This window comes from Lithobates pipiens, unplaced genomic scaffold (genome assembly GCF_037356315.1).
Source record: "Lithobates pipiens isolate NorthernLeopardFrog02 unplaced genomic scaffold, aLitPip1_a1.2 Scaffold_30, whole genome shotgun sequence".
In the NCBI taxonomy this organism is placed as follows: Eukaryota; Metazoa; Chordata; class Amphibia; order Anura; family Ranidae; genus Lithobates; species Lithobates pipiens.
Window position 1 is genome coordinate 39453621 of NW_027507791.1, and position 144179 is coordinate 39597799.

The 144179-nt window shown below is 43.5% G+C and overlaps 3 protein-coding genes across 5 annotated transcripts; all 3 read right to left on the minus strand.

Moving 5' to 3' along the window:
- Positions 1–7662: 7662 nt before the first annotated feature.
- On the minus strand, positions 7663–14923 carry LOC143942664 (Fc receptor-like B). Its single transcript, XM_077464044.1, has 4 exons — positions 13695–14923; positions 13342–13611; positions 9317–9598; positions 7663–8168 (listed from the first exon to the last, which is right to left on the minus strand). Exons 1-4 carry the CDS (start codon positions 14053–14055, stop codon positions 8077–8079), a joined length of 1005 nt encoding a protein of 334 aa, XP_077320170.1. The 5' UTR covers positions 14056–14923; the 3' UTR covers positions 7663–8076.
- A 5366-nt stretch (positions 14924–20289) lies between these two features.
- Positions 20290–66469, minus strand: LOC143942662 (high affinity immunoglobulin gamma Fc receptor I-like). 2 transcript variants are annotated; one of them, XM_077464040.1, is made up of 10 exons: positions 66381–66469; positions 65077–65097; positions 53936–54199; positions 53583–53852; positions 41245–41526; positions 40818–41099; positions 40394–40675; positions 39966–40247; positions 22634–22915; positions 20290–20919 (listed from the first exon to the last, which is right to left on the minus strand). In XM_077464040.1, exons 1-10 carry the CDS (start codon positions 66409–66411, stop codon positions 20828–20830), a joined length of 2088 nt encoding a protein of 695 aa, XP_077320166.1. In that variant the 5' UTR covers positions 66412–66469; the 3' UTR covers positions 20290–20827. The 2 variants fall into 2 exon arrangements, with proteins under 2 accessions (XP_077320166.1, XP_077320167.1); XM_077464041.1 differs by lacking the exons at positions 20290–20919; positions 22634–22915 and adding an exon at positions 36168–37560.
- Positions 66470–75155: 8686 nt separating this feature from the next.
- LOC143942663 (Fc receptor-like B) lies at positions 75156–116182 on the minus strand. Of its 2 annotated transcripts, XM_077464043.1 has the most exons (9): positions 115913–116182; positions 113822–113842; positions 109528–109794; positions 109175–109444; positions 105500–105781; positions 102927–103070; positions 101307–101375; positions 98653–98669; positions 75156–76970 (listed from the first exon to the last, which is right to left on the minus strand). In XM_077464043.1, exons 1-9 carry the CDS (start codon positions 115941–115943, stop codon positions 76923–76925), a joined length of 1149 nt encoding a protein of 382 aa, XP_077320169.1. In that variant the 5' UTR covers positions 115944–116182; the 3' UTR covers positions 75156–76922. The 2 variants fall into 2 exon arrangements, with proteins under 2 accessions (XP_077320169.1, XP_077320168.1); XM_077464042.1 differs by lacking the exons at positions 113822–113842; positions 115913–116182 and having other exon boundaries at positions 109528–110051.
- Positions 116183–144179: the final 27997 nt, after the last annotated feature.

Here is a 144179-nt window from a genome sequence, read left to right on the forward strand (position 1 = left end):
AGATGGACATGGTAGCCGGGACCTTGAAGTTATGACTGCCTCACTAAGAAGCAGAAGTTATGAACGTCTTCTCACTTCCTGAGTTTTATTTATAGACGTTTCACCAGAATTTAAAACCGATGTTGTGAGATTGTAGAAAGAGGAATAATCTGTGATTGCCAATCAGATCAGTGTAGCCAGTTCTGATAAAAGTGCCTTGTCGTGTATGAAAGCCTCAACAAAGTTCAAATGGCATTTTAGGGTGGACACCTTTGGCCTTTTAACTTGGGTTGCTTGCTAGTCTAGCTGGAATACACAATATTGAGGAAACTTGCGTAGAGTACAGTTTTCTTTTCCAATATTTTATTGAGAAATTGAAGAATACACAACATAAAGAGCAGAACATTTTGCATTGGTTACAAAGATATATAATGGCGGACTATACATCAGTTTAACAACGTGGATAAAATAATGTAGAGAATTCCAGGTTGCATCTGAAGACCAGGTAGGTATAATGCGTTTCTATAACAAATAATCCTAAAAGGAAGCTGGGTAGAATCAAACATAAGGTCCCGAAAGAGGGAAGAGCATTTAGCCAGCATCATCAGGGTAATATCTATCATGGGGACATCTGGTAACAATCTTGTTCCGCATGTCTAGATTTACAGTCATAAGAGAAGAAAAAGAAGGAAAGGTAGTTGGAAAGGAGAGTTAGGGACATGTAAGGGGGGGAGGGGATACAAGAGAGAGAAGCGGGGCAGGGGGAGGGAGGGGTGGTCGGAGAGCCCAGACGGGCCCAAGGCGGCATCCTCTATACTCAGACAGTGTCTGGGGTGGGCTAAGGTTCTAGGATGTGTGGGTCAAAATTACATGGTAAAAAGTACTCTATCCGGGGATGCCATACCTTACTATGTTGGGGTATTTTGTCAAGAATTACTGCCTCTATCCTGCTATGAATCATAGCCTGTGTGACTTTGTTTTTCACTTCAATAACATTCAAAGATGGGGTCCTCCAGGCTTCCACGATAGTTTGCTTGGCTGCCGTAGTTATTTGTAGAAAAAGACGAATTTGGGCTCTAGTGAGTTCGTGGGGTAACAGGTTCAGTATAGCCATTGCTGGGTCAGGTTCTATAGGGCTTTGCATCCACAAGGAGAGCATTTGAAACATTGTCGCCATGGTCCTTGCAACCCCTAAAACAGTTTGGTGGGTAACTGGGTACAAATTTGGCGATCCTGGAAGGAACCAGCGCATTAGGACCTTATAATTGGCTTCAGAGGCAACAAGCGTAGAGTCCAGTTTTAGCCGTCAGTGATACATGCAAGAGTCATCACTCCAACTATCCACTGCTGCAAATCCAAGTGAGTACCAGTATAAGGTGCCCCCCCTTTCCTCCTGAAGGTAACACTGACAGAAAACTTACTCCACATACTGGGAAATAAATCACAACATTGACTCCTCCCATTTCTGACCGCTCCATCTGAGGGTTCAGTGAGACAAAGGAAGCTTTAAAGCAGGCTCCAGAGGGCTCCAACACAGAAACCTTGCCACTAATTGAGGTGTATGAAGCACTAAGCTACACCTCACTGCCAAAACCTCCATCACCAGCCACGGTCACCGCTTCCTCTGCCAGTTGGTTGCTTTTCCTTCTTGTTACATTCTTTTTACACCATTAAAATTATTTTACCATTCACTCTTTTACTTTTTAACCCAGAGGAATAACCACGGTTCTAACCCACTGTTTACCTGTTCTCTTGGATACACCTTGAATACCCATTAATGTCCTTCTCCCCACCTCAAGTAAATGACACCAGGCAATTTCTTCTTTGAACAAGAACTCAGTTTACCGGATCAATTTGCAGAATACAGTTGATGTAGCACATTATTACATAGAATTCCTTTGCATAAAAGGTTATACTTGTACTCAGAGTCACTCTGTGGATGATGAGGAAAGGAACAAAGAGCAACAAGGAAACAAAGACCTGAAGTGTGCCAAAGGTCACGTGGTCAGTATGCCTAAAGGGGGCATACCCAAGTATGAAATGTAAAGAAAGAAATTAAAAGAAAAAAGGGAATGGGTGGGTGGGACACGAGATCCGACGTCCAACGAGGAGGAGGTGGAGGAGGGCAGGCTTTATGCAGCCTGACTCCTCCTACAAATACAGGCTTACCCTGCGGTGAGCCTTACACTTGTACTCAGAGTCACTCTGTGGATGATGAGGAAAGGAACAAAGAGCAACAAGGAAACAAAGACCTGAAGTGTGCCAAAGGTCACGTGGTCAGTATGCCTAAAGGGGCCAAAAAATAACACAGTAGGAAGAAAGCTCAACAACCAGATGACCCAGTGAATAACGTCTAACCTGGAGTGGTGGCAAATGAGTTATGCCTTTGCCGCAGAGAAGGAAACGCTAAGAAAGGCAGTAGCCCCTCCCCTGGCTTCAGGAATCACAAGGCCAGCTATAGCACCCCCTTGAGCCCAACCCAGCGACCAACACAAGATAAACCTGAGAGTACGTGAACGTCATAAAATGAAACCCACCATGGAAAACCAGCTAAGCACAGCAGGGAGTCCCCACCACTGGAGACCCGGATGGCTTCAAACGGAAAAGCCGAAAATAAAACAACCTGATAGATCATTCAACATGAAATGCTGGGACTTAACTGGATACGCCCAGAAAGTGCTGAAGGCTGATACGAGCTGGAGGAGCCAAAAAAGGAAACTAAAACAAAACAGAAAAGCAAAGGGAATTGGATGTTTCACCATCAGGACTGGAAACCTAACCTGGAAACATGCCAAGCAGTGTCATGGGCTTTCCTGGAATTTAAAACAAAACCCAATGATCGAGGCTGCAGTGCCAACCAAATGGAAAACCAATCTACCACAACTGGAACTGACAAGAAAGTGCGTCACTGGAAACCTGCTTCTGAGACCCGAGCCTACAGATACTAGCCCGGGCCCCGTGATCCACGAAAGCCCCTGAGCCAGTAGAAAACCGTGGATCAGTGAAAAACTGACTAACCAAACTTCCATACCCCAGGACAACTTCTGGCCGGAGACGCAGCTAGGAAATTAAAGTAAATAGTGAGGAATGGCACCCAACTGATCAGGAACACAACTGGCGAGAGAATCGTGATCAAACAAAAACACCTGCGACAAAAACGAAACCTGCGATAAGGAAACGTGACTGAACGAAAACATGAGAAGCGTGAACCGATCACCGTGAGCGGCTTTAAGAACCGCGGCTGCTAGAAAACACGACCTGCCTAGGAAATGCAGGCTTCACAAATTGATGAAAAACATAAAAGAAAACCCTGGGGGGTACACAAGAGAAAAGAAAAGCCTAAGACACAAAACGTGCTGCATATCGGAATAAGTAAGAACACGAGAAAAGGCAAGAAAACACGAGAAACAAAAGAAACATGGGAAACGCGAGAAACGCGAGAAAATGCATGAGACACGTAAATAGCATCAGACACGTACAATACATCCGACACTAACAAGCATGAGGAACATAAAAAAGCCTGAGAATCATGAAACTACACAAGGGTAATGACATGAAAGGCATGAGACATGAAACGTGCGGCACATGGGAAATACGGAAGGAAACACCGGACAACACGTAAGGAAACATGTGAATACGTCAAAACCATGGAAAAACGTCAGAAAATGCTAGAAAAACATGGGGAAACGTCAGAAACAAGGGAAACGCAAGAAGTTGCATCACGTAAATAACAGCCATGAACAATGCATCCGATACGTGAATTGCATGAGAAACGTAAAAAACCCTGATAACCATAAATTTATGAGAACCATAAAAGCGCAAGAACTGTAAGTCGTTTAAAAACCGTCAACTGCCAGCAAAAACACACGAGAACGCAATTGTATGAGAAACTGTAAAATTACATGGAAAACCATCAAATGTATGAGAAACACCAACTTCATATGTAAATCACATGAGAGACCTAAATCACATGAAAAACAAAATTGCGTAAGAACCGTAACTTCAAGAAACACCAACTGCATGGAAACCGTGAATTGCATAAACTGAATTGCATGAGAAAACGGCAATTGCATGTAAAACGAGTGAGAACCGTGCGTGAAAACAAAGCATAAGCACGTCAAATCGAATGAGAACATAATCGCATGAGAACGTAAAACGAAACGAGAACATAAAATGCATGAGAACGTAAACTAAACGAGAACATGAGTGTATGAGAATGTTAAAATGAAACAAGAACATGGGTGCATGAGAACGTAAAACGAAACGAGGACATGAGTGCATGAGAACGTAAAAACGAAACGAGGACATGAGTGCATGAGAACGTAAAAACGAAACGAGGACATGAGTGCATGAGAACGTAAAATGAAACGAGGACATAACTGCATGAGAACGTAAAAACGAAACGAGGACATAACTGCATGAGAACGCAAAACATGAAATGCCAAAAAGCATGAAACGCAAAACGCATAACGCTGGAAAGCAATAGAGAAAACCTGGAAAGCAATAGAGAAAACCTGGAAAGCAATAGAGAAAACCTGGAAAGTGAGAGAAAACCTGGAAAGTGAGAGAAAACCTGGAAAGTGAGAGAAAACCTGGAAAGTGAGAGAAAACCATAAAAAGCATGAGAAACCGTAGTTGCATGAACCGTCAACTGTACCACGGGAATACGTCAGAACCACGGGAAACGTCAGAAAATGCTATAAAAACATGGGGAAACGTCAGAAACACAGGAAACGCAAGAAGTTGCGTGAGACACGTAAACAACATCTAATACGTAAATAGCCTGAGAATTTTAACATGCCTGAGAACCATAAATGCGTAAGAACTGTACGTCGTTAAAAAAAACCGCCAACTGCCTGCGAACGCACGAGAAACGCAAATGCATGAGAAACCGAAAATTGCATGAGAAACAACAACTTCATAAGAAAAGTAAATCACATGAGAGACCCCAAAACGCATGAAAAACAAAATTGCGTAAGAACAGTAAGCAACGTGCTTGAAACCAACAAGCATGAGAACGTCAACTCGAATGAGAACGGAAAACGAAACGAGAACATAACTATATGAGAAAGTAAATGAACGAGAACATAACTGCATGAAAACGTAATTGAAACAAAACGCAAATGCAAGAAACGCAAATGCAAGAAACGCAAATGCAAGAAACGCAAATGCAAGAAACGCAAATGCCTGAAGATGCAACTGCCTGAGAAACGCAACTGCAAGAAGATGCAACTGCCTGAGCAACGCAACCGCTTGAGAAACGCAACTGCTTGAGAAACGCAACTGCTTGAGAAACGCAACTGCTTGAGAAACGCAACTGCAAGAAGATGCAGCTGCATGAAAACGCAACTGCAAGAAGATGCAAATGCATGACAAACGCAACTGCAAGAAAATGCCAATGCATGAAAACGCAAATGCTTTAAGAACGTGACCGCTAAGAGAACGTGAATGGCCTGAAACCGGAACGCATGGGACCGAAACGCATGGGAAAACCATAAAATGCACCAGAACGTAAAACTGTATGGGAAAACCGTGAATAACACGAGAACGTGGAGCTCAGGCGGGGGCAGGCCACGTGGAGCTCAGGCGGGGGCAGGCCACGTGGAGCTCAGGCGGGGGCAGGCCACGTGGAGCTCAGGCGGGGGCAGGCCACGTGGAGCTCAGGCGGGGGCAGGCCACGTGGAGCTCAGGCGGGGGCAGGCCACGTGGAGCTCAGGCGGGGGCAGGCCACGCCACGTGGAGCTCAGGCGGGGGCAGGCCACGCCACGTGGAGCTCAGGCGGGGGCAGGCCACGCCACGTGGAGCTCAGGCGGGGGCAGGCCACGCCACGTGGAGCTCAGGCGGGGGCTGGGCACGCCACGTGGAGCTCAGGCGGGGGTTGGGCACGCCACGTGGAGCTCAGGCGGGGGTTGGGCACGCCACGTGGAGCTCAGGCGGGGGTTGGGCACGCCACGTGGAGCTCAGGCGGGGGTTGGGCACGCCACGTGGAGCTCAGGCGGGGGTTGGGCACGCCACGTGGAGCTCAGGCGGGGGTTGGGCACGCCACGTGGAGCTCAGGCGGGGGTTGGGCACGCCAAGTGAAGCTCAGGCGGGGGTTGGGCACGCCACGTGGAGCTCAGGCGGGGGTTGGGCACGCCACGTGGAGCTCAGGCGGGGGTTGGGCACGCCACGTGGAGCTCAGGCGGGGCGGCGAGGTAGAACCCTAGTCAGGTTCTTTTTTTTTTTTTTTTTTCATCCGACATGACAAAATGTGGGGAATGTCAAGGGGCATGAATACTCTTCCAGGCACTGTAAAGCTTCCAGCGTGCGATTCTTTCCCAACGCTTTTATTTCCCTCTCACGTGGCGCTGGATCATTTTAGTTAAGTAGGAGATCCATCTTTAAAGTGCATGCATATGCTCTTCTTCCTCTATCCCGCCGAACACACTCACTGCCACCGCCCCCGCGGGCAAAGTGTGTGCAAATACACACCGTCTCCCTGCACTAGAGTGGACAAGAAGATGCGAGGGGAGAGGGGGAGCCGGTGGCCAGCCGAAACCCCTCCCTCTCTCCCGGCGGAACCCCAGGAGAACCCAGGACAGAGGAGCTGACGGCAGCAAACCCCCCCCCTTCTCCCGGCGGGAGAAGCGGGCGGGCGGCCCCTACGTGGAGTCAGGACAGGGAAGTTGATGGTTGCCGAATCCCCCCCTCCCAGCGGAAAAAACGGGCGGACGGCGTGTCCCCCTCGTGGAGCTCCCCCCAGTACAAGGAACTGAATGCACCCGCTGGCGGCTCCATCATGGAGCTGGATGAGCATACAGACGCCCCCCACAGCTGGATCAGCCCCGGGAGAGGCGGCCTATCACTTCCCCCTCCCCCCAGGAGAAACGGCGGTAGCACCATGTATGTGAGGGGGGGGGGGGGGAGGGGGAGCCGGCGCGGCCGAAAACCTCCCCCTCCCCCCACCAGGAGATCCCTGGAGATATACATTTAAAAAAAAAAAAGAGTCAGCCATGTAGAAAATGAAGTAGTCCGCCATTCAAAATACCATGGACATAACCCTTAGTATTGAGGTATATCATTCTTAACAGATTGCTATCACACCGTGAGGTCTGCTATGAGCGCACATCAGGCTCTTCCCTCCACCACGTGGGGGAACACGCCGGAAAAACCTCCCGCCCCCCTCCCCTACGGCAAAGGCAGCCAGAGAAGGAGGCGGGCGGGAGAAGGGCTCCCTCGTGGAGACAAGAGCCGCCCCCCCCCCCCCCAGCAGCACCGCACGGGGGAAGCCTGTGGCAGGCACCCCCCCCCCCCTCAGTCAGTGATAGCGGGAGAAGTAGGCGGGCGACAAGCCCCCCAGTGGACAAGCGCTACGACAGAAGCACACGGGGGAAGCCTGAGACCGAAACCTCCGGAGAAGGAGGCGGGCGGGAGAAAGCCTCCCCCGTGCAGACAGCCGCTGGGGGGGGGGGCGCGCTTCACCCCCCCCCCCCCAGATGCCCGCAAACGGAGCCGGCGGGGCCCAAAGCACCCCCATCCACGAGCGCAAAAAATCCTCCTCCGACCCGCCGGAAGTGACGTCAGGCACACGAGATCCGACGTCCAACGAGGAGGAGGTGGAGGAGGGCAGGCTTTATGCAGCCTGACTCCTCCTACAAATACAGGCTTACCCTGCGGTGAGCCTTACACTTATACTTACAACTGATTATACATTTAATTTAGCTGTACTTTGACCTGGCTGTGCTGTTTCCTTAGTGGTGCTGCCCCTACCCTAAAGTTAGGAAAGTCCTCATACATGTGGTTGCCCATAAGCTGTCCCCAAAGGGTGAATGGACACACAGAGCTTTGACACAGATTGGGTGCCCCCATAGCAAGCTGCTTTCTGTGGGGGCACTTGACAGGAGGGAAGGGCCTGGAGCGTCGGTGAGGGACCCAAGAAGAGGAGGATCTGGGCTGCTCAGTGAAAAACTACTGTACAGAGCAGGTAAGTATAACATGTTTGTTATTTTTAAAGAAAAAAAACAAGACTTTAGTATCACTTTAAATTCAACCAAGACATTTTCCATGTTCCCTTAGATGTTTAAGTGAGGTCCTCAGATTCACAGTTCTTCTTCTTATCTACCACTTGTTGTGGAAGTAGATGAAACATACGGTAGCAGACAATACAAAGCCAGAGATCCCCAGCCGTATTATGTTCTGCATCTTGTAATCTGAGGAGAGAACCAGTGATGGAAGTTATATGATTTTTTAGAACATATTGTGTGATTTTGAACTAATAAAAATTCTGAGCCTATATGAAGGATCTGGATCAGCTTCCTTCTCATTGGACAGAAGCAATTATGTTGTTTTATGTTACAATAGTCCTCCTGTATGAGGAGAGGGGGACATAGAAAGTAAAGTAACAAAAAATAACTGGGGGGCAGAAGTAGAACGAGGCTAATGCCGCGTACACACGATCAGACTGCCGGACTTTCCGAACGAGCGGACTTGTCCAGCCACTTTACAGGCATACTATAGACACCCCCCAGGCAAGATTTTTAAAGGAATATTTCATTTTTATTGTTTCACTTTAAGCATTATTAAAATCACTGCTCCCAAAAAAACTGACGTTTCTAAAACTATTTTTTGCAGTGATAAATGTCCCCTGGGGCAGGACCCCGGTCCCCAAACACTTTTTTATGACAATAACTTGCATATAAGCCTTTCAAATGAGCACTTTTGATTTTTCATGTTCGTGTCCCATAGACTTTAATGGTGTTCATCTGTTCGTCCAAATTTTTTGCCTGTTCGCATGTTCTGTTGCGAACAGAATCCGGGGGTGTTCGGCTCATCCCTACTCACCATCAATGGTCATGGCTTTGGAATGAGATGTTCAACAAACCCAAAAATTACTTTTACTTAGCATTAATTTTCCCCAAGTCCAGTGGCGTGGTCTATGTCTGTGTGTGCAGAATAGAAAATGTTTGCAGACACCTTGTAATATATTGTACATATGATAGATCCAAAGGGATTTTTTACCTTAACAAAGTTGAAGTTTATTGCTTTAAAAGTAAAAGTTTTGGATTTCTAAATGGTAACTAAGCTTGGTTTGATCTTGGCTTGATTTCCTCTACTATAGGTTGTGAGTACAGGTCAACCAAATGACACCAAGACACCACATGGTTCAACACACATCTTATTCAGATGAAAAACATAAGGTGCGTGTATGAATGTTGATGACACATTTAATCCACCCTTAGACTCCAGAAGGCAGTGCACCTAATCTTGTGACACCACACATTGAATCCTGGGAAAGCTGGAAGTGTTTTCTGCCAATGTTTGAAGGTCTCATTGACTTGATTTACTTTTACACCCTTACCATGTATCTGGATATAGAGCCCATCACTCATCTTCCTCACAGTGTCAGACGCCGTCCTCACTTCACAGGTATAATTCCCAGAATCCTCCGGCTGAGATGACGGCACTCTGTATGTATCAGATACATCGTATCCCCGCACAGTCCGTCCATCTCTGTAGAAGGCAAAGTGCAGCTCTGTGCCGCCTCTGAGTGGATCCAGTCTGGTGTCACATCTCACCGTCATCTCATCTCCTTCTATTACCCTGGACGGGGGCACTTTTATTTCTGGAGGAGAGAAGAGCTCTGGAAGAGGAAATTGTTAGAAATAGAAATTAATGGGAAGACAATTATTCTCTAAATGTTGACAAATCACACAATGCTTTGCAGTGAACACAAAATAATTTCCATCCGTGTTTGGCTAAGCCAGGGGGTCAGCATGGAGGGCCGCATTAACCTGCTAGTAAATGAAGATAACATTACACAGCCACCTACATCTCTGTACACCTTTACATTACACAGCCCCCACACCTCTGAACCCCTTTTCATTACACAGCCCCCACACCTCTGAACCCCTTTTCATTACACAGCCCCGTACCTCTGAACCCCTTTACATTACACAGCCCCCACACCTCTGAACCCCTTTACATTACACAGCCCTGTACCTCTGGACCCCTTTATATTACACAGCCTCGCACCTCTGGGCCCCTTTACATTACACAGCCCCACACCTCTGGACCCCTTTACATTACACAGCCCCTGCACCTCTGGACCCCTTTATATAACACAGCCCCACACCTCTGGACCCCTTTACATTACACAGCCCCTGCACCTCTGGACCCCTTTATATAACACAGCACCAATACCTCTGGACCCCTTTATATTACACAGCCCCTGCACCTCTGGACGCCTTTACATTACACAGCCCCCGTACCTCTGGACCCCTTTATATAACACAGCGCCAATACCTTTGGACCCCTTTACATTACACAGCCCCTACACTTCTGGACGCCTTTACATTACACAGCCCCCGTACCTCTGGACGCCTTTATATTACACAGCCCACCTGCATATTACACAGCCCCCGCACATCAAAAGTGATCACACATTTTATTTTGAAAAAAAATAAATGTTTTGATCACTTTTATTGCTGTCAGAAGGAATGTAAACATCCCTTGTGACTATAAGATGGGGGTCTATAAGTTTTGAATGCTGCAATTTTTTTTTAATTTGGCACCTTTAAGTCTTCTGTAAACCGGAAGTGATGTCATGACATAGCTTCCGGGTTACTAGAACCGAGACCCGGTTGACGCTGATCTCAGCTTCATTCGGGTCTACGGCCAGTCGGCGGATGTGCCAGCTGAATGCTCTGGCCTCCCAGTAGAACGGGAGAGCCTGGGCGTACCGTGGAAGGCGGTGGGAGGGGGGATGTCCCCTCACGCTGTTTGGGATAACAGATGAGTGGCTTCTTAGCCGCATCGGTTACTATCCCAAGAAAGCTGACCGTCAGCTCTAAAGAAACGGTACTGGGGTGATCCGTGCAGCTGCCGGCATCACCCGGTACAACCCCTTCAAGCCCAGGAAGCATATTTGCATATGGTCAGCGCAAAGGGGTTAAAATGCGCATGGGCCATGTGCACGTGAATTCACCACGTGCACTGACAGGTCGGACATTTAGCAGCGGCGGGCCATAGGTTGCCGACCCCTGGGCTATTGTATCCACTACAGCAATACATGGAAATAGAGAACCCGGTAAGGTCAGTTGTTCTACCTGTATATTTAGATTGTGAGTGGTCAACCAAGACACTGGAGGAAACCAACACAATCATACAGACTTCAAATGGGCAATGTCCTGGGAGGTAACTAGGCTCAGAACCCCGGTGCTACAAGGGGAGGCTGGTAATAAGTCTACTTGATTGCATTACGGCTTATCAGTCTACTATCAACGGAACCAGTCAGTCACTCCTCATATTATTTCTCAGTTATATTTCCTGTATCTTGGCTTTAAACACCCAACATTGTTTAACACTTTCACTACCGGATTTAACCTGTTACTGAGTACGCAGCTTCTTCATCTTTTAATCCTTGCCTATGCTCCACTTCATGACCAGGCCATTTTTTGCGATTCGGCATTGCGGCGCTTTAACTGACAATTGCGCAGTCGTGCGACGTTGCACCCAAACAAAATTGACGTCATTTTTTTCCCCACAAATAGAGCTTCATTTTGGTGGTATTTGATCCCCTCTGCGGTTTTTATTTTTTTGCTACAAACAAAAAAAAAACAACAATTAAAAAAAAAATATATATTATTTTTACTTTTTGCTAATAAACATTCTTCATCAGTTTAGGGCAATGTGTATTCTGCTACATATTTTTGGTAAAAAAAAATCCCAATAAGTGTATATTGATTGGTTTGCACAAAAGTTATTGTCTACAAACTATGGGATAGATTTAGAGACTTTTTATTTTTTTTATATTTTTACTATTAATGGGGAGCGTTCAGCGATATTTAGCGGGACTGCAACATTGCGAAGGAGAAATCTGACACTAATGCCGCGTACACACGTAGCCAACTATCCGGCGGACTTAGTCTGCCGGACTTCCCGAACGGGCTACTTGCCCACACACGGCACTTCTTCAGCGAACTAATATGGCGTACTAAGTCTGCCGGACTATCCGCCGTACCTTTGAAATGAACAGACTCGCCCACACACGCGGAGGAAAGTCCGCTCATTTTGAGCGCGTCTCCAGGTAGCCGGGGCTAGCGAAGGAGGCGTCGCTGGCCTCGTTACCTGGTATGGACTTAACGGGGAACCCCAACGCCGAAAAAATCGGTGTGGGGGTCCCCCCAGGTCCACATCAGACCCTTGTCCGAGCACGCTACCCGGCCGGCCAGGAAAGGGGGGTACGAGTGAGCGCCCCCCCTCCTGAGCCGTACCAGGCCGCGTGCCCTCAACATGGGGGGGTGCCTTGGGGAGGGGGGGCGTGCGGCCCCCCCATCCCAAAGCACCTTGTCCCCATGTTGATGAGGACAAGGGCCTCTTCTCGACAACCTTGGCCGACTTTTTCGGCATTGGGGTTCCCCTTTAAGTCCATACCAGGTGACGGGGCCAGCGACGCCTCCTTCGCTGGCCCTGGCTACCTGGAGACGCGCTCAAAATGAGCGGACTTTTCTCCGGGCGGGAAAAGTCTGTTCATTTCAAAAGTACAGCGGACTGGCCGGATTGTCCGCCGAAATGCGAGTCCGACGGAAAGATTGGAGTGCAAAACTTCTTTCTAAGTCCGCCGTACTTTTGGGTAAAAAAAGTTCGCCGGAGGCTACACACGGGGGGATTGTCCGGCAGACTTGAAGACCAGAAGATCAGCGAAGCAGGAGCCAGCTACAGTGACAATTGTAATCTGCAATGTCAGGATAAGAATTTTACCAAACAAATTAATGGGGATTTTTTTTTTTTTGCTCAATATGCTAAGCTAAAATAACACCAAGGGTTTGATTTTACTTTAAGAAGGAAACTTTCAATGTTTGTAATGTTAGTACAGCTGTACCCATACTTATCTGATCCTCCCATCCGGGAATTGGAGGAGTCCCCAGCCTCGCTGCTGGAGGTGGTTCTGGTTCTGGGACAGGTTTGTCTCTATGGGAGGCTGTACAGGTCTATTCTGCCCCTGGAACTAGAACCACATCCAATATTCACACAATGGCCGCCTCCAGAGCTGAATGGAAGTCTTGGCACACAAATACATCACAAGCCACTGTATTATGACAGGTTCCTCTAGGAAGTTTTTAAAATCCATATGATTTGTTTTTAAGTTGTGATTCCAAATAATCATGTCTTCCATGCTGAGCCACTTTTTGCTGTGTTTGCATCCACCTCGGAGATGCTTTTTTGATGGGGGGGGGGGGGGGCAGCTAGGGAAAAAATGGGCTTTAAATGGTTTATAAAAGATAGGAAATCACACTGTTTGCAACAAAGTCAACTCTAAAGAGCAATTTCTCTGGATCAACCAATATTTCTAAGGATACAGTTTTAATTAGGATTTTAGTTTACCTTTCACAGAGATAAAGGATTCATCTGGGAGCTCCACCACATTTGTAATATCATTGTGGTGTATTTGTTTAGTACATTTGTACCGTCCAGACTGACTCCTTGTTATATTAGGAATATGGAATGTGGAGTGGGATTCTGATGATTTTATCTCCTGATTATCCTTGTAGAATTTTGTGTTTATTGCATCATATAATCTACAATGATGACATCTCAGAGTCAGGGGGTCTCCTTCATAGATGACAGATGGAGGTCTCTGCAGGATGACGTGATCTGAAATGTAATAAAATGATACTTTAGGTTGTTCTATTCACACCCAACAATCTGTAATGATGGAGATGAGATGGACGACTCACTAAGTGTAACATTTAGGAAGACGGGATCACTGATATCACCACCGATGGTCTGGCACTGGTAATCTCCTCTGCCCTCCTCTACTGAAGATCCAATGATATGAAGTCTCTGGTGATCTCCAGGTATTGGTCTCTTATCTTTGTACCAGTGATAGGTCCGGGGCTCCTCTGGTGCAGTAGACGGCACACCACATGTTAGAGTCACATTGTCATGGTATAATATATTCCTCCAGTTGGGTGTGAAGGTCACCACAGGTTTGATGGCGCCTCCTATAGGAGAAAAGAGATCACACAGAACACATAGAGAGCACAGTGTGCAGCAAAACACAGAGAGGTGAACACATCTTGTATGAGAAAAATACATTCTCTATAGAAATGGGAATGTTTGTAGTCCTGGGCACAGAGATTTCCCAACATGTTGGTGAATCTGTGTTTGCAAAAATGAAAACAACTTCCCTTACACAGCACATGTCTTCTGGTTACTGCATAAGATGTTCTGATCAGACCAATTACCTGAAGCAATAAAACTCCATTAAAAGGATTTCAGGATATTTTGCATCCATTGTGGAAGGATTAGACCTTCCATCAAGGTTTTATAACTATCTGTGACCCCCACTGGGGTGATTCACCCTCTTTGTCCAGGTGACCAATGTCATCATTCTAGTCTATTTGTTTCTATTATATTCTCGTCTTTTCTGTTCTTTTATTTTCTATTCTATTTTGTTCTGTTTTACGCTATTATATTATATTCTTTTATTGTATGTTATATTCTTTTCTAGTCTATAATTTTTTTTCTATTCCTTTATCTTCTATTTTATTTTGTTCTCTTTGGAAATTGGAATACTTTTCGAATTTGAATTTGAAAACTATTCGAATTCGAAAACTTTTTGAATTTGAAATCTATTCAAAAACGATTCGAAAAAGATTCGAAGTTGAATTTTGTCCGAATTTATTTTTTTTTTTTCGTTATTTCCGATTTATTTAACCACTTCAAGAAGAAGAAGAACGGAAGGCGGCGGCGACAGCGGCGACAGAAGACGGGGCCACCGCCTGTAAAAGAGCTATAAGAAGGCGCGGTGGCCCGGCAGAAGAACCGAAGAGGGGGACAAGACCCCCGAAGTCGGGAGAAGAGGCCAGCGGTGGGGAGGAAGAAAGCCGGACTCCTCCGCTAGCAAAAGAGCTACAAGAAGATTTTCTGAGGAGTCCGGCGAGAAGACCCCCGAAGACGGAAGACCCCCGGAGCTGTGCAATAAAATATTTTAACCCTGTGTTGTGTTTTTTTTGTACTTTTTTTCACAGGTGAATGGGTAGGGGTACATTGTACCCCATACTCATTCACATAGGGTGGGGGGCCGGTATCCGGGGGCCCCCTTATTAAAGGGGGCTCCCGGATTCCGATAAGCCCCCCGCCCGCAGACCCCGACAACCAACGGCCAGGGTTGTCGGGAAGAGGCCCTTGTCCTCATCAACATGGGGACAAGGTGCTTTGGGGTGGGGGGGCCGCGCGGCCCCCCCTTCCCCAAGGCACCCCCCATGTTGAGGGCACGTGGCCTGGTACAGCTCAGGAGGGGGGGCGCTCGCTCGCCCCCCTTTCCTGGCCGGCCGGGTAGCGTGCTCGGACAAGGGTCTGTTGTGGACTTGGGGGGGACCCCCACGCCGATTTTTTTTGGTGTTGGGGTTCCCCTTTAAGTCCATACCAGGCGGCGGGGCCCACGACGTCTCCGTCGCGGGCCCCACCTACCTGGATACCCGCTCGAAATGAGCAGACTTTTCTCCGGGCGGGAAAAGTCCGCTCATTTCGAAAGTACAGCGGACTGGCACACACACGGGCGGACTGTCCGCTCAAACCAAGTTTGGACGGACAATCTTACGGAAATTCCGAAAGACTTAGTCCGCCAGACTGTCCGCTGAAAAAGTCCGCTGAAGCCCACACACGAGCGGATTGTCCGCTGAAATGTGTTTCGGCGGACTAAGTTGGGCAGACAGTCCGCCCGTGTGTACGCGGCCGTAGGCTTCTAAACATTAGAGCTAAAGCCCTCAGGTATGGACCTTGACATTGACTAGTGGCAGCACCATTTACTGACAGCATCAATAAGTCCAAATACAAAGACACAATCCACAGTAAAATGTCCTTACAAATGTGTAAACATTTCATCAGTTTTGAACTTTGGAAATTTCAGATGAACTTAAGTTTGATCCAAATTCAAATCGAAGCTCTATGGCCTTTCCCCACAAGCATTTCTGTGATACATTCAAATGAATATTTAATCTCAATTATGTGCAAAATGTAGCTAACCCTCATAATAGTAACCCACACTGTTTTTGTATAGACCTTTACAGCTGCATTAAAGCAAAGCTATTAGCAAAATGATAATTAATGACCCAAACTCCTTTCTCAGAAAACTTTAAGATCACATTTTTTTTACATTCTTATTGTATTTATGGCATATTATCCAGTATCAGGTCTGTACTCACCAGATTTCCACACGTTTAAAGCTGAAAAGCCAGAATGCACTTGTTAGAAACTATCATGTACAGTACATGTCATTAAAACATATCTATTTTCTTTATAAGAGGGATGTTTTTAGGATCCCAATTTTCTCGGGTCACAAGAAGATTGGACCTGTGACTCACTTAATGTAGGTAAAAGCAGACATGGAAAAGGGAAACCTATGGCTTCAGGAGACTGAATTGAACAATCAGACCTAACGTTGACACTCTCCCATTGTGTAAACATCAACTGTCCTTATAGTAATCACAAAATCCCCCTTACACAATAATTATACATGTTAATTTGCCCATCATTCTTCCGTGCATCCACCATAGCCCTTTACCAAGCTTCTTCTATTAGGCTTCATGAAACCTCCAGCCAAACCACCACCACCTTTATGAAGCTTTTTTCAATCAGTAGCAAGACCTTTCCCCATCCTCCTTATGCAGTTCCAGTCATCAGACTCTACTATGTACATTAGCCATAAGCCTCTGAAATATGCATCCACCAGAAGCCCCCTTTACTCAAATACCTCATGTAGTGACTCCCAAATTCCCCATGAGCTGTGTGCTGTTAGTCGAAGGGTGGAATTACAATTCTGGGATATACTGCGAAAGAGGATATAACGTGAAACAATATCTTAATGATGTGAACCAAGGGGCGCTGAGCAGTAGACCCAGGACACATACCCCGGTACCCAACCCTACATTGCCCCAAACTTTAACCACATTTTTCTTCCTAGATATGACATTCAGCTGCCTTCATCATTGACTTTGGCAATTCAAATTAAACTCTTCTGAAAATCACAAATGTTGTTCTGACTCATCTAGGTAAATAGGAACCTTCCGACCTGAGTGACAAGACCACAAGACAGCGTATAATCAATACTCATAACACAGCACTAGTCAGATGCTCCTCTCTGGGAAGTGTGATCCACCAGCAATGAGCAATGTTAAACAATTGAGATATAACATACTTTTTATGGAGCAAGACAGTTTGTACTTAGCATCCTCAGTGGATATGATAGAAGAAAAGAAAGAAGAAGAAGAAGGCGAAGGAAAAGGAGATGGAGAAAAAAAGAATAATAATAATAATAAGAAGAGGGGTCATCAATCATACTTTGTCCACAACAGATGTAAATAGAAGGAGTGTGTTTTACATAGAGCCTCCAACAGGTTGATAGTAATGAGTTGTTTTATGTGTTTCACACAATTTCAAAGGAAAGACACTCAATCGATATGAAGATATTATTAAGTATAAAAATGTTTCTACTTACACAGAAATACGATGGTGAGGAAGATGGACATGGTAGCCGGGACCTTGAAGTTATGACTGCCTCACTAAGAAGCAGAAGTTATGAACGTCTTCTCACTTCCTGAGTTTTATTTATAGACGTTTCACCAGAATTTAAAACCGATGTTGTGAGATTGTAGAAAGAGGAATAATGTGTGATTGCCAATCATATCTCAGATCAGTGTAGCCAGTTCTGATAAAAGTGCCTTGTCGTGTATAAAAGCCTCAACAAAGTTCAAATGACATTTTAGGGTGGACACTGTTGGCCTTTTAACTTGGGTTGCTTGCTAGTCTAGCTGGGATACACAATATTGAGGAAACTTGCGTAGAGTACAGTTTTCTTTTCAAATATTTTATTGAGAGATTGAAGAATGCAAAACATAAAGAGCAGAACATTTTGCATTGGTTACAAAGATATATAACGGCGGACTATACATCAGTTTAACCGGTTCCCGACCAGCACACGCCGATGTACGTCGGCAGAATGGCACGGGCAGGCATATTGGCGTACAGGTACGTCCAATCTTCAATGCTGTCCTGCCATCGCGAGCGTGCCTCTGGTCTGGACCCCCGTGAGTCCGATCGCGGGTCCCGCAGTCTCGATCGCTGCGGGCATACCCGCGATCGTCTCACGGGACGACTGAATGGAGAAATGCCGTTGTAAACAGCATTTCTCCATTCTGCCTAGCAACTAGTGACACTGATCTCTGCTCCATGTGATTGACTAAATGAAAGCCCAACCCCCCACAGTTAGTAACACACCCCTAGGAACACTTAACCCCTACACTGCCACCCACTGGTTAACCCCTTCACTGCCAGTGTCATTTAGACAGGAATCACTGCATTTGTATAGCATTGATTGCTGTATAAATGACAATGGTCCCAAAAATGTGTCAAAAATGTCTGATGGGTCCCCCACAATGTCGCAGTCACAATAAAAATCGCTGATCGCCATCATTACTAGTAAAAAAAAATAATAAAAAATTATTAATAAAAATGCCATAAAACTATCCCTATTTTGTAAATGCTATAACTTTTGCGCAAACCAATCAATAATCGCTTATTGCAATTTTTTTTTACCAAAAATATGTAGAAGAATACGTATCGGCCTAAAGTGAGGAAAAAAAATGTTTTTTTATATATTTTTGGGGGATATTTATTATAACAAAAAGTAAAAAATAATGCATTTTTTTCAAAATTGATGCTCTATTTTTGTTTATAGCGCAAAAAATAAAACCCGCAGGGGTGATCAAATACCACCAAACGAAAGCTCTATTTGTGGGAAAAAAAGGACGTCAATTTTGTTTGGGAGCCACGTTGCACGACCACGCAATTGTCAGTTAAAGCGACGCAGTGCCGAATCGCAAAAAGTGGTCTTGTCTTTGGCCAGCAAAATGGTCCGGTCTGTAAGTGGTTAACAACGTGGATAAAATAATGTAGAGAATTTCAGGTTGGATCTGAAGACCAGGTAGGTATAATGCGTATCTATTTCAAATAATCCAAAAAGGAAGCTGGGTAGGATCAAACATAAGGTCCCGAAAGAGGGAAGAGCATTTAGCCAGCATCATCAGGGTAATATCTATCATGGGGACATCTGGTAACGATCTTGTTCCGCATATCTAGATTTACAGTCATAAGAGAAGAAAAAGAAGGAAAGGTAGTTGGAGAGGAGAGTTAGGGACATGTGGGGGGGGGGGGGGGATACAAGAGAGACAAGTGGGGCAGGGGGAGGGAGGGGTGGTCGGAGACGGCATCCTCTATACTCAGACAGTGTCTGGGGTGGGCTAAGGTTCTAGGATGTGTGCGTCAAAATTACATGGTAAAAAGTACTCTATCCAGGGTTGCCATACCTTACTATGTTGGGGTATTTTGTCAAGAATTACTGCCTCTATCCTGCTATGAATCATAGCCTTTGTGACTCTGTTTTTCACTTCAATAACATTCAAAGATGGGGTCCTTCCGGCTTTCGCAATAGTTTGCTTGGCTGCCATAGTTATTTATAGAAAAATATGAATTTGGGCTCTAGTGAGTTTGTGGGGTAACAGGTTCAGTATAGCCATTGCTGGGTCGGGTTCTATGGGGCTTTGCATCCACAAGGATAGCATTTGAAATATTGTCGCCCAGAAGCACTTCACCACCGGGCACGTCCACCATATATGGACATGATTGCCACGGTCCTTGCAACCCCTAAAACAGTTTGGTGGGTAACTGGGTACAAATTTGGCGATCCTAGAAGGAACCAAGTACCAGCGCATTATAATTAGCTTCAGAGGCAACAAGCGTAGAGTCCAGTTTTATCCGTCAGTGATACATGCAAGAGTCATCACTCCAACTATCCACTGCTGCAAATCCAATTGAGTACCAGTATAAGGTACCCCCCACCTCCCCTCGTGAAGGTAACACTGACAGAAAACTTACTCCACATACTGGGAAATAAATCACAACATTGACTCCTCCCATGTCTGATCGCTCCATCTGAGGTTTCAGTGAGACAAAGTAAGCTTTAAAGCAGGCTCCAGAGGGCTCCAACATAGAAACCTTGCCATTAATTGAGGTGTACAAAGCACTAAGCTACACCTCACTGCCAAAACCTCCATCACCAGCCACCGTCACCGCTTCCTCTGCCAGTTGGCTGCTTTTCCTTCTTGTCACATTCTTCTTACATCATTAATATTATTTTACCATTCACTCTTTTACTTTTTAACCCAGAGGAATAACCATGTTTCAAATTCACTGTTTACCTGTTCTCTTGGATACACCTTGACTACACATTTATGCCCTTCTCCCCACCTCAAGTAAATGACACGAGGCAACTTCTTCTTTGAACGAGAACTCAGTTTACTGGACCAATTTGCAGAATACAGTTGATGTAGCACATTATTACATAGAATTCCTTTACATAAAAGGTTATACTTATACTTACAACTGATTATACATTTAATTTGGCTGTACTTTGACCTGGCTGTGCTGTGCTGTTTCCTTAGTGGTGCTGCCCCTACCCTAAAGTTAGGAAAGTCCTCATACATGTGGTTGCCCATAAGCTGTCCCCAAAGGGTGAATGGACACACAGAGCTGTGACTCAGATTGGGTGCCCCCATAGCAAGCTGCTTTCTGCGGGGGCACTTGACAGGAGGGAAGGGCCTGGAGCATTGGTGAGAGACCCAAGAAGAGGAGGATCTGGGCTGCTCTGTGAAAAACGACTGCACAGAGCAGGTAAGTATAACATGTTTGTTATTTTTAAAGAAAAAAAAAACAAGACTTTAGTATCACTTTAAATTCAACCAAGACATTTTCCATGTTCACTTAGATGTTTCATTGAGGTCCTCAGATTCACAGAAGTTCTTCTTCTTCTCTACCACTTGTTGTGGAAGTAGATGAAACATACGGCAGCAGACAATACAAAGCCAGAGATCCCCAGCCGTATTATGTTCTGCATCTTGTAATCTGAGGAGAGAACCAGTGATGGAAATTATATGATTTTTTAGAACATATTGTATGATTTCGAACTAATAAAAACTCTGAGCCTATATGAAGGATCTGGATCAGCTTCCTTCTCATTGGACAGAAGCAATGATGTTGTTTTATGTTACAATAGTCCTCCTGTATGAGGAGAGGTGACATAGAAAGTAACAAAAAATAACTGGAGGGCAGAAGTAGAACGAGGCTAATGCCGCGTACACAGGATCAGAATGCCAGACTTTCAAACGAGCGGACTTGTCCACACACGCCCACACATGACCAGACTTTTCCGTCAGACTTCCGTCAGACTTTTGGCAGAGGTCTGCCGGACTTTTGAAATGAATGGACTTGCCCACACACGGAGAAAAGTCTGTTCATTTTGAACATGACTCCAGGTAGACGGGACTAGCGAAGGAAGGGAATGTTGCCGACTCCATCGACGAAATTGACACATTTGCTAGTCCCGTCGCCTGGTTTGGATTTAAAAGGGAACCCCATACGCCGAAAAAAACAGCATGGGGGTCGTTTGGGGTGCAGTTTTTCTTATTATGGGATGGATCACGTGATCTCAGTAGAAAGTTTCTATTTCTTACTTTTACTTAGCATTAATTTTCCCCATGTCCAGTGGTGTGGTCTATGTCTGTGTGTGCAGAATAGAAAATGTTTGCAGACACCCTGTAATATATTGTACATATCATAGATCCAAAGGGATTTTTTACCTTAACAAAGTTGAAGTTTATTGCTTTAAAAGTAAAAGTTATGGATTTCGAAATGGTAGCTAAGCTTGGTTTGATCTTGTCTGCTCTCAGCACAGCCAACAAACACAATACTTTTCCGATTTGGATGTTGTACATTTCACTCTGGAAACAGCACAAAGCTAGATAGACTTCAATGGACTGTAGTCAGGGTCAGCCGGAGCATACAGTATGATCACATAAAGGTATTTTATGCTTTCAAGTGTTTTATGTGGTTTTAACTATGTAGAATATTCCCTCTGCTGTTTGCCTCATCTTGTAATGATGGGCTCACATGTTGTAACTGTAATTTGTAGTGTTGATCAATCCCCTTATCTCCATGTATTCATTCACCTAGCTCGTCCTTATCCAGTAAAGAGGCAACTTTTTGTGTCAGGTCACACAGCCTCCAATCCAGACCTCACCATTTCCTCTGTGTTGTATCACAAATGTGAGAGTTATTATGTGATGAAAGACTGCATGGTGATCTCCCTGTTCATTTCTCTGTTTGTGTCTGTGCCAGATCTAATTACTGTGTGACCTCCACCTTCAGAGCACTAGTTTGAGGGACCCAGGGATTGTGAGACATGTCGTTTCTTCACAGGAAGTGTCAGTTCTCAGACTACAGACAGAGGTCATGCTTTAACCTGTGCAATGCTATGCCTCATGTTTGAACACAAACAAAAACTTCTGACATTAGAATGTGAAGATTTCCTCTACTATAAGCTGTGTGTACAGGTCAACCAAATGACACCAAGACACCACATGGTTCAACGCACATCTTATTCAGATGAAAAACATAAGGTGCGAGTATGAATGTTGATGACACATTTAATCCACCCTTAGACTCCAGAAGGCAGTGCACCTAATCTTGTGACACCACACATTGAAGCCTGGGAAAGCTGGAAGTGTTTTCTGCCAATGTTTGAAGGTCTCATTGACTTGATTTACTTTTAGACCCTTACCATGTATCTGGATATAGAGCCCATCACTCATCTTCCTCACAGTATCGGACGCCGTCCTCACTTCACAGGTATAATTCCCAGAATCCTCCAGCTGAGATGACGGCACTCTGTATGTATCAGATACATTGTATCCCCGCACAGTCCGTCCATCTCTGCAGAAGGCAAAGTGCAGCTCTGTGCCGCCTCTGAGCGGATCCAGTCTGGTGTCACATCTCACCGTCATCTCATCTCCTTCTATTACCCTGGACGGGGTCACTTTTATTTCTGGAGGAGAGAAGAGCTCTGCAAGAGGAAATTGTTAGAAATAGAAATGAATGGGAAGACATTTATTCTCTAAATGTTGACAAATCACACAGTGCTTTGCAGCAGAATAATTTCCATCCATGTTTGGCTGAGCCAGGGGTCAGCATGGAGGGCCACGTTCACCTGCTAGTAAATGAAGATAACATTACACAGCCCCCACACCTCTGAAGCCCTTTTCATTACACAGCCCCGTACCTCTGAACCCCTTTACATTACACAGCCCCCACACCTCTGAACCCCTTTACATTACATAGCTTTGCACCTCTGGACCCCTTTATATTACACAGCCCTGTACCTCTGGACCCCTTTATATTACACAGCCCCACACCTCTGGACCCCTTTATATAACACAGCGCCAGTACCTCTGGACCCGTTTATATTACACAGCCCCACACCTCTGGACCCCTTTACATTACACTGCCCCTGCACCTCTGGACGCCTTTACATTACACAGCCCCCATACCTCTGGATGCCTTTATATTACACAGCCCCCACACATCAAAAGTGATCACACATTTTATTTTGAAAAAAAAATGTTTTGATCACTTTTATTGCTGTCAGAAGGAATGTAAACATCCCTTGTGACTATAAGATGGGGGTCTATAAGTTTTGAATGCTGCAATTTTTTTTAATTTGGCGCCTTTAAGTCTTCTGTAAACCGGAAGTGATGTCATGACATAGCTTCCGGGTTACTAGAACCGAGACCCGGTTGAAGCTGATCTCAGCTTCTTTCGGGTCTACAGCCAGTCGGCGGATGTGCCAACTGGATGCTCTGGCCTCCCGGTGGAACGGGGGAGCCTGGGTGTACCGCGGATGGTGGTGGGAGGGGGGGATGTCCCCTCACGCTGTTTGGGATAACAGCTGAGTGGCTTCTTAGCCGCATCGGTTATTATCCCAAGAAAGCCGACCGTCAACTCTAAAAAAAATGGTACTGGGGTGATACGTGGAGCTTCAGCCATCCCCCCGATACAACCCCTTCAAGCCCAGGAAGCATATTTGCATATGGTCAGCGCAAAGTGGTTAAAATGTGCGTGGGCCATGTGTACATGAATTCACCACGTGTACTGACAGGCCGGACATTTAGCAGCGGCGGACCATAGGTTGCCGACCCCTGGGCTATTGTATCCACTACAGCAATACACGGAAATAGAGAACCCGGTAAGGTCAGTTTTGACACAAGTCATTTATTCTACCTGTATATTTAGATTGTGAGTGGTCAACCAAGACACTGGAGGAAACCAACACAAACATACAGACTTCAAATGGGCAATGTCCTGGGAGGTAACTAGGCTCAGAACCCCGGTGCTACAAGGGGAGGCTGGTAATAAGTCTACTTGATTGCATTAGGGCTTATCAGTCTACTATCAACGGAACCAGTCAGTAACTTCTCATATTATTTCTCAGTTATATTTCCCGCTTCTTGGCTGTAAAGTGATATTACGCCCTACATTGTTTAGCACTTTCATTACCGGATTTAGCTCTTACTGAGTACGCAGCTTCTTCATCTTTTAATCCTTGCCTATGCTCCACTTAATGACCAGGCCATTTTTTGCGATACGGCACTGCGTCACTTTCACTGACAATTGTGCGGTCGCGCAACCCTGCACCCAAACAGAATTTTACGTAATTTATTTTTCCCCACAAATAGAGCTTTCTTTTGGTGGTATTTGATCCCCTCTGCGGTTTTTATTTTTTCGCTATAAACAAAAAAAGACCAACAATTAAAAGAAAATAAAAAATATATTTTTACTTTTTGCTAATAAACATTCTTCATCAGTTTAGGGCAATGTGTATTCTGCTACATATTTTTGGTAAAAAAAAAATCCCAATAAGTGTATATTAATTGGTTTTGCGCAAATTTATTGTCTACAAACTATGGGATAGATTTAGAGACTTTTTATTTATTTATTTTTTTATTCTTTATTTATCAGAAAATTTTTTATCAGAAAAATTTTTTTTCCTTCCAACAGAGTGTATTTAAAACAAGTTCCAACAAGAAGCAAAAAGAAGAAAAAAAACCTTATTTCACATGTATGCTTTCAATCCTTAATTTCTTAGTGGTTTAAACCTACACCATCATAGTATTGAATACCCCTCTGCTATCCCCCTCCCCCCCCCCCCTGCCCACCCCCCCCTTTCCTTGCAGGATTACTGGTGGGTTTCCTATTTGTAACCGTTGTTTCAGGCCGGGTATTGTTTTCTTCTGAAGTTTATTGTGTAATTTCCTCCACATATCTCCAGGACAATTTAAATTCTTCCCACAATGCCCATTTATCTGAGCCTCCCTCTTCTACTATTAGGTCAACATCCCCTTCGTTATGATTTTCTATTTTTTGTATTTCATTTATACGGAAAATCCAATCCGATATTTTAGGGCTCTCATTTTCTCTCCATTTTTTTGGGATTAAGTTTTTGGCGGTGTCTAGCAGAATGGGAATTAACGAGGTTTTATATTGCTTTATGGGTTCGTCTGTCCCATGAAATAGGACCGTCCACAGATCTTCTCTTATTTCCTTTTTAGTTACAACTTTAATTATCTCTAAGATTTTTCTCCAAAATATTTTAATAATGGGGCAGTCCCACCAAATGTGGGCCATAGTCCCAGTTTTTTTACACCCGCGCCAGCAATCCGAAGATTGCTCTACTACATATTTGGCCATTTTATCGGGTGTCGCGTACCACCTTGCAAGGCACTTGTAGTTCGTTTCTATCAGTTTATTATCTACTACCCCCGAGTGAATTAATTTAAAAATCTTATTACGGGTTTGTGTGCTACATTGTGACCCCAACTCTGTTTCCCACTTTTGGATGTATGGCGGGTCCTCCAGCTCGTCACCCTCTGAGAGAATCTTATATAAATGAGTTATGGTTTTTTTTGATTTTTCTCTCAGGCATAGCCGCTCCAGAGGTCTCAGTTCCTCTTCACTACGAATTGGCTGAGGTAAGTTTGAAATAAAGTGGCTTAGCTGGAGGAACCGCCATACATCAATCTTCATAAGATCTGTGTCCGCACATAGTGTTTGAAATGAAGCAATTTTACCATTAACTAGTATATCTTTTAATTGTGCGGTGTCTTTCCTTACCCAATTGCCCCCCACCTCCTGTTTACCCGGTGTGAAATAATCATTTTCTTTAAGAAAAATCAGGGGTGAATTGTATCCCCAATTATTTTGTGAATGTGTATTCGATCCCAAATCTTTAAAGCTAAACGTGTTATCTCGTGTGCGTGTGGTCCAATGGACCTAAACTGTGGAGGATTCCATATCGTGCGTCCTAAAAGTGCTTGACTCATTGTGTTCTCTACACTCACCCATCTCTTTTCATTTGCCTCTTTCGCCCATTCAACTACTCGAGACAGAACCACTGCATTGTAGTATCTTTTTAGATCCGGGACAGCCAATCCCCCTTGTCTTTTCCCCCTGCTTAAAAGAAAAGAGTCTTTTTATTTTTAATATTTTTACTTTTAATGGGGGCGTTCAGAGATATTTAGCGGGACTGCAACATTGCGACAGAGAAATCCGACACTAAGTGACACTTTTTGGGGACCATTGACACCAATACAGTGATTAATGCTAACACAAATCTACTGTCACTGTATAAATGACACTGGCAGGGAAGGGGTTAACATCAGGGACGATCTGTGTTCCCTGGGTGTGTTTTCTTACTGTGTGGGGGATGGGTGCAATCGAGAAAGTGAGACATCTGTGTTCCTGATTAGCTGTAATCATAGATCTCTCTCTGCCTGTCTGACAGAATGACGATCTGCCTTGTTTACACAGGCAGACCATCTTTCTGTCTCTCCAGCAAGCGGCCCCAGAGCCGCGCACGAGAATGGCGTACAGGTACGTGATTTTGAGCTTGAGGGCCTCCCTGCCGTATTAAATGTACGTGGGGCGGTCCTTAACCACTTCTGGGCCAGGCGGTGGTTCCGTTGTCCTGACCGGACGTCATATGAGCGTGGCGATCGGTGGTGCGGCGTGTCAGTCTGACGCGCCACAATACCGATCTCAGTAAAGAGCCTCTGATGGAGGCTCTTTACCATGTGATCAGTCGTGTCCAATCACATCTGATCACAGTGTAAACAGGAAAAGCTGTGTATCGGCTTTTCCTCACTCGCACAGACAGATGTGAGTAGAGGAGAGCCAATCGGCTGCTCTCCTGACAGCCCCCCGTGCGGATGCCCACACTGGACAACCAGGGATGCCCACAATGGATGGCCCCCTGGACCACCAGGGATGACAGTTAATACCCAGACAGATACCAATCAGTGCCCATCAGCAAAGCCTGCCAGTGCCATCAGTGATGCCTATCAGTGTCCATCAGTGCCACCCAACAGTGCCCATCAGTGCCACCTATCAGTGCCCATTAGTGCCGCCTATCAGTGCCACCCATAAGTGCCCATCAGTGTAGCCTTTCAGTGCCCATCAGTGTCACCTATCAGTGCCACCTATGAGTGCCCATCAGTGCTGCCTCTCAATGCCCATCAGTGCTGCATATCAGTGCCCATCAGGGCCACCTAATTGGTGCCACCTCATCAGTGCCCATCAGTGAAGGAGAAAGAAATACCTATTTACTAAATTTTATAACAGAAAAAGTGAATTTTTTTTTTCCAAAATTTCTGTCTTCTTTTATTTGTTTAGCAAAAAAAAAAACCCCAAAGGTGATGTAATACCATTAAGAGAAATCTCTGTTTGGGGGAACAAAATGATAAAAATTAAGTTTGGGTACAGTGTAGCATGACGGCACAATTCTCATTTAAAAAGTGAGAGTGCTGAAAATTGGCCTGAACAGGAAGGGGGGGAACTGTCCGGTATTGAAGTGGTTAAGGGTGATTCCTTTCTCTTGCAGCATTCTTTGGAGCCACCCCTACCTCCCTACACTGTGCGCATCAATAGAAAGACACAACTTCATAGCCTAGGATGGCAAGGCACTTTCCTCCCTCATCCTACTCCTCCCTCTCCCCCCACCTTATTTCTCTCTCTTCCACCTTCTCCAAGCAAACAGACTGCCTAGAAAATGTGCTGTCCACTGTTAGTTCTTTCCTGTGAAGACCAGAAGATCAGTGAAGCCGGAGCCAGCTACATTGACAATTGTAATCTGCAATGTCAGGATAAGAATTTTACCAAATTAATGGGGATTTTTTTTTTTTTGCTCAATATGCTAAGGTGAAATAACACTAAGGATTTGATTTTACTTTAAGAAGGAAACTTTCAATATTTGTAATGTTAGTACAGCTGTGCCCGTACTTATCTGATCCTCCCATCCGGGAATTGGAGAAGTCCTCAGCCTCACTGCTGGAGGTGGTTCTGGTTCCGGGACATTTGTGTCTCTATGGGAGGCTGTACAGGTCTACTCTGTCCTGGAACTAGAACCACACCCAACATTCACACAATGGCCTCCTCCAGAGCTGAATGGAAGTCTTGGCACACATATACATCACAAGCCACTGTATTATGACAGGTTCCTCTAGGAAGTTTTTAAAACCCATATGATTTTTTTTATGTTGTGAGCCCAAATAATCATCTTCCATGATGAGTCACTTTTTGCTGTGTTTGAATCCACCTCGGAGATGGTTTTTTTTTTGATGGGGGGGGGGGGGGGGTGCAGCTAGGAGAAAGAATGGGCTTTAAATGGTTTATGAAAGTTAGGAAAGCACACTTTTTGCAACAAAGTCAACTCTAAAGAGCAATTTCTCTGGATCAACCAATATTTCTAAGGATACAGTTTTAATTAGGATTTTAGTTTACCTTTCACAGAGATAAAGGATTCATCTGAGAGCTCCATCACATTTGTAATATCATAGCGGTGTAATTGTTTAGTACATTTGTACCGTCCAGACTGACTCCTCGTTATATTAGGAATATGGAATGTGGAGTCAGATTCTGATGGTTTTATCTCCTGATCATCCTTGTAGAATTTTGTGTTTATTGCAATAAAACCTCTTATATGATGACATCTCAGAGTCAGGGGGTCTCCTTCATAGATGGCAGATGGAGGTCTCTGCAGGAGGACATAATCTGAAATGTAATAAAATGATACTTTAGGTTGTTCTATAAACATCCAACAATCTGTAATGATGGAGATGAGATGGACGACTCACTTTGTGTAACATTTAGGAAGACGGGATCACTGATATCACCACCGATGGTCTGGCACTGGTAATCTCCTCTGTCCTTCACTACTGAAGATCTAATGATATGAAGGTTCTGTTGATCTCCTTCTATCTTTGTCTGGTTTCTGTACCAGTGATAGGTCCGGGGCTCCTCTGGTACAGTAGACGGCACATCACATGTTAGAGTCACATTGTCATAGTATAATATATTCCCCCAGTTGGGTGTGAAGGTCACCACAGGTTTGATGGCCCCTCCTATAGAAGAAAAGAGATCACACAGAACACATAGAGAGCACAGTGTGCAGCAAAACACAGAGAGGTGAATGAAAAATACATTCTCTATAGAAATGGGAATGTTTGTAGTCCTGGGCACTGAAATTTCCCAATATGTTGGTGGATCTGTGTTTGCAAAAATTAAAACTACTTCCCTTACACAACACATGTCTTCTGGTTACTGCATAAGATGTTCTGATCAGTCCAATTACCTGAAGCAATCAAACTCCATTAAAAGTATTTCAGGATTTTTTTGCATCCATTGTGGAAGGATTAGACCTTCCGTCAAGGTTTTATAACTATCTGTGATCCCCACTGGGGTGATTCCCTCTCTTTGTCCAGGCGACAAATGTCACCATTCTATTCTATTTGTTTCTATTATATTCTCGTCTTTTCTGTTCTTTTATTTTCTATTCTATTTTGTTCTGTTTTATTATATTATATTCTTTTATTGTAAGTTATATTTTTTTCTAGTCTATTATTTTTTTTTTCTAATCTATTCCTTTATATTTTATTTTATTTTTTTCCCTCTGGAAAATGGAATACTTTTCGAATTTGAATTTGAAAACTATTCGAATTCGAAAACTTTTTGAATTCGAAAACTTTTTGAATTCGAAATCTATTAGAATTTGAAAACTATTCAAAAACGATTTGAAAAAGATTTGAATTTGAATTTTGTCCGAATTTTTTTTTTTTTCGTTATTTCCGATTCATTTAACCATTTAACCAATTACCAATACCAACACTTGAATATCAACACTTATACACCTTCCTACCCAGGCCAATTTTCAGGGCAGTCGCAAATTTAATGACAATTGCGCGGTCGTGCTACGATGTACCCAAACCAATTTTTTATCATTTTGTTCCCACAAATAGAGCTTTCTTTTGGTGGTGTTTGATCAACTCTGCGATTTTTATTTTTTGCGCAACAAAAAAACCCCAAAATTTAGAAAAAAAAAAGGTTTTATTTGTGCCTGTTAAATTTTTTTTGTAAATAAATACGTTTTCTTGTTCAATGATGGGCACTGATATAGCTGCACTGATGGGCACTGATAAGGGGGCACTGATGGGTGCCAAAGAGGTGGCACTGAGGGGCACTGATGATGGGCACTGATAGGTGGCACTGGTATGCGGCACTGATGGGCACTCATAGGTGGCACTGATGGGCACTTATGGGTGGCACTGATGGGTATTTATGGGTGGCACTGATAGGTGGCATGGATGGGCACTGATAGGTGGGCATTGATGGTCATGGATGGGCACTGATAGGTGGCACTTATGGACACTGATGGGTGGCACTGATGACACTGATGGGTGGCATTGCTGAGCATCACTGATTTTTACTGTGCTATAGAGGTGCCAGCCAGTGCCTATTTGTGGGAACTGATTGGCATATGTTGGACATTCATTTTCACATGTGGATGGCCATGGGGGATGTACCTGGCCATCCACATGTTAGGTGCTTCCCTGGTGGTCCTGGTGGCTTCCCCAGTGGTCCAGTGTGGGCATCCGAGGGGGCGCTGCGCTGATAAACAATCATCACAGACCCCCCGGTCAGGAGAGCCGCCGATCGTCTCTCCTCTATTCGCGTCTGTCAGATGCGAGTGAATAAAATCCTCTTCCTGTTTGCATCGTGATCAGCTGTGATACGACACTGCTGATCACGTGGTAAAGAGCCTCAGAGGGACAAAAAAGAATTGATGCTAATATGGGGAAAATGGGGTAAGACATCACAATAGAAAGTCCATAGATATAAACTAAGGTCCACATGAAGAGAAGCTCACTGTTGTGGCAGCTCAGTCTGGGAGTAAGAAGCCGCTCTGTGAGGGCACAAGGAGGAAGAGACAAATGCCAACTAATTGTAGCAATAAAGTTCCTTTAATAAAGGTAAAAAAATATCACTCACAGAGTAAAATCTCAGCTCTGTATAAAAGGGTCCTTGCCATCACTAAACCCAGTCTCGGGCCTGAAGAAGGAGCTCCACAAACGCGTCGCCACGTCTTTGCATCACGTCCGGTTGTGACGTCACATCTGCCAGGCTCTTTGTTCCATGCATCCAGGAGGCCTTGAGAGCCTCCGATGGTTCTTACAGCTTGGATCACAGCCCTCGAACCCCAGATGGATGTAGCCCGGGTTTAGTGACGGCAAGGACCTTTTTATACAACGCTACATGCTTGAGGTTTTACGCTTTTTGTGAGTGATATTCTTTTGCCTTTATTAAAGTAACTTTATTGCTACACTTAGTTGCCACAAACCACAAGTAGGCTTCTAAATATTAGAGCTAAAGCCCTCAGGTATGGAGCTTGACATTGACTAGTGGCAGCACCGTTTTTTGGCAGCATCAACAAGTCCAAATACAAAGACACAATCCACAGTAAAATGTCCTTACCAATATGTAAACATTTCATCAATTTTGAGCTTTGGAAATTTCAGATGAACTTAAGTTTGATCCGAATTCAAATCGAAGCACTATGGCTTTTACCCACAAGCATTTCTGTGATCCATTCAAATAAATATTTAATCTCAATTATGTGCAAAATGTAGCTAACCCTCATAATAGTAACCCACACTGTTTTTTTATAGACCTTTACAGCTGCATTAAAGCAAAGCTATTGACAAAATGATAATCAATGACCCAAACTCCTTTCTCAGAAAACTTTAAGATCACATTTTTTTTACATTCTTATTGTATTTATGGCATATTATCCAGTATCAGGTCTGTACTCACCAGATTTCCCCACGATTAAAGCTGAAAAGCCAGAATGCACTTGTTAGAAACTATCATGTACAGTACATGTCATTAAAACATATCTATTTTCTTTATAAGAGGGATGTTTTTAGGATCCCAATTTTCTCGGGTCACAAGAAGATTGGACCTGTGACTCTCACTTAATGTAGGTAAAAGCAGACATGGAAAAAGGAAACCTATGGCTTCAGGAGACTGAATTGAACAATCAGACCTAACGTTGACACTCTCCCATTGTGTAAACATCAACTGTCCTTATAGTAATCACAAAATCCCCCTTACACAATAATTATACATGTTAATTTGCCCATCATTCTTCCATGCATCCACCATAGCCCTTTACCAAGCTTCTTCTATTAGGCTTCATGAAACCTCCAGCCAAACCACCACCACCTTTATGAAGCTTTTTTCAATAGACCTTTCCCCATCCTCCTTATGCAGTTCCAGTCATCAGACTCTACTATGTACATTAGCCATAAGCCTCTAAAATATGCATCCACCAGAACCCCCCTTTACTCAAATACCTCATGTAGCGACTCCCAAATTCCCCATGAGCTGTGTGCTGTTAGTCGAAGGGTGGAATTACAATTCTGGGATATACTGTGAAAGAGGATATAACTTAAAACAATATCTTCATGATGTGAGCCAAGGGGCGCTGAGCAGTAGACCCAGGACACATACCCCGGTACCCAACCCTACATTACCCCAAACTTTAACCACATTTTTCTTCCTAGATATGACATTCAGCTGCCTTCATCATTGACTTTGGCAATTCAAATTAAACTCTTCTGAAAATCACAAATGTTGTTCTGACTTATCTAGGTAAATAGGAACCTTCCGGCCTGAGTGACAAGACCACAAGACAGCGTATAATCAATACTCATAACACAGCACTAGTCAGATGCTCCTCTCTGGGAAGTGTGATCCACCAGAAATGAGCAATGTTAAACAATTGAGATATAACATAGATTTTATGGAGCAAGACAGTTGGTACTTAGCATCCTCAGTGGATATGATAGAAGAAAAGAGAGAAGAAGAAGAAGGCGAAGGAAAAGGAGAAGGAGAAAAAAAGAATAATAATAATAATAATAAGAAGAGGGGTCATCAATCATTCTGTCGACATCAGATGTAAATAGAACGAGTGTGTTTTACATAGAGCTTCCAACAGGTTGTTTTATGCATTTCACACAATTTCAAAGGAAAGACACTCAATCGATATGAAGCTAATATTAAGTATAAACATGTTTCTACTTACACAGAAATACGATGGTGAGGAAGATGGACATGGTAGCCGGGACCTTGAAGTTATGACTGCCTCACTAAGAAGCAGAAGTTATGAACATCTGTTGCCTTCCTGAGTTTTATTTATAGACGTTTCACCAGAATTTAAAATCGATGTTGTGAGATTGTAGAAAGAGGAATAATGTGTGATTGCCAATCATATCTCAGATCAGTGTAGCCAGTTCTGATAAAAGTGCCTTGTCGTGTATAAAAGCCTCAACAAAGTTCAAATGACATTTTAGGGTGGACACTGTTGGCCTTTTAACTTGGGTTGCTTGCTAGTCTAGCTGGGATACACAATAATGAGGAAACTTGTGTAGAGTACAGTTTTCTTTTCAAATATTTTATTGAGAAATTGAAGAATGCACAACATAAAGAGCAGAACATTTTGCATTGGTTACAAAGATATATAACGGCGGACTATACATCAGTTTAACCGGTTCCCGACCAGCACACCCCGATGTACGTCGGCAGAATGGCACGGGCAGGCATATTGGCGTACAGGTACGTCCAATCTTCAATGCTGCCCTGCCATCGCGAGCGTGCCTCTGGTCTGGACCCCCGTGAGTCTGGTCGCGGGTCCCGCAGACTTGATCGCTTCGGGCATACCTGCGATCGTCTCACGGGACGGCTGAATGGAGAAATGCTGTTGTAAACAGCATTTCTCCATTCTGCCTAGCAACTAGTGACGCTGATCTCTGCTCCATGTGATTGGAGCAGAGATCAGTGTTCACTAAATGAAAGCCCAACCCCCCACAGTTAGTAACACACCCTTAGGAACACTTAACCCCTACACTGCCACCCACTGGTTAACCCCTTCACTGCCAGTGTCATTTACACAGGAATCACTGCATTTGTATAGCATTGATTGCTGTATAAATGACAATGGTCCCAAAAATGTGTCAAAAATGTCTGATGTGTCCGCCATAATGCGCAGTCACAATAAAAATCGCTGATCGCCGCCATTACTAGTAAAAAAATAATAATAAAAAATTATTAATAAAAATGCCATAAAACGATCCCTATTTTGTAAATGCTATAACTTTTGCGCAAACCAATCAATAATCGCTTATTGCAATTTTTTTTACCAAAAATATGTAGAAGAATACATATCAGCCTAAACTGAGGGAAAAAAAAGTTTTTTTATATATTTTGGGGGATATTTATTATAACAAAAAGTAAAAAATAATGCATTTTTTTCAAAATTGTCGCTCTATTTTTGTTTATAGCGCAAAAAATAAAACCCGCAGGGGTGATCAAATACCACCAAACGAAAGCTCTATTTGTGGGAAAAAAAGGACGTCAATTTTGTTTGGGAGCCACGTCGCACGACCACGCAATTGTCAGTTAAAGCGACGCAGTGCCGAATCGCAAAAAGTGGTCTTGTCTTTGGCCAGCAAAATGGTCCGGTCTGTAAGTGGTTAACAACGTGCATAAAATAATGTAGAGAATTTCAGGTTGGATCTGAAGACCAGGTAGGTATAATGCGTATCTATTACAAATAATCCAAAAAGGAAGCTGGGTAGGATCAAACATAAGGTCCCGAAAGAGGGAAGAGCATTTAGCCAGCATCATCAGGGTAATATCTATCATGGGGACGTCTGGTAACTATCTTGTTCCGCATATCTAGATTTACAGTCATAAGAGAAGAAAAAGAAGGAAAGGTAGTTGGAGAGGAGAGTTAGGGACATGTGGGGGGGGGGGGATACAAGAGAGACAAGTGGGGCAGGGGGAGGGAGGGGTGGTCGGAGACGGCATCCTCTATACTCAGACAGTGTCTGGGGTGGGCAAAGGTTCTAGGATGTGTGCGTCAAAATTACATGGTAAAAAGTACTCTATCCAGGGTTGCCATACCTTACTATGTTGGGGTATTTTGTCAAGAATTACTGCCTCTATCCTGCTATGAATCATAGCCTTTGTGACTCTGTTTTTCACTTCAATAACATTCAAAGATGGGGTCCTTCCGGCTTTCGCAATAGTTTGCTTGGCTGCCATAGTTATTTATAGAAAAATATGAATTTGGGCTCTAGTGAGTTCGTGGGGTAACAGGTTCAGTATAGCCATTGCTGGGTCGGGTTCTATGGGGCTTTGCATCCACAAGGATAGCATTTGAAATATTGTCGCCCAGAAGCACTTCACCACCGGGCACGTCCACCATATATGGACATGATTGCCACGGTCCTTGCAACCCCTAAAACAGTTTGGTGGGTAACTGGGTACAAATTTGGCGATCCTGGAAGGAACCAAGTACCAGCGCATTATAATTAGCTTCAGAGGCAACAAGCGTAGAGTCCAGTTTTATCCGTCAGTGATACATGCAAGAGTCATCGCTCCAACTATCCACTGCTGCAAATCCAATTGAGTACCAGTATAAGGTGCCCCCCCCCCCTCCCTCGTGAAGGTAACACTGACAGAAAACTTACTCCACATACTGGAAAATAAATCACAACATTGACTCCTCCCATGTCTGACCGCTTCATCTGAGGTTTCAGTGAGACAAAGGAAGCTTTAAAGCAGGCTCCAGAGGGCTCCAACATAGAAACCTTGAAACTAATTGAGGTGTATGGAGCACTAAGCTACACCTCACTGCCAAATCCTCCATCACCAGCCACCGTCACCACTTCCTCTGCCAGTTGGCTGCTTTTACTTCTTGTTACATTCTTCTTACACCATTAATATTATTTTACCATTCACTCTTTTACTTTTTAACCCAGAGGAATAACCACGGTTCTAACTCACTGTTTACCTGTTCTTTTGGATACACCTTGACTACACATTTATGCCCTTCTCCCCACCTCAAGTAAATGACACCAGGCAACTTCTTCTTTGAACAAGAACTCCGTTTACTGGATCAATTTGCAGAATACAGTTGATGTAGCACATTATTACATAGAATCCCTTTACATAAAAGGTTATACTTATACTTACAAATGATTATAGATTTAAAGCGGGAGTCCGCCGGGACTCCACTTTTTTTTTTTTTTTTAAAGCCAGCAGCTACAAATACTGCAGCTGCTGACTTTTAAAATAGTGACACTTACCTGTCCAGCGCGCCCGCGATGTCGGCACCCGAAGCCGATCTCTAGATCGTCTATCGGGTGCTGCCGCCACCATCTTGGGTATGGGAATCAGGAAATGGAGCCTTTCGGCTTCATTTCCCGGTTCCCTACTGCGCATGCGCGAGTCGCGCTGCGCAATAAGGACGGTCCCCGCTGCCTCTGGGATCTGTGTGTTTCCCAGCAGGCAGCGGGGCACTTGCGGAAAGGGACGGGCACTTGCGGAAAGGGGTGTAATCTACGCCCCTTTCCGCAGAGAGCTATCCCGGAAGTGGGTGCAGATACCTGTACTGTACAGGTATCTGCACCCCCCTCCCCCCTGAAAGGTGCCAATTGTGGCGCCGGAGGGGGGGAGGGTTCCGATGAGCGGAAGGTCCACTTTAGGGTGGACCTCCGCTTTAATTTGGTCCATACGTTGGCCTGGCTGTGCTGCAGGGTTGCCAACCTCCCGCAGCATTTTTTACTGACAAAATATGGAACATTTACTGGCCGAGCATTTTTTTACTGGCAACATGAGAAATTACAGAACTCCTATTGAAAACGAACACAGTGAATATTTAAACAGTATAAACATGATATGGAAACACTGACTACACCTATAACAAAGTAATTTGCTTGATTTACACTTAAAAAGTCAACACAGCTTGAAATTATCAGCCCCTGATATTTACTGGCAGTTGTAAAAAAAAAATCACAGATTTTTACAAACTGTCAGTAAATTTACTAGTGGTTGGCACCCCTGCTGTGCTGTTTCCTTAGTGGTGCTGCCCCTACACTAAAGTTAGGAAAGTCCTCATACATGTGGTTGCCCATAAGCTGTCCCCAAAGGGTGAATGGACACACAGAGCTGTGGCTCAGATTGGGTGCCCCCATAGCAAGCTGCTTTCTGCGGGGGCACTCGACAGGAGGGAAGGGCCAGGAGCAGGTAAGTATAACATGTTTGTTATTTTTAAAGAAAAAAAAAACAAGACTTTAGTATCACTTTAAATTCAACCAAGACATTTTCCACGTTCACTTAGATGTTTCATTGAGGTCCTCAGATTCACAGAAGTTCTTCTTCTTCTCTGCCACTTGTTGTGGAAGTAGATGAAACATACGGCAGCAGACAATACAAAGCCAGAGATCACCAGCCGTATTATGTTCTGCATCTTGTAATCTGAGGAGAGAACCAGTGATGGAAGTCATATGATTTTTTAGAACATATTGTGTGATTTTGAACTAATAAAAATTCTGAGCCTATATGAAGGATCTGCATCAGCTTCCTTCTCATTGGACATAAGCAATTATGTTGTTTTATGTTACAATAGTCCTCCTGTATGAGGAGAGGGGACATAGAAAGTAACAAAAAATAACTGGGGGGCAGAAGTAGAATGAGGCTAATGCCGCGTACACAGGATCAGACTGCCGGACTTTCCGAACGAGCGGACTTGTCCACCCACGCCCACAAATGACCGGACTTTTGAAATGAAGAGACTGAACTTGACTCCAGGTAGACAGGACTAGCAAAGGAAGTGAACGCCTCCGTCTCCATCGGCGAGATTGACACCTCACTAGCCCCGTCGCCTGGTATGTATTTAAAGGGGAACCCCATACGCCAAAAAAAACAGCGTGGGGGTCCCCTGGTAGGGATTTTGGGGGGACACCCACGCAATTTTTTTTTACATTTTTGATTCAGGGTTCTCCTTAGTATTCATACCAGACCCAAAGGACCTGGTAATGGACTGGGGGGGGGGGACCAATGCCATTTTTTTCAATGAGTTTTATGTATATTGCCGAGACCTGACAATTAATTAGAGCCACAATTTAAATTACTTTTTTTCCTTTAGAAATGTCATTTTGCTGTGGTAATGTTCTAAACGCGGGAAAAATAAGCCACTTTACAGGCATAATATAGACACCCCCCAGGCAAGATTTTAAAGGAATATTTTATTTTTATTGTTTCACTTTAAGCATTATTAAAATCACTGCTCCCAAAAAAACTGACGTTTCTAAAACTATTTTTTGCAGTGATAAATGTCCCCTGGGGCAGGACTCGGGTCCCCAAACACTTTTTTATGACAATAACTTGCATATAAGCCTTTCAAATGAACACTTTTGATTTTTCATTTTCGTGTCCCATAGAGTTTAACGGTGTTCATCTGTTCGTCCAAATTTTTTGCCTGTTCGCATGTTCTGGTGTGAACTGAACCCGGGGGGTGTTCGGCTCATCCCTACTCACCATCAATGGTCATGGCTTTGGAAGGAGATGTCCAACAAACCCATAGAGCTGTGATGGCTCATTGCTCACAAACTTTTGGCCATAAATATTTAGAGGTGCTTTTTTGGAATATGGTGTTTTTCATAATGGGCAAAAATAGGCATTTACCCAATGCCCCCACATTGAGAAGGATGTTTGGGGTGCAGTTTTTCTTATTATGGGATGGATCACGTGATCTCAGTAGAAAGTTTCTATTTCTTACATTTACTTAGCATTAATTTTCCCAGAGTCCAGTGGCGTGGTCTATGTCTGTGTGTGCAGAATAGAAAATGTTTGCAGCCACCTTGTAATATATTGTACATATCATAGATCCAAAGGGATTTTTTACCTTAACAAAGTTGAAGTTTATTACTTTAAAAGTAAAAGTTATGGATTTCTAAATGGTAGCTAAGCTTGGTTTGATCTTGGCTGCTCTCAGCACAGCCAACAAACACAATACTTTTCCGATTTGGATGTTGTACATTTCACTCTGGAAACAGCACAAAGACTTCAATGGACTGTAGTCAGGTTTAGCCAGAGCACACAGTATGATCACATAAAGGTATTTTATGCCTTCAAGTGTTTTATGTGCTTTTAACTATGTAGAATATTCCCTTTGCTGTGTGTTTGCCTTGTCTTGTAATGATGGGCTCACATGTTGTAACTGTAATTTGTAGTGCCGATCAATCCTCTAATGTCCATGTATTCATTTACCTAGCTTGTCCTTATCCAGTAAAGAGGCAACTTCTTGTGTCAGGTCACACAGCCTCCAATACAGGCCTCACCATTTCCTCTGTGTTGTATCACAAATGTGGGAGTGATAATGTGATGAAAGACTGCATGGTGATCTCCCTGTTCATTTCTCTGTTTGTGTCTGTGTCAGATCTAATTATTATGTGACCTCCACCTGCAGAGCACTAGTCTGAGGGACCCAGGGATTGTGAGACATGTCGTTTCTTCACAGGAAGTGTCAGTTCTCAGACTACAGAAAGAGGTCATGCTTTAACCTGTGCAAGGCTATGCCTCATGTTTGAACACAAACAAAAACTTCTGACACCAAAATGTGAAGATTTCCTCTACTATAGGCTGTGTGTACAGGTCAACCAAATGACACCAAGACACCACATGGTTAAACGCACATCTTATTCAGATGAAAAGCATAAGGTGTGGGTATGAATGTTGATGACACATTTAATCCACCCTTAGACTCCAGAAGACAGTGCATCTAATCTTGTGACACCACACATTGAATCCTGGGAAAGCTGGAAGTGTTTTCTGCCAATGTTTGAAGGTCTCATTGACTTGATTTACTTTTACAACCTTACCATGTATCTGTATATAGAGCTCATCACTCATCTTCCTCACAGAGTCAGACCTCATCCTCACTTCACAGGTATAATTCCCAGAATCCTCTGGCTGAGATGACGGCACTCTGTATGTATCAGATACATCGTATCCCCGCACAGTCCGTCCATCTCTGTAGAAGGCAAAGTGCAGCACTGTGCCGCCTCTGAGTGGATCCAGTCTGGTGTCACATCTCACCGTCATCTCACCTCCTTTTATTACCCTGGACGGGGTCACTTTTATTTCTGGAGGAGAGAAGAGCTCTGGCAAAAGAAAAGGATGACAATGATTGGCCAGTATGAGTCCTATTCCCTCATCACACGACTGTCAGGGAATAAAGAAATTAAAAGTGTATGTAAAGATAATGTATGATTGGATCAAAGCCATTCTTTTAGGTTTACATCCTCACCATATATCTGTATATAGAGCCCATCACTTCTCTTCCTCACAGTGTCAGACCTCGTCCTCACTTCACAGGTATAATTCCCAGAATTCTCCAGCTGAGATGACGGCACTCTGTATGTATCAGATACATCGTATCCCCGCACAGTCCGTCCATCTCTGTAGAAGGCAAAGTGCAGCTCTGTGCCGCCTCTGAGCGGATCCAGTCTGGTGTCACATCTCACCGTCATCTCATCTCTTTCTATTACCCTGGACGGGGTCACTTTTATTTTCAGAGGAGAGAAGAGCTCTGGCAAAACAAATGGATGACAATTACTGGTCAATATTCCTTCAACGTATGAATATCAGGGAATAAAGAAATGTTAAGTGAATATAAATATAATGTACAGTATAACTGGCCGGTAGGTATTCACTTAGGTTTATACGCTCACCATATATCTGTATATAGATCCCATCACTCATCTTCCTCACAGTGTCAGACGTCATCCTCACTGCACAGGTATATTTCCCAGAATCCTCCAGCTGAGATGACGGCACTCTGTATGTATCAGATACATCGTATCCCCGCACAGTCCGTCCATCTCTGTAGAAGGCAAAGTGCAGCTCTGTGCCGCCTCTGAGCGGATCCCGTCTGGTGTCACATCTCACCATCATCTCACCTCCTTCTATTACCCTGGATGGGGGCACTTTTATTTGCGGAGATGAGAAGAGCTCTGGAAGAGGAAAGGATGACAATGATTGGTCAGTATAAGTTCTATACCCTCAACATGTGACTGTCAGGGAATAAAGAAATTAAAAGTGTATATAAGGATAATGTATGATTGGATCAAAGCCATTCTTTTAGGGTTACATCCTCACCATATATCTGTATATAGAGCCCATCACTTCTCTTCCTCACAGTGTCAGACCTCGTCCTCACTTCACAGGTATATTTCCCAGAATCCTCCAGCTGAGATGACGGCACTCTGTATGTATCAGATACATCGTATCCCCGCACAGTCCATCCATCTTTGTAGAAGGCAAAGTGCAACTTTGTGCCGCCTCTGAGCGGATCCAGTCTGGTGTCACATCTCACTGTCATCTCATCTCCTTCTATTACCCTGGATGGGGGCACTTTTATTTCCGGAGGAGAGAAGAGCTCTGGAAGAGGAAATTGTTAGAAATAGAAATGAATGGGGAAACAATTATTCTCTAAATGTTGACAAATCACACAATGCTTTGCAGTGGACACAGAATAATTTCCATCCGTGTTTGGCTAAGCCAGGGTTCAGCATGGAGGGCCGCGTTCACCTGCTAGTAAATGAAGATAACATTACACAGCCCCCACAGCTCTGGACGACTTTTCATTACACAGCTCCCACAGCTCTAGTCCCCTTTTCATTACACATCCTCCTGTACCTCTGGACCCCATTAAATTACACAGCCCCGCACTTCTGGACTGCTTTACATTACACAGCCCCACACCTCTGGACCCCCTTTACTTTACACAGCCCCTGTACCTCTGGACGCCTTTACATTACACAGCCCCTGTACCTCTGGATCGCTTTACATTACACAAATAAAATAAAGAGTCATGCGCAAATCGTGCCACTTTAAAAATACACAAATATATATAAATGTAAAAAAATGTGAAACAGTCAATATATACAGTGGTGTGAAAAAGTGTTTGCCCCCTTCCTCATTTCCTGTTCCTTTGCATGTTTGTCACACTTAAAGTGGAAGTAAACCCACTTTTTTAACTTTTACCTACAGGAAAGCCTATAATAAGGCTTACCTGTAGGTAAAAAAAATATCTCCTAAACCTGTACGGTTTAGGAGATATTCCCCTCGGTATGCGCCGCTGACTGCAGCGGCGCATGCGCACAAGGGGGTTCTCTCCGCGAAAATCCGGCAGCGCTCGTCCGGCCGGATTTGAATCTCCCGCGCGCATGCGCGGGAGTGACGATATCGCGGCTCCGGCCACTCACAGCGCCGGAGCCGCGATACCCGGAAGAGACGCCGAGGGAGCATGTCGGCTTCCTCGGCGTGGATCGGGCGAGATGTCGGGGCCTCGTTCTAAGGTAAGTATTTCATAATGAGCTAGTATGCGGTGCATACTAGCTCATTATGCCTTTTGCTTTGCAGGTTTTAAAAAAAAAAAAAAAAATGCGGGTTTACTACCGCTTTAAGTGTTTCGGAACATCAAACCAATTTAAACAACAGTCAAGGACAACACAAGTAAACACAAAATGCAATTTGTAAATAAGGGTGTTTATTATTAAAGGTAAAAAAAAAGCCAAACCATCATGGCCCTGTGTGAAAAAGTGATTGCCCCCCTTGTTAAAACATACTATAACTGTGGTTGTCCACACCTGAGTTCAATTTCTCTAGCCACACCCAGGCCTGATTATTGCCACACCTGTTCACAATCAAGGCATCACTTAAATAGGAGCTGCTTGACACAGTAAGGTCCACCAGAAGATCCTTAAAAGCTACACATCATGCCGAGACCCAAAGAAATTCAGGAACAATTGAGAAAGAAAGTAATTGAGATCTATCAGTCTGGAAAGGGTTATAAAGCCATTTCCAAAGCTTTGGGAATCCAGCGAACCACAGTGAGAGCCATTATCCACAAATGGCGAAGACATGGAACAGTGGTGAACCTTCCCAGGAGTGGCCGGCCGCCCAAAATTACCCCAAGAGCGCAGCGACGACTCATCCAAGAGGTCACAAAAGACCCCACAACAACGTCCAAGGAACTGCAGGCCTCACTTGCCTCAGTTAAGGTCAGCGTTCATGCCTCCACCATCAGGAAAAGACTGGGCAAAAATGGCCTGCATGGCAGAGTTCCAAGGAGAAAACTACTGCTGAGCAAAAAGAACATCAAAGCTCGTCTCAATTTCTCCACAACACATCTTGATGATCCCCAAGACTTTTGGGACAACATTCTGTGGACCGATGAGACAAAAGTGGAACTCTTTGGAAGGTGTGTGTCCAAGTATATCTGGCGTAGAAGGAACACTGCATTTCATAAAAAGAACATTATACCAACAGTAAAATATGGTGGTGGTAGAGTGATGGTCTGGGGCTGTTTTGCTGCTTCAGGACCTGGAAGACTTGCCGTGATAAAAGGAACTATGAATTCTGCTGTCTACCAAGAGATCCTGAAGGAGAATGTCCGACCATCTGTTCGTGTACTCAAGCTGAAACGAACTTGGGTTCTGCAGCAGGACAATGATCCTAAACACACCAGCAAATCCACCACCGAATGGCTGAAGAAAAACAAAATGAAGACTTTGGAGTGGCCTAGCCAAAGTCCTGACCTGAATCCTATTGAGATGTTGTGGTATGACCTTAAAAAGGCCGTTCATGCTCGAAAACCCTCTAATGTAACTGAATTAGGACAATTCTGCAAAGATGAGTGGGCCAAAATTCCTCCAGGACGCTGTAAAAGCCTCATTGCACGTTATCGCAAATGCTTGGTTGCAGTTGTTGCTGCTAAGGGTGGCCCAACCATTTATTAGGTTTAGGGGGCAATCACTTTTTCACACAGGGCCATGATGGTTTGGATTTTTTTTCACCTTTAATAATAAACACCTTCATTTACAAATTGCATTTTGTGTTTACTTGTGTTGTCCTTGACTATTGTTTAAATTGGTTTGATGTTCCGAAACACTTAAGTGTGACAAACATGCAAAGGAACAGGAAATGAGGAAGGGGGCAAACACTTTTTCACACCACTGTAAATAGGAATAAAAAATATATAAATCCCAAAAATCACACACCAATGAGTGGGATAAAATGTGAAAAGAAAAAAAGAAGAAAGGACGAGACCAGATGTTCCAAAGTTCACAAATCCAGGCTCTCAGAACTCTCACCTTAGGATGAAATGTATAAGCAAATCAAAATATAGCCCCAGAAACTTCTCCTTTGCTTCTCTGTATAAGGCCACTAAGGAATTGCAGGTAAAGAATGTAATAAACACTTCCGCCACTAGAGGGCCAATCCCAGCTCCTAAGTATTGCACTGCAGATACAAGCTTCTATTCCGTAGTGTATTGCTCGAAAAAAACACAAAGGAGAGGGGGAAGGGGAGAGAGAGAGGGGACTCCAATCATGTAGTAGTTCAAAATAAGCAGATAAATTTATTAAAAAATAGCCAAGACTCTCACATTTCAAACATTAAAAAATACAGAGAGAGGAAGATGGTGATCTGGCGTCTTCCGCCAGTCTTACGCTACGTCCGGTTTGTCCTACGGCCACTCCCTACGCGTTACGTCATACCACGTGACTTCTTCATGGGGATGATGATAGGCCGTTCGAAATATCCATATATATCGAAAAAACCGGAACCGGAAGTGTCCGATCGGCCATTTTGAAAGAGGTAAGCAGGATATAAACATGTATAGACCGGATATAGTAACTCGGCCATCTTGCTCCTCATAAATGGTAAAGCGGAAGTGTACATCGCCGCCATCTTATAGACCGGAAATAATCCCTCGGCCATCTTGCTCCTCATATATGATACAGCGGAAATACACATTCCCACCATCTTGAAAACAGACAATGGACCCGAACGGAAAAAAATGCTAATACTATGTAAACAGCCCATAAAGATAGAGTACTAAATGGAAAAGAAGCTAAATATATCTAGCATATTTTCCATATAATAAAATAGACAAAATATATAATAAAAAACGCCAGTTTGGAATAATGGAGAAATATTTATAAATGACATAATAGACAATACAAGTAAAATGGAGATATGCCTGGAAACTAAAAATTGTAGCATATCGACCAATATGCCTAATCTATATAATAAAAACTGGCGACAATATCCGCCCCACAAAATGCTAGAAAAATTTACTAAAATATATATAAAAAATAATATGACAGATGAAATAAGAAAAAATGGAATATAAAATAATCGATAAAAATGGACCATTAAAATAATCATCCTCAAAGTGGGTAAATAAGATGACATACCGGAAATAGAGCAGGACTTTACATCAAAATATGTCCTATCACAATATTTCCCACAAAGGGATAAAATATTAAGGCATATTAAACAACATAACCCATAATATAAATTATTTAATATTAAAAATTACTTAAAAAACAATTAAGATCAAAATCGACATTTAGACCATCAGGATAAAAAGATCTCATAGTAAAAATCCATCTAGATTCCTTCTGACTAATACTTCTAATTTTATGGCTACCCCTCCATGAGGGGTTGAATCTTTCGAAACCCCAAAATTCTAGATGGGAGGGGTCCCTATTGTGCACTTGGTCAAAATGCCTAGAGACACTATGTTGTGGAAAGCCCTTTAAAATGTTCTGTATATGCTCTTTAAGTCTGACTTTGAGCGCTCTTTTAGTTCTTCCAATATATTGTAACTTGCAACTGCATTGTAAACAATATACCACACCTTCCATATGGCATCCTATAAAATCTCGTATCACGTGTGTTTCTCCAGTGATGGTACTAGTAAAATCAGTTCTTTTATTCTGAAATTTTTTGGCGTGTTGACATGTAAAGCAATTTTTACAAGGATAAAAACCTTTTCCCGTAAAAAAGGTAAAATCTCTTTTGGGAGGTGGTTCAACCACAGATTTGGCAATGATATCTCTCAACGTGGGAGCCCTTTTATGCCAATAGCTATATTTCCATCAATAGCTGCCATTTTAAGCCATGGTTATTTAACATACCCAAAGGACAACTGGTTCGAATTAGAAGAAATTGTAGTAAAATTGAGGATTATTTGAAACAGGCGGATCTAATTGCTACTAGATTTAAGGAAAAGGGGTATGATGACTCCTTTTTAAAAAAAGAAATTGAACACGTTAAATGTATGGATAGGTTTAAGATGCTTGAAAATAACAACAAAGATAGAAATACATTTAATTATGAAGTTCCTTCCATTATACTGGACTATAATGTACAACATAAAGAGATCTCCAGGTTGCTGAGTCGACACTGGCATATTCTCAAAAAAGACAAGGATTTGGGCAAAATGTTGCCGGAAAAACCGAATGTTATTTATAAAAGGGCTCCCACGTTGAGAGATATCATTGCCAAATCTGTGGTTGAACCACCTCCCAAAAGAGATTTTACCTTTTTTACGGGAAAAGGTTTTTATCCTTGTAAAAATTGCTTTACATTTCGACACGCCAAAAAATTTCAGAATAAAAGAACTGATTTTACTAGTACCATCACTGGAGAAACACACGTGATACGAGATTTTATAGGATGCCATATGGAAGGTGTGGTATATTGTTTACAATGCAGTTGCAAGTTACAATATATTGGAAGAACTAAAAGAGCGCTCAAAGTCAGACTTAAAGAGCATATACAGAACATTTTAAAGGGCTTTCCACAACATAGTGTTTCTAGGCATTTTGACCAAGTGCACAATAGGGACCCCTCCCATCTAGAATTTTGGGGTATCGAAAGATTCAACCCCTCATGGAGGAGTAGTCATAAAATTAGAAGTATTAGTCAGAAGGAATCTAGATGGATTTTTACTATGAGATCTTTTTATTCTGATGGTCTAAATGACGATTTTGATCTTAATTGTTTTTTAAGTAATTTTTTATATTAATTAATTTATATTATGGGTTATGTTGTTTAATATGCCTTAATATTTTATCCCTTTGTGGGAAATATTGTGATAGGACATATTTTGATGTAAAGTCCTGCTCTATTTCCGGTATGTCATCTTATTTACCCACTTTGAGGATGATTATTTTAATGGTCCATTTTTATCGATTATTTTATATTCCATTTTTTCTTATTTCATCTGTCATATTATTTTTTATATATATTTTAGTAAATTTTTCTAGCATTTTGTGGGGCGGATATTGTCGCCAGTTTTTATTATATAGATTAGGCATATTGGTCGATATGCTACAATTTTTAGTTTCCAGGCATATCTCCATTATACTTGTATTGTCTATTATGTCATTTATAAATATTCCTCTATTATTCCAAACTGGCGTTTTTTATTATATATTTTGTCTATTTTATTATATGGAAATAATGCTAGATATATTTAGCTTCTTTTCCATTTAGTACTCTATCTTTATGCGCTGTTTACATAGTATTAGCATTTTTTTCCGTTCGAGTCCATTGTCTGTTTTCAAGATGGTGGGAATGTGTATTTCCGCTGTATCATATATGAGGAGCAAGATGGCCGAGGGATTATTTCCGGTCTATAAGATGGCGGCGATGTACACTTCCGCTTTACCATTTATGAGGAGCAAGATGGCCGAGTTACTATATCCGGTCTATACATGTTTATATCCTGCTTACCTCTTCCAAAATGGCCGATCGGACACTTCCGGTTCCGGTTTTTTCGATATATATGGATATTTCGAACGGCCTATCATCATCCCCATGAAGAAGTCACGTGGTATGACGTAACGCGTAGGGAGTGGCCGTAGGACAAACCGGAAGTAGCGTAAGACTGGCGGAAGATGCCAGATCACCATCTTCCTCTCTCTGTATTTTTTAATGTTTGAAATGTGAGAGTCTTGGCTATTTTTTAATAAATTTATCTGCTTATTTTGAACTACTACACGATTGGAGTTCCCTCTCTCTCTCCCCTTCCCCCTCTCCTTTGTGTTTTTTTTCGAGCCATACACTACGGAATAGAAGCTTGTATCTGCAGTGCAATACTTAGGAGCTGGGATTGGCCCTCTAGTGGCGGAAGTGTTTATTACATTCTTTACCTGCAATTCCTTAGTGGCCTTATAGAGAGAAGCAAAGGAGAAGTTTCTGGGGCTATATTTTGATTTGCTTATACATTTCATCCTAAGGTGAGAGTTCTGAGAGCCTGGATTTGTGAACTTTGGAACATCTGGTCTCGTCCTTTTTTCTTTTTTTCTTTTCACATTTTATCCCACTCATTGGTGTGTGATTTTTGGGATTTATATATTTTTTTATTCCTATTTATATATTGACTGTTTCACATTTTTTTACATTTATATATATTTGTGTATTTTTTAAGTGGCACGATTTGCGCAGGACTCTTTATTTTATTTATTCCATGTGATAGTTTGTGTTCACTATCTTGTCCCGCTGCATTTTTTTGCATTACTAAGTAGCACTTGCACTTTTGTATCACTTTATTGTTTATTTTATATTTTAATTTTTGGTATATTTTCCATTTTTGGCTATACACGTATTTAGATATACTTTCACTTTTAGCACTTAGTGGCGCGAGGGCCCATTTTTTATATTTTACATTACACAGCCCCTGTACCTCAGGACCCTTTTACATTACACAGTCCCACCCCTCTGGACCCCTTTACAGTACACATAGAAAAAACATAAAAGAACAATCTCATTAATCAAATTATTAAGCAATTAAAATTGGTTTAAATGAATAAATCTCTGTAAAAAATCCCCATAAGATTATTGTCTAGCCATAAATTTTCTGATATTAAAAAAATTAAAAAAAATACGGATCCCGCGCATGCTCAGAAATGCGGTGTGTTCCCCTGCATCTGTGACATTACACGCTGTCTCCGTGAGCCGCTCTGCAATCTGTCAGCTGCGAGACATAGCCGGGTTCCCCCCCAGCATCTCGCGATCAACACTAGGGGCTCTGGTTGCTTTACTGGACACGCAGATGACATGCTGAGGACCACAGTTTTTTACCTTGCTTACGCCCAGCTTTCTGTCTGTCAGATGTAAGTGACAGATATTTGTAACATTATGAATTGAAGCTCGTTTTACTAAGTGCCGCTTTTCTACTTGTTTTTTCCCTTTACATTACACAGCCCCCGTACCTCTGGATCCCTTTACATTACACAGCCCCAGTACCTCTGGATCCCTTTACATTACACAGCCCCGCACCTCTAGACCCCTTTACATTACACAGCCCCTGTGCCTCTGGATCATATTACATTACACAGCCCCTGTACCTCTGGACCCCTTTACATTACACAGGCCCTGTACCTCTGGATCATTTTATATTACACAGCCGCTGTACCTCTGGACCCCTTTACATGACACAGCCCCAGTACCTCTGGACCTCTTTACATTACACGGCCCCGCACCTCTGGACCCCTTTACATTACACAGCCCCTGCACTTCTGGACGCCTTTACATTACACAGCCCCCGTACCTCTGGATCCCTTTACATTACACAGCCCCTGTACCTCTGGATCATTTTACATTACACAGCCGCTGTACCTCAGGACCCCTTTACATTACACAGCCCGCACCTCTGGACCCCTTTACATTACACAGCACCGCACCTCTGGACCCCTTTACATTACACAGCCCCTGCACTTCTGGATGCCTTTACATTACACAGCCCCTGTACCTCTGGACCCCTTTACATTACACAGCCCCTGTATCTCTGGACCCCTTTACATTACACAGCCCCTGCACTTCTGGACGCCTTTACATTACACAGCCCCCGTACCTCTGGACGCCTTTACATTACACAGCCCCCACACCTCTGGACACCTTTATATTACACAGCCCACCTGCATATTAAACAGCCCCCGACACGTCAATAGTGATCGCACATTTTATTTTGAAAAAAAAATGTTTTGATCACTTTTATTGCTGTCAGAAGGAATGTAAACATCCCTTTTCACATTATTAGGTAGTGACAGGTACTCTTTATGAAGGGATATGGGGTCTATAAGACTCCAAATTCCTCCTTTGTATATAATAGTATTCAAAAAGTTTGGGAGTTTTGAATGCTGTAATTTTTTATTTTTTATTTGGCGCCTTAAAGTCTTCTGTAAACCGGAAGTGATGTCATGTCCGGGTTACTAGATTCGAGACCCGGTTGAAGCTGATCTCAGCATTATTTGGGTCTACGGGTCTCTGATGGAGGCTCTTTACCATGTGATCAGCCGTGTCCAATCACATTTGATCACAGTGTAAACAGGAAAAGCTGTATATCGGCTTTTCCTCACTCGCGCAGACAGACGTGAGTAGAGGAGAGCCAATCAGCTGCTCTCCTGACAGCCCCCCGCACGGATGCCCACACTGGACAACCAGGGATGCCCACAATGGATGGCCACCCTGGACCACCAGGGATGACAGTTAATACCCAGACAGATACCAATCAGTGCCCATCAGCAATGGCTGCCAGTGCCATCAGTGATGCCTATCAGTGTCCATCAGTGCCACCCAACAGTGCCCATCAGTGCCACCTATCAGTGCTGATCAGTGCCGCCTATCAGTGCCACCCATAAGTGCCCATCAGTGCAGCCTTTCAGTGCACATCAGTGCTGCATATCAGTGCCCATCAGGGCCACCTAATTGGTGCCACCTCATCAGTGCCCATCCATGCCGCCTTATCAATGCCCTTCAGTGAAGGGGAAAAAAATCCGTATTTACTAAATTTTATAACAGAAACAAAGAATTTTTTTCCCAACATTTTCAGTCTTTTTTTTATTTGTTTAGCAAAAAAAAAAAAAACCCAAAGGTGATCAAATACCACTAAGAGAAATCTCTGTTTGGGGGAACAAAATGATAACAATGTAGTTTTGGTACAGTGTAGCATGACCGCGCAATTGTCATTTAAAAAGTGAGAGTGCTGAAAGCTGAAAATTGGCCTGGGCAGGAAGGGGGGGGAGGGGGGACTGCCGGGTATTGAAGTGATTAAGGGTGATTCCTTTCTCTTGCAGCATTCTTTGGAGCCACCCTTGCATTCAGGGACTAGAGTTGTGTCTCCCTACACTGTGCGCATCAATAGAAAGACACAGCTTCATAGGCTAGGATGGCAAGGCACTTTCCTCCCTTATCCTACCCCCCCCCATCCTATTTCTCTCTCCTCCACCTTCTCCAAGCAAGCAGACTGCCTAGAAAATGTGCTGTCCACTGTTAGTTCTTTCCTGTGAAGACCAGAAGATCAGGGAAGCCGGAGCCAGCTACATTGACAATTGTAATCTGCAATGTCAGGATAAGAATTTTACCAGATTAATGGGGATTTTTTATTTATTTTTTGCTCAATATGCTAAGGTAAAATAACACTAAGGGTTTGATTTTACTTTAAGAAGGAAACTTTCAATATGTGTAATGTTAGTACAGCTGTACCCGTACTTATCTGATCCTCCCATCCGGTTATGGAGGAGTCCCCAGCCTGCTGGAGGTGGTTCTGGTTCCGGGACAGGTGTGTCTCTATGGGAGGCTGTACAGGTCTATTCTGCCCCTGGAACTAGAACCACACCCAACATTCACACAATGACCGCCTCCAGAGCTGAATGGAAGTCTTGGCACACAAATACATCACAAGCCACTGTATTATGACAGGTTCCTCTAGGAAGTTTTTAACCCTTTCATGACTAAGCCTATTTTTGACATTTGGTGTTTATAAGTTAAAATCCATTTTTTTTGGCTAGAAAACCCCCAAACATTATATATATATATATATATATATATATATATATATATATATATATTTTTTTTTTTTAGCAGAGACTCTAGAGAATAAAACAGCGATTGTTGCAATATTTTATGTCACATGTTATTTGCGCAGCGGTGTTTTAAATGCAACTTTTTGGGAAAAGGGACATTTTCACGAATTAAAAAAAAAAAAAAAAAACAGCCAATTAGCCAATTGTTTTGCATCATGTGAAAGATAATGTTACGCTGAGTAAATAGATACCAAACATGTCACACTTTATAATTGCACGCACTCGTGGAATGACGACAAACTACGGTACCTAAAAATCTCAATAGGAGACGCTTTAATTTTTTTTCGGTTACCAGGTTAGAGTTACAGAGGAGGTCTAGTGCTAGAATTATTGCTTTCACTCTGACGATCGCGGCGATACCTCACATGTTTTAAAACAAGATACAGGTGTGATGCGCTAATTTGAAACCATGATTATAAAACAATAGTGAAAGATTAAACTGAACCTTCAAAGTAGGTAAAAAATTAATAAGGTGCAAATGTACAATAAGAAAAAATATTCAAACAATCTTTTTTTAAAAATGCAGACGTGCATTGATACATCTAAAAGTGATCCAGTGCATAATATATAAGAATAGCTCAAAAGTGACTAGGTGCATATACTGCAAACACAGGAATGCATATGTTATGCTGCAAACACCAAAATGCATGAACAAGGGTATAATGTGCAAGTGATTGATTAAGTGACAAAATATATGTAACAAAAAGTGGCAAACAATGATATAAAACAGAGCCAAATCTAGGTGATTGCAGTGAAGCACATTAAAGTGACCCGTGCATGATCAGATGCGATTTCCTTATGCATTTTCTTTGCTGTGCGAGCTTGCGGCGACGTGGGTGGGGGGGGGGGCACTTTAAAAAAAAATAATTCTTTATTTATTTTAAAATGAATAAATTGTTTTTTTTTTTAAATCTTTTGATCTTTTGATCACTTTTATTGCTGTCACAAGGAATGTAAATATCTCTTGTGACAGTAATAGGTGGTGACAGGTACTCTTTATGGAGGGATCGGGGGGTCTAAAAGACCCCCCATCCCTCCTTTACACTTCAAAGTATTCAGATCGCCATTTTCTGCGATTCTGAATAGTGTATATATTTTTAAATCCGGCGCCATTGGCAGCCGAGTAAACGGGAAGTGACGTCATGATGTCGCTTCTGTGTTTACTATTAGGAGACTGCAATGAAGCTGCTTACAGCTTCATTCCAGTCCCTCACTAGACGCCGGAGGAATTGGATGTTTGATCGGGGCTCCTGAATGAACGGGAGCCCCGGTAAGAGCAGCGGGAGGCGGCGGGAGGGGGGGGGATGTCCCCTCCGGCTCCTCCAGCATAGCAGCCGAATGGCTTTTAGCCGCATCGGTTTTTATGGCTGGAAAGCCAATTGAAAAACGGTACCGGGATGATGCCTGCAGGCATCATCCCGGTATACCCCCCGGAAGCCGAGTATGCACATCTGCGTACGCTTGGCGGGAAGGGGCTAAAATCCAAATGATTTTTTTTTTATTTGTGAGCCCAAATAATCATGTCTTCCATGCTGAGCCACTTTTTGCTGTGTTTGAATCCACTTCGGAGATGTTTTTTTGATGGGGGGGGGGGGGGGGGGTGCAGCTAGGGAGCTAGGGAAAAAATGGGATTTAAATGGTTTATAAAAGTTAGGAAAGTACACTTTTTGCAACAAAGTCAACTCTAAAGAGCAATTTTGTGGGAGTTCATCTTTCTCTGGATCAACCAATATTTCTAAGGATACAGTTCTAATTAGGATTTTAGTTTACCTTTCACAGAGATAAAGGATTCATCTGAGAGCTCTTGTACATTTGGAGTATAACAAGGTTGTATTTGTTTAGTACATTTGTACCGTCCAGACTGACTCCTCGTTATATTAGGAATATGGAATGTGGAGTCGGATCCTGATGGTTTTATCTCCTGATCATCCTTGTAGAATTTTGGGTTTATTGCTTTACAAAATCTATGATGATGACATCTCAGAGTCAGGGGGTCTCCTTCATAGATGAGAGATGGAAGTCTCTGCAGGAGAACATAACCTAAAATGTAATAAAATGATACTTTAGGTTGTTCTATTCACACCAAACAATCTGAAATGATGGAGATGAGATGGACGACTCACGTTCGGTAACATTTAGGAAGACGGGATCACTGATATCACCACCGATGGTCTGGCACTGGTAATCTCCACTGTCCCGTCCTAAGGATTCGATGATATGAAGTGTCTGTTGATCTCCAGGTATTGGTCTCTTATCTTTGTACCAGTGATAGGTCCGGGGCTCCTCTGGTGCAGTAGACGGCACATCACATGTTAGAGTCACATCGTCAAGATATAATATATTCCCCCAGTTGGGTGTGAAGGTCACCACAGGTTTGATGGCCCCTCCTATAGAAGAAAAGAGATCACACAGAACACATAGAGAGCACAGTGTGCAGCAAAACACAGAGAGGTGAACACATCTTGTATGAGAAAAATACATTTCTCTATAGAAATGGGAATGTTTGTAGTCCTGGGCACAGAGATTGTCCAACATGTTGGTGGATCTGTGTTTACAAAAGTGAAAACAACTCCCCTAAGGCCGCGTACACACGGGCGGACTGTTCGCTCAACTTTGTCCGCTGAACAGTGTTTCAGCGGACAGTCCGCTCGTGTGTGGGGCTTCAGCGGACAGTTTCAGCGGACAGTTTGACGAACAAAGTTTTTCGGAAATTCCAAAAAACTGTCCACTGAAACTTGGTTTGAGCGGACAGTCCGCCCGTGTGTAGGCCACTTTCGAAATGAGCAAACTGTTCCCGCTCGGAGGAAAGTCTGCTCATTTCGAGCGCGTCTCCAGGTAGGCGGGGCCCGCGAAGGAGACGTCGCGGGCCCCGCCGCCTGGTATGGACTTAAAGGGGAACCCCAACGCCGAAAAAAATCGGCGTGGGGGTCCCCCCAAAGTCCACAACAGACCCTTGTCCGAGCACGCTACCCGGCCGGCCAGGAAAGGGGGGCGAGCGAGCGCCCCCCCTCCTGAGCCGTACCAGGCCGCGTGCCCTCAACATGGGGGCCCCCCCACCCCAAAGCACCTTGTCCCCATGTTGATGAGGACATGGGCCTCTTCCCGACAACCCTGGCCGTTGGTTGTCGGGGTCTGCGGGCGGGGGGCTTATCGGAATCCGGGAGCCCCCTTTAATAAGGGGGCCCCCTTTAATAAGGGGACCCCCGGATACCGGCCCCCCACCCTATGTGAATGAGTATGGGGTACAATGTACCCCTACCCATTCACCTGTAAAATAAAAGTACCCAAAAAAAAACACAACACACGAGATAAAATATTTTATTGCACAGCTCCGGGGGTCTTCCGTCTTCGGGGGTCTTCTCGCCGGACTCCTCCGCTATCTTCTTGTAGCTCTTTTGCTAGCGGAGGAGTCCGGCTTTCTTCCTCCCCGCCGCCGGCCTCTTCTCCCGACTTCGGGGGTCTTGTCCCCCTCTTCGGTTCTTCTGCCGGGCCACCGCGCCTTCTTATAGCTCTTTTGCAGGCGGTGGCCCGGTCTTCTGTCGCCGCCGCCTTCCGTTCTTCTTCTTGTTCTTCTTCTTCTTCTTCTTCTCCAGGAGATGTTGACACGTCGCTCTCTCCGGCCGGAATGCCAGAGCCGCGCTGTGCGGCCACTTATATAGTGACAATGGGGCGGTGTCACATGGTATATGTCACATGGGTTGGTCACATGGTGACCCCGCCCCCTTACGATGTCATAGTCCCCATGTGACATCAACCCATGTGACCAACCCATGTGACATATACCATGTGACACCGCCCCATTGTCACTATATAAGTGACCGCGCAGCGCGGCTCTGGCATTCCGGCCGGAGAGAGCGACGTGTCAACATCTCCTAGAGAAGAAGAAGAAGAACAAGAAGAAGAACGGAAGGTGGCGACAGCGGCGACAGAAGACCGGGCCACCGCCTGTAAAAGAGCTATAAGAAGGCGCGGTGGCCCGGCAGAAGAACCGAAGAGGGGGACAAGACCCCCGAAGTCGGGAGAAGAGGCCGGCGGCGGGGAGGAAGAAAGCCGGACTCCTCCGCTAGCAAAAGAGCTACAAGAAGATAGCGGAGGAGTCCGGCGAGAAGACCCCCGAAGACGGAAGACCCCCGGAGCTGTGCAATAAAATATTTTATCTCGTGTGTTGTGTTTTTTTTTTGGGTACTTTTATTTTACAGGTGAATGGGTAGGGGTACATTGTACCCCATACTCATTCACATAGGGTGGGGGGCCGGTATCCGGGGGCCCCCTTATTAAAGGGGGCTCCCGGATTCCGATAAGCCCCCCGCCCGCAGACCCCGACAACCAACGGCCAGGGTTGTCGGGAAGAGGCCCTTGTCCTCATCAACATGGGGACAAGGTGCTTTGGGGTGGGGGGGCCGCGCGCCCCCCCCCTTCCCCAAGGCACCCCCCATGTTGAGGGCACGCGGCCTGGTACGGCTCGGGAGGGGGGGCGCGCTCGCTCGCCCCCCTTTCCTGGCCGGCCAGGTAGCGTGCTCGGACAAGGGTCTGTTGTGGACTTTGGGGGGGACCCCCACGCCGATTTTTTTCGGCGTTGGGGTTCCCCTTTAAGTACATTCCAGGCGGCGGAGCCCGCGACGTCTCCGTCGCGGGCCCCGCCTACCTGCACACGCGCTCGAAATGAGCGGACTGTTGCCTCGTGTATGGGCGAGTCCGTTCATTTCAAAAGTTGCGCGGACTTAGTACGACGAACAAAGTTTGCCGTATTTGTCCGCTCAAAAAGTGCCGTGTGTGGGCGTGTTCGTTCATTCAAAAGTTTGAGCGGACTGTTTGATGAACTTAGTTTCGGCAGACAGTCCCCGCGTGTGTACGCGGCCTTACACAGCACATGTCTTCTGGTTCCTGCATAAGATGTTCTGATCAGTCCAATTGCCTGAAGCAATCAAACTCCATTAAAAGGATTTCAGGATTTTTTTTGTATCCATTGTGGAAGGATTAGATCTTACGTCAAGGTTTTATAACTATCTGTGACCCCCCACTGGGGTGATTCACCCTCTTTGTCTAGGCGACCAATGTCACCGTTCTATTCTATTTGTTTCTATTATATTCTCGTCTTTTCTGTTCTTTTATTTTCTATTCTATTTTGTTCTGTTTTACACTATTATATTATATTCTTTTATTTTATGTTATATTCTTTTCTAGTCCATTTTTTTTTCTATTCTATTCCTTTATCTTCTATTTTATTTTGTTCTCTTTGGAAATTGGAATACGTTTTTGAATTTGAATTTGAAAACTATTTGAATTCGAAAACTTTCTGAATTCAAAATCTATTACAATTTGAAAACCATTCAAAAATATAGACAAGTTCAACGATACCTGGCAACCTTGGATCATTTTCAGGTATTCTTCGACATTTGATTCAGTCTCTGATACAGACCTAAAGAAGGACCAAACAAGGGTACCCAACCTATTACTGGCTCTCTTCCTCTCCCCTGACCCCCCCCCCCCCCACCTTTTCTTTTTTTCTCTCTTTCTCAATGTGTCATCCATTAAAAGGTGACACTCTATCTCTCTATCTTTTACCTTTATTACTGGTTCTATAGGGCTACTTAGGCTCACTTAAAGCATTTATAGATGATATTCTAGATATATGATTGATCACTAGTAGTTATATCGGGAAACATCCCATAAAGGTGAAAAATCCACCATTGAAACCTTCGTAGTACAAATTGTTCTGTTTTATGCTAATGATAAATATATTCTGTAAGGTTTATACAAATGCTTTACTGATTGTATCCATGCTTAATTTTGAAATAAACTTTTAAATGATAAAAAAAAGAAAACCATTCAAAAATTATTCGAATTAGAATTTCGTCTGAATTTTTTTTTCGTTATTTCTGATTCATTTAACCACTTCAGTACCAACACTTGAATATCAACACTTATACACCTTCCTACCCAGGCCAATTTTCAGGGCTGTCGCAAATTGAATGACAATTGTGCGATCGTGCTACGATGCACCCAAACACATTTTTTATCATTTTGTTCCCACAAATAGAGCTTTTTTTGGTGGTATTTGATCACCTCTGCAATTTTTATTTTTTGCGCAAACAAATAAAAAAAAAGACAATTTAAAGAAAATTTAACAAAAAAAATAGTTTTTCTTTGTTTCTGTTAATTTTTTTTGTAAATAAGTACGTTTTCTTCTTCAATGATGGACACTGATATGGCTGCATTGATGGGCACTGATAAGGCGGCACTGATGGGCACCAATGATGTGTCACTGAGGGCCACTGATGATGGGCACTGATAGGCGTCACTGATGGGTACTGATAGGTGGCACTGGTATGCAGCACTGATGGGCACTCATAGGTGGCACTGATGGGCACTTATGGGTGGGCACTGATGGTCATGTATGGGCACTGATGGGTGGCACTGATGACACTGATGGGTGGCATTGCTGGGCATCACTGATTTTTATTGTGCTATAGAGGTGCCAGTCAGTGCCTATTTGTGGGAACTGATTGGCATATGCTGGGCATTTATTTTCACATGTGGATGGCCATGGGGGATGTACCTGGCCATCCACATGTTAGGTGCTTCCCTGGTGGTCCTGACGGCTTCCCCAGTGGTCCAGTGTGGGCATCCGAGGGGGGGGGGGGGGCTGCGCTGATAAATAATCAGTACAGACCCCCCCTGCCAATCGGCTCTCCTCTACTCGTACCTGTCAGATGCGAGTGATTAAAATCCTCTTCCTGTTTACATTGTGATCAGTTGTGATACGACACAGCTGATCATGTGGTAAAGAGCCTCCAACGGAGGTTCTTTACTGAGATCGGTGTAGCGATCACACCGCACCACCGTTCGCCATGATGCGCCCGGCCATGAACTTGACCACCGCCCGGCCATCATTCTGCTATAGGCCGGGCGGGAAGTGGTTAAATTTAGTACTATTGTAATTTGGAAATTTGGATACATCCACATTTCCTGAAAAACTAAAATTCATACTCAGATGTATTAATTGTCAGAAAAAGGCCTATTTGTCTCTTGTCTTTGACTGAATTGAATGCCAAAAGACCTAAATTCAGAGACACAAGCCACAAGAAGGCAAAAACAAAAAAGAATTGGTGCTAATATGGGGAAAATGGGGTAAGAGTTCACAATAGAAAGTCCATAGATATAAACTAAGGTCCACATGAAGAGAAGCTCACTGTTGTGGCAGCTCAGTCTGGGAGTAAGAAGCCGCTCTGTGAGGGCACAAGGAGGAAGAGACAAATGCCAACTAATGCCAATAAAGTTCCTTAACCACTTCCCGACCGCCGCACGACGATGTACGTCGACAGAATGGCACGGGCAGGCATATTGGCGTACATGTACGTCCCTGCCTTCCCGCGGGTCGGGGGCCCGATCGGGCCCCCGCCCGGTGCCCGCGGTGGTCGGTATTCGTTCGGGAGCGATCCCGGACGAGGGGACGGCCATTCATTCATGGCCACCCCCTCGCGATCGCTCCCGACGAATGAAAATGCTCCGTGACATCACTTCCTCTCCTGTAATGTAAACACAGGAGAGGAAGTGATGTAATCTCTCCTCCGTGTCGGTATTTTTCGTTCCGACACCGAGGAGAGAGGATCGGTGAGTTGCACCAACACGACACTACACAGTAGAACATGCCAGGCACACTCACACCCCCCCGATCACCCCCCCAATTACCCCTGCCCCCCAGTCACAGTGACACCAATGTCATTTTTTTTTTTTTTTTTGCATTGGTGTCATTTGTGACTGTAATAACTGTTAGGGCAGTTAGGGTTAGCCCCCTTTAGTTCTAATGTACCCCCCTAAACCCCCCAATAAAGGTTTAACCCCGTGATCACCCCCCGTCGCCAGTGTCACTAAGGCTGGGTTCACATTGCAGCGGTTTATGAGAGCGAATGTGATTCGCACCGCACTGCAGTGCAAATCACATCCGATCTCTGTGTGATTCGAGTTCAGCCATTCACCGCACCCGCCACACCCGCCGCACCCGCCGCAAATTCGCACGGGACCCTTTTTTTGGTCCGCAGCATAATCGGATCGCATGGGTGTTCACACCATGCGATCCGAGTTTGCAGATCGCACTGCGATATGCGAACTGATCTGGGGGTGTCATTAACATTTCACTGACACTCCCAGCAGTTCGCATAGGGCAGTGTGAACTGCCGCCGGGAGGCATGCGATGCGGGAACCCGCCACGGATTCGTGGCGTTCCCGCATCGCTCCAGTGTGAACCCAGCCTAATAAGCGATCGCTGTATTAGTGTCACAGGTGACGCTAGTTAGGCAGGTAGGTATTTAGGTTCGCCGCAGCTTTTTATAGCGCCAGGGACCCCCATATACTACCGCATAAAGCCCCCTGATTGCCCCCTAGTTAACCCTTTCACCAGTGATCACCATATAACTGTTACAGGTGACGCTGGTTGGTTAGTTATTTTTTTATAGTTTCAGGGCACCCGCCATTTATTACCTAATAAAGGTTTAACCCCCTGATCACCCAGCGGGTGTCATTTGTGACTGTAATAACTGTTAGGGCAGTTAGGGTTAGCCCCCTTTAGTTCTAAGGTACCCCCCTAACCCCCCAATAAAGGTTTAACCCCGTGATCACCCCCCGTCGCCAGTGTCACTAAGGCTGGGTTCACATTGCAGCGGTTTATGAGAACGGATGTGATTCGCACCGCACTGCAGTGCAAATCACATCCGATCTCTGTGCGATTCGAGTTCAGCCATACAGATAGTATGGCTGAATTCGTGTCGCACCCGCCGCACCCGCCGCACCCGCCGCACCCGCCGCAAACTCGCACGGGACCCTTTTTTTGGTCCGCAGCAGAATCGGATCGCATGGGTGTTCACACCATGCGATCTGAGTTTGCAGATCGCACTGCGATATGCGAACTGATCTGGGGTGTCATTAACATTTCACTGACCCTCCCAGCAGTTCGCATAGGGCAGTGTGAACTGCCGCCGGGAGGCATGCGATGCGGGAACCCGCCGCGGATTCGTGGCGTTCCCACATCGCTCCAGTGTGAACCCAGCCTAATAAGCGATCATTTTTCTGATCGCTGTATTAGTGTCACAGGTGACGCTAGTTAGGCAGGTAGGTATTTAGGTTCGCTGCAGCTTTTTATAGCGCCAGGGACCCCCATATACTACCGCATAAAGCCCCCTGATTGCCCCCTAGTTAACCCTTTCACCAGTGATCACCATATAACTGTTACAGGTGACGCTGGTTGGTTAGTTATTTTTTTATAGTTTCAGGGCACCCGCCATTTATTACCTAGTCTCACTAGTGTACCCCTAAATTTAGGGGTGTCTACTTTCCAAAATGGGGTCATTTGGGGGGGTTTGTGCCATCTTGGCATTTTATGGCCTTCAAAACTGTAACGCCCTTAGAAAGCCTGAAGGCGGTGCTTGGTTTTCGGGGCCCCGTACGCGGCTAGGCTCCCAAAAAGTCCCACATATGTGGTATCCCCGTACTCAGGAGAAGCAGCAGAATTTATTTTGGGGTGTCATTTCACATATGACCATGGCATGCGTGAGCAATATATCTTTTAGTGACAACTTTGTGAAAAAAAAATAAAAAAAAAAAGTTTGTAATTTTCCCGCAACTTGTGGCAAAATATAAAATATTCCATGGACTCAACATGCCTCTCAGCACATAGCTTGGGGTGTCTAATTTCTAAAATGGGGTCATTTGTGGGGGTTTTGTGCCATCTTGGCATTTTATGGCCTTCAAAACTGTAATAGGTAGTGAGGAGTGAAGTCAAATATTTACGCCCTTAGAAAACCTGAAGGCGGTTCTTGGTTTTCGGGGGCCCCGTACGCGGCTAGGCTCCCAAAAAATCCCACACATGTGGTATCCCCGTACTCAGGAGAAGCAGCAGAATTTATTTTGGGGTGTCATTTCACATATGCCCATAGCATGTGTGAGCAATATATCATTTAGTGACAACTTTGTGAAAAAAAAATAAAAAAAAATTAAAGTTTGTAATTTTTCCGCAACTTGTGGCAAAATATAAAATATTCCATGGACTCAACATGCCTCTCAGCAAATAGCTTGGGGTGTCTACTTTCTAAAATGGGGTCATTTGTGGGGGGTTTGTGCCATCTTGGCATTTTATGGCCTTCAAAACTGTAATAGGTAGTGAGAAGTGAAATCAAAAATTTACGCCCTTAGAAAGCCTGAAGGCGGTGCTTGGTTTTCGGGGCCCCGTACGCGGCTAGGCTCCCAAAAAGTCCCACATATGTGGTATCCCCGTACTCAGGAGAAGCAGCAGAATTTATTTTGGGGTGTCATTTCACATATGCCCATGGCATGCGTGAGCAATATATCATTTAGTGACAACTTTGTGTAAAAAAAATAAAAATAAAATGTTGTCATTATTCAATCGCTTGAGGCAAAAAAATAAAATATTCAATGGGCTCAACATGCCACTTATCAATTTCCTTAGGGGGTCTACTTTCCAAAATGGGGTCATTTGGGGGGGTTTTGTACTGCCCTGCCATTTTAGTACCTCAAGAAATGAGATAGGCAGTCGTTAACTAAAAGCTGCGTAAATTCCAGAAAACGTACCTTAGTTTGTAGATGTGACAACTTTTGCGCAAACCAATAAATATACAATTATTGACTTTTTTTTTACCAAAGACATGTGGCTGAATACATTTTGGCCTAAATGTATGACTAAAATTGAGTTTATTGGATTTTTCTAATAACAAAAATTAGAAAATATCATTTTTTTTCAAAATTTGCGGTCTTTTTACGTTTATATCGCAAAAAATAAAAATCGCAGAGGCAATCAAATACCATCAAAAGAAAGCTCTATTTGTGGGAAGAAAAGGACGCAAATTTTGTTTGGGTACAACATTGCATGACCGCGCAATTACCAGTTAAAGCAGCGCAGTGCCAAATTGTAAAAAGACCTCTGGTCATTTACCAGCAAAATGGTCCGGTCTGAAAGTGGTTAAATAAAGGTAAAAAAATATCACTCACAGAGTCAAATCTCAGCTCTGTATAAAAGGGTCCTTGCCATCACTAAACCCAGTCTCGGCCTGAAGAAGGAGCTCCGCAAACGCGTTGCCACGTCTTTGCATCACAACCAGTTGTGACGCAACATCTGCCAGGCTCTTTGTTCCATGCATACAGGAGGCCTTGAGAGCCTCCAAGGCTTCTAACAGCTTGGACCGCAGCCCTCGAACCCCAGAAGGATGTAGCCCGGGTTTAGTGACGGCAAGGACCTTTTTATACAACGCTACATGCTTGAGGATTTACTCTTTTTGTGAGCGATATTCTTTTGCCTTTATTAAAGTAACTTTATTGCTACACTTAGTTGCCGCAAAGTAGGCTTCTAAACATTTGGGCTAAAGCCCTCAGGTATGGAGCTTGACATTGACTAGTGGCAGCACCGTTTACTGACAGCATCAACAAGTCCAAATACAAAGACACAATCCACAGTAAAATGTCCTTACAAATGTGTAAACATTTCATCAGTTTTGAACTTTGGACATTTCAGATGAACTTAATTTTTATCCGAATTCAAATCTAAGCTCTATGGCCTTTCCCCACAAGTATTTCTGTGATACATTCAAATAAATATTTAAACTCAATTATGTTAAAAAATTTAGCTAACCCGCACAATAGTAACCCACACTGTTTTTGTATAGATCAACCTTTCTCAACCTTTTCAACAGAGAGGAACCCTTGAAATAGTTCTCCGGTCTCGGGTAACCCCTGCTAAAAATGAGAAATCTCATTCTCATGATACATTAGTGTGATGGTGAGTGGGAAGAATGGTCCTTACACTTGTGGTCATTGGGAAGAATTACCTCCTTACAGATAGCTAGATAGATCAATGGTGTCGGTGGGAACTTATCTGAGAGGCAGAAATTGGCCAATGCTGAAGGAACCCCAAGCAACCTCTGGAGGAACCCTGGTTGAGAATCACTGGTATAGACCTTTAGAACTGCATTAAAGCAAAGAAAACACACGATCTGTCTCCTCTCGGCTCCAGAGTGATGCCGTGTGGGCACGCACCCTTGACCGCCGGGAAGCCGAGGACCTCATATGCCAGCCGTTCGGGATGGCAGAGCCACTTTGCAGCCCTCATATTACAATACACGGGATGGGAAGTGGTTAAACCTGAAGATTAAAAATGGATGTGTTCCACAATTTTTGTCATACCACATTTCTGTGGTGTTTTGGATTTTTTCCCCGTGATCAAGTTTTTCACATATTGTGTATGGACTTGTTTGGATCTGTTTTTCTTTATCTGTTTTGTCCATCAGATATCACATGCTATATGGACTCACTTTTTTGTTCTTTTTGTCAATCAGGATTCAATTGTTTATTATTGCATTTTGTCACTAATGTTTTTTAACTACTTCCCACCCGGCCAATGTATATATACGGCCGGGTGGGAGCTCTCTACTTCTGAGTGGACGTTCTTGAACGTCCTTCAGAAGTAGAGGGGAAAACTTTGAAGAACATGAGGAGCACTACATGAACAAGCAAGGGAGGCCCGGCTTACATGTTTTTCACATGAATTGTGCTTTATCAAAGACCACTGGTGAAGAATCTGGGCAAAATTCCAGCGACTCCTACGGGAGTAAGCGCTGCATGTCATATATTGCAGCTTAACAATTTAGTGGCTACATTTGTTTTCTTTTTAGGCTTTATTCCCTCTTTTCTCTCCTGGTTATCCGGTCAGTAACATGCCTCCTGAATTAGAGCGCCCCCCCACTCTGGATGAAGGAGAGCACAGAGGGCAGATTTGGACAACAGCCTTGTCAGTCTGGGGGGGGGGGGGGGTTAGAAGTACTAGAAGATTTATATACAGTAAAACAGATTGGAGCCAAACTCCACCAGTTAATACTTTATATTCAGTTACAGCAAACATATTTTTCTTTCTGGGATAAAGGTTTTACATAAACAAATAAAAGCTGATCATTGTAAGGACTCCTGTCTGTGTTATATGGTCTGTCTCATCCTTGTAACTTCAAGAGAGCTTTTCTGTTGAAAAACAACTGACCTTACTGACCGGATTACCAGATGAAAATAGATTAAAAATCCTAAACTAATACAACCATTGTATGTAATTAGCAAGCTGCAATATAATAAATGTTTGCTTTGGGGTTTAAATACTGGTTTATTGCAAAGTTATTAACAAGATTATAATCAATGATCCAAACCTGTTCACTATTTCTCATTAGTATTATTGTATTTATGACACATTATCCAGTATCAGGTTTGTACTCACCAGATCTTCCCACGTTCAAAGCTGAAAAGCCAAAATGCACTTCTTAGAAAATATTTTGTACAGTACATGTCATTAAAACATATCTAATGCATTTCAATCATTTATCTTTCTTTCATTTTCAGTTAGAAATTATAAAAAAAAATTATAACAAAGATGTTTGGATCCCAATTTCCTCAGGTCACCAGAAGAAGATCAGAACTTCCACTCTCTCTTAGATGACAAGCTATGGTTTGAAGAGGTTGTGTTAAGCAACCAGACATTTGTGTTGCCATTCCACCATTGGGTAGGCATCAGCTGCCCTTTTATTCACCCCATAAGCCCCCTTACAAAGTGGACATGTTTATTTACCCATCAGAACATTCTATGAATCCATCATAACCCCCCTTACCAAGACACTTCTATTGTACCTTACGTAGCCACCAGCCAACCCACCACCTCTTTATGAAGCTTATTTCAACCAGCACCTTTCTCTTCACTCTTATGCAGTTCCAGTGACATAACTACTAGAACCGAACTATGAAACCTCCAGATCCCCCCTTACTAACCAAGCAACCAGTCCGCCCAACCCTTTATAAGCTGTAAAAGTTCAGGAGTGGAGTTACTGGGATTCTGAGATGTACTGTGGATGTGAATATAACTTAAAACAATATTTCAATGACATGAGGTAAGGAGCACTCAGCAGTAGACCGAGGAGACATACCCCGGTATCATGCCCTAGCATTGCCCCCACCTTACTACAGTTTTCTCCTTAGAGCTGACAGTCATCTTATGTCTTCATTTACTTTGGCAATTAAAACAAAGCTCTTCTGAAAATCACATTTGTGGGTCTGACTTTTCTAGATAAATGGGAAACATGCAGCCTGTATGACAACAAGACCACAAACACAGCTTACAAGAAATACTTATAAAGTAGCATGAGTCACAAATATGCTCTGCCCAGATGCCAAGAGCTCATTTTTACAATATGCAATCCACCATCACTGAGAGTGGATTATACTAAACAATTGTAACATATTGTATTTCTCGTGGAACAAAATAAATCATACATTCCCCTTTAGATGGTGAACACAAAGTAAGAAGAAGAAGAAGAAGAAGAAAAAGAAGAAGAAGAAGTGTCGTCATACTTTGTCCACAACAGATGCAACTATAATGCTTGTGTTTAAAGGAAAATCCTCCAACAGGCTCATAGTAAGGAGTTTTTTTTTTGTGTTTCACACAATCTCAAAGAAAAGACACTCAGCTCAGAATATAATAATAAAATACTCAGAATGAAAAAAAAAAACAAAAAAGATCTTCCTACTTACAAAGGAGCACGATGGCGAGAAAGACAGACATTGTAGACGGGACCTTGAAGTTGTGACTGTCCTTCTGAGAAGCAGAAGTTTTGTCCGTCTTCGCACTTCCTGAACTTTATGTAAAGACATTTCACAAGAGCTAAAACCAATGTCGTAAGAAGGTAGAAAGAGGAATAATCTGTTGTGGCCAATCAGATCTCAGGTCTGCCTCATCTGATATGAGACATGCTAGACAAAACTCATATTACATTTGGACACTGCTGACCTTTTACACAGGTTTGCTGGTCTAGTTAGTTCATATGATAGTAAAGACCTTGTTTGGAGTCCATTGTTGTCACTTTGGCAAGGTTTGGCTTCCATTGCTATCTTACTGAATAGTACACTCGGGTGACACCATACAAACAATCCTTTTTGCAGATGAATTGTAAACACAGGCTGGAGCCTACAGGCAATACTTTGGGGCAGATGTACAGATAAAAATAGAAACAGGTGATCTTTTTGGTTGGGTGTACCAATATGAATTGTAAACTTGGTTACAACCTACAGGAAATCCTATGATGTAGATGTACCAATAGAAATTGTAAACTCAAGTTACAACCTACAGGCAATACTTTGGGTAAGACATACTGGTAGGAATAGAAATGAGAGCACCCTTTTGGGGGAAATATGCTGATAAGACTAGTAAAGACTCTATAGTATTCCTCTTTTGGCTGCTATATATACTGGGCCAGCATAGACAGTAACTGTTGCTACCAGAAGATAGAGGGCTATGATGTGCAATGAGGGAGGGGGCTGTGCTAAGGAATCAACACTAATGGAGTAGTTAATTTTTTTACCAAATTCAAAGGCACATTGAAAGTGAATAATACATAGGGCGCATGCCCCTATCGCGGGAGATGGCTGCCTGAACTCCACGCTCCACGCCACCGGGCGCTAAAGATCCAGCTCACAGAGCACAGACTCCACTCAGACATGACTCCAGCCCCTATGATCTAGGAGCTCCAGCCCCTATGATCCCGCATACTGCCAGGCACCTGGGGGTATGTACAAGGGACACAAAAATAAACAAAAAGTAAAGATACAGCCAAAAGCCTCCCTCACTGTGGGGAAAGGCAAGATGGAGCCTGAGCCTCCTGAGCTTGATGATATCACGAGGCTCTCGACGGCTGGTCCAGCTTCCCCAATGGATAGCCTGCTGCTGCAGTTCCCCACTGATCTTGTAAGTCCAGCTTATACTGACTCAATGACACTGCTCTCAAAATTCCGCTCTATAGTGCGGGGTGAAAGATCCACGGCCTCCAGCAAGCTCTCTTCTAATCTCATGCAAGGTCTTAAAGAGATAGACCACCGCACAAACCAGAGCAGCAGATGAACTTAACCACTACTGTGCTAGAGGGACATGAAGATGAAGTGGATAGGCTGAATGCTGAACTTACAGTCAATGGCAGCCATAAGGAAAAGCGTTATTCGAGCCAGTCTTTATTTCAGATTTATTTTTGCCATAAGATGATTTTTTTAAATAAAAAAACAATTAAAATTCTCCTTTGCATAGATGGTAGAATGGTGAACTTGAAGGCTTACATGATAAGCTTGAGGATGCTGAAAATAGGGCCCGCAGGCACAATCTCCGAATACACGGGGTCCCAGAGGTTATAACAGACCTGCAAGGTCCCGCCACAGCCTTTTTCCATTAACTAGCATCTGAGCTGCCACTAGAGCGTCTGGAATTCGATTGGATTCACAGAACCCTTGCTCCTAAACCTACGGATGGCCCTCCCAGGGATGTTATTATAAAATGACACTTTACCGCACTAAAGAGAGGCTTCTGCAAGCGGCAGGAGAATGCCCTGATCTTTCCTTCCAGAACTATTCTCTCCAGTTGTTCACAGATCTTTCTCCAGTCACGATCGCAAAGCGACGGAACCTGAAACCATATCTACAGATCCTACAGAAGGTGTTCAGAGTATGGTCAAGACAAGCCAGGTCAGTAAAGCAGGAGCCAATGGAGTAGACAGAAGCGGGGGTCAGGGGACAAGCCAAGGCAGGTGAAGGTGTTCAGAGAATGGTCAAGACAAGCCAGGTCTGGAGCCAATCAGTAAAGCAGGAGCCAATGGAGCAGACAGAAGCAAGGGTCAGGGGACAAGCCAAGGTTGATGTAGGTGTTCAGAGAATGGTCAAGACATGCCGGGGCAGCCAAGGTAGGTGAAGGTGTTCAGAGAATGGTCAAGACAAGCCAGGTCTGGAGCCGATCAGTAAAGCAGGAGCCAATGGAGCAGACAGAAGCAAGGGTCGGGGACAAGCCAAGGTTGATGTAGGTGTTCAGAGAATGGTCAAGACAAGCTGGGGCAGAAACCCGAAACAGGATATAGATTTACAGGGTCAAAGGTTACACAGACAAAGCAGCACTGATGCTGAGCACTGGCTGAGTTTAAATAGCCTGTTTGTCACCAGCATCTGTCACAGAAGCATGCAAGTACCAGCGTGTAGGAAAATGTGCAAGGGCACGTGTGTGCATATGCATTAGCCAGTAGAAAATTCCTTTGAGCACGAGAGGGAACATGTATTAGCCTGTGCACAAAAGTCCATCCAGAGAAGTTATCTCCTTTATTTGTAAGCCTTTCCTTACACATAATTTATTAAAAAGAAAAATGCTGTACGTACTGTGAGGGGGTTAGCTCGGTAGCGGGTGTGTGTGACCCCCTGGATGGGTTCACAACACAAAGTCAGGCACAGCAGACAGCGGTGTAGGTGCAAAAAACAAAAGATCCGGTTTATTTAGGCTACATGCAGTGATACATATAACAGCCAAACAAAATAAAACAAGAAAATAAATCCTGGTCAGCTTGACCTCTAACTACACACGTAGACTCCCTGTCTAATAACTGGGTGCAGCCTTGTGCTGCCCCAGTCCCTGTCTCTATTGTAGGGGTTTGCCACACAGGCGTTAACTCACCGCACAGAACAGATCTCAGACTCCCCAGTCTATACACACAAAACTGGTTCCAGGATGGAGCATCTCCCTATGCATGCTGTTTTTTTTTTGTAGAGGCCTTAATGAGCCCACTTACTACAGCTGGGCTCATTAACTCTTCCCCTCTAATTGTAAAAGTCTGCATAAAGCCTGAATCTAGGACACACATATTTACCATCCTGGATACAACCAGGTGACTTTACCTGCGTGCTGCCACATACCCCCCCCTCTTGTTTCAACCTTGGGGTTGTAACACCAGCAGTCAGACATGCATGTATCCGAGACAAAGCATCCACATTCCCCATTTTAACACCAGGGCAATGCTTAACTGTAAAGTTAAATTCCTGTAGGGCCAGGAACCACCTATTTACCCTCCTATTGGTCTCCTTGTTCTGAGCCATCCACTTTAAAGGAGCGTGATCAGTCACCAGGTCAAAGTGCCTACCTAGCAGATAGTACCGAAGGGAATCTAGAGCCCACTTCACTGCTAAACATTCCTTCTCAATCGTGGAGTAATTTACCTCATGGGACTTTAACTTCCTGCTGAGGTAAATGACTGGGTGCTCTTCCCCGTTCCAGACCTGGGATAACACTGCTCCTAACCCAACGTCTGATGCATCAGTTTGTACAACAAAGTCCTTAGAGAAGTCTGGTGAGTACAACACTGGCTGGCTACATAAGGCTGTTTTTAAGGACTGAAATGCTTCCTCAGCCTCTGGGGACCATTTAACCATAACCAACTCTTTCCCTTTTGTCAGGTTGGTGAGGGGCACAGCCTGAGAAGCAAAATGGGGAATGAATCGTCGATAATAGCCAGCGATTCCCAGAAAGGCTCGTACCTGTTTCTTGCTGTTGGGACGTGGCCAACTCTGTATGGCCTCGACTTTATTGACTTGGGGTTTTATCACCCCCCTCCCAATAGTGTACCCAAGATATTTGGCCTCCTCCTGTCCAATGGTACACTTCTTTGGATTGGCCGTAAACCCAGCTTCCCGGATAGAGTCTAGGACTGCTTGTACTTTTGGCAAATGTGAGACCCAGTCTGTGCTATGGATAATCACATCATCCAGGTAAGCTGCAGCATATTTCTGATGGGGCCTCAGAATCTTATCCATTTTCCGCTGGAATGTTGCCGGTGCATTCTGTAACCCAAACGGCATTCTCTTATATTGGAATGCCCCATCTGGGGTTACAAACGCAGTTTTCTCCTTGGCCGACTCGGCCAGGGGAATTTGCCAATACCCTTTGGTGAGATCAAGAGTTGTCATATATCGGGCTGTTCCCAGCCGGTCAATCAACTCATCTATACGTGGCATGGGGTAGGTGTCAAATTTTGTAACTTTATTTAATTGTCTAAAATCGTTACAAAACCGCCAGCTCCCATCAGGTTTGGGCACTAGTACAATAGGACTGGACCAGTCACTCTGGGACTCCTCTATCACACCCAATTCCAGCATCCTTTGAACCTCCCCACGTATTGCCTCCCGTCGGGCCTCTGGTATTCTATAAGGTTTTAGTTTTACCCTTTCTTCTGGCGGGGTGATAATGTCATGCTCTACGCCAGATGTTTGTCCCGGAAGCTCAGAGAAAATCTCTTTGTTACGAAGTACAAACTCTTTAACCTCCTGTTGTTGGGGTTTCGATAAGGTGTCTGCTATTCCAACCTCAGGAACTAAGCAATCAGGCTGTGCTTGTGACAAAGTCTCTGCGACTAGGGATTCCCTATCCCTCCAGGCTTTCAGCAGATTGACGTGATAGATCTGCTCCGGCTTTCGCCTTCCTGGCTGTCTAACCCTGTAGTTCACCTCACTAATTTTTTCAATTACTTCATATGGACCTTGCCATTTGGCCAGAAATTTGCTTTCAACCGTAGGGACTAGCACCAAGACCCTATCCCCCGGGGAAAAAGTATGGGTCTTGGCCCCACGGTTGTACACTCTCTGCTGTGCTAACTGCGCTTGGGTTAAATGTTCCTTTACGATTGGCATTACCTGTGCAATTCTATCTTGCATCAGGGTGACGTGCTTAATCACACTCCTGTGAGGAGACCTCTCATTTTCCCAAGTTTCCTTGGCGATATCCAGCAGCCCTCTTGGGTGTCTCCCATAGAGCAACTCGAAGGGTGAGAAACCCGTAGAGGATTGGGGTACCTCCCTAATGGCAAACATCAGATAGGGTATTAGACAATCCCAATTCTTTCCATCTCTATCCACCACCTTCTTTAACATTTGTTTTAGGGTTTTGTTGAATCTTTCAACCAACCCATCTGTTTGGGGGTGATACACAGATGTACGCAATTGCTTCACTTTGTACAACTTGCATAATTCTTTCATAACCCGGGACATAAAGGGTGTACCTTGGTCCATAAGCAGTTCCTTACAAATACCCACGCGGCTAAAAACAAGAGATAGCTCTTTGGCTATGGTTTTGGCTGAGGTATTTCGGAGAGGAATTGCTTCCGGATAACGGGTGGCATAGTCCAATATAACCAAAATGTACTGATGCCCCCTAGCAGACTTCATTATCGGACCTACCAAATCCATTGCGATCCTCTCAAAGGGGACCTCAATGATAGGAAGAGGTACCAGTGGGTTACGGAAATGTGGCATAGGTGCCGACTTCTGACACACAGGGCAGGAGGAACAATACTTTTAAATTTCCTTCATGACCCCAGGCCAATAGAATCTCTGCAATACCCTCTCTCTGGTTTTCTCTGTCCCCAGATGACCTCCCAGAATGTGTCCATGAGCCAATTCTAACACCAACTTCCTGTAAGGTTTGGGCACTACAAGTTGCTCAATGGTTTCTTCTGCCCTTTGAGCCACTCGATATAGCAGGTCCCTTTCCATAGTGAAGTAAGGATAAGGGCAAGTCTTATCTGGGTTCACTAACTCGCCATCTACTTTCACCACATTTTCCCGTGCCTTTATTAGGGTGGGGTCTTTTAACTGTTCTGTGGCAAAATTTTCCCAGTGAACCTCAAGATCCGAAAACTCCACAGACGGCATGTTTTCATCTGAGGATGTTGGCTCCTCCCCAGTTTCTCGAGTTTCCCCCGCCAATACCGACAAGGGAAATTCAGGAGAGTCCTCAGCACTCCCAGAGGAATTCTGGTCATCTTCCTGGTTTATAGGGGCACCAATGGGGGCCTCAGGACAATCCCAGAGTTCCCAGAATTTTGGAAAATCCCTTCCCACAATAGCATCATGTGGTAACTGAGACACTAACCCCACCTGACGAGAGAGGTTACCTTTGGGGGTCTCAAAAAACACTGAAGTTACAGGATACTCTCGGGTGTCCCCATGCACACAAATAACAGCCACCCTGTTCTTCCCAGAGACCTCTGTAGTAACTAATTCAGCTTTTATCAATGTTACCAGGCTACCTGAATCTAGCAACACATCAACATGTCTACCATTAATACACATTTTACATAAATGTTTCTCAGGTCCCCGAATGGCAGTGCATGCAACTGTCGCAAACAACGATTGACGTCTCTCCCTTATAAAGTCACATTGCATAGGCTCATCCACAACTGGGCAATTGGCTGCAATATGTCCCTCTTGCCGGCAGCGGTAGCAAATAATTTTTTTCCCTGCCTCTTGCAGCATGGGCTTCCCGGGCTGCTCCCGCCAGACCTTAGGTAGAACTCCCACCCTCTCACTCTCTCCACCCTCACCCCTTGGAGTCATCTTACCCGCCACTGGGGATGATCTGGTCTTAGGGGGGAAAGTCCGTGAGTCCCTGGAAGAGGTGGTCAAGTTCTCTGTAGCCAAGTACCTCTCAACCAGATCCACAAGTTTATTTGCATTTTCTGGGTCTCCATGGCTTACCCATTTTTGGATGGCAGTAGGAAGAGCTCTCAGGAAACGATCCATAACAACACGTTCCACAATGTTTGGTGCGGTCAAAGTCTCTGGCTGCAGCCACTTCCTGCTCAGGTGAATGAGGTCATACATTTGAGACCTGGGGGGTTTTCCAACCTGAAAAATCCAGTTATGCACACGCTGAGCCCGGACTGCCAGGGTGACACCCAGCCGTGCCAATATTTCTGCTTTTAGCACCACATAGTCTTTTGCTTGGTCAGGCTCTAGGTCATAATAAGCTTTCTGCGATTCCCCAGTTAACAGAGGGGCCACCAGTCCAGCCCATTGCTCCTTAGGCCACTTTTCCCTTTCAGCAGTCCTTTCAAATGTGGTCAAAAACACCTCCGGATCATCCTCTCCAGTCATTTTTGTCAGTAAACGGCTCACACCAAAGGATGCGGTATTATTGTAACCACTTGCTTCATTGGTCTGCGGACGTTGCTGTATTAATGTCTCTATTTTCTGTTGAAAATTCTGCTCTTGCTTCTGCAACAGGTCTATGAAGCGGGCTTCAGATCGCTGCTGGGCTTGTTGCTGAGCTTCCAAACTCTGCTGCAAAGTTGCATTTGTCTGCTGCTGATTTGCATTTGCCTGCTGCTGGGCTTCCAAACTCTGCTGCAAAGTTGCATTTGTCTGCTGCTGATTTGCATTTGCCTGCTGCTGGGCTTGTTGTTGAGCTGCAAGGCTCTTTTGTAAACCTGCATTTATTTGCTGCTGGTTTGCATTTGCTAGAGCCAGCTGTCTCAGTATCTCCTCCATGCTGGCCTTAACAAAAAAAAAAAAAAACTGCCAAAATTCTCCACCAACTGTGAGGGGGTTAGCTCGGTAGCGGGTGTGTGTGACCCCCTGGATGGGTTCACAACACAAAGTCAGGCACAGCAGACAGCGGTGTAGGTGCAAAAAACAAAAGATCCGGTTTATTTAGGCTACATGCAGTGATACATATAACAGCCAAACAAAATAAAACAAGAAAATAAATCCTGGTCAGCTTGACCTCTAACTACACACGTAGACTCCCTGTCTAATAACTGGGTGCAGCCTTGTGCTGCCCCAGTCCCTGTCTCTATTGTAAGGGTTTGCCACACAGGCGTTAACTCACCGCACAGAACAGATCTCAGACTCCCCAGTCTATACACACAAAACTGGTTCCAGGATGGAGCATCTCCCTATGCATGCTGGGTTTTTTTTGTAGAGGCCTTAATGAGCCCACTTACTACAGCTGGGCTCATTAACTCTTCCCCTCTAATTGTAAAAGTCTGCATAAAGCCTGAATCTAGGACACACATATTTACCATCCTGGATACAACCAGGTGACTTTACCTGCGTGCTGCCACAGTACACATTTAAAATACTTGATTTGTCTGTGCTTTAGCCGCAATTTTTTGAGTTTGTGAAAGGGTCTGATTAGCCTTACATGTTTCATTGGACAATGTGTTTGAGTGTAATGTGAAATTCAGTAGACTGGCTCTGGGAGGAAGTCATTCCCACCACCTTTTCTATTAACTGCATTGTACTCATCTGTACAACAAAGGTGAACTTCAGGCAAACAATTGAATACACAGATGATATACATACTGTATATGAGAGCTGTTTTTCCTTCCAAAGGATTTGTATTTCTCTCCATTCAGTATTGTGGCTTGTCATGTTTTGTGTATGATTTCATTGATTTTATTGGTTTCATAGGTTAAATTTGGCTAAGATGTCTGGCTAAGATTATTATTGTGTTATAGCCGAGAGTTCCTTTTAATCTTTTACATGAACCAGTAAGTTTTTTCAGATCCTCAAAGTTTCATGGAGGTCATCAATTTCTTAGAGGTTCTTCCTGTGTTTGTGTTTTTTGCTTAAAAAGAAACCACTTCCCAGTAGTAGTCTATCATATGACATCCTGGACTTTAATTGTAGATATCTGAATGACCCCCCCCCCCCCCCCCCCACTGCCTTCCAGTGCTTCTACCTGCTCGCCTGTGCAATCGGCGAACCAGAAAATGAATCGGTTGTCCCCGGAAGTTGTGCATAGAGATTTCCGGTGACCAGATGGTCCCCAGTCATCTCTATAACCCTCAAAGCCCCGCGTGCGTCCTTATGACACCATGTCTGGGCCAGCAGAAGTAAACAAGGCTGGGGACGCAGCTGGAAAGGCAGAGGCAGCTTTTTTTATCTTGGTATTTCCAACCTGAAGGAGAGATGTGGGGTCTTATAGAACCCACATCTCTCCATAAAGAGATATGACGAGCATATCCATAGAACACTGAGGACTATATCATTTCCAAATAGATATATTCATGTGATTATTTATAATGAATCTGTGAAAATGTGAAAAAAAAAGCCAATAAGCAAATGCATTTCAGGGATCAGAGTACTTCCCTTTTAACCACTTTGCGCCAGGTGGACGTCCAGGGACGGCCTCGACTTTCGGTGGTTATGTTTGAATGATGCCTGAGGCCACAGACATCATTCAGATATGGGCATTTTCAATTCCCGGTAGCTGCTATAACCCTGGTATCCTCTTCTTCAGCGGGTGGTCCTCTTTCAGATAAAAGTGGTCTCTGCAGTGGATTCACTGCAAGATCACTTTTATTAGTGCAAGGAGAGGGGCCCCCCTCCCGCCACGCTCAGGTGGTCCCCGCCACTTACCTGAGCCACCTGGTAGTGGCGGAGACAATCGGGTCCTTTCCCCTGCTTGGCTGGCAGCCGAGTGAGGGGAAGATGACCCCCCACTCGGCTCCATAAGATTGACTGGCGGAAGCAACGTCGAAAACATCACTTCCGCCCAATGCACTTAAAGGAGAGTTTTTAATTAAATTTTTTGTTGCATTTTTGTGTAAATATGAGATGTGAGGTCTTTTTGACCCCCCAGATCTCATATTTAAGAGGTCCTGTTAGGCTTCTTTTCTATTACAAGGGATGTTTACAGTGTCAAAAATTTTTTAAATAATTGACCCCATATCTCATATTTAAGAGGTCCTGTTATGCTTTTTTTTCTATTGCAATGGATGTTTACGGTGTCAAAAAAATTAAAATAATAAAAATAAAAATTTAAAGCACCCCATCCCAACGAGCTCACACGCAGAAGCGAACACATACGTGAGTAGCGCCCGCATGTGAAAATTATGTTCAAACCATACATGTGAGGTATCGCCACGCTCGTTAGAGCAGGAGATATAATTCTAGCCCCAGACCTCCTCTGTAACTCAAAACTGGTAACCTAAATGAATTTTTAAACGTCGCCTATGGAGATTTGTAAGGGTAAAAGTATGTCTCCATTCCACAAACGGGCAAAATTTTGAAGCATGACATGTCGGGTATCAATTTACTCGGCGTAACATTATCTTTCACAATATGAAAAAAATAATTGGGCTAACTTTACTGTTGTCTTATTTTTTAATTCAAATATTCTTTTTTTTGACAAAAAGACTGCGCAAAAACGGTGTGACAAAAAGTATTGCAACGACCGCCATTTTATTCTCTAGGATGTTAGAAAAAAGTATGCATAATTTTTGGGGGTTCTAAGTAGTTTCGATGATTTTAACTAAAAAATAGGCCCAGTCCTTAAAGAGTGGTAATATAGTTAGCTGACACAGTCATAGTTTTAGCGATATTATTTCTTCTTTTTGATCATTGTTGGTCTTCAGAAAGTGCCGACTGGAATCACCAATATCATCCATGGAAATATGTAGAGTTTGGTATCATCCATTCCGGGTCCGGTATCCTTTCTTAGATATTCGTATTATTCACAGTAGCGTATGTAACAGTTGGATCCTCCTGGAAATAATTACAACAGATAATATAACGGGATTCGTGTTATCATGCTATCATGTATTTATGTATATATATATATATATATAGAATGTAAGCTCTATGAGCAGGGCCCTCCTGTACCTTTTGTATTGTACTGTAATTGTGTTGTCTCCCCTATACTTTGTAAAGCGCTGCATAAACTGTTGGCGCTATATAAATCAATAATAATAATAATATATATATATATATATATATATATATATATATATATATATATATATATAGCTACAATCTTTATTAAAGGCTCAACAGGGTCCACAGAAGAGAACTGGAAAGCTAATAAAATTGTTTGAGATTTAAGTTAAATTCAATGGAAATTACAAGGACAACATATACAATAATCCTAACGGAGAAAAATAAAGAATTGTGAGGTACCAGTATGTAACAAATCTTTATAAAATAAAATACTTTTATTTGTAACATAAAAAATGGGAAATGGGGGGGTAATTATCCCACGGCAGCAATAATATACAGCCACAGTTATATAAATTTTAAAAACAAGATGACTTCCCTGGTGCACACTGATTTGGTGCCTTTGTTGACATTTGTTGACATCTTTATAGATGCAATCGGGAGTGTTAAATATGGCCATTTCAGCCGGAGTTCCCCCCAAAAGTGGAACATTATTATTATACACGATTTATATAGCGCCAACAGTTTACGCAGTGCTTTACAATGTATAGGGGGGGACAACACAATTACAGTACAATACAAAAGGTACATAGAGCTTACATTCTAAAGGGAGGGGTTGGTGGTACAAAAGGTAATAGCCGCAGAGAATGATTTGATGGGGGCGGCTCGGGGACAGTTGTTAGATGGGTGTGGGATAGGCTTCCCTGAATAAATGAGTTTACAGGGAACTCCTAAAGGAGGACAGGGTAGGGGGTGATCGGACAGACTGGGGGAGAGAGTTCCAGAGGATGGGAGAGGCTCTGGAGAAGTCTTGAAGGCGAGCATGGGAGGGGGTAACAAGGGAGCTAGAGAGCAGGAGGTCCTGGGAGGAGCGGAGGGGACGATTTGGACGATATGTGCAGATGAGTAGGGATGAGCCGAACACCCCCTGGTTCAGTTCGCACCAGAACTTTCGAACGGACCCCAAATTCGAACGAACTTTAGAACCCCATTGAAGTCTATGGGACTCGAACGTTCGAAATTAAATGTGCTAATTTTAACGGCTAATATGCAAGTCCTAAAAAGGAAAAGGGTTTGGGGACCCGGCTCCTGCCCCAGGGGACATGGATCAATGCCTAAAATGTTTTTAAAAATGGCCGTTTTGGCGGGAGCACTGATTTTAATGACGATTAAAGTGAAAAAAAAGTGAAATATTCCTTTAAATATGGTGCCTGGGGATGTCTGTAGTATACCTGTGAAGTGCCACGTGTTTCCCGTGTTTAGAACAGTCCCTGCACAAAATGACATTAAACGGAAATAACACAATTTAAAACTGCTTGCGGTTTTAATGTTATATCTGGTTCCTGCAATATGGTTGAAAATCATTGAGAAAAATGGCATGGGTAGCCCTCCCTGCCCATTACCAGCCTATTTGGGTCTTGTACGGGTATTAAGGGGAACCCCGTACCCATATTAAAAAAAGAAATGCGTGTGGCCCCCAGGCCCTATATACTCAGAACAGCAGTATACAGGTGGTGCAAACAAGACAGGGACTGTGTAGGTTTGTTGTGTTAAGTTGAATCTGTTTGTAATTTTCAACTGGTACATTTTTAAAGTGTAGCTCCAGTCAAAAAAACTATTTTTAAGCTTTTTGGAAAACATGGGGAAGGGTTATCACCCCTGTATAATTTGTTTTGTCGTCCATCTTTTTTCATCTCACTTTCTGTTGTCTCCTTCCGTTTGCAAGTAGGAGATGTTTGTAAGTTGGATGTTTGAAAGTAGGGGCCTGCCCTATATGCTCTGCAGAAATGGCGGAACAAGGTGTTGGTTTTGCCACAACATTGTAAGCCCTCAAAGTGACTCTTGGTGGGCACTGGAGCGCCCTGCTGTGAATGATTATATCAAGAATTGTAATTACATGCCATTGTTGAACAGTGGTAGAAAAATTGACCTTTGGTGGTTGTGGTTCTGGTGCCACAACACTATAAGTCCTCACCGTTACTCTGGGTGGGCACAGGAAGGGGCCCTCCTGTGAAATATTATATCAAGAATTGTAATTACATGTCCCTGTTAAACAGGGGCAGAAAAATGTGGCCTTAGGCACTGCTGCTGGTGCCATCACACTGCAACCTCTCCCATATACTCTAGTTTTATTGCAGGAATTAGCCCTGCTGCAAAGCATTGCATCAAAAATTGTAAATAAACGCCCCTGTTAAACAGGGGCAGAAAAATTGGGCCTTAGGCACTGGTGCTGGTGCCACCACACTGCAACCTCTCCCATATACTCTAGTTTTATTGCAGGAATTAGCCCTGCTGCAAAGCATTGCATCAAAAATTGTACTTAAACGCCCCTGTTAAACAGGGGCAGAAAAATTGGGCCTTAGGCACTGGTGCTGGTGCCACCACACTGCAACCTCTCCCATATACTCTTGTTTGATTGCAGGAATTAGCCCTGCTGCAAAGCATTGCATCAAAAATTGTACTTAAACGCCCCTGTTAAACAGGGGCAGAAAAATTGGGCTGATGGCATCACCCAGAACCAGAAATGTTCTTCCAACATATCAGCGGAGGAGGAAGAGGATAGACAATCAACATAACAGGACAGTCACTCAGCATCAGCATAGGCAGTCTTGAAGGGATGTGATATTTCAAAAAAAAATATTCTGTTACATCAGCTTCAGGTGCTTGGTAGCTGTGGGTGATCCAAGACTGATTCATCTTGATGAAGGTCAGACGATCAACTGAGTCGGTGGACAGGCGCACCCTGTGATCGGTAACAAAGCCACCAGCAGCACTGAAGGTGCGTTCCGAAAGAACGCTGGATGCAGGACAGGCCAGTAGCTCAATTGCATACTGTGCAAGCTCTGGCCAGTGATCCATCCTCAAGACCCAGTAAGCCAGAGGATTTTCGGTAGGAAAGGTGTCCACGTCTGACCTTGCCCCTAGGTATTCCTGCACCATGTAAATCAGACGCTGGCGATGGGTGCTGGAACCGATCATACCTTGGGGCTGCGGACTAAAAAATTGTCTGAAAGCATCAGTCAAACGGCCACCTTCTCCACCGCTCCTTCTCACCGATGCCTCAGCAACACGTTGTCCAGGACCAGGAGTTTGTAACCTCCTAGTCTCTGGGAACGCGTTGCACAGACCTTTCTGCAAGGCCTCCCGGAGATGTCTCATCCTCTGCTCCCTCTGCGATGGCAAGATAAGGTCGGCAATCTTACCCTTGTACCGTGGATCAAGGAGAGTGGCCAGCCAGTAATGGTCCCTCTCTTTGATCCGAAGAATACGAGGATCCTTCCGCAGGCTTTGCAGGATCAGGGAGGCCATGCAGCGTAGGTTAGCTGAGGCATTCGGTCCGGAGTCCTCTGGGTCACTAAGAACCACATGATCCGCAGATACCTCCTCCCAGCCATGTACAAGTCCACGTGTTTGTTGGGACTGTAAATCATCCCTACAAGACTGCTGCTGCTGCTGATGCTGAGTGCCAGCCTCCACCTCCATGCTGACACAATCATCCTCCTCCTCCTCTTCCTCCTCCTCATCCTCTTCCTGTGTGATGGGTGGCACAGCAGGAACACTGTCTGGATAAAGGGGGCCTTGAGAGGCAAGGAAGTCCTCCTCTTCCTGCCTCTGTTCTGCCTCAAGTGCCCTGTCCATTATTCCACGCAGCGTATGCTCCAAGAGGTGGACAAGAGGTACAGTGTCACTGATGCATGCACTGTCACTGCTCACCATCCTTGTGGCCTCCTCAAACGGTGACAAGACAGTGCATGCATCCCTGATCATGCCCCACTGGCGTGTTGAGAAAAAACCGAGCTCCCCTGACCCTGTCCTGGTGCCGTAGTCGCACAGGTCCTCATTGATGGCCCTCTGCTGCGTGTGCAGCCGCTGCAGAATGGCCAACGTTGAGTTCCATCTGGTGGGCATGTCACATATAAGGCGGTTCTTGGGCAGGTTCAACTCCTTTTGGAGCTCAGCCAGCCGAGCACAGGCATTAAATGATCGGCAGAAATGCACACAGACTTTCCTGGCCTGCTTCAGGACATCCTGTAAGCAGGGGTACCTGCCCAAGAACCGCTGCACCACCAGGTTAAGGATGTGAGCTGCACAGGGCACATGGGTCAATTGTCCCTGTCGGAGGGCGGAGAGGAGGTTGGTGCCATTGTCACAAACCACCATTCCTGGCTTAAGCTGGCGTGGCGTCAACCACCTCTCGGCCTGCCCCTGCAGAGCTGACAAAACATCCGCCCCAGTGTGGCTCCTGTCCCCCAAACAAACCAGCGCAAGCACGGCATGCCATCGTTTTGCCTGCGTACTTGCGTAGCCCCTGGAACGCCTACGAAGCACCGCTGGTTCTGAAGACAGAGCACTGGAAGAGGCCATGGAGGAAGAAGAAGAGGAGGGGGTGGAGGAGAGAGGTGTGTCACAACCAATAGTAGCATTTTGGAGGCGTGGTGGCGGAACAACCTCCAACACTACTGCACCTTGTCCTGCATCCTTCCCAGCTGCCAGAAGAGTGACCCAATGGGCCGTGAAAGACAGGTAACGTCCCTGTCCATGCTTGCTGGACCATGAGTCAGCAGTAATATGCACCTTACCGCTGACCGCCCTGTCCAGCGAGGCAAGGACATTGCCTTCCACATGCCGGTAGAGAGCCAGAATCACCTTCCGTGAGAAAAAGTGGCGTTTGGGGACCTGCCACTGAGGAACCGCACATTGTACAAACTCACGGAAGGGGGCCGAGTCTACCAACTGAAAAGGCAGCAGTTGAAGTGCTAGCAATTTAGCCAAACTAGCATTCAACTGCTGGGCATGTGGATGGCTGGGAGTGAACTTCTTTCGCCGGTCCAGCAGCGGGGGCAGGGACATTTGCCTGCTATAATCGGACGTGGGTGTACCGCTAGCAGAGTTCCCGGAAGCACTTGGATGTGACACACCTAATTCTACACCTTCATTCCTCTCAGAGCAGGTTTCAGAGAGGACTGAAGGTCTATTGGGGTTGGAGATCCCAGCTGATGAGGAGCAAGGAGAGGTCCGCTTTGTTCTTTGGTGTGGGTCTTTGAGGTACGCTTCCCAACGAGCTGCATGGCAGGTCAACATATGTCTGGTCAAGCATGTGGTGCCCAAGCGGCTGATGTTTTGGCCACGCGAGATACGCTTGAGACATATGTTGCAAATAGCAGCGGTGCGATCTGATGCACTCGTCTCAAAAAAGGCCCACACCAAAGAACTTTTAGAATAACGCGCAGAGGCAGCGCCCTGCACAGGCGGAGCTCTGCAGTGTGATTCAGTCGGTGTGCTGCCCCTAAGCTGGCCCCCGGAAGGCATCCTGCCTCGTTGGACATGTGCCTCCTCCTCCTCCTCCTCTCTCCTTCCAGGCACCCACGTGGAGCCAGTGCCCTCATCATCCCCTCCCTCTTCATCGCTGTAGCAAACCTGGCAGTATGCTGCAGCTTGTGGAACATGACTGCCAGATTGCTGTCCTTCTTGAGCATCCCCTCTCTCTGCGCTCACGCTACTGCCTTCCTCTAGCTGAGTGTCATCATCAGAGCCCACAAAACACTGGGCATCCTCCTGGAGCATGTACCCAACACTGTGCTCAAAGAGTTCAGGAGACTCCTCAGGAGGACGTGGTGGGTCTAGGGAAGGAGTCACTGATGATGACATTGAGAGGAGGGAAGACGATGCGTTGGCAGCTGCTTTGCTAGTACCCTGAGACTGGGTGAGAGAGGATGAGGAGGATGAAGAGGGCTTGGTCATCCACTCTACCAAGTCGTTGGCATGTTGCGGCTCAACATGTCCAGCTGCCGAAAATAAGGACAAGCGTGTCCTATGGCCACGTGCTGATGACAATGCACCGCGTCCACGACCAGCACTGTTGTCTCTAGACACAGAGCCTGCTTGCCCTCTTTTATCGGCTCGCGCCTGTCTGCCTCTCCTTACTGGCCTTCCAGACATGGTAATGGCCTGAAGGGAGTTGGGTAAAAAAGCAGTTGGGTAGTGTATATTGTGCTAGAGGCACACAACACCCACTAACTCCTGCAGATGCCTTTATTATAGAACACCAGAGATAAAGGGTTATATACAGATGTATACTGTGCTGTGCTGGAGGCACACACAACTTCCAATAACTCCTGCAGATGGCAAGTGGTCTCAAATAGAGAAGAGCTATGTAGGTGGATATAGCGGTATGTACTGGGTACAGAGCACGCAGACAGCACGCACTAGCTCCTAACACTACTGACTGCAAGCTCTATTATAAAAGATAGATCACTAGCTATATAGGTGAGGTGAATATAGCGGTCAGGGCACGCAGACAACAACCACTACACAATAGCAAGATCGAAAATCGCCCGAAAACGATCGGTGTGTACTGTGTTGAAGGTACACAGAACACCCAGTGCTTCAGACGCCAACACACTACACAAGGCCGCCGCGCTGGCGGCCTTATATAGTGTGGGGCATGCACTACACAGCCTGAGCTGTGGCCAATCATGGCTCTCCTCGCTGTTGGCTCTGCGATTGGCCAAGCATGCGGGGTCACAGTGCATGCTTGGCCAATCATGAGCCAGCAATGCACTGCGCCATCGCAGTGCATTGTGGGCCATGAGCGCCACACGAATTTGACGCGAATGGACCAAAATGTTTGGACTTCGCCGAACGGACGAACAGCCGATGTTCGAGTCGAACGTATGTTCGACTCGAACACGAAGCTCATCCCTACAGATAAGGTTGGTGATGTAGATGCGGGGCGATGTTTGGGTGGCTTTGTATGTTACGGTTAGCATATGGTTATATATAGCATATGGTTAGGAACTTACACTCATTTGTCTCCCCCTGCCTCCGGTACCATATTTGCCACCCTTCAGGGGGGATGGGTGGAGCTGTCTTAACTTCTAGGGGCCACGGCCCTTGACATCACGGCTCGGCTCCCTCCTTCTGCTTCTCCTGCTGCCGGGCCAGTAGGAGAGAGCACATGTGCAGTAGGGTTTCTGGCCTGAAGCTGTAAGGTTACACTGCCGGGTTCCCTTACCCGAAATGGCGGCAGCAGCACCTGACAGCTGATGGAAACATCAGCCGCGGTGCAGACATCGCTGGATTCCACAGAATACATTAAGATAAAAAAAGCCTTCTGCCTTTAAAACCACTTTCAGTGTGAAGTGAGCTAAAATAATGTTATGATGGCTTCAAGCACCCAATCATAAAAATAAAATCAACATTATGGGGTGTGGCTTGGCGCTGTTCCGAGATGGCCGCTTGAATCCAGAGCTCCCGTCCAAGAGACCCTGCTACAAACAACCAGGCAAGTGTGCGGTGGTTATTCTTACTCATTTGGAGCCCCTCTCTACTGCGACATGTCAGCGGCGAGATCCCGGTCGCCACCGGAGCCCGACGCTCCCCCCGCCAGACAAATCCCTGAGATATTCCGGGCCCGGCCTACTGGTGGTACCCGAGCCGCGGCCTCGAGTAGGCCGCGATCCCACAGCAGAAGCCCGATCTGTGCTAGGCCCGAACCGGACGCCAGAGATCAGCCACCGATCAGCCTAGAGGATCTGCGCAATGTCGCAGCAGACATTAAACACACCCTTTCTGCTGCCATATCAGATCTCCGGACTGATATCCAATCTATGACGCTGCGAGTAGAGGATATTGAAGTGACACAGGCCCGCCATGATTCCTCCCTCTGCCAATTACAACAGCTCACTGAGTCTCATGCCATCCACCTCAGGGATGTTAACAGGCATATGGAGGACCTTGACAACCGGGGGAGACGTCGAAACCTAAGAGTGCGAGGTATTCCTGAATCCCTAGACCCTAGTCTTCTAACCCAGAGGGTGGTTAATATATTTAATGACCTACTCGAAAGACCCCCGGACAATCCAATTGTATTTGAGCGTATTCACAGGGCTCTACGCCCCAGGGGCCACGACACTGACCCCCCGAGAGATGTGGTCTGTTGCCTGACAGACTTTCCCTTGAAAGAAGAAATTCTTCGCAAGGCCAGAGATAGGAACCAAATCATGCACAGAGGAGTGAATATTAAAATATTCCAGGACCTGTCTAACATCACACTCCAACGTAGAAGGGAACTCCGACCGCTACTGGAAATTTTGAGGAACAGGGCCATCCCTTATCACTGGAAGTATCCCTTTTGCCTTTCTGTCTCCCATCAAGGTCACACAGAAAATTTGAGAGTTCCGGAAGATCTCGACCATTTCTGTACTGCACTGGACTTGCCCCACGTGGACCTGCCAGACTGGTACAGTGACTTCAGATTTCCTACACTTCACAGGGCGACTTCAATGGAGGGTGTAGATGAAGCAGGCAACTACGCCCTTGGCAGACGCCGCAGACCCATGCACCAACCTCCTCTCCACCGCCCTCCACAGAGGAACGCCACTCCGCCGAGAAATGGCAGTCCCACGGCATCACCTGCTCATCGCAGGCCCCGCCATAACTAAGGTACATTTCTTTAGTTCTGGCACCTGTTGTTACGAATGTTGGCCGTCATTTTGCGACCATTTTGCTGAAACAGAACTTGCCCCTTCCTGGAGACAACGGTACTTGCCGATTTTACCCGCCTAGCACGAACACCAGCCGGTGCCGCTTATCTACCGTGCAGTTCCCTTGATACTCTCCATTGCTGCCCTTGTTTACGCTCTGGGAAGATCACCATACCCATTCCCTCCCTGCGAAAGTTTCTCTCCTCACAGACTAGGAAAGACTAATTATACGTACCTTACGAACCCAATATTACTGATTCAAGACTTTTTACCTCATGGCTCTTCACATGTGCCCTTATCTGGAACTTCCTACAATGTCCCGTATAACCGAGGTGTACTCCAGACCGCCTTGGACGTTGGTCCTCCCCCCCTTGCTATTTCACCCTTTGCATTCCTGGTGTGGCTCTCATAGCACATCCCGATGTACCTCTGACATTCCGTACTTGACCCAGGTTGCAGCCTTCTCGTCCAGCTCCCCCCCTCCCTCGCCCTTCTCCCCTCCACCTCCTCCCCCTCCTCTCCCTCTCCCTCCCTTGGTTACCTCTCTGGTTTATCTTTTTATTTCTATGCATATAGTCTCTGCAGCTCGTTCATGACCTGATTCCTGCCGCATTATTGTCTACTAAGGAGTCGGGAGTGTGGTGTCGGGTAAGAACAGCCTTTAGCCCCACGGGCATTTGCACCTATTTGATTACTACTTGTTCCGCACCTGGTACCCAGCGTTACACATTGAGGTATAAGACGCATGTCTCTCACTTCACGCAATAGATGAAAAGCACTAGTGCCACTCCCAAATATTGTGAACAGGGACAGTCGATATACATAGTACTGAGGGGAGGGGGGTGGAGGAGGAACACACTTCCATATCCTCATCCTCATATCATTCATGAGGGGGAGCCCTGGCGGGGGGGAGGTGACTGAAGACGGGTCACACCTTCTCATCTGGGGGAAAAATTCCCTTACGGCAGCAACGCCGTGGCATTGACTAGATAAACTAACTCCCCTAACGTCTCGAATAGGGACAGCTCCCATAAGTAGGACCCTTCATCCAAACTGCACCTGCTGCTTAGTTATTATTCGATTGGCTACCCCGTTACTCCCGGCTCCGATTGTTGCAAGTACCTACTGATGTTATTGTATGATTTTATTATGTCTCCCAGATATGGCATTTACTGTTATTTACTGTTATCTCTTGTGCTTATTCTCATCTCTGTTTCACATGTTAAAGCATTCTGTTGTGCCATCTTGTATTTCTGCTTTAAGTTATTTTTTGTTTAACGGTTTAAGATTAAGATTGCTTTTTGCCTTTATACTACGATCCGAAGCATTCCCTCCACGTACCCTGCCCTGTTTTGCTGTCCCTGACCTTCTCGACATGTACCAGGCCCATGCCTATACCTGACTCCACATGCATTGTCCACATGTTTATCCTCCTGACATATCCAGCCCTCCTCTCTCTCTAGCCAGACCTGGGGACCTAGACATCCCCGAGACACCCTACCCGGACTACTTCCACCTTCTCGCCTATAGGTCATGACTGCTACCCTTTTCGTAACCCTCCCTAGACCTACAACATATCCGACTACGAACCCCCTAAGCCACCATCATTCACCCGGAATGTGCCCTGTGCCATTCTGACTAGGAACTCGACATTTTCACCTTAACCCCCGGATTCTAGGACTACATCAATGATCACCGACCCGTAACACTCCCTATCAAGATCTCCATTATGATATCTTTAAGCTACTACTGTTGGCTCCCCCTAGAACCCATGCCATGTACCACCCTAACTTGCCTCCACTCACACATTACGGTCTCGCAGTGACGGGACCCCTCTACACCTCGTGTAACCCCGTCCGCCACCCCCAAACAACAGACGCTGGTAGTCAGTGTTGACCCAACCGGTGCCCTTTTCGGTACTCTGAGGGTTGACTGGTTCAACCCAACCACCGGTCTCATTTCCTATCCCCTCTACCTAACTCTCCACGTACCTGATCCTCTCTTCCGTATAACAACCTCTAGCCTCCTCTCTTCCCCCCCTCTTCTCTTTCCTCTTTCTTTTTCTCTTGCTGCTCTTCCCCCTTCCTAAGGCCTCCTCCTCTCAAGCATTGTACACAACTTCTGCCTCCGACCTCCGACGAAATGTCCCCTTCTTCGCAACGAATAGCAAACTTGTCCTTGAAGCTTGTCTCCCTAAACGCAAAGGGATTAAACACCCCGGAGAAACGCCATCAGACACGATTGATGATGCAGAAATTGAAAGCAGATGTTGTCTTCCTGCAGGAGACCCATTTTTGCTCTAAATCTACCCCCAAATTGTCCAATCACACCTTCCCAGTGGAATTTCACGCAACATGTCCCGATTCTAAAAGCAAAGGAGTCTCCATACTTCTCTCCAAACACTTTGACTTCCAGACTCTGGACACTCTAGCAGATGCGAATGGCAGATTCTTATTTCTCAAGGGTACATTTAAAAAGAGGAAGATTACGCTAGCAAACATATACAGCCCTAACACTTCCCAAGTTACCTTCTTCCGAAACATATTGCATCAACTTAGCTCTTTCTCTGAAGGGATGCTGATTCTTGGTGGCGACTTTAACACCCCCTTAGATCCCCTACTGGACACTTCCTCCGGGACCTCCAGCTTACCGTTTCGTGCACTCAAACAGATCAGGAAAAGCCTTTATCAACTATTATTACTTGACACGTGGCGAACGCTTCACCCTAGAGATAAAGATTTCACCTTCTACTCTGCCCCTCACAACAGGTACTCACGGATCGACTACCTTATGGTCTCCCAGCAGGACTTACACCATTTAACCAAAGCCTCTATAGAACCCATGACGATCTCTGACCATCACCCTATCACGGCTCTATTTACTTTTCCTGAACGGCTTGAACGAACCTCTATATGGAGATTAGATGCGAATATCCTAACAGACGAACTTAGAGTTAAGGAAATCAGGGACTGCCTATCCCACTATTTCTTAGACAATGACACTCCAGACATTTCCCCACTCACGCAATGGGAGGCACATAAATGCGTGGTTAGAGGCAAATTTATCTCCCTTGCTTCTGCCCGCAAGAAGGAAAGAGCTGCCACATTGACAACCCTATTTGCGAAACTCAGATCCCTTGAAACCAAACACAAGAGAACCCTAGCAGAAGACGCCCATTCTGAGCTAATAGATACCCGCACCCAGATCCAAGACATATTAGGCTACCAGACGAGGAAATCCTTTGCCCTCTCACAGAATTTTTTTTACGAACATGGTAACAAATCAGGCCGCTTATTGGCGCGCATGCTTAGATCAAAAAAGGCCAAACAGACGATACACCATATCCACTCCCCTACCGGCTCCACCCTTGAAACGAACGCAGAAATAGCACGGGAATTCGAACGCTACTATACCTCCCTGTATAACCTTAACTCCGACTGCCCACGCCCTCCAGACCCCCAAAAGCGTCTACACGACTTTCATACGTATCTTTCTAGACTTCCTCTTCGAAAAGTTCCCTCTGACGCCCTCCAGTCGTTGGAAACACCAATCTCGGCGGCAGAATGGCTACAAGCAGTCAAACAAACAAAACCAGGCAAGAGCCCTGGACCCGACGGACTGACTTCAGCTTATTACAAATTATTTGCCGAGACACTCCAGTCCCCCTTTCTTAAGGCCTTCAATTCTGTCCCAACGTCCAAATCCCTCCCCCGAGGAATTTTAGAAGCCCATATCACCGTTATACCCAAGCCCGATAAGGACCCAACAACCACAAGCAGTTACAGACCAATTTCCCTACTCAATGTAGACGTCAAACTTTTTGCTAAAATATTAGCCAACAGGCTCCTACCATTCATTCCAACCCTCATCTCCCCAGACCAGGTAGGTTTCGTTCCCGGGCGTGAAGCCAGGGACAACACCCTGAAATCCATCAATATTCACCACATGATAACACAAACTGAACAGCAGGCCTTCTTCTTGTCTCTTGATGCGGAGAAGGCGTTTGACAGAGTGGCATGGGATTACATGGAAGCAGTGCTTCATAATCTGGGCCTTGGACCTCACATGATGTCCATGATCATGTCTTTATACTCTACCCCTTCTGCAAGGGTTCGGGTCAATGGTACTCTGTCAGACGCCTTCCCCATCGGAAACGGAACAAGGCAAGGTTGTCCCCTCTCCCCGATTCTGTTCATTCTAACTCTAGAACCCCTCCTCCAGACCCTTTCACTAAACGATGATATTAAGGGCATCCTCACCCCACTTAAAGAGTATAAATATGCGGCTTTCGCAGACGACATATTGATGTTCCTCATGAACCCTATTACTACGCTCCCAATTGTTCTATCAGAGTTCAAAAAATTTCAAGCCATTTCTAACCTTAAAATCAATTTTTCCAAGTCTTACGCCCTGAACATCTCCCTACCTGAGGAGACCCAAGCGCAATGTGAAGCGAACTTCCCCTTCTGCTGGAAGAGCGACTCCATTACCTACCTGGGCACACAAATTTCTAGAAAGTTAACTGACCTATATGCTAAAAACCATCTCCCCATCCTCCAAAACCTTACGGATGATCTTAAAAGTTGGAACAAACAATCTCTCTCTTGGTTCGGCAGAATCGCGGTCCTCAAGATGAATGTCCTGCCTCGCTTACTATATATTCTCCAACCGGTCCCTATACAAGTTCCCCAAACGTTCTTTAAAACGTACAACTCCATATGTTCGAAGTTCTTGTGGGGAGGCCGAGCACCTAGAATTTCCCTCCGGACCCTATCACGCCCTAAACTCCTTGGGGGCCTGGGCTTCCCAAACATACTTAACTATTATAGAGCAGTCCATTTAACTAGAATAGTTGACTGGAATGTTCGCGACCCTTACAAAGAATGGGTCTCCCTAGAGGCCTCCTTCTCCTCTCGCCCGCTCGCTTCCTTGCCTTGGATGAAACCGTCTCATGTACCCATCACAGCCACCCTCCATCCCCTCATACGCCCGACACTGAAATGCTTCCAACACATCTGTACCCACACGAAAATCTCGTCAATCCCGGGACCCCTTACCCCGATTAAATGTAACCCAGACTTTCCGCCTGGCATATCCCCAGATTTCTTGACAGACAACTGGCCAAGAGACACGTTGAACGCTTGCCACTTTTTCGAGAAAGGGTCACTCATCCCAGCCTCGACCATCGCTAATAATGTGCATAGACCACCCATCCCTCCTTGGACCTACCTATTGATCGCTCATTACCTACGATCACTAGACACAAACTCGCAATGCTCTAGGACACTTACCCCGTTCGAAATCCTGTGCACCCAATCCACCCCCCAAAGGCATCTCATAGCGTTCACCCATAACTTGCTTTTTGATGGGGAGCGTCCCGGCTCCACCATTGCATGTAAACGATGGGAGGAAGACCTTGCCTTACCGCTAAGTGATGAACAATGGGATGCCATCTTTCAAACCATTCATAAGGGATCACTGAATGTCAGCACACAAGAAAACGGCTATAAAATACAATCCCGTTGGTACCGTACACCCTCTCTACTACACAAATTTGCCCCCAATGCCACTGACACCTGCTGTAGGTGCAACCAAGACAGGGGTACACCACTTCACATTTGGTGGTCATGCCCCTCGCTACATAATTTCTGGAGAGAAGTATGCAGTCTCGTCTCCCAAATTACCACTTATAACATTGACCCAACCCCAGCCCAATGCCTCCTCCACCTCTCGCCCCTACCGAGACGAACTTACCATGGCTCTCTAGCTATGCACATGCTCAACGCAGCTAAACAGTGCATACCTATTCATTGGGGCACTTCCGAAATTCCCTCCATGAAAGAGTGGTTCTCCAGAATCAACAAAATAGCTGAAATGGAAGAACTGATTCATATATCCAGAGACACCCCTTCCAAATTTAGCACAAAATGGGCCTGTTGGAAACACTTCTAGACCACTGCCGATTACTTGGATGTGTGATGAAGGGGACATTTTGCATTTTGCACTTTGCATTTTGCACTTTGCATCGCAGATTTTCTACTTAGATTTCCTTACCCTGGTACCTACTAACCTTAGAGATCGCCAAGCTACAAAGGCAAACAAGAAGTTGATCTACATATCATTCTATATGCTTCGGGGGGCCTTGGGGAGGGGGACTCCAGACAGCTCCAATCTACCCTCTACCTTTGCTCCCCCCGTCTGCCTCTAATCCCTATTGCCCTCCTTCTCCTCCCCTCTCCTTTCTACCCCTTTCTCTCTCTTCTCTTCTACATCCACCCCCCTCTGCCCCCCCCTCCCCTGTAATATTCCTCATCCCAGACATTTCGATCTAGGCACACACACCTACCACTATATTTCACGGACACGAACCCCCAACACTCTACCACTGCAGACCCTACCCAAGCCGCTTTATCAGGAAACTGCACGATGCGACCTAAGAAATTCGTTACCTGACTTGTCCTATCAGCTACCCCTAGACTCTTTTGGAATGGATCCACCCCCTCACTCCTTGGACCCAGACTGTATCCCCCAGATGGATTCCCTTACCTGATTAAGGCAGCTATCTTCCTAGCTTCAAGTTGCGGACAATTCCAAACCCCTCTTATGCCCCTCTTAATGCCTACTCCCCCCCCCCCTCAATTAGGGTCTCTCTACCTACATAGCCTTATCAAACTCATTGCATGTTTTATTTGATGTGTTATCTGTACGTTTGTTGGCATCTTAACCCTCCAATTGTTGGGGATCCCTTTGTACGTTTATGCATCTATACTTTTGTGCCTACTATTTCTCTTCAATAAAATTGTCTTTAAAAAAAAAAAAAAAAAATCAACATTATTTTAAAATCATCTACATACTTGTATATTTGCACCAAATAAACAGAAAAGTCAGTGCTACTACTCATACACCACATAGATAGCAGAGCTCCCAGGTGCTCAATCCACAGTCGCTGGCAGAGTAGAATAATGTGGAAAACAAAATCAGCAGTCCCATTGTTGCTCTTAAAATGTCTTTATTGAATAGCCACAGTGAGCAAACGCAGCTTAAGTCAGTTGACGCGTTTCAGCCTACAAGGCCTTAGTCATAACCTGTCATATGACTAAGGTCTTGTAGGCTGAAACGTGTCAACTGACCTAATGTGCATTTGTTCACTGTGGCTATTTAATAAAATGAAGACATTTTAAGAGCAACAACCGGAGTGCAGATCATTTTTTCCACATATTTGCAATGAAACCACTCTCAGTTTATACTACACATCGGAAAATCAGTTTTATCATTTAATTGTTTTAGGTATTAAAAATAACTCAGCTATCAGTTAGTACAGGTTTCCATTGTTTTATATATATATTGTGGCAGCATGCAGGTTAAGTCACCTGGTTGTATCCAGGATGGGAAATATGTGTGCCCTAGATTCAGGCTTTATGCAGACTTTTACAATTAGAGGGGAAGAGTTTATGAGCCCAGCTGAAGTAAGTGGGCTCATTAAGACCTCTACAAAAAACCCCAGCATGCTTAGGGAGATGCTCCATCCTGGAACCAGTTTTGTGTGTATAGACTGGGGAGTGTGACACTTGTTCTGTGCGGTGAGTTAACGCCTGTGTGGCAAAAGTCTACAACAGAGACAGGGACTGGTGCAGCACAAGGCTGCACTCAGTTGTTAGATAGGGAATTATAAGTGTGTAATTAGAGGTCAAGCTGACCAGGATTTATTTTCATGTTTTATTTTTGTTTGGCTGTTATATGTTTCACTGCATGGAGCATAAATAAACCGCATCTTTTGTTTTTTTTTGCACCTACAACGCTGTCTGCTGTGCCTGATTTTATGTTGTGAACCCATCCAGGGGGTCACACACACCCGCTGCCGAGCTAACCCCTCACAGTTGGTGGAGAATTTTGGCAGTTTTTTTTTTTTTTTTAAGGCCAGCATGGAGGAGATACTGAGACAGCTGGCTCTAGCAAATGCCAATCAGCAGCAAACAAATGCGGGTTTACAAAAGAGCCTTGCATCTCAACAACAGAGCCTTGCAGCCCAGCAGCAGACAAATGCAACTTTGCAGCAGAGTCTGGAAGCTCAGCAGAAGGCTCACCAGCAGAGTCTGGAAGCTCAGCAGAAAGCTCACCTGCAGAGTTTGGAAGCTCAGCAACAAGCCCAGCAGCGATCTGAAGCCCGCTTCATAGACCTGTTGCAGAAGCAAGAGCAGAATTTTCAACAGAAAATAGAGACATTAATACAGCAACGTCCACAGACCAATGAAGCAAGTGGTTACAATAATACCGCATCCTTTGGTGTGAGCCGTTTACTGACAAAAATGACTGGAGAGGATGATCCGGAGGTGTTTTTGACCACATTTGAAAGGACTGCTGAAAGGGAAAAGTGGCCTAAGGAGCAATGGGCTGGACTGGTGGCCCCTCTGTTAACTGGGGAATCGCAGAAAGCATATTATGACCTAGAGCCTGATCAATCAAAAGACTATGTGGTGCTAAAAACAGAAATATTGGCACGGCTGGGTGTCACCCTGGCCGTCCGGGCTCAGCGTGTGCATAATTTGACTTTTCAGGTTGGAAAACCTCCCAGGTCTCAAATGTATGATCTCATTCACCTGAGCAGGAAGTGGCTGCAGCCAGAGACTTTGACCGCACCAAACATTGTGGAACGTGTTGTTATGGATCGTTTCCTGAGAGCTCTTCCTACTGCCATCCAAAAATGGGTAAGCCATGGAGACCCAGAAAATGCAGATAAACTTGTGGATCTGGTTGAGAGGTACTTGGCTACAGAGAACCTGACCACCTCTTCCAGGGACTCACGGACTTTCTACCCTAAGACCAGATCATCCCCAGTGGCGAGTAAGATGACTCCAAGGGGTGAGGGTGGAGAGAGTGAGAGAGTGGGAGTTCTACCTAAGGTCTGGCGGGAGCAGCCCGGGAAGCCCAGGCTGCAAGAGGCAGCGAAAAAGATTATTTGCTACCGCTGCCGGCAAGAGGGACATATTGCAGCCAATTGCCCCGTTGTGGATGAGCCTATGCAATGTGACTTTATAAGGGAGAGACGTCAGTCGCTGTTTGCAACAGTTGCATGCACTGCCATTCGGGGACCTGAGAAACATTTATGTAAAATGTGTATTAATGGTAGACATGTTGATGTGTTGCTGGATTCAGGTAGCCTGGTAACATTGATAAAAGCTGAATTAGTTACTACAGAGGTCTCTGGGAAGAACAAGGTGGCTGTTATTTGTGTGCATGGGGACACCCGAGAGTATCCTGTAACTTCAGTGTTTTTTGAGACCCCCAAAGGTAACCTCTCTCATCAGGTGGGGTTAGTGTCTCACTTACCACATGATGCTATTGTGGGAAGGGATTTTCCAAAATTCTGGGAACTCTGGGATTGTCCTGAGCCCCCCACTGGTGCCCCTATAAACCAGGAAGATGACCAGAATTCCTCTGGGAATGGTGAGGACTCTCCTGAATTTCCCTTGTCGGTATTGGCGGGGGAAACTCGAGAAACTGGGGAGGAGCCAACATCCTCAGATGAAAACATGCCGTCTGTGGAGTTTTCGGATCTTGAGGTTCACAGGGAAAATTTTGCCACAGAACAGTTAAAAGACCCCACCCTAATAAAGGCACGGGAAAATGTGGTGAAAATAGATGGCGAGTTAGTGAACCCAGATAAGACTTGCACTTATCCTTACTTCACTATGGAAAGGGACCTGCTGTATCGAGTGGCTCAAAGGGCAGAAGAAACCATTGAGCAACTTGTAGTGCCCAAACCTTACAGGAAGTTGGTGTTAGAATTGGCTCATGGGCACATTCTGGGAGGTCATCTGGGGACAGAGAAAACCAGAGAGAGGATATTGCAGAGATTCTATTGGCCTGGGGTCATGAAGGAAACAGAAAATTATTGTTCCTCCTGCCCTGTGTGTCAGAAGTCGGCACCTATGCCACATTTCCGTAACCCGCTGGTACCTCTTCCTATCATTGAGGTCCCCTTTGAAAGGATCGCAATGGATTTGGTAGGTCCGATAATGAAGTCTACCAGGGGGCATCAGTACATTTTGGTTATATTGGACTATGGCACCCGTTATCCGGAAGCAATTCCTCTCCGAAATACCTCGGCCAAAACCATAGCCAAAGAGCTATCTCTTGTTTTTAGCCGCGTGGGTATTTGTAAGGAACTGCTTACGGACCAAGGTACACCCTTTATGTCCCGGGTTATGAAAGAATTATGCAAGTTGTACAAAGTGACGCAATTGCGTACATCTGTGTATCACCCCCAAACAGATGGGTTGGTTGAAAGATTCAACAAAACCCTAAAACAAATGTTAAAGAAGGTGGTGGATAGAGATGGAAAGAATTGGGATTGTCTAATACCCTATCTGATGTTTGCCATTAGGGAGGTACCCCAATCCTCTACGGGTTTCTCACCCTTCGAGTTGCTCTATGGGAGACACCCAAGAGGGCTGCTGGATATCGCCAAGGAAACTTGGGAAAATTAGAGTTCTCCTCACAGGAGTGTGATTGAGCATGTCGCCCTGATGCAAGATAGAATTTCACAGGTAATGCCAATTGTAAAGGAACATTTAACCCAAGCGCAGTTAGCACAGCAGAGAGTGTACAACCGTGGGGCCAAGACCCGTACTTTTTCCCCGGGGATAGGGTCTTGGTGCTAGTCCCTACGGTTGAAAGCAAATTTCTGGCCAAATGGCAAGGTCCATATGAAGTAATTGAAAAAATTAGTGAGGTGAACTACAGGGTTAGACAGCCAGGAAGGCGAAAGCCGGAGCAGATCTATCACGTCAATCTGCTGAAAGCCTGGAGGGATAGGGAATCCCTAGTCGCAGAGACTTTGTCACAAGTACAGCCTGATTGCTTAGTTCCTGAGGTTGGAATAGCAGACACCTTATTGAAACCCCAACAACAGGAGGTTAAAGAGTTTGTACTTCGTAACAAAGAGATTTTCTCTGAGCTTCCGGGACAACCATCTGGCGTAGAGCATGACATTATCACCCCGCCAGGAGAAAGGGTAAAACGAAAACCTTATAGAATACCAGAGGCCCGACGGGAGGCAATACGTGGGGAGGTTCAAAGGATGCTGGAATTGGGTGTGATAGAGGAGTCCCAGAGTGCCTGGTCCAGTCCTATCGTACTAGTGTCCAAACCTGATGGGAGCTGGCGGTTTTGTAACGATTTTCGACAATTAAATAAAGTTACAAAATTTGACACCTACCCCATGCCACGTATAGATGAGTTGATTGACCGGCTGGGAACAGCCCGATATATGACAACTCTTGATCTCACCAAAGGGTATTGGCAAATTCCCCTGGCCGAGTCGGCCAAGGAGAAAACTGCGTTTGTAACCCCAGATGGGGCATTCCAATATAAGAGAATGCCGTTTGGGTTACAGAATGCACCGGCAACATTCCAGCGGAAAATGGATAAGATTCTGAGGCCCCATCAGAAATATGCTGCAGCTTACCTGGATGATGTGATTATCCATAGCACAGACTGGGTCTCACATTTGCCAAAAGTACAAGCAGTCCTAGACTCTATCCGGGAAGCTGGGTTTACGGCCAATCCAAAGAAGTGTACCATTGGACAGGAGGAGGCCAAATATCTTGGGTACACTATTGGGAGGGGGGTGATAAAACCCCAAGTCAATAAAGTCGAGGCCATACAGAGTTGGCCACATCCCAACAGCAAGAAACAGGTACGAGCCTTTCTGGGAATCGCTTTCTATTATCGACGATTCATTCCCCATTTTGCTTCTCAGGCTGTGCCCCTCACCAACCTGACAAAAGGGAAAGAGTCTGTTATGGTTAAATGGTCCCCAGAGGCTGAAGAAGCATTTCAGTCCTTAAAAACAGCCTTATGTAGCCAGCCAGTGTTGTACTCACCAGACTTCTCTAAGGACTTTGTTGTACAAACTGATGCATCAGACGTTGGGTTAGGAGCAGTGTTATCCCAGGTCTGGAACGGGGATGAGCACCCAGTCATTTACCTCAGCAGGAAGTTGAAGTCCCATGAGGTAAATTACGCCACGATTGAGAAGGAATGTTTAGCAGTGAAGTGGGCTCTAGATTCCCTTCGGTACTATCTGCTAGGTAGGCACTTTGACCTGGTGACTGATCACGCTCCTTTAAAGTGGATGGCTCAGAACAAGGAGACCAATAGGAGGGTAAATTAGGTGGTTCCTGGCCCTACAAGAATTTAACTTTACAGTTAAGCATCGCCCTGGTGTTAAAATGGGGAATGTGGGTGCTTTGTCTCGGATACATGCGTGTCTGACTGCTTGTGTTACAACCCCAAGGTTGAAACAAGAGGGGGGGGTATGTGGCAGCATGCAGGTTAAGTCACCTGGTTTTATCCAGGATGGAAAATATGTGTGCCCTAGATTCAGGCTTTATGCAGACTTTTACAATTAGAGGGGAAGAGTTAATGAGCCCAGCTGAAGTAAGTGGGCTCATTAAGACCTCTACAAAAAACCCCAGCATGCTTAGGGAGATGCTCCATCCTGGAACCAGTTTTGTGTGTATAGACTGGGGAGTGTGATATCTGTTCTGTGCGGTGAGTTAACGCCTGTGTGGCAAACGTCTACAACAGAGACAGGGACTGGTGCAGCACAAGGCTGCACTCAGTTGTTAGATAGGGAATCTAAGTGTGTAATTAGAGGTCAAGCTGACCAGGATTTATTTTCATGTTTTATTTTTGTTTGGCTGTTATATGTTTCACTGCATGGAGCATAAATAAACAGCATCTTTTGTTTTTTTTTGCACCTACAACGCTGTCTGCTGTGCCTGATTTTATGTTGTGAACCCATCCAGGGGGTCACACACACCCGCTGCCGAGCTAACCCTTCACAATATATATATATATATAGCAATGGAAACCTGTACTGTATGGGAACTGTACTGTATGTTATATATATATATATATATATATATATATATATATATATATATATATATATATATATATATATATATATATATATTTTTTTTTTTTTTTTTTTTTTTTTAATGAATATGTTGGATACTTACATGTTGAATCCTTTTACCTATAAAGGGAATGAGAAAACAATGTTCAGTAATTGTTATATTAAAGAAAAACGCTTTTATATATTCTTGTTGCCAAAGATGGTGTGATTAGATCAGTGGTTCTCAAACTTTTTAAGATCAGGGTATGGAAAATTCTTCTAAAACCTTCTATGCCCCAACAGTAAAGAATAAAGTTCATACTCAAACAAAAAAAGTACGGGAATACAAAACATGTACTGAAATGCTGGAAGGCTCTGGATGAGGTTGGTGTCACTATGGGGGAAGATGGAGGTTACAGAGGGGGTTCGAGGACTCTGCAACAGACTTGGTGGCCCTTTAGGGGCTCGGTTTTTGGAGAAAGCTGAGGGACAGTGTGGGACACTGTTGGCGGTGGAGAGCACTATGGAGGGCCAGAGGCTGTGCAGAAGGCTAGGGGTGGGGGGAGGGGCACTGTGGGAGGCATTGTGGATGTCGGGGGTGCTCAGGGGGCCTGGAGACACTTTGGGAGACTATGGGAGGTTGGGGTACATATTGGGAGCTGGAACGCACTGTGGGAGTTTAAAGGATCAGCAGCTGGTTGAGAAGGGAAGCCATGGCCTGGCACCGGGCTACTATCTGGGGGTTAATAAAAACCACTGGATTATAAAACGAATGCCACACGTACACACGATCGGAATTCTCATCGGAAAAAGCTCTGATGGTTTTCCCGACGGAATTCTGACAGAATTCCGCCCAAGCTGTCTTGCCTACACACGATCACATCAAATTCCGATCATTTAGAACGCGGTGACGTACAACACGTACGATGGGACTAGAAAAAGGAAGTTCAGTAGCCAATAGCTTCTTTCTCGTAGTTGAATCTGAGCATGCGTGATTTTTGGCGTGTCAGAATTGCATACACACGATCAGAATTACCGATAGAACGTTTTTCCGTCTGGAAAATTGAGAACATGCTATCAATTTTTGGCTGGCGGAAATTCGGACAGCTGAATTCCGATGGAGCGTACACATGGTCGCATTTTCCGATGAAAAGCTCTCATCGGTCTTTTTCCGACCGTGTGTACGCAGCATAAAAGCGAATATGGTAATCACATTCTTGTCCTGATTAATCACTTGGTAAGCTCAATTAATTATATTTATTATACATTTGCACACTGAAATATTTCATTTCGGAATTTCGTTTTTTTGTACGAAAAATTTATTTAGTTACTCTCCCGAAATTAGTTTTTATTTATTTTGTTTAGTTAACCACTTTCAGACCGGACCAATTTGCTGGTCAAAGACCAGACCACTTTTTGCGATTCGGCACTGCGTCGCTTTAACTGACAATTGCGCGGTCGTGCGACGTGGCTCCCAAACAAAATTGACGTCCTTTTTTTCCCACAAATAGAGCTTTCTTTTGGTGGTATTTGATCACCCCTGCGTTTTTTTTTTTTGCGCTATAAACAAAAATAGAGCGACAATTTTGAAAAAACGCATTATTTTTTGCTTTTTGTTATAATAAATATCCCCCAAAAATATATAAAAAAACATTTTTTTCCCTCAGTTTAGGCCGATACGTATTCTTCTACATATTTTTGGTAAAAAAATCGCAATAAGCGATCATTGATTGGTTTGCGCAAAAGTTATAGCGATTACAAAATAGGGATAGTTTTATAGCATTTTTATTAATAATTTTTTATTATTTTTTTTTACTAGTAATGGCGGCGATCAGCGATTTTTATTGTGACTGCGACATTGTGGGGGACCCATCGGACATTTTTGACACATTTTTGGGACCATTGCGCTCCCGATGGCAGGGCGGCAAATTTAAAGGGACGTACATGTACGCCCATTTGCCTGCCCGTGCCATTCTGTTGACGTACATCGTCGTGCGCTGGTCGGCAAGTGGTTAAAAAAGATAATTCGTGTGAAAACCCAAATGAATGACGGTCGAATCTGTCAATTGAAGGCTTATGGTGTCTGTCGGATGTTCTAAGAAGATTCGATGGAGCAGCCAAACTGTATGACGCCGCGATCGTACGTTTCTGGTCGAAAGCTCCGCCCACAAGCTATAGTAGTAAATTATAATGTTGTTTGACACTAGAAATAATTATAATTATTCATTATTATTATCAGTCAAACAATACTTCTATAGCCTATGCGCGGAGCATTTGACCATAAATGTCCGCTTGTGGTGATCGGATGTTTTTTAGCTGCTTCATCGATTCTTCCTGTCGAAAGTTATTACCGCGGGTTCTATAGACACAGATCGCTGTTGTCACCGTCATGTCGAATCTTCTATTTATCTATACGGAACTGTTGTCTCAACGATACGAAAAATATAATGGATACGAAAATAAAGCATTTTTGATTTCAGATCTTTCAGATTATGAGCTTTTGTTATTGTTTTATTAAAACCAACATGAAAGTCTCAGAAATTCGGGGGGAAATGCATTCGGACGATAGCGAATGCACATGTCTAATATTAATGAGAATAAAATAATATTTCTGTGGTGACAGCGAGACCTCTATGGGTTATTAGGTATAAATCTCCTTAATTCAGTTTAATAAATAGAGGATATAACTAATTTCTAAATGTACCCTCTTCAGAAGCATACTTTTTATATTTAATTAAAAAATTTTGACAAATACAGTCACCTATTATGACAACTAACCTCTGGAGAGCTGACTTATATCTAGGTAGGTGTAGCAGACATCTTGTAGATCGGGGTCCGTGTTATTTTCTGGAGAAGAAAAATCAAATGCAGGTTAGTTCACAGTTATTAAATAGACATTGTAATCAAATTAACCCTTCCTTGGTCAATGAGCTTGTGTCCTTCAAATTATACATTTATAATAAGTAACACAGCTTTTGGTCCCCGGACCATCAACATTTAAAAATGAAACAAAATTTGTTTTAATAAATAAATAATAATTGAATTGAATTTAAATAATAATAATAAAAAAAATATACAAATTGGAATTAAATAAATAATTGAATTTAATAATAAAACAAAACTTATACACTTGCCTGTATATATATACATATATATATATATATATATATATATATATATATATATATATATATATATATATATATATATATATATATATATATATATATATATATATATATATATATATATATATATATATATATATATATATATATATATATATATATATTTATATATTTTTTTTATTATTATTACATTCTGATTTGTAGTAATTTTGGTGAAAAACCACCCTGACTGACGTTTTTCTGACTATTGCTTATTGATATTTTGTATTTCATAAAAAAAAAAAAAAAGTTTTAGCTTATGTATACATATTTTCAATAGAAGTTTTAATGAAAAAAATCAATACATATACATACGCAATACCAGATCGGTAAAGTGCGCATCCCGGATGAGCCCCCAAGGAGCCCCCCAATAAAAAGCAACAGCGTTTTAATAAAGACAGGAATTTGGTCAATCAATATAATTACTTAGACAAATTTAATACTAAACTCAAAACAAGATATATGTGCAGCAAACTAATATGCAGGCAAAGCATAACGACTATTTATACCTGTTTTGCCTATTTCACAAGGCAAAGGGCCAATATCTGAAATTCAATTAACAATCAGTTGATATCTTTAATTATAATGATCCTTCTGCACTGATGATAAGTGTGATGATTGGTTCCCGGAGTAAATGCCCTCTAAACATTATAATGGAGTTTTGCATTGTCCTGCCTAATCTATATTTTATTATTTTATTTTTTATATACTTTATTGTATTCGTCAACTAGACTTTTTATTAATGAATTAAATAAAATGTTTGCATTCATCAATTTAAACAGTTAAAAAAAAAAGGCTTGCCGGGAATGCTAACTGCACATTGGCTGTGCTCTCAGCCAAACTATCAAACCATCCAATGGCTGGTGTCATAACGAATCACATGTGCAGCACCATAGCAGTTGAAGATTAAACAGAGGCAAAGATGGCTGTTTCCTTGGCTGAAAACGATAGGAGAGTTTACTTCCACTTTAATGCAGTAACCAATTAAAATTAACTGTGAAAATCCAACCAGTACCAAGATATTCTTATTGGTTGGGATGGGTTGGTGCCTTTTTTTCAACAAAGAGGTCTTATTATTAGGTGTACTTTGCTTAGAAATGACCAAGGATCTCTTTATTGAATAAGGCCACTTGTAGAAATGTGATGGTGCCGGAACCTTCCGTTCATTTTGAAAGGTTCTAAATAGTAAAAAAATTAAAAAAATACTGCACTATAAATGAGTTCTAATTACCGGCTGTAGGAATTGCTTGATGAGGGTCTTGATGTGAAAACCTTTTCCTTTTTTTACGTTTCCAGATAAGAAGAGCGGAGACAACAATGACCACAAGACTCCCGATTACGGCTGCGGCGATTACCGCCCCGGGTAATTCATTATCTGTAAGAAACATGTTGCATTAACTTTACAGAATATTACAGCTCTGCAGATTATAAAGGGAAGGGGGACTTAGAAACATTAAATTGTAATATGGCTTGTGTAGAAATTGTATATACTATAGATTTTTTCTATTTGTTGTATATTTTTTTTCTTTTTTTTTTTGCCAAAGTGGAGTTAACCTTAAATGCAAAAATGATACATTGTAATAACCATAACACGTAAGCAGATCTGTAAAATGTAACAAACCAATGGTGGATTTGGTAGAAAGTGTCCAAAACTCAAATGCCACCTTTAGGGCTCATGCAACACTGCAGATCAAAAAAAAAGTTCCTGCCCAGACCAATTTTCAGCTTTCAGCACTGTCACTTTTTAAATGACAATTGCGCGGTCAGGCTACACTGAAAAAAAACTAAATTTTTATAATTTTGTTCCCACAAATAGAGCTTTCTTTTGGTGATATTTGATCACCTCTGCGGTACACGCTGCAAGTGTAATTGCTCCAGAGTTTAGTAAATTAGCAGACGCTTTGTTGACTTCCATCATCCAATCATGTGCAAGCAAAAATCCTGTTTTCTTTATTTTTCTTGCACGTGATTGGGTTTTCTTTGCAAAGTGAAGCTTTAAGGGGGTTGTAAAGGTTTTTGAATGTACACTTTATTCTCTCCGTGCATTTATGGTTTTGTACTTGCTAAAATACGTTAATAAAGAACCTTTGTAAACAAAACAAAACAAAAGAAAAAAAAAAAGAGTTAAAGGGGTTGTAAAGGTTTGTTTTTTATTTTCTAAATAGGTTCCTTTAAGCTAGTGCATTGTTGGTTCACTTACTTTTTCCTTCGATTTCCCTTCTAAATGTTTTTTTTTTCTTTGTCTGAATTTCTCACTTCCTGTTTCTCCTCAGTAAACTTCACACCATCATCCGAGCCGTGTTTAGTCAGCCAGAACAGCTTACTGAGGAGGAACAGGAAGTGAGAAATTCAAAAGAAACAAAGAAAAAAAAACATTTAGAAGGGAAATCGACGGAAAAGGTAAGTGAACCAACAACAGTGCACCTGTCAGAAGCTACATACAGAGTGGCCAGTTTAAATACACGCTGGTGTTCTGGCATATTCAGTCCGGCCATCATATAGCATCCGCCCCGTACTACGCATGCGCAGTACGGGGCAGAAGAAGCTTTGTAAAATTTCCGAAGCTGAACGGCGCCTGCGCCGTGAGTGGAGGTGGTAGCCCCACCATCCAAGCGGACATAGGGTTGGGAAAATTAGATGGTCGCTCGCCACGCTTCGGGCTCAGCCTCGCTGCGCTCGGCTCTTTTTTATTCCTACTCCTTGTCCACTTGGATGGTGGGGCTAGAACCTGTACCCAGTGCGCAGGCGCCGTTCATCATCGTCTATTTTTGGAATCTGTGTTGCTGTGTACTGCGCATGCGCAGTACACAGCAGACACTATCTGATGGGGGACCTTATATGATAAGACACTGGCACACTCTGTTTACAGCAGACTGAGAGGATGAGCTCACAGTGCCTCTCCTCACTTCTTGTCAGAGGCACTGAGCTCAATGGACAGCTTGGAGCCTTGGACCGATGGTAAAGTACCCTTAGCCCCAGCTGTCCAATAAAAAAGCTGCAAGAAATGTATTCGAAAAATAAATGCGCATGTGTAAGAAAAGAAAATTCCTGGAAAGAAAAGAAGATTCCCACACACGAAAATTCTTTTCTGTGGGAACACGAGGGGAAATTGAAGGTTTGGTTGGTCGAATTTCGACTTCAATGGTGGCGCCATCGGATCAAAAAACACACAAATTTTATGATTTTCAAAAGAAAGGTCTTTTGGAATTCGACCCGTGTATGGCCAGCATAAGCCCTTGTACACACGGTCGGATATTCCGATGGACAATGTCCGATAGGACCGTGTTGTCGGATAATCCGACCGTGTGTGGGCTCCATCGGACTGTTTCCGTTGGAATATCCGACGGACCAAGTTTTCCAGCTGGGTTATAAAATATTCCGACAACATGATCCGATTGGACTTTGTCCGATTGTATGTAGAGAATTCCGATCGGACAAAGTGCCACGCATGCCCAGATCAAATTCCTAGACCAAAGCTATTGGCTACTAGCCTGAACGTAGTCCCATTGTAATGAAATAACGTCATCACGTTCTGAACGATCGGATTTTCCGACAACTTAGTCTGACCGTGTGTATGCAACAGTTTCGGACAATATCCGTCGGACAAAATCCAACGGATTTGGTTGTCAGAATGTTCGACCGTGTGTACAAGGGCTAAGACTCTAGAAAGCAAGTCAACTGTGCACTCATGGTCTATTGATGCATCTAATCTGGTGGCACCAAATATTGGATATTAAGGAAGCTGCAAGTGTTTCTTTCTGCCAATATCTGGGGATTGTTTTGTCTTCACTTTTACAGCCTCACCATGTATCTGTATATAGAGCTCATCACTCATCGTGCTCACAGAGCTAGATCTCTTCCTCACTTCACAGGTATATTTCCCAGAATCCTCCAGCTGAGATGACGGCACTCTGTATGTATCAGATACATCGTATCCCCGCACAGTCCATCCATCTCTGTAGAAGGCAAAGTGCAGCTCTGTGCCGCCTCTGAGCGGATCCCGTCTGGTGTCACATCTCACCGTCATCTCATCTCCTTCTATTACCCTGGACGGGGTCACTTTTATTTCTGGAGGAGAGAAGAGCTCTGGAAGAGGAAATTGTTATAAATAATAAGTTATGGGAATACATTATTTATTCTCTAAATGTTGATGATCTCACAATGCTCTGCAGTGGATGTAGAACAATTCCTATCTGTGTGTTTGGCTAAATCAGTGTTTCTCAAATCCAGTCCTCAGGCCCCCCCAACAGGTCATGTTTTCAGGATTTCCCTCAGATGAAACGGCTGTGGTAATTGCTAAGGCAGTGAAACTGATCAAATCACCTGTGAAAAATAATGGAAAACCTGAAAACATGACCTGTTGGGGGGGCCTGAGGACTGGATTTGAGAAACACTGGGCTAAGTGGATCCATTGTACCCACCATAGTAATACACAATAATAGAGAACCCGGAGTGAGCTGGTTTTACACAAGTTGGCTACATCCGATACATATACACCACACATCACTTCACGAGATATGGCGACAGGTTCCTCTAAACAAATTTTTTTTTTTAAATTCATATGAAGTTTTTGGATTTTTAAGAAAAAATACAAACTTGTCTGGATTTGTTGCATCTGTAAATGGACACTTAGAGGTCTGATTGTCCCATCACCCCTCCCTAGTCTGGAGAGGACACTGGAGCTCTCTGGATAGTCTAGCATCCTCCTCCATGGGATGTGTATTGGTGGCATAGTATTTAACCACTTGGCGACCAGCCGCCGCCATTTTACTGCAGCAGGTCGGCACAATCCCGCGAACCGTCGTAGCTTTATGTTGGCTCGTGGGAACGGGAGAGCAGGTGCGCCCGCTGCACTGTGGGGGGTGACGATGCTCATGGCCAATGGTCACAATGAGTACAAGTACAAAGTACAAAATAATGCATTTTTTTTTTTTTTTAATTTACGCTCTTTTTTTGTTTACAGCAAAAAAAATAAAAACCGCAGGGGTGATCAAATACCAACCAAAGAAAGCTCTATTTGTGGGAAAAAGAGGACGTCAATTTTGCTTGGGTGCAACGTCGCATAACCGCGCAATTGTCAGTTAAAGTGACGCAAAAAAATGGCCCGGGCATTCAGCAGCCAAATTTTCCCACTTAAAGTGGAAGTAAACCCATCTATTTAAACAGTTTAAAAAAAAGACATGCCGGGAATGCTAACTACACATTGGCTATGCTCTCAACAAAACTGTTAAACCATCCAATGGCTGGTGTCGTAACGGATCACATGTGCAGCACTGTGGCAGCTGAAGATTAAACAAGATGACATTAAAAAGATGACAGCTTCCATGGATGAAAACGATAGAGGAGTTCACTTCCACTTTAAGGACCGAGCCTGTTTTTTACACTCGGTGTTTACACGTTAAAAACAAGTTTTCTTGCTAGAAAATTACTTATAACCCCCAAGCATTATACATTTTTTTTCTAACATCCTAGAAAATAAAATGACGGCCGTTGCAATACTTTCTGTCACACCGTATTTGCGCAGTGGTCTTACAAGCGCACGTTTTTGGAAAAAAAGCACTTTTTTGAATTAAAAAATAAGACAACATTAAAGTTAGCCCAATTTTTTTTTGTGAAAGATAATGTTACGCCGAGTCCTCAGATGTCATATTTACCTTTGCGCAAAAAACCTCAGATCTCATATTTACACTAAAATGCAATAAAAAATTTTGTCATTTGAAAAATGACAACAAAAAAATGGCCTTTTAAGAGGTATGGGGGGAGCTGATGTTTTGACGTCGCTTCCGCCCCCTGCTATGGTATGGAGACGGGTGGGGGCCATCTTCCCCTCACTTGTATCCATATCCAGCCACAGATAGGATCCAATTGCCTCCGCCGCTACCGATGGCTCCAGTGAGGTAGGGCGCGGGAGAGCGGCAGGAGGGGAGTGACGAAGAGCACCGTGGACCAGGAAGTGGCAGATTAGGGGGACTACATAGCAACAGGACGATTCTGGTAAGTATAAAAAAAAATGGTTAACTCCAAATGTTTCTTTATAGGTTTAAAGCGGAGGTCCACCCTAAAATGGACCTCCGCTCATCGGAATCCCCCCCCCTCCGGCGCCACAATCGGCACCTTTCAGGGGGGAGGGGGCGTACGTTACGCCCCTTTCCGCAAGCGCCCGCCCCCTTCAGCAAGTGCCCCGCTGCCTGCTGGGAAACACACAGCTCCCAGAGGCAGCGGGGACCGTCCGGATTGCGCCGCGCGGCTCGCGCATGCGCAGTAGGGAACCGGGAAATGAAGCCGAAAGGCTCCATTTCCTGATTCCCATACCCAAGATGGCAGCGGCAGGACCCGATAGACGAGCGAGCGATCGGCTTCGGGTGCCGACATCGCGGGCGCGCTGGACAGGTAAGTGTCACTATTTAAAAGTCAGCAGCTGCAGTATTTGTAGCTGCTGGCTTTTTAAAAAAAAAAAAAAAACGCGGAGTCCCGGTGGACTCCCGCTTTAAATTAGTCTGAATATAGAAAAAAAATATTTTTAGGGTGGAACTCCACTTTAATGGCGCATACACATGCTTGAAAATTCGGCCAACAAAAGGCCGATGAGAGCTTTTGGTCGGAAAATGCGACCGCGTGCAGGCTCCATCGGACTTTTGCTGGCCGAGTTCCCGCCAGCAAAAGATTGAGAGCGGGTTCTCTATTTTTCGGTCGGAAAAAGTTTTGATTGCAAATTCGTCTGTGCCAATTCCGACATGCAAAATTCCGACGCATGGCTTGGAAATAATTCGACGTATGCTCGGAAGCATTGGACTTCATTTTCTCGGCTCGTTGTAGTGTTGTACGTCACCGCGTTCTTGACGGTCGAAAGTTCAGCGAACTTTTGCGTGACCCGTATGTAGGCAAGCCAAGTTTGAGCGGAATTCCGTTGGAAAAGCCATCCATGGTTTTTCTGATGGAAAATCTACTTGTGTGTACGGGGCATTAGTCTCTTCTTTTTATTTCTGCAGTAGATTTACTTTATAATGCATTTTTAGGGGGTTCACCTTCCTCTTGATTGACCAAACTTTCTAATGCCGCGTACACACGACTGGACTTTTTGACAGCAAAGGTCTGTCGGAACTAGTCCGTCGGACAATTCGATTGTGTGTGGGCTCCATCGGACCTTTTCTTGCCAAAAATCCGGCGGACTTTAGAAATAGAACATGTTTTCAATTTTCCCACCGGAACTCCGCCGGACCAACATATCCATCCGTGTGTATGCTAGTCCGACGGGCAAAAAACGACGCTAGGGCAGCTATTGGCTACTGGCTATGAACGTCCTTATTCTAGTCCGGTCGTACGTCATCACGTTCCAATCCGTCTGGACTTTGGTGTGATTGTGTGTGGCCAAGTCCGTTCATTCGGAAAGTTCGTCGGAACTCAGCCGAAAGTCCCTCGAAAAGTCCGGTTGTGTGTACACGGTATAAGGATACAGTTATAAACAGGACTTTAATTTACCTTTCACAGAGATAAAGGATTCATCTGAGTGCCCACGAACATTTGAACTATCACTGCCGTATATTTGTTTAGTACATCTGTACCGTCCAGACTGACTCCTCGTTATATTAGGAATATGGAATGTGGAGTCGGATTCTGATGGTTTTATCTCCTGATCATCCTTGTAGAATTTTGTGTTTATTGCAATAAAACCTTTTATATGATGACATCTCAGAGTCAGGGGGTCTCCTTCATAGATGACAGATGGAGGTCTCTGCAGGAGGACATAACCTGAAATGTAATAAAATGATACTTTAGGTTGTTCTATTCACACCCAACAATCTGTAATGATGGAGATGAGATGGACGACTCACTTAGTGTAACATTTAGGAAGACGGGATCACTGATATCACCACCGATGGTCTGGCACTGGTAATCTCCACTGTCCCGTCCTACTGAAGATCCAATGATATGAAGTCTCTGTTTATCTCCAGGTATTGGTCTCTTATCTCTGTACCAGTGATAGGTCCGGGGCTCCTCTGGTACAGTAGACGGCACATCACATGTTAGAGCCACACTGTCACCTTCTAGTATATTCCCCCAGTTGGGTGTGAAGGTCACCACAGGTTTGATGGCCCCTCCTATAGAAGAAAAGAGATCACACAGAACACATAGAGAGCACAGTGTGCAGCAAAACACAGAGAGGTGAACACATCTTGTATGAGAAAAATACATTCTCTATAGAAATGGGAATGTTTATAGTCCTGGGCACAGAGATGTACCAACATGTTGGTACATCTCTGTTTGCAACAATGAAAAATATTCCCCTTAAAGTGATTGTAAACGATCACCCTGTGAAAGAACCCATTCAGTTTAAAATAGAAATGAAATGCAAAACAAACGCAAATATCTGTGTGTAGATATAAAAAAAAACATTATAAATTATATCGTATTCCCTCTGTTCTCGGCTGCATAAGGCTCCATGCACACTGGAGCTCAAAAAAAGCTCTTTCTGGACGCCAGATTGCTGGCAGAAAAACGCTGGTTGAAAAACAAGTTTTTAACAGCGTTTTGTACTAGTGTTTATGCGTGTTTATGAGCGTTTCTTTAGCGTTTATGGGTGTTTTTAATAAAAATACAAGGAGGACACTCCAAAAATCCCACAATACATTCCCAAACTCCCACAATGCATTGAAAAAATAGAACGCCGAACGCTAATTAACACACGTTTATGAGCGTTTCTTTAGCGTTTATGGGTGTTTTTTAATAAAAATACACAGAGGACACTCCAAAAATCCCACAATGCATTGAAAAAATAGAACGCCGGATGCTAATTAAAGAGGAAGTAAACCCTGATGGGTTTACTTCCTCTTTCATTCCCTGCAAAGGTAAAGCATAATGGACTACTATGCATCGGATCGCATCGCATAGTAATCCATTATGTGTCACTAACCTGACACAGGAGCCAGCGAAGTCACCGCTGTCCCCTGTAGTCCGGCGCATCCATCTTCTCGGTGGGTCTCGCCGCTCCGCCGCTGTCATTCGGCGAAGCCGCGATGACGTCACTCCCGCGTATGCGTACGGGAGCTGACATGCGCGGCATCTTGGTCGTTGACGGTGCCGCGCTCAGTGCGCCTGAGCGCCACTGTCTACGGCACATGAGCCGTAGACAAGGGTGCCTGTCTTTCGGCAAATATCTCCTAAACCGTATAGGTTTAGGATATATTTCTTGCACCTACAAGTAAGCCTTAATCTAGGCTTACCTGTAGGTCAAAGTGTGTTGTAAGGGTTTACAACCACGTTAAGGCGCGTTTATGAGCGTTTCTCTAGCGTTAGCGTTTTTTAATAAAATTACACAGAGGACACTCCAAAAATCCCACAATGCGTTCCCAAACTCCCACAATGCATTGAAAAGATAGAACACCGAACGCTAATTAAGGCGCGTTTATGAGCATTTATGAGCATTTCTTTCGTGTTTATGGGCGTTTTTAATAAAAATACACAGAGGACACTCCAAAAATCCCACACTGCAAAAATAGAACGCGTGTTTATGAGCGTTTCTTTAGCATTAGCGTTAGTGTTTTTTAATAAAAATACACAGAGGACACTCCAAAAATCCCACAATGCATTCTCAAACTCCCATAATGCATTGAAAAAATAGAACGCCAAACGCTAATTAAGGCGCGTTTATGAGCGTTTATCGGCGTTTAGCTTTTTTTTAGCTTTTTTTGTGGTCAGAAAAGCATCACTTTAAACAAGATTTTATGGCGTTCAGAGAACAGCCCATAAACTCCACTGTTGATAAAAGCTAAAAAAACGTCCACGTGTGCATGGACACAGAGCATAACATAGAGGGGAGTTTATGGGCTGTTAAAAAAAACACCCAAATGCCAAAAAACGCCCGTTTGTGAGCTCCATTGTGCATGGAGCCTAAGGGACCCGGGGCAGAGGAGAAGCAAGCAGCACACTGATCTTCCCAGTAATTGACTGTGCAGGTGAGTCGTGTCAGAACAAGTCTAATCATTGGAGGGGAGCGCACTGACTTCCCAACATAGCTAGAGAACTGACCACAGTGGGCTTTCATAGTTAGTAAGGTTGAATAAAGACACCAGTCCATCCAGTTCAACCTGAGTAAGGTGTCTACCCCTATCCCTATCCCTGTACATTGCACACTCACATTTTTTTTGCACACATGTCTAAAAAATCATTTTAAGCCCGAAGATTATTTAAAAACCACCGAAACCTGATATATTTTCTGAAAAAGTCCCTGGAGAATAAAATATTGGCAGTTCCAATTTTTACGGCAAACAGTCTTAGCAAATGCAATATGTTACCCAATTTTGGGGGAAGTACAAATGATGGGGTTGCACTAAGTACACAGGTAGCCTGAAAATTCGGTACCCGTAATTTTCTATAGGTGAGACTTTAAAACCGTTACAGGTCATTGGTTTACAGAAGGAGTGACCTTCCTGGGCCACATTGGAAGAAGAAGAATTGTCTTGGGCTGCACATAAAATACACTAACCATAAAGAGAACTGATGAGATAAAAAAAAGGCGCATCACAAGTTAATGATCATCTAAATAATGTACCCATCTATAAAACTCAGTTATCACAAGTTAATGATCATCTAAATAATGTACCCATCTATAAAACTCAGTTATAAAACTCAATAATAACCACTTCCCGCCCAACCATATAGCAGAATGGCGTGTGTAAAGTGGTTAAGTTATCCTGACTGGACGTAATATGACGGCCAGCAGGATAAACAGATATCGCGTGTCCACACTCGCCCATGCGCGCCCGTGCCGATCGGTGGCGTGGTGTGTCACTCTGACACACTGCGTCTCCAATCACGGTAAAGAGCTTCTGACGTAGGCTCTTTATCACGTGATCAGCTGTGACCAATCACAGCGTGAACCAGGAAGTGCCTGTAATTGTCTTTCCTCGGTTTGCACGAGAGCCGAACAGCAGCTCTCCTGTCAGAGGGGGGTCTGCACTGATAATCAGAGCATTGATTAAGAGCCCAGCCCCCATGAGAGGTGCCCACCACATCTGACAATCACTGCCATCAGCTGCCAGTCAGTGCCCACCAAAGTGTAAATCGGTGCCCATCAGTAAGCCCTAGTACACACGGTCGGACATTCCGACAACAAAATTCGTCGGATTTTGTCCAACGGATTTTGTCCGAAACTTGTGTTGCATACACACAGTCGGACAAAGTTGTTGGAAAATCCGATCGTTCAGAACGTGATGACGTTATTTCGTTATGATGGGACTACGTTCAGGCTAGTAGCCAATAGCTTTGGTCTAGGAATTTGATCTGAGCATGCGTGGCACTTTGTCCGATCGGAATTCTCTACACACGATCAGACAAAGTCCGATTGGATCATGTTGTCGGAAAGTTTTAAAGCCCAGCTCTAAAACTTTGTCCGACGGAAACAGTCCGATGGAGCCCACACACGGTCTAATTATCTGACAACAAGGTCCGATCAGACATTTTCCATCAGAATGTCCGACGGTGTGTACAAGGGCTAACACCTCTCAGTACCTCATCATCAGTGCTACCCATCAGTGCTGTCTATTGGTGCCCATCAGTGCCACCTGTCAGTGCCAATCATTTATTTATGGCTAGTTCTTCTGCCGGTCTAATCAGGTCATGTACTATGCAAAGATCTCCCCCAAATGTTCCCGTATTCCCTCCATTTGGGTGACAGTAGTTCATTTAGAAGCTCTCCGAAGGGTCAAGTGCAACCATCAGAAACCACCAAAGCATTCACGTCAATGCATTAAAAAAAATATTCCTAAAAATTCACTCAAATTTGAACTTTGGAAGTTTCAGATCAATTTAAGTTTGACCCGAATTCAAATTCCAGCACCACGAGTATTTACAGGAAGCATTTGTGTGATACATTTAAAGAAATTTAATGACAATTTAATCTCGGTTGTGTGCAAATATAGCTAACCTGCACTGTTTTTGAATAGTCTTCTACCAATGCATCAATGCAAAGCTATTAACAAAATTATAATCAATGATACAAACCCCAAAATTGTAAAAATTGTAAAAATTGTAAAAAAAAAATTATAAAAAATTAAATTGTAAAAAAATGTTTTTTTTGTAGTATTCATGTGTTTATGATATATTATTCAATGTCTGCTCTGTACTCACCAGATTTTCCCACATTCAAAGCTGAAAAGCCAAAATAAACTTTTTAGAAAATGTTATGTACAGTACATGTCATTAGTGCATACCTAATCCAATCATTTTCCTTACTTTCATTTTGAGGTATAAATTATACATTTTCAGATCACCAGAAGATGATTAGAACTGACGCTTTCACTTATATGGCAATCTATGGTTTGGAGAGGTCGGGTTAAGCAACCGGACTTAATGTTACCACTCCTCCACCTTTTAGCCATTCAATTGTCCTTATAGTCACCCCATAAGCCCCCTTACACAACGATTGGACAAGTTAATTTACCCATCAGATGCTTCTATGCATCCATCATAACCACCTTACCAAGACACTTCTATTATACCTTATGTAGTCATCAGCCACCCCCCATCACCACTTTTATGAAGTTATTTTAATCGGTAACCAGAACGTTCCGGTTCCTCCTTCTGCAGTTCCAGTCAACCCGCCATCAGAACTGAACTATGTATCTACCAGATGCCCCTTTACTAACTAGACACCTTTATTTAAATCCCTCATGGAGAGACCAGACCCTCTACCCACCCCAAGCTGTATAAGTCGGGTGGAGATACAATTCTGGGATCCTAATTGGATAGAGCAGGGATCTTCAAACTACGACCCTCCAGCTGTTGCAGAACTACACATCCCATAAGGCATTGTAAAACTCTGACATTCACAGACAGGACTAGGCATGATGGGAATTGTAGTTCCTGAACAACTGGAGGGCCATAGTTTGAGGACCCCTGGGATAGAGGATATAACCTACGACATTATCCTAATTATTATCCTAATCACATGAGACAAGAGGCACTCAGCGGTAGAATCAGGACATCTACCCCAGTACCCAACACTAGAATTGCCCCAACCTTTGACTACAGTTTTCTCCTTAGAGATGACATCCAGCTATCTTCATCAATGACTCTTAGCCCTTGTACACACGGTCGGACATTCTGACAACCAAATCCGTTGAATTTTGTCAGACGGATTTTGTCCGAAACTGTTGCATACACACGGTCGGACAAAGTTGTCGGAAAATCCGATCGTACATAACGTGATGGCGTTATTTCATTACGACGGGACTACGTTCAGGCTAGTAGCCAATAGCTTTGGTCTAGGAATTTGATCTGAGCATGCGTGGCACTTTGTCCGTCGGAGTAGGCTACACATGATCGGAGTATGTCTGATCGGAGCATGTTGTCGGAAAATTTTACGGACAAGTTGGAAAACTTGTCCCGTCGGATACTCCGACAGAAACAGTCCGATGGAGACCACACACAGTCGAAATATCCGACAAAACGGTCCGATAGGACACATTCCATCGGAATCTCTGACCGTGTGTACAAGGGCTTACAATTAAAACAAAGCTCTTCTGAAAATCACATTCCTGGTTCTGACTTATCTAGATTAATGTGAACCTTCCAGCCTGCATGACAAGACCACAAACACAGCTTACAATCAATGATAATAACATCACAAGTCAACAAATATTCTGCTTAGATGCCTTCTGTAGCTCCTTTCTATAATGTGCAATCCACCATTACTGAGAATGGATACTAATTAACAGCTGTAACATGATGTAAAGTATTTCTCATGGAACTAGACAGCTCATACAGGGAGAAGAAGAAGAAAGAAGAAAAAAGAAGAAAGAAGAAAGAAGAAAGAAGAAGAAAGAAGAAGAAGAAGGAAGAAGAAGAAGAAGAAAGAACAAATAACAAAGAAGAAGATGGAAGAAGAAGAAGAAAGAAGAAAGAAGAAGGAAGAAGAAGAAGAAAGAAGAAAGAAGAAAGAAGAAAGAAGAAAAAGGAAGAAGAAGAAGAAAGAAGAAAGAAGAAGAAGGAAGAGTCATCACACTTTGTCCATAACAGATGCAAATATAATAATAATAATAATAATAATAATAATAATAATAAGTGTGCTTTACATCGAGTCTCTACCAGGTTGATAGTAATGAGTTGTTTTATGTCACACATGATATCAAAGGAAAGACAGTGATACTTTGATACTCAGAATAAAAGAATAGAAAACGAAGACTTAAAAAAATAATAAAAAACAAACATTCTACTTACATAGAATCACAATGGCGAGAAAGACGGACATGGTAGCCGAGACCTGCAAGTTGCGACAGTCTTCCCGAGAAGCAAGAAGTTATGATTGTCTTCTCACTTCCTGAGTGTTATTTATGGACATTTCACCAGACTTAACACCAATGTTGTGAGAATGTAGAACAAAGAATAATCTGTGATAGCCAATAAGATCTCAGTTCTGCCTCATCTCATATGATATGCTAAACAAAACTCACGATGACAAGAAAGACAGACATGGTAGCCGGGTCCTGGAAGTCGTGACAGTCTGAGAAGCAGAAGTTATGAGCGTCTTCTCACTTCCTGAGTTTTATTTATAGACATTTCACGAGGGTCAAAGTCAATTTCATGAGAATGTAGAATGAGGAATAATCTGTTATAGCCAATCAAATCTCAGTTCTGCCTTTTCTGATATGATATACTAGACAAAACTCATATGACATTTTAGGGTGGCTACTGCTGGCCTTGTAACCAGGTTTACTGGTCTAGCTGGATTACATGGTAGTAGTAAGGACACTTGTTCGGAGTCCAATGTTGTCATTGTGGTAAGGTATGGATTCCATTCCGATCTCACGGAATAGTAGTACTCACGGAATAGTACCAATAAGAATTGTGAACTCAGGTTACACCCAATGGGCAATCTTTTGGTGATGACTTACCAATAAGGATAGAAAAAGGTGCTCTTTTAGGGTAGTTGTGCCAATAGGATTTGTAAATTTAGGATACAACCTATAGGAAATTCTATGGGGTAGATGTAGATGTGTTTAAGAATGTAAACACGTGCACATTTGTGGTAGATATACCCCTCAGAATTTTAAACTTAGTTTACAACCTACAGGAACTCCTATGGGGTAGATCTACTGCTAGGAATGGAAACAAGAATCCTTCTGCTTGAGATATACTGATAAGAATAGTAAAAACATAATAGTATTTTCCTTCATTCCTCTCCCAGCCCAAATGGTTTTCTAGCCACTTGCTTACCAGGCACCTAAACCACCAGCCTGCCCAGACCAATTTTCAGCTGTCAGCGCTGTCACTATTTGAATGACAATTAGCGCGGTCCTACAACACTGTACCGATATGACATTTTTATAATTTTTTTCCCACAAATAGAGCTTTCTTTTGGTGGTATTTCATCACCCCTGAGTTTTTTATTTTTTGTAAATTTTTTTTAAAAAGACTGATTTAAAAAAATAAAATACAAAACGGTTTTATATTTTATTAATACATTTTGCAAACAGGTAATTTTTCTTCTTCATTGATGTACGCTGAAGAGGCTGCACTGACGGGCACTGATAAGTGGCACTGATGGACACTGATAAGGCGGCACTGATGGGCACTAATAGGCGGCACTGGTGGGCACTGATAGGTATCACTGATGGGCGGCACTGAAGGGCATTGATAGGTGGCACTGAAGGGCACTAATAGGTAGCACTGATGGCTGGCAGTGATGGGCACTGATGGGTGGCAGTGATGGGCACTGATCGGCACTGGTAGGCAACACTGATAGGCAGCACTGCTAGGTGGCGCTGATTGGTACCACTGGTGGGCATTGCTAGGTGGCACTGATGTACTGGTTGGCACTGGTTGGTGGGCACTGTGGGCACTAATTGGTGGGCACTGTGGGCACATATGAGGCAGCTTCAAATCTCCCTGCTCGGGACTGATGTCCCTTTGACAGAAGCCAGTGATTGGCTTTTTTTTCTCCTCACGCTGTCAGCGTGAGAAGAAAAGAAGAAACGATTACCCATCCTCTGTTTACATCACGTGATCAGCTGTCATTGGCTGACAGCTGATCATGGGGTAAGGGGTCGGGATCGACCCCTTACTCTGATCTGTGATCACCCGAGTCTCATTGACTCGGGTGATCACAGCGTGTGCCGCGCGTGCCCTGCAAGGGGGAGTGCGGGCAGCTTGCAAAGGGGAGGACGTTTATTGACCGCCTCCCGGGCAAAGCAGATCCACGCTGTAGCTGTCATTCGGCTATAGCGCGGATCTGAAGGAGCTAGAGAGATGAAGGTTGAAGGAGCTGGGCCAGCATGGACATTAACCGACACTTCCAGGAGAGAGAGGGCTAGGTTTATTGTATTATGTGTATTGTCGGACCGACAATTCATTATAGCTGCGAGTAGTTTTAAATTACTTTTTTTCCTTTAGAAATGTAATTTTGCTGTCAAACTGTTCTAAACACGGGAAACATGTTCCCCTTTACAGGCATACTATAGACACCCCCATTGATACATTGATCAATGCATTGATACATGTGCATTGATACATGTCCCCTGGGGCAGGACCCAGGTCCCCAAACACTTGTCCCAAAGACTTTAACGGTGTTCACGTGTTCAAACTAATTTTTTGCCTGTTCGCATTTTCTGGATGCGAACCGAACAGGGGGGTCTTCGGCTCATCCCTATTATCAACCCAAGTCAACCTACCAAGTTAGCCAAACCTGAAGACAACCAGGTGTGGCAATTAGGCGACAAGGGAGATTATAGACATTGCATCCATAAAGCAGCCCCTTCCACATTATAGTCAATTCCCGCCCACTACAATGCTGCCATCTTGGTCTCTGCTTGATCTGCAGTTACCAGCTAAGCTTTGATTCTGGTCATTTGATGGCTTGACAGTTCAATTGAGAGCAGACTAGTAACTGTTATGCCCTGTACACGCGATCGGACATTCCGGCAACAAAATCCATCGGATTTTTTCCAACGGATGTTGGCTCAAACTTGTCTTGCACACAAACGGTCGCACAAAGTTGTTGGAAATTCCAATCGGCAAGAACGCGGTGACGTACAATGCGTACAACAGGACTATAAAGAGGGCGTTCAATAGCCAGTAGCCAATAGCTTCCGTCTCGTAATTTATTCTGAGCATGCATGGAACTTTGTGCGTCGGAATTGTCTACATGCGATCAGAATTTACACGATTGGATTTTGTTGTCGGAAAATCTTAGATCCAGATCTCAAACTTTGTGTGTCGGAAATTCCGATGGAAAAAGTCCGGTGGAGCCCATGCACGGTCAGGATTTCCAATAGACTTGTGCACAACGGAAAATTTTGGTTAGTTTTGGTTCGTTGTCATTCGTAAAATACATCATTTCGTTCTGTTATAATCGTTATGTTACGTTAATACGTTTTCGGATAATTCGTTATTATTCGTAGAGTGTCGAATTCATTCGTTCGTATTTGTTGAAATTCGCTATTTATGTATGTATAGACATTCGTGATAATGATTCGTAGTTTGGAAAGTCGTTTGTTTATTGAATCTTTTAACACACACAATGACAACGTCTCTTCTCCTCGGCTCAAATACAATACAACACCCTTCTAACTCAGTTCTCAGGAATGCACTTTGCCAGTAATCCATCCTCCGGCACAAAATTAATTAGCTGATTGGACTATTAGATTTACTTTGAGCTGACCTTTTGTTTCATTAGATCTTTAAAGAATTACCGAATCATGTCGAATTTATTTGAATTAATTCGTTATATTTCTTTCGTATTCGTTGTTATTTGTTATTTTTGTATTCTGACATTCGGATGCATCCGAATGTCCAAAAGATGCAAAATTCGGCTGAATTTCGATTTGTTACGAAACAAATTGCACAAGCCTAATTTCCAACAACACGCTCCGATCGCACATTTTCCAATGGAAAGTCATAAGAGTTATTCAAGCCGTGGGAAAATGTAAATTGGCGTGTTTAGTTTTTGCTTTAAAGCTGTATGTGGTATTACAGACCCACCACAGTTTCCTGGAAGGGTCTTGGTGACAATGTACTTCTGGCAGTGCATTTTTGGCTGCACATTTTTTTGCTTACAGACAGCATCAGCACTGGAAATATCTACTTTAACTTCAGTGAAAACTATTTATTTTATAGATTTGGTTTTTATCAATCTGCTTGAACTGAAGAAGTTGTAGACCCGAAATACTTAAATGTGTTTATTGATAGAAAAGGAGCTTTTCTTTTCTTGTCTTTGACAGGAGACAGACGCATGGGCCTTAAACACCAACAGACCTAAATGTGACTTCACAATCCACAGGGAGGCATCTAAATATTAGAGCAAAAGCCCCCAGGTATGGACCTTGACATTAACTAGGGGTACAACAGTTTTCTGACAAAACTAACAGGCCCAAATACAAAGACACGAGCCACAGGGAGATATCTTGAAATTATTGAAGTCTAGTTCTTCTGCCGGTCTAATCAGGTCATGTCCTATGCAAAGATCTCCCCCAACTGTTCCCGTATTCCCTCCATTTGGGTGACAGTAGTTCATTTAGAAGCTCTCCAAAGGGACAAGTGCAACCATCAGAAACCATCTCCCATTCACTTCAATGCATTCAAAAAAAATATTCCTAAAAATTCACTCAAATTTGAACTTTACAAGTTACAGATCAATTTACGTTTGACCCAAATTCAAATTCCAGCACCACGAGTATTTACAGGAAGCATTTGTGTGATACATTTAAAGAAATGTAATGACAATTTAATCTCGGTTGTGTTCAAATGTATCTAACCCGCACTGTTTTTAATTCAAATATTTTTTTATTGAGAATAACAAGAGAAAAGAAACACATACAAAGTCAATCCGGGTTACAATGCTATGAGAATTGTTACATAGAAGGGTACACTCTGAACATATCCTTGTCCAAAACTTATTACAAACATAAAACGTATTACTACAGAACCACCACAATAGTCAGATATAACGAAATATGACTATTATACCACATCAAGAAAAGCATTAACTGACCCTGATTGTTGAGGAACAACTTTAAATTCTTCTACATTGGAAGAATGTCAAAACTAATATATAAAAGAAAGGGAATTAGAGAATTGGAAAGCAATACGAAAGAGAAAGGATGAGACTGAGGAGAAAAAAAAGAGAAAAAAAAAAAAAAAGAAAAGGTAAGAAAAGAAAAGAAATAGCGAAGGATAAAAGGTTGGGGTGCCAGATATGAATCTATAAAGTATGGGTTCGAGGGTACTAAAATGATTCAAAAATAAGATAAGATATCAAGGGACCGTGTGTTTCATGACCCGGCTCCCTAAAGAGACATTCCAAGCAGACCAATTATTTAAATACTTCTTTCTGGATCCGTCTTTGAATGCTAAGATTTTCTCATATTCTGAAATAATATTCACCTTTAAAATCAGTTCTGAAACGTTTGGGATCTCCTTTGATTTCCATTTATATACTATCAAGGACCTGGCCGCGAAGACCACATGCATGGCTATTGTTCTCATGGGTACAGGATAGTCTAACATACCAATACTTAATAATGCTTTGTCTGGGGAAGGTTTAAGAAAAACGCCTGTAACTCGGGCAATCAGTTTAAATACTTCGTTCCAAAAACTCCGTAGGTGTGGGCACTTCCACCACATGTGGAGCAGCGTCCCCACTTGACCACACCCCCTCCAACACTCGGTAGACTGCTCGTTGGAGAATTTAGCAGTAATATAGGGAGTGAAATGCCATCTAGCCGTTATCTTCGCAGCCAGCTCCTCATAATTTGAGCATCTCGAAAAACTAGTATTGTGTTTAAAAGCCAATAACCATTGCTGTTCAGTGAACTTCCGACCCAGGTCTCTTTCCCACCTGTCCAAATGGCCAAACCGGCAGAAAGAAGACTTTGCGTTAAGTAAATCATACATTAGCGATATCCCTTTAGATTTGTGTTTGGGTGAATTCAGGAAGTCCCATATCAATGTTATAACCTTAGTACCGGACAACTTCTGTTTTAGGAGCCAAGACCGAATCTGACAATATGTCAGAAATTCGGAATTAGGTATACCAAACCTGTTCTGCAGAGCCTGGAAGGCCACCATGCTATTTCCCTCCAGTAAATCTTGAACCATGGACACTCCGCTTTTAAGCCAAATGGCCAAAGAAAGATTCGGAATCAACCAATAAAGAGATTCTATTGGGATGGGGACATACGTAAACGTTTCTGAGGTACCATATGAGGAGAGTAGATCCTTCCACGCTAGAAGAGAAGTTTTAATGGTGGGGTGGTCATAATTAATGTGGGATTGCTCGACGTTATATGCGATTAGGAGGGATCGGAGCGACCTGGGATATATCCATGCCTGTTCTAATTGACACCAAGGTTTCGGTTCCAGGGTGGAAAACCATCCCTGAAGCTGATCCAGAACCGCAGCCGTGGCATAGTCCCGGATAACAGGTATTCCCAGACCTCCCGCCTGTTTTTTCTTACTTTGCACACTAGTAGAGAACCTAGCTCTCTTCCCTTCCCAAATAAATTCTAGCATTTGTCTCTGAGCAGCTTTGAAAAATTGGGCGGGTATCTGGATGGGGAGTGCTCTAAAGAGGTATGTCAATTTAGGAAGTAATAACATTTTATATGCCGCTACTCGCCCATGCCACGATATATAGTGTTTTTTGATTCTATTTATGTCTAACTGGAGCAACTCTAACAAAGGTGGAAAATTTGCCTGAAACAGCTGCTCTGCAGAGGGTGTTAGATTAGTACCCAGGTATTTTATAGAGTCTCGGGCCCACGGATACGGAAGAGCTCCTTGGATTTGTGCTTTAATATGATCGTCTATATTAATGCCTAGGACACAGGATTTATTTTCATTTATTTTATAATAGGAGGCCTTCCCGAACTTCACTATAATATCATGCGCTGCCACAATAGATTTAAGGGGGTCGGAAAGTGTCAGAATGACATCATCCGCAAAAAGTGATATTTTATGCTGCTTTTGCTGGGAGTGGATGCCTAGTACATCTAGCTGACGTCTAATATTTTCGGCGAAGGGTTCCATCACTAATGCAAAGATAATGGGCGATAGCGGGCAGCCTTGTCTGGTGCCGTTTGTTATATGAAAATGCTTAGAGAACATCCCTTCAGAATACACATACGCAGATGGAGAAGAATAAAGGGCCAAAATTGCCCGGAGGATTTGCCCCACTAGCCCAAATTTTTGTAGAACTCTAGTCAAGTAACCCCAGTGGATTCTATCGAAGGCCTTCTCTGCGTCCAATGATAGGAGCAGAGAAGGCCTTCCCGATTTCTCAGCCGAGTATATCAGGTTAATCAATCTCCTAGTCGCGTCGTTGGCCTGCCGCCCCAATATAAAGCCTACCTGATCATGATTAACAAGTCCTGGCAATAAACCTGCTAGTCTACTAGCAATCAGTTTTGCATACACTTTGATGTCAACATTTAATAACGATATTGGCCTGTAACTCTGTGGTAGTGTTGGGTCCTTACCCGCCTTCGGCAAAGTAATAATAGATGCCGTAAGCATCTCATTTGGAAAAGAGGCACTGGACATCGCGGCATCAAAGATCCGTTGCATATAAGGAGAGAGAACAGCTTGAAACAATTGATAATACTCTGAGGAATAGCCATCCGGACCCGGCGCTTTATTGTGAGGCATACTGTGGATAATTTTTTGGATTTCGGGGACTGTGCAAGGCGAATTCAGCACCTCCAAGTCACCTTGGGAAATAGTTGGAAGATTGACCGAGTTTAGGAAATCGGAAATCGACCGGTCAGTAGGTTGAAATGTTTCTGGGTCATTTTGAAGATTATACAAGGACTCATAATAGTCGCTAAAGGCGTCCGCAATCTCTTTGGGGTTACACACTTCCCGTTTCGTAATAGGATTAATCATGGACCTGATCCTTTGTTGCGTAATCCGTTCCCTAAGCTGGCCCGCCAGCAGTTTCCCCGCCTTGTTGCTATATCTGTAGCTATGAGCTTTAATGGAACGAAGGCGGTTCTCCTGCTGTGAGACCAGCACAGCTCGCAGTTCTTGTCGAGCAACAAACAGATCTTCCCTTAGTTTTTGTGTGGTTTGTTGTTTATTTGTGGATTCCAAGTTTTCTATCTTTGCAAATAGACCATTAAGCCGCTCCGCCCTTTGCCTCTTAACCTTCGTAGCTAACTGGATTAATAAGCCTCTCATATACACCTTGTGTGTATTCCAGAGGGTAAAGGGGTCCGAAACCGACTGAGCATTAATCTCGAAAAATTCTGACATAGCAGTCTGTAGATATTTTGTATTCTCAGGCTGGGAAATGATGGACACATCATTGCGCCACCTGTTTGCTCTCGTAGCGGCACCTTTCCCCTCTACCCTAATCGAAATAGGCGCATGGTCTGACCACGTTATAGCATGAATATCCGATTTAACAATCTTCTGTAACAGGAATTTATCAACATGAAATCTGTCAATACGAGAATATGAATGATGCACATTTGAAAAGAAAGTATAATCCCTTTCTGAGGCATGCTGACACCTCCAAACATCATAAAGGTCAGCCGTAGAAAATAATTTTGCTAAAGTAGGCCTGCGGGACTTACGTATACGTGGGCTAGATACGTCTAATTCACTATGCATAATGGAGTTAAAATCCCCACATAATAAAACATGACCCCTTTTCATACTTGACACTTTTTTCAAAATCTTTTGTAAGAAATTTTGTTGATTAGAGTTCGGGAGATACACATTCACCAAGGTATAAATAACTTGAGCGATTTCACAAATAAGAATAATGTACCGACCCGATTGATCCATATATGAGTCTATAAGACTGAAAGGGATGGTGTTCTTAACTGCGATGATTACTCCTGCTTTTTTCTTGGGGCCGTTGGCCAAAAACACCTGTGGAAATTTGCGGTTCTGGAATGAAGGATGTTTCCCCGACATAAAGTGTGATTCCTGAAAGCAAACAATATCACAACGTAATCTGGCTGCTTCCTTCCACGCCATTTGGCGTTTGTAGGGACTGTTAAGCCCCTTGACATTGAGCGATGAGATTGTAAAGGCCATAATGTATTATCAAATCTGTCTTGACGATAAAAATAAAAAAAAAATTCACAGTTGCACCCTCGGTGGAATAATTAAAGAAAAATAAAGTTCTGGATCAAGGAAAGAGTAGTTGCTAATTATGCGACTACAGAAATAAAAGAGTAGAAAAAAAAAAACAGTAAAAAGGTAGCGATTCACTAAGGAATCTGTGCAGAAAATATTCCGCTAAGACTAGGGGGGTATATGCGGGTTGAAATGTAACCAACAGTTAGCAAGAATGAATGAACATGTTCTATAAAAAAAAGATCAAACAAACAAATGAAGAAAAATATAAACCTGTAAGCCAGCTAGCTGGGCGTGAAGGCGGATTTAGTATAATCAACAATATTGAGACTCAACCCGTTTCAGCATCAGAACTTGAGCGCGTAGATAGAGGAGATCTCGATTTATTCGGGTCTGTACGCGGTGGAAGAAGAATTTGCCATTCTTCGAGGAGGCGGATGCCCTCTGCGACTTTGGACACTACTTGCGACTTCCCATCATAAGTGATAAGCAACTTAGCCGGATACAGCCACCTGTAGGGAATTTTATGGTTATTCAAGGGTTTCGTTATGGTAACTAGCTGCCGTCGTTGCTGCATTGTGTACGCCGAAAGATCAGCAAAAAAAGATAAATCTTTGAGCTCCGTGGGCAATTCCTCCCTCCGTCTGGTCGCTCTGACAAACTTCTCTTTAATATGATAGAAGTGGATCCTGACTATTGTGTCTCTTGGCAAGTGCGCTGGGACACTTTTAGGCCTCGGCAGTCTGTGGATCCGATCCACTACTAACTCCTCCTCAGTAAGCTCTGGAATGGCTATTTTCATTAGCTTAATAAAGTATTCTCTCAGCTCCTGCGGTTGGATGGACTCAGATATCCCGCGGATTCTAATATTATTACGCCTCGAGCGGTCCTCGAGGTCCGCCAATTTTGCTTTAATAGCCGCCATATCCTCTTCTCTATCGTTATGGGCATCTACCAGTTCATTAAATGTTTCAGCAAATTCCCCCATTTTCACTTCCACATGGGACACTCTGTCAGTGACTGCATGCACTTCTTTTTTAAATTGTTGAGTGATAGACAGAATATCTGCATGCAGGGTGGATCTTAGGGACACCAACATGTCCTTCAAAGTGGTGTCCATTACTGGCTGATTCAGTGTGGGGAAATCGGTGATAGAGTCCTGCAATTCCCTAGTGTCATCCATTGAGGAATTAAAATCACTCACCTCCTCTGTGTCATTCAAATGGGCATCCGTTCTCTGCCTGCTTTTTGCTGGGCTTGAAGATGCAGAGGTGGGAACCGAGTGATCGTGCGGGACCGCTGCCTGTTGCTTGCTGTGATCTATGCTCACATCCGTCCGCTCCTGCTGTGGCCGAAGGCCTCGTGCGCGGCCGCCATCTTGGGCCTGGATCTGGCGCTGATGGGCGAAAAAGTCCAGCATTTTGCCCGGTTTAGAAAGTCCTTTTCTTTTTTTGGATGGCATCAGGGACGATGCCCGCAGGTGCTGGTATGTTTTGTAGCCGAAAACGAGGGTTACCGCCGCTGTAATCTGCCTTCACTGCCCAGATAGCTGCGGAGCTTCTCTCCTACACGTCCATCCGCTCCGCTGGCCGGCCACGCCCCCTAACCCGCACTGTTTTTGAATAGTCTTCTACCAATACATTAATGCAAAGCTATTAACAAAATTATAATCAATGATACAAACCCCAAAATTGTAAAAATTGTAAAAAAAATTACAAAAAAAAATTGTAAAAAAATGTTTTTTGTAGTATTCATGTGTTTATGGTATATTATTCAATGTCAGCTCTGTACTCACCAGATTTTCCCACGTTCAAAGTTGAAAAGCCAAAATACACTTTTTAGAAAATGTTATGTACAGTACATGTCATTAGTGCATACCTAATCCAATCATTTTTCTTCCTTTCATTTTGAGGTAGAAATTATACATTTTCAGATCACCAGAAGACGGTCGGACAAAGTTGTCGGAAAATCCGATCGTTCAGAACGTGATGACGTTATTTCATTACAATGGGACTACGTTCAGGCTAGTAACCAATAGCTTTGGTCCAGGAATTTGATCTGAGCATGCGTGGCACTTTGTCCGATCGGAATTCTCTACACACGATTGGACAAAGTCCGATCGGATCATGTTGTCGGAAAGTTTTATAGCCCAGCTCAAAAAAATTTGTCCGTCGGATATTCCGATGGAAACAGTCCGATGGAGCCCACACACAGTCGGATTATCCGACAACACGGTCCGATTGGACATTTTCCATCGGAATGTCCGACCGTGTGTACAAGGGCTAACACCTCTCAGTACCTCATCATCAGTGCTGCCCATCAGTGCTGTCTATTGGTGCCCATCAGTGTCCCCTGTCAGTTCCAATCATTTATTTATTTAAGACTAGTTCTTCTGCCGGTCTAATCAGAATATTGTCCTATGCAAAGATCTCCCCCAAATGTTCCCGTATTCCCTCCATTTGGATGACAGTAGTAATTTAGAAGTTCTCCGAAGGGCCAAGTGCAACCATCAAAAACCATCTCATATTCACTTTAATGCACTTTAAAAAAAATATATTCCTAAAAAAATTACTCAAATTTTAATTTTGGAGGTTTAAGATCAATTTAAGTTTGACCCAAATTAAAATCTCACCACTACGGGTCTTTCCAGGAAGCATTTGTGTGATACATTTAAGTAAATGTAATGACAATTTAAGCTCGGTTGTGTGCAGTTGTAGCTAACCCGCACTGTTTTTGAATAGTCTTCTACAATTGCATTAATGCAAAGCTATTAACAGAATTATAATTAATGATACAAACCCCTTCTTTCTCAGAAAAGATACCAAAATTGTAAAAAAGGTAAAAAAAAAAAAATTTATATATTTTTTGTAGTATTCATATGTTTATGATATATCATTCAATGTCAGCTCTGTACTCACCAGATTTTCCCGCATTCAAAGCTGAAAAGCCAAAATGCACTTTTTAGAAAATGTTATGTACAGTACATGTCATTAAAGAATATCTAATGCCTTTCAATCATTTTTCATCCTTTCATTTAGAGTTAGAAATTATATATTTTCTTTATAACAAAAATGTTAGAATCACTATTTTCTTAGATCACCAGAAGATCGGAACTGACGCTCTCCCTTATGTGACAAGCTATGGTTTGGAAAGGTTGGGTTAAGCATCCAGACTTAACGTTACCACTCCTCCAATGTGTAGCCATCAATTGTCCTTATATTCACCCCATACGCCCCCTTACACAATGATTGGACAAGTTCATTTACCCATCAGATCCTTCTATGCATCCATCATGACCACCCTACCAAGACATTTCTTTTATGCCTTATGTAGCCTCAAGCCACCCCCCAACACCACCACTTTTATTAACTTATTTCAATCAGTAACCAGACCATTCCCGATTCCTGCTTCTCAGGTTCAGTCAACCAGCCATCAGAACTGAACTATGTATCCACCAGATCCCCCTTTACTAAACTAAACACCTTCATTTAACTCCCTCATGGAGTGATCAGACTCTCTATCCACCCCGGATAGATACAATTATGGGATCTAAATGCATAGAGGATATAACTTAAGACAATATTTGAATCACATGAGACAAGGGGAACTCAGCAGTAGAACCAGGACATGTACCCCGGGACCCAACCCTAGCATTACCCTGACCATTGACATTTTTATCCTTAGAGATGACATCCAGCTATCTTCATCATTGACTCTTACAACTAAAACAAAGCTCTTCTGAATATCACATTCCTGGTTCTGACTTATCTAGATTAATGTGAACCTTCCAGCCTGCATGACAAGACCATGAACACAGCTTACAATCATCGATAATAACCGCACAAGTCAAGAAATGCTCTACTTAGATGCCTTCTGTAGCTCATTTCTATAATGTGAAATCCACCATTACTGAGAATGGATACTAATTAACAACTGTAACATGATGTGCAGCATTTATTATGGAACTAGACAGCTCATACAGTGCCCATTGGATGGTGAATACGATGGAAGATGCAGAAGAGAAGAAGAAGAAGAAGAAGAAGAAGAAGAAGAGGGGTCATCATACTTTGTCCACAACAAATAAAACTATAATAAGTGTGCTTTACATCGAGCCTCTAACAGGTTCATAGTAATAAGTTATTTTATGTTGCACACAATCTCAAAGTAAAGACACCAATACTTTCATACTTACAATAAAATAATAGAATACTAAGTATTAAAAAAAAAATTAAAAAAATTCTTCTTACATAGAAACACAATGGCAAGAAAGAGAGACATGATAGCCGAGACCTGAAAGTTATGACGGCCTTCCAGAGAAGCAGAAGTTATGAGCGTCTTCTCACTTCATGAGTGTTATTTATGGACATTTCACCAGATATAACACCAATGTTGTAAGAATGTAGAATGAGGAATAATCTGTGATAGCCAATAAGATCTCAGTTCCGCTTTATCTGATATGATATGCTAAACAAAACTCATATGACATTTTAGGGTGGGTACCATTGGTCTTGTAACCAGGTTTACTGGTCTCGCTGGATTACATGATGGTAAGGACCTTGTTTGGAGTCCAGTGTTGTCATTATGTCAAGGTATGAATTCCATTCCTATCTCACTGAATAGTAGACTCAGATGACACCATTAGGCACTTCTCTGGGGTAAATGTACCAATAACCAAGGGGCAATCTATTGGTGATGGTGTTATAAGAAGAAGGTTCTGTTTTGGAGTAGATTTACCAATACGAATTGTACATTTAGGATACAATCTATAGACAAGCCTTTGGGGTAGATGTATTGATACAAATTGTAAACTTAGATTACTGGGGTAGATGTATGGATAAGAATAGAAACAGGTGCACCTCTGGGATAGATATACCCATACGAATTGTAAACATACGTGACAACATTCAGGAACTTCTATGGGGTAGATGTACTGATAGGAATAGAAACAGGTGAACATTTAGTGAAGATATACTCATAAGAATTGTAAACTTAAGTTACAACCTACAGGAAATCCTATGGGGATGATGTACTGATAGGAATAGACACAAGAACCCTTTTGGGGGAGATATACTGATGATAATAAATACATACTTAATCGTATTTTCCCTTCACTCCTCTCCCAGCTGCTACATAAAAGGTTTTCTACAGAGGTGAAGGTTGGAGGAGCTGGGCCAGCATGGACAGTGACTGACACTCCCAGAAGAGAGAGTTCTAGGTTGAGCAATGAGGGAGGGGGTTGAGCTTGGCTATTGGCTCTTCTGGAGTAGTCACATTTTTGAGCAAATTCAAAGGCACCAAGCAAGTGAATAAAACATAATTGATAAAAGGTAAATACATTGCAAGTACAAATTTGAAATACTTGATTAGTCTGTGCTTTACCTGCAATTGATTTGGTGACAGGGCCTCTTTAATTTTACATGTTTCTTTGAACAATGTCTTTAAGTGTAATACAAGAGTGGATGAGTGAAATTCAGGAGACGGTCCTGGGAGGAAATAATTTCCACCACCTTTTCTATTTACCACATTGTACTGATTTGCACATTAAAGCTGACCTCCAGGTAAATGGCTGAATACACAGATGGGATATATACTGTATATGGGAGATGTTTTTCCTGCCAAAGGATTTGTATGTCTCTCCATTCAGTATCAAGATTTACCACGCTCGTTTTTTACTGTCATTTCCAGAACATCGTCAAATATTAGGAAACATAAACAAAACCCATCTTCATCTCATCTTCGATTTTCTCATGAACATCACTTTATTTCCTAAATGTGTGAGCTCAGAGATCACTTATGTTTTCTCAATGGATCATCATATTTGGTGTATGATTTTGTAATAGACCTCAGTCCTCAACAGGAATATGTCCGCCGTAAATGCTTCCTCTGTCTGGTACCACACGATCCAAGACCCTTTAGCCCACCCAGTCACTAGCCGTAACAGTGTAGGGTAAAAAACATCAGACTCTTTATTCAAACACATGTAACTACAGATAAACAACTCGGGGACACTCCCCCCTCCCTTGTATTTAGGGTGGGGTAAACTGTCCAATAACAATAGACACACAGGTCAGGTGTATTCAAACTTCATCAGTAAACAGTCTTATCAGCAGGTAGGGGCTGCTGGACTAATTCCCCTCCACCTAGACATACATCCCATAATATACTTTTCTCCCAAGGTCAACAGACACAACAGAACAATGGAATACAACCACACCCAAAGTGACTCCCTTCACAATGACACTTTTTTCAAACACTTGTAGGGCTGGTGATAGATGATTTCACTTTACACTACATTTGGCTGTGCTCTTTCTATAGTGGTTCTGCCCATACCTTAAAATTAGGAAACTTCTGATATATAAAATCCATTTACATGGGTGCCCAAAAACAGGTCACATTAAAGTGTGATGCTGCCGGTAGAACGGTTTACATAATACACAGATCCTCACTGTATGATTCTGGTCTTCCACACCAAACTGCACCACCAGGCCGGCTCCCCTTGTATATATAGGCCCTGAAGAAGGGAGGTGCCACACACATAGAGGGGAAGACATGACATACAATTACATTAACCCTTGCATGCGCCAACCAGAAACTTAAAAAAGCATAATACAGTAACAGGCATAACATAATATAATTTAGGTACACGGCTACAAGCTTTCTACAAAAAGATGTAAGAAGATTGGAGAAAAATTTAAATTAGCCTATAATGTTATCTGCTGGCTAAAAATAAGAATATAAAATGTTAACATATAATAATTCTACATTACCTGACCATTAATAAAACAAGACAATAGGGTTGATTTACTAAAACTAGAAAGTTCGAAATCTGGAGCAACTTCCCGTTTTTTTTTTTTTTTTTTACAAAGTTTAATTCAACAATCTGAAGTTAAAAGCTGATTGGCTACCATGGACAACTGCACCAGATTTTGTACTCCCCAGTTTTAGTAAATCTGCACCAATACATACAAAACCCACTTCATATCTTCTTTCGTTTTCAGAACTTAGAACAAACAACGTGATCAGTAAAGTGTGACATTTGTGTTGTCAGCCTTTTCTCCGTTTTTATTTTAAAACACTTTATTTCCTTCCTGTTATTCTCTCCTCCATGTGTGATCTCAGTCACCACTTCTACTTCCAACATTCACTGTATTCACTTTATAAGCACATTAGTTTAATCACTCATTATTTTTTCAGATTAATCAGATTGAGTTTTTTGTCAATATAAGTTCATTTTATAAAGATGAAGTTCCTTGGAATTCAGCCAAGACCTTTTCCATGTTCACTTAGATGTTTCATTGAGGTCCTCAGATTCCTAGATGATCTTCTTCTCTAACACTTGTTGTGGAAGTAGGTGAAACATACGGCAGCAGATAATACAAATCCAGAGATCACCAGGCGTATTATATTCTGCATTATCATGTAATCTGAAGAGAGAACCAGAGATGGAAGTCATGTGATTTTTAGATAATTAAAAAATGCTATTTACGCAATTTTGAACTTTTAAAAATTCTGAATGTATATGAAGGATCTGGATTAGCTTCCTTCTGATTGGACAGAAGCAATGATGTTGTTTAATTTTCCAGTAATATGTTCTAACTTATTCCAATAATAGGAGGACAGGTGACACGGGAAGCAATGAAGCTGAACTGGGAGATAAGTTTGTCACTTGCTCAAGAGGAACATAAATCACAAGACTGGCTGATCGATCTTACAAATCCATTTGTTGGCAAACCATTAAAAAGGTGAATTTCAACTTTAAATTTAACTGATTTTTTTACTATGAAAAGCTTTTACAATAATTTCTCTGCCCAGTATTTTCACATTATGGACCTCTCTTTTAGGACTCATTATTGACTTGACCGAGACATAAAAGGAAATTTAATTGGGAGAGCTTCAATTAGGGTTCCATGTGTAATTAGTACCCCAATTAGGGTTAGTCCATGTAGATGGAGTTCTTGTGGGAGCGCTAATTCTACTCCATGCGGGTTATTCCATGTGGAATTAGTGCCCCAATTAGGGTTCCAATTAATGTTCATTAGGGACTCGGGCCATTGACACTTGGACAGTATTGACTCCTTTATGGCAGCATTTTTACTATGTAGAGCTTTTGCAATCATTTCTCTGCCCAGTGTCAAAAATTCATATCTTTTAATTAGAGCCTGAACTATTACTGGGCTGGGATCAGTGCTTAAATATAACTGTTGATTAATGAAGAGAGAAGATACAAGTCCCCAACATCAGGGCCCTATATTGACACAATGCTGCTGTAAGTCCATCTGAATGATGGAGAAGAAGAAGGCCTTTATTGTCATGACATCTCTTTACCAAACCCTACCCCTTGTATTGTGATTATTTCAGTAAGAACTAATAAGTGATGAGCAAATCAGCTTGGGTTCAGTTCTCAAACAGTTCATGAATCTTGCTCGAAGTTCACAAACTTGGAAGCAAACACTAGTAAAGTATTTGGATGGGAGGCAAATCTTATTATTCTGGCCATTTGTAGGGCTTTTTAGCAAGCTATTCTTAAACAGAAGGTATAGGAAGCTGGGCATTGCCATGGGGTCATGTACCAATTGCAAAAATAAAAAAAATAATAATATTTAATTATAAAAAAGTATCTCTGCCCACACAGAATTATCAGCTCTCTCTAAAAGCTACAACATAAATAGACAATATGGCTGCCATTGTGAGCCTACTCTTTTATAGACAGAGGACTGAGTAATCTATTATTTTAAATAATTGGTTCTTATTGTTCCTTATTTTTGGGGGTGAATCTGCAAACTTTTTGACTTGTGATTCACAAACTTTGCAAATCCAACGGCTTTGTCACAAACCAATTGCAATGGTGAACTCGGGCCTCATTCCTAGAGCCAATGCTAGAAAGTACTAATGGAGGCAACACAGGGATTGCTTTATATTCTCAACTGATCATCAGTTGAAGTAGAGGAGAGAGAATCTTTGTGTTCCCGGACGTGAAGATTCTTTTGATTTCTCTAAACTTCCCCACACCCCCTCTCTCCAACAGTTCTCCGACTGAAGGTAGACACAGATTTCTAGAGAGAGCTAAAAGATGGAGAGGAAAGGAGAATAAGGGAAGGGAAGAAAGACAAAGAGAAAGAGAATAAGGGAAGGGAAGAAAGACTAAGGGAAAGAGAATAAGGGAATAAAGACAAAGAGAAAGAAAATAAGGGAAGAATGACTAAAGGAAAGAGAATAATGAAAGGGGATAATGACTAAGGGAAAGAAAATAAGGGAAGGGAAGAATGACTAAGGGAAAGAGAATAAAGGAATGAAAAAAAGACAAATAGAAAGAGAATAAGGGAAGGGAATAAAGACTAAGGGAAGGGAATAAAGACTAAGGGAAAGAGAATAGGGGAATGGAAAAAAGACAAAGAGAAAGAGAATAAGGGAAGAATGACTAAAGGAAAGAGAATAACGAAAGGGAATAATGAATAAAGGGGAAGAGAATAAAGGAAGGGAAGAAAGACTAAGCCCTTGTACACACGGTCGGAGATTCCGTCGGAATGTGTCCTATCGGACCGTTTTGTCGGATATTCCGACTGTGTGTGGTCTGCATCGGACTGTTTCCGTCGGAATATCCGTCGGACCAAATTTTCCAACTTGCTGGAAATATTTTCCGACAAACTGCTCCGATCGGACATACTCCGATCGTGTGTAGCCTACTCCGACGGACAAAGTGCCACGCATGCTCAGAACAAATTCCTAGACCAAAGCTATTGGCTACTAGCCTGAACGTAGTCCCGTCGTAACGAAGTAACGTCATCACGTTATGTACAATCGGATTTTCCGACAACTTTGTCCGACCGTGTGTATGCAACAGTTTCGGACAAAATCCGTCGGACAAAATCCAACGGATTTGGTTGTCAGAATGTCCGACCGTGTGTACAAGGGCTAAGGGGAATAGAATAAGGGAAAAAAAACTAAGGGAATGAGAATAAGGGAAGGGAAAAAAAAAACAAAGAGAATAAGGGAAGCGAAGAATGACTAAGGGAAAGAGAATAAGGAAATGGAAAAAAAAACAAAGAGAAAGAGAATAACCGAAGGGAATAAAGACTAATGGGAAGAGAATAAAGGAAGGGAAGAAAGACTAAGGGAAAAAGAATAAGGAAAGGGAATAATGACTAAGGGAAAGAGAATAAGGAAAGTGAATAAAGACTAAGGGAAAGAGAATAAGGGAAGGGAAAAATGACAAAGAGAAAGAAAATAAGGGAAGGGAATAAAGACTTAGGGAAAGAGAATAAGCGAAGGAAGAATGACAAAGGGAAAGAGAATAAGGGAAGGGAATAACAAGTAAGGAAAGAATGACTAAGGGAAAGAGAATATTGGAAAGGAAAAAAGCCTAAGGGAATACTAATGTAAATTGAATAAGGGAAGGAAGACTAAAGGAAAGTAAATAAGGGAAAGGAATAAAAAAAAGTAAAGATAATAATTTATCACAATGTGTAAATGTTGAGTCTTGGTGCTGCTCATCTTACCCTGCCACCCTAGGCTCCGGCCCACAAGTATCATTATAGTAAGCGCTAGAGATGTGCATTCTTTTTCGTCCGAATTTTTTTTCGTCCGAATTTCAGGTATTTTCGTTTTAACAAACAATAACGAAAGTGCATAATCCGAAAAACGAAAGATCCAACATAAACAAATGCTTTATTTTTGTTTTCGTTGTGACAACAGTTCGATATAGATGGGAGATTCAACATGATGCTAACAATAACAATCTGTGTCTATCGAACCTGTGGTAGAATGTGTCTAACCTTAACTCTATTAGTCCAAGATTATTCTACATAGAGAGAAAAGATTTGACATAGAGAGGAAAGATTCAACAACATAGAGAGAAAAGATTGATGCTGGAATTGGGTGGGGGAAGTCAAATAAAAATAATGATGATGATGAATGTTATTGGCTGATTGTAACCAAAGAGGAGGAGCAGTAAAATAGCTAGAACTAAGTACACACGTACAGCCAACTTACTTTCACTTACGATTGCTAGCAGAGAGACACACAGGCACTGAATAATTTCAGAAGACAGTCAATCTTATCTGGTCCGTTTGTCAGAGAACCTGAATTTTTTAGCAATTAAGCATAAGCACAGCAGCAGAACAATAGTGAAGCAAGCTACAGTTCAACTTAACTTTTTCATAATAATCTGCTGCTATTGTGTTAGTGTTGTGAACTTGATAGTGATACTAGTATTGCTAGTTTTGAGATAGCCTCAGAGGCTGCCGGTGTTGTGGGGGGGGGGATTTATTATTATAGATTATATATTATAGATTGAGATTCTATATAGATTCTATATAGCCTATCTTGTTACCTGTCTGATCAGTGATCACTATCACCAGTCCATTTTCTGTTTGAACTATATACATTCAACATGAACGATAAAGATTCGACAAAGCAGCGAAAAACATACAAAACGTCCAATCTTTGGCTTATGGTGTCTGTAGAAAGTTCTAAGAAGATTCGACGGAGCAGCTAAACTATACGGAGTCGTACAGTTTAGCTGCTCCGTCGAATCTTCTTTGAAAATTCGACAGACACCATAAGCCTTCAATGACAGATTCAACCTTAATTATTTTGGATTTTCGAACAAATGCATTTTTTTATGAAAAAGTAAATAAATAAAAACGAATTTCGGGAGTAACTAAATAAAAAAATTTTTTTTGGATGAAAACAAAATTCCGAAACAAAATATTTCAGTGTGCACATGTCTAGTAAGCACAGCCTTTTTCAGCCCTTAGCTAGGAACTCCCTTCTTCCCTGTGTACTGTATTAGTTTTTTTTTTTTACTGTTAAGTGAAGGAACTTTTAAGGAAGTGGGGGCTTTAAGATCAAAATGTATTTCCACAAGCAACCCCCCCCAAAACATCCATTGTATTTGCCAGTCTGGAACAAATTACAATGGACTCTCTTCAGCATTGTCTTGGTGGTCCAAGCCCTTGTACACACAGTCGGAGATTCTGACGGAATCTTTCCTATCGGACCGTTTTGTCGGATATTCCGACTGTGTGTAGTCTGCATCGGACTATTTTCATTGGAATATCTGACGGACCAAGTCTTCCAACTTGCCGGTAAAATTTTCCGACAAAATGCTCATATCGGACATATTCCAATCATGTGTAGCCTACACTGACGGACAGAGTGCCACGCATGCTCAGATCAAATTCCTAGACCAAAGCTATTGGCTACTAGCCTGAACGTAGTCCCGTCGTAACGAAATATCGTCATCATGTTATGCACAATTGGATTTTCCGACAACTTAGTCCGACCTCTTCCGGAATTAATCCATCGGAATTACTCCGACAGATTTGGTTGTCGGAATCTCCGACCATGTGTACAAGGGCTAACAGTGCCTGTGGATCTTCTAAAGTCAGCAAGTTGTCAAACTATCTATACAGACTGGGTCTCAGGAGGTATTTATTTTTGATAAAGTGATATTTGAGACAGAACATGTACAGATCAGAGGCTAATTCAGTTCTTCAAGCTCACCGTGTATATGCATTATCTGGATATAGAGCCCATCACTCATCTTCCTCACAGTCTGAGAAGCCATCCTCACTTCACAGGTATAATTCCCAGAATCCTCCAGCTGAGATGACAGCACTCTGTATGTATCAGATACATTGTATCCCCGCACAGTCCGTCCATCTCTGTAGAAGGCAAAGTGCAGCTCTGTGCCGCCTCTGAGCGGATCCAGTCTGGTGTCACATCTCACCGTCATGTTATCTCCTTCCATTATCCTGGACAGGGTCACTTTTATTTCTGGAGGAGAGAAGAGCTCTGGAAAAGGAGATTATGACAATGATTGGTCGGTAAGATGCCAATGAATGGAGGAAAAAGTAAAAAGAGTATAAATCTATAAAGTTGTGAATGGACATAACTAATGATGAGGTAATTTCATATGCTTGTTGGTGGAGGTGGGGAATTAAATGCAATCAGTTCTCACTCACTAATTAGCCAAGTGTTTGTATGAAGACCTGCTTTCATGTGTGGGATAGCTCCCCAAGTGGTCAGAGGTCTAAGTACTAAACCAGTCCCCACACCGGAAGGATAACGTCTTTCCACCAGCCAGTGACACCGGTCCCGGCGCTGACTACAAATTTTTGAGGGAAATCACATTATACATTGATTTTCTTCCACCAGATCTTAAACACATGTTACACTTTAGAAATGTGCAGGATGGAAAAATGTATTTTGCTTCATTTTCGGATCCGTTTGTTATGTTAATAATTTTGTTTTGTTGTATTTGTTATGTTGAAATAAAAATGTATTTGATTTTGAAATGGAAACATATTGCAATAAATACAGTGAGGTATAAAAGTGAAATAAGATGAGACTCCTCTAAGGCTTAACAACTACGGATGCCATTTACGGTGTTGGAAATTCTTATCCCGTATTTATCAATTCAGAAGTGGTGAGATCAGTGCATTCAATGGGTGGAGGACATCCTTAATAACAGCTTACCCAATCCTTTCCCAGAGATAATTGGTCAATATGACATTCCCCCCACTAAACTTTATTCATATATTCAGATAACCATATTTCTGGGCAACTATCCCACCCCAATGATAAAGCTCCCTCCCTTGATACAAACTTACCATGGATCTCCCACATCTTGTCTAAAAGGCATCTCTCTCTTTTACAATACCCTTCAGTACAAAACTACGTTCTGCAAATCTAGTCCTCTCCTAAAATGGGAGGAAGATCTACAGAAGACTTATACACCAGCACAATGGCTCCAGTCTTTTAAATGTACACATGGTATTTCCCACTGTACTAACCACTAAGAACTTTCCCCCCAAAAAATAAAAATTTCTCACTGTTACCTTACACCCTACTGAGTAGTCCAATTTTACCCCTCCCAATCGCCTCTATGTTGGTGCAACTGTGATCATGTAGAAAACCACTATGATATTCTCTGGTCTTGCAAGAGTCTCACAAGCTTCTGGAACCAAATGTTTGGTCTAATCTCCTCTGTTACATGTATCCTAACTCCACCTAACCAGACTTTAGCCATTCTAAATTTAGAAATTGAAAACTTTCCACCTAATTTTTGTTTAATAGTCACCCATGTACTGTTAGCATCCAGGAAAATAAAAAGATACTGGAAGAAAGACTTCACCCCTAATCTGTTCCGAAGTGGTTACTTCTATCAACCTTACTTATGAATATTAATTTTTTTGTAGCGTTGTGAGCTGACAGGATATATCAGTTTGAGCATTCATGGAAACCATGGTCCTCCTGGATCAAATACCCAACTATATAGATATTGTTATTGGCATTGACTTTCGCTGAGCTTAGTACTAGATTGCTTAGACCTCAGATCTCAGATATTTCATGATTTATCCAGACTGTTGCTGTACCTGATGTATTTTACATACTGTCCTATTTCTTGTTTTCTTCTTCTTCTTTTTTCTTGATACATTGTTCATCATCGTCTCACTTGTACGTATGTATAAAAACCTAATAAAAATTATTAAAGGAAATGCAAGTGGCCAGATTCCTAAGTACTACACCAGGCTCCACATGGAAGGATAATGTCTTTCCACCAGCCAGTGACACCGGTCCCGGCACTGACTACAAAGATTTTATGACGGAAATCACATTGATTTTCCTCCAACAGATCTCCAACACATCTTACACTTTAGAGATGCATGACGGAAAAATAAATTTTGTTTCATTTCTGATTCATTTGTTAAATTAATAATTTCCAAATTCGAACACATTTTTTATTTCAAATTCAAATTCTTTTTCAAATACAAATTAATTTTCAATAATGGATAAGTAGGATAATTTGTTTCAATATAAATTTATAATATATTGTAATTCGGTAATCACAATTAGATATAGTGCATCCGAATCTCTGAATAACGAAAATGTCATCCGAATTTCAATTCGTAACAAAACAAATTCCACATTCCCATTGTCACGATCTGGAGTCAGGCTCAGAGGCCAGTAGCTATAGCAGCAGAGCAGATATTCACACAGGTCACCCTGGCTGATGACACGGGTTAACCTGAGGTGCGGGGTCTAATCACTAACCGGTATTCACCAGAGCTCCCAAAGGTGGAGATGGGCTTGGCTGCGTGTTAGTGCCAGGTCGCGGTCCTCAGGAAAGCCCCACCAGGAGGTGAGCAAGCCGGGGGTCTGGTAGCAGATATAGCAGGTAGGGATCAAGCCGAAGCGTAGTTGAGAAACAAGCCAAAAGTCGGTAACAAATAGTTGCAGGTTGGGATTCAGCAGAAGCATAGTCCAGGAACAAGCCAAATGTCGGTAATGAAATGTAGCGAGGATACGGTCGGCAGCAGGAGAGATAGGAGCAAGATATTGGCTGGTGAAGGCACAATATTCTGGCAACCAGGAAGTGCAGAGACATGGCTTAAATCAGGAAGTTCATGGGAGGAGCAAAGGGTTCAAGGTTCAAGGCAAACAAGATTCAAGACAAGATCATTCAAGGAATTGTCCAAGGAGCTGTCCAGCATTCCAGGTGGCTCAGCAAGCAGAGTCACTGTCAAACACACCAGAGGTCCCAGGTTCAAGCCCAGGTCCTAACAAGTAGGTTGTGATTAGCAGACTGTACCTTAGTCCCTATACTGATAAAGGACTGCTGCAGAATAGGGCAGCAGTCAGCAATAGTGTACATCAACCCTATATATTGTGGACCTATACCAGTCCTTAAGGATTAGCAGACTGTACCTCACTCAACCCTATATAATCTAGTACACTATACCTTACCAGTCCTTATAAGGACCTTTGTGCAACTAGTAGGTTGTGATTAGCAGACTGTACCTCAGTCCCTATACTCATAAAGGACTGCTGCAGAATAGGGCAGCAGTCAGCAGTAGTGCACCTCAAACCTATATATTGTGGACCTATACCAGTCCTTAAGGATTAGCAGACTGTTCCTCACTCAACCCTATATACTGTAGTACACTATACCTTACCAGTCCTTAGAAGGACCTTTGTGCAACTAGTAGGTTGTGATTAGCAGACTGTACCCCAGTCCCTATACTCATAAAGGACTGCAGCAGTCAGCAGTAGAGCACCTCAACCCTATATATTGTGGACCTATACCAGTGCTTAAGGATTAGCAGACTGTACCTCACTCAACCCTATATATTGTAGTACGCTATACCTTACCAGTCCTTAGAAGGACCTTTGTGCAAATAGTAGGTTGTGATTAGCAGACTGTACCTCAGTCCCTATACTCATAAAAGACTACTGCAGCATAAGGGCAGCAGTCAAGTATAATATTCTTTCTATATTTGGAAGAAAGAATATTATACGTGTACAAGCCTATTACCATACCAGTCCTGAAAAGAACCTTTGTGGACCTAATAGTAACAGCTACTGATTAAACTGATTGTCCCTCACTGCCACACACAGCTTCCTGCCTGTCCCTATTTAAACTGACAAAACACAGGCTGCTGCAACAATAACTTGAATAGCACTCAAAATTATATCCTGTACTACTTTACCATACCAGTCCTGAAAAGGACTTTTGTGGACCTAATAGTAACAGCTAATGATTAAACTGACTGTTCCTACTGCACACGGCGTCCTGTCCCTCTCTCAGCCCTGACAAAAGACAATCTGCAGCAACAATGACTTGAATAGCAGTGCCTCAAACCTATATCCTGAACTACACCTAGACCATACCAGTCCTTAAAAGAACTTTTGTGGACCTAATAGCTAGCGATTTGGGTCACTGCAGTCTCTCCCTGCTCCACACAGCAACCTCTCCCTATAGTGACATACGAAAGAATGTAAAATGGCCGCCGGATATGGTCTATTTATAAGTTAGGGGGAATGTCCAAGTGTCCATGTGTTGTAATGTCTCAATTGGCTGTCCTGTACCACATGATGTGTCATCATAGGTCAAAGTTCTTTTACACAGTAAACACGGAAGTCCGCCGGGCGAACAGCGGCAATAGTCTGCCGATCAGGCGGACCGTGAACAGCCAAAATTTGCCGCGAACCGACCGCCGGGCGAACAGTTCGGCCATCCCTACTCTCCAGCAAGCGATCGTGGGTGACCAGTGGTCATTGCAGCCACCAGAACCCGCTGATTGGTTCCCACTGTGTCCAATCACAGCAGGAGTGCAGTTTCAGCAGAGCATCCCAGGTACGTGATTTTGCATTTAAGGGCTGCCCTGCCACAGTGAATGTATGTGGAGCGATCCTTAACCACTTGTGGCTGGGCGGTGGTTCCGTTATCCTGACTGGACATCATATGACGTCTTTCAGGATAACAGTTGATGCGCGCCCAGGGGGCAAGCAGCATGGCGATCGGTGGTGTGGTGTGTCAGTCTGACACACCGCAACACCAATCTCGGGAAAGAGCCTCTGATGGAGGCTCTTTACCATGTGATCATCCTGACATAGGAGGTCTGCACTGATTGATTATCAGTGCAGCCCCCCCCCCCCAGGATGCCCACACTGGACAACCACAATGGATGGCCACCAGGTAAGCCAACCTGGACCACCAGGGATGACAATTAGTGCTCAGACCGATGCGCCAATCAGTGCCCAGACATATGTCAATTAGTGCCCATCAGCAATGCCTGCCAGTGCTATCAGTGATGCCTATCAGTGTCCATCAGTGCCACCCATCAGTGTCCATCAGTGCCTCCTATCACCCATAAGTGCCCATCAGTGCAGCCTACCAGTGTCCATCAGTGTCGCCTATTAGTGCCCATCAGTGTCACCTATTAGTGCCCATCAGTGCCACCTTATCAGTGCCCATCAATGAAGGAGAAAAATTACTTAGTTACAAATTTATATAATAGAAACAAATTTATTTTTTTCAAAATTTTCTGTCTTTTTTTATTTGTTTAGCAAAAAAAATAAAAACGGCAAAGGTGATCAAATACCACTAAAAGAAAGCTCTGTTTGTGGGAACAAAATTATAAAAAATTTGTTTGGGTACAGTGTAGCATGACCGCGCAAGCGTTAGAGCGCTGAAAGCTGAAAATTGGCTTGGGCGGTGGGGTGTGCCTAGTATTGAAGTGGTCAAGTGGTTAAGGCTGATTCCTTTCTCTTGCAGCATTCTTTGGAGCCACCCTTGCATTCAAAGACTAAAGTTGTGTCTCTCTACACTAGGGATGAGCCGAACACCCCCCTGTTCGGTTCGCACCGGAACCTGCGAACAGACCTAAACTTCGTGTGAACTTTAGAACCCTATTAAAGTCTATGGGACTCGAACGTTCACAATCTAAAGTGCTCATTTTAAAGAGTAATATGCAAGTTACTGTCCTAAAAAGTGTTTGGGGACCCGGGTCCTGCCCCAGGGGACATGTATCAATGCAAAAAAAAGTTTTAAAAACGGCCGTTTTTTCAGGAGCAGTGATTTTAATAATGATTAAAGTGAAATAATAAAAGTGTAATATTCCTTTAAATTTTGTAGCTGGGGGGTATCTATAGTATGCCTGTGAAGGGGCGCATGTTTCTGGTGCTTAGAACTGTCCCTGCACAAAGTGTCATCTATGCAGGAAAAAAAGTCTTTTAAAATCACTTGCGGCTAAATTGTCGGGTCTCCGTAATACAGAGAACACTCAATGAGTGTTCTCTGTATTAGCCGACAATTCATTCATTCATTGATTAAAAAAATAAAAATAAAAAAATAAAGCGTGGGGGTTCCCCTAAATTCAATTACCAGGCCCTTCAGGTCTGACATGGATATTAAGGGGAACCCCGTGTCAAATTAAAAAAAAAAATTGACGTGGGGTCCCCCCAAATATCCATACCAGACCCTTCAGGTCTGATATGGATATTAAGGGGAACCCCGCATCAAATTTTTAAAAAAAATTGACGTGGGGGTCCCCCTAAAAATCCATATCAGACCCTTTATCCGAGCACGCAACCTGGCAGGCCGCAGGAAAAGAGGGGGGGAAGAGAGAGCGCCCCCCCCTCCCTCCTGAACCGTACCAGGCCACATACCCTCAACATTGGGAGGATGCTTTGGGGGTCTGTGACCCCTCAAAGCACCTTGTCCCCATGTTGATGAGGACAAGGGCCTCATCTTCACAACCCTGGCCGTTGGTTGTGAGGGTCTGCGGGCGGGGGGCTTATCAGAATCTGGAAGCCCCCTTTAACAAGGGGACCCCCAGATCCCGGCCCCCCCCTGTTTGAAATGGTAAGGGGGTACAAAAGTACCCCTACCATTTCACAAAGAAAGTGTCAAAATGGTTAAATAAGACAAACACACTTTTGAAAAATTCCTTTATTAAAAATGAAAAAAAAAAAAAAAGATTCCAGCGGTGCTAATCCACTCTTGCTATCCAGCGACGGATCTCCGGGGTCCAGTGATGGATGATCATATCCAGCGACGGGGGAATCTCTCAGTCCAGCGCTGTCCATACATCCTTCTTCTGTCTCCGCTCCGGAGACA

Coding starts and splice junctions, on each gene's coding strand:
- LOC143942664 (XM_077464044.1), bottom strand. CDS start 14,055: ATGTATTTTTCTCATACAAGATGTGTTCACCTCTCTGTGTTTTGCTGC. Junction 13,612..13,694: donor CTTCCTAAATGTTACACTTA/GTGAGTCGTCCA, acceptor ATTACATTTCAG/ATCACGTCATCCTGCAGAGA. Junction 9,599..13,341: donor ATCCTTTATCTCTGTGAAAG/GTAAACTAAAAT, acceptor TTCCTCTTCCAG/AGCTCTTCTCTCCTCCAGAA.
- LOC143942662 (XM_077464040.1), bottom strand. CDS start 66,411: ATGTCTGTCTTTCTCGCCATCGTGCTCCTTT. Junction 65,098..66,380: donor TCTCGCCATCGTGCTCCTTT/GTAAGTAGGAAG, acceptor TTGGCTTTTCAG/CTTTGAACGTGGGAAGATCT. Junction 54,200..65,076: donor TTTGAACGTGGGAAGATCTG/GTGAGTACAAAC, acceptor TTTCTTCTATAG/GAGGGGCCATCAAACCTGTG.
- LOC143942663 (XM_077464042.1), bottom strand. CDS start 109,888: ATGTATTTTTCTCATACAAGATGTGTTCACCTCTCTGTGTTTTGCTGC. Junction 109,445..109,527: donor CTTCCTAAATGTTACACTAA/GTGAGTCGTCCA, acceptor ATTACATTTCAG/GTTATGTCCTCCTGCAGAGA. Junction 101,376..102,926: donor TCAAGCAATTCCTACAGCCG/GTAATTAGAACT, acceptor TTTCTTCTCCAG/AAAATAACACGGACCCCGAT.